Consider the following 121,896-nt stretch of genomic DNA (forward strand, 5'->3'; position numbering starts at 1 on the left):
GTATCATGCTGCATTTTCCCAATCAACATTTTGCCTTCTCAGTAACTATTTTGTGCTTTCATCTCTCTTCAAAACTCTAATACATCCTTTCCTATCTCCACCTTCAAATGATGATGATTTCACTAACAAAAATGAAGAACAACTTGGGAGTTGGTGATGGACAGGGAAGCCTGGCGTGCTGCAGTCCAGGGGGTTGCAAAGAGTTGGACACAACTGATTGACTGAACTGATTGAATGAAGAACAAAATTTCCCAAATCTCCTTTCAATGCATATATTAACCTGTAGCATCAGTACCACATATTCTATCTTGATGAACTGTCTGTGCTCTAGCTAAGACCAAGCTCCACTTGTCCACTTGTACTTCCTCTGGTGTTTTCAAGAATACCAATTTTTCCTTTCTAAAGAATTTTTCCCTTCAGCATATATACATGCCATCACTTTTCCATCTTCAAAAATCTCTCTTTCGATCCCATTCCCCTTCCAGGTATCACTTTATTTTTACATTAAAAAAAAAACTTCTCAAAAGCTTATCTATAATCACTGTCTTCTATTCCTTCCGTCACATTCTCCCTTGAGTACACTTCCATCAAGTTTTTACCCCCAACTCTTCACTCAATTATTCTTGCCTAAGTTATAAATTACCTAAATGCTACATGTAATGGTCTTCAGCTGACTAGACCTATTAGCAGCATTTTTTCCAGAGTTGATTATTTCCTTCTCCTGAAAATACTTTTCAGGATACTATCTTTTGTGATTTCCCTCTCAATGTACTAGCTACTCCAATTCCACATTATTTACTGACTCCTTTATATACTTTGGCTTCTTAAAGTCTTTCAGGGGACCTCCCTGGTAATCAAGTGGTTAAGACTTTGCCTTCCAATGTGGTGGGGAGCAAGTTCAATTACTGGTCAGAGATCGAAGATTCCACATGCTTTGGGGGCAAAAAACCAAAACATAAAAAAAGCAGTATTGTACTAAATTCAAAAAAGACCTTAATTGTCCACATCAAAAAATCTTTAAAAAAACAATTGAAGTGCCTCAGGATTTAACTGCTCTATTTCAGTGCTCTCATTTTTCTCATGTCTTTAATGCTATCTCAGTTTTGTTCAGTCACTCAGTCATGTCTGACTCTTTGCGATCCCTTGGACTGTAGCCCCCCAGGCTCCTCTGTCCATGAAATTTTCCAGGCAAAAATACTGGAATCTGTTGCTGTTTCTTTCCCCAGGGGATCTTCCAATCCCAGGATCGAACCCGAGTCTGTTTTGTCTCCTGCATTGGCAGGTGGCTTCTTTATGATTGCGCCACCCGGGAAGCCCACATAGTACACTATACATTTGCAAATATAATTTAATATTTTGACATATGTTTTCAATGATGAGACCAAAATAATGAACATAAAGTCACTCCCAGAAATTTTCTTCTACCTTCTCTAGTATTCCCCAACCTAGACCAAGCCACTGATGCTCTTTCAGCTCTATGGATTAATTTATATTTTATAGAATTTTATACTAATATAGTCAAATTGTATGTAGTACTTTTTGACTGACTTCTTTCATTCAGCATAATTATTGTGAAATTCAGCTATGTTATGTATATCAATAGTCTCATTCCTTTCAATGCTAATTAGTAGTCTAATATATGGGTATGTCACAATTTATCTACTCATCTGGTTATAAAAATTTGAGTTGTTTTCAGTTTTTGGCTAGTACAAATAAAAGTCTTATGAATATTCATTTACATGTATTTTTGTGTACATATGCTTTCATTTCTCCTAAAAAATACCTAGCTGTGGAATGCCTGGCTCATATGGGAGATTTTTGCTTAAGTTTTTAAGAAATTGTTAAACTGCTTTCTAACACAGTTGTATCATTTTACACTCCCATCAGCAGTGTATAAGAGTTTCAGTTCCTCCATATCCTCACTCATGTTGGTATGAACAGTCTTTTTAATTTTAGTCCTTTTAGTAGATGTGTAGTGGTATCTAATAGTGGTTTTAATTGACATTTCCTTAATATTAAATGACGCTGAACATCTTATGTATTTACTTCCTGTCCGTCTCCCTAAATATATTTTCGCTTTTTCTTTCACTTTTGCCTTGTGAAATGTCTGCTCAAATCTTTCTCCCTGTTTTGACTGGAGTCTTTGTCCTCTTATTATTGAATTGTAAGTGTTCTTTACATGTTTTCAAAGAAGGCCTTTCTTGGATAATTGTTTGCAAAGACTTTCAAGAGCAAACATTTAAAATTTGATAGAGTCCAATTTATTTTTTCTATTCAGTTTGTGCTTTTGTGTTCTACATGAGAAATCTTTATGAAAATCAAGGCCAATGAAATTGTCTCTTTCTGTTCTAGATATTTTATATTTTTAGTATTATATTTATGTCTGCATTCCATTTTGCATTAATTTTAGTATAAGGTGTGAGGCAAGGGTCCAGATTAATTAGTCTATTATTATCTAATTATTTAGCACTGTTTGTTAAAAAGGTTATTTTTCTCCTGTTGACTTAGAATGTTTGTAAAATATCAGTTGAATATACATGTGTTGGTCTAGATCCAGACTCTTTATTCTATTCCACTAATTAATATGTCTATTTACACAGCAATAACATAGTATCTTATTTACTATAGTTTCATAATAAGTCCTGAAATGAAATAGTTTAAGTCTTCCCACTTTATTCTTTTTCAACAATGTTGTGGCTATTCTAGGTCCTTGGCATTTCCATATAAAATTTTTAATCTGCTTGTCAATTTCTGAAAAAAAATCTCTGCTGGAATTTTGGGATTGCAGTCATGCTACAGATAAGTTTTGGTATAAATGGTATCTTAGCAATATTGAGTCATACAATTCATGAACATGGTACACTCTCCTTTGTTTAAATCTTGTTTAATTTCAGCTCAGATGGTAGTTTTCAGTGTATTGGTCTGTCACATTTTGTCCAAATTGTTAAGCATTTCATAATTTATACTATTATTGTTTTATTTTAATTTCAATTTCTGACTCTTCAGTACCAGTATATAGAAATAAAATTGATTTCTGTATATTGGACTTGTATCCGGAAACCCTACACAACTCATTTTTTAGTTCTAGTGGATTTTTAAAAAAATATGTTTCTTAGGATTTTAAATATAGGTTACCATGGTCTGTGCAAATAAAGACACTCGTACTTCTTTTTTCCTTTCCAATTTGGATCCTTTTCCTCCTCTTCTTTAGTGTACTGACTAGGACTTCCAGTCCCCTCTCTAGGCTAATCTATCACAAAATAAAAGTGGCGAGAGCAAGCATCCTTGCTTTGTTCTTGACATTATGAGATAGTGTTTTTCACAATTAAGTATGATTCTAGCTGTAGGTCTTTTTCAGTTCAGTTCAGTCGCTCAGTCGTGTCTGACTCTTTCCGACCCCATGAATTGCAGCACGCCAGGCCTCCCTGTCTATCATCAACTCCCAGAGTTCACTCAGACTCATGTCCGTCGAGTCAGTGATGCCATCCAGCCATCTCATCCTCTGTTGTCCCCTTCTCCTCCTGCCCCCAATCCCTCCCAGCATCAGAGTGTTTTCCAATGAGTCAACTCTTCGCATGAGGTGGCCAAAGTACTGGAGTTTCAACTTTAGCATCATTCCTTCCAAAGAAATCCAGATGTTGGTTAAGAAAAGTTTTCTGTTATTTCTATTTTTTTCTGAATTAAATCATTAATAAATGGTTTAACATTCAAAGTCATTCAAGGTAACTCACTGCATCAGTAGGCTAAAGAGAAAAAAAAATCTCTTAAACATATATTATTTCAAAAGATGCAGAAAAAGCATTTGATGAATTCTTCATTCCTTTATGATAAAAAATCTTAGCAAACCATGACTAGAATTTTCTTAAGATAACATAGAGCATCTACCAGAGTACCTATCTACTTCGTTACTTTTTTATTGGTACTGATGGATAGGGAGAAAATAGAGGATCCAACAAATTGGAAGTCCAATGAGTTAGGAGAAAAGATACCTGAGAGAATTTGAGGGAATGAGATGAAGGTAAAATGTGGAAATCTAAATATATTATTTTAGAGCATTTCCAGATGATGACAAATACCAGAAAATGGCTACAGGATGGGTTTACTGAAGTGGAATAGAGGTGTGCATTTTCTCACTGATCAAAAAGGCATAGAAATTCTACTCAAAACAACATAGATATCATTTTTACCTATTATATTGGCAAAAATCTGAAAGATTGAATGCAACCCATATTGATGAAGATCTGGGAAAACAGGCATTTGCCCACATTCCAGCTGAAGTGCAAATCATATACAGCCCTTTTGGAAAGTGAACTGTCAGTATTTATTAAAATTTTAAATATTTTTTAAAAAATAAATTCTACTCAAGGCTGTGTTGTGCCTTCAAGGCAGCACTGAACAAATTTCCTTCTGTAATGATGCAAATGTTCATAAGTGGATTCTCAAAAGCAGCAGCATTAGCTACACATGGCTATTTAGCACTTCAAAGATGACTTGTGAGAACAAGAAACTGAGTTTTTAATTTTATTTAATTCAGATTTAAATTGCCACATATATCTAGTAGCTACTTTATTGGATAGCATAATTTCAGGGTATAAATCTGTACCTTTTTGGAGCAGAGGAAGAATGACCTTTTCCTGAGAATATCACAAAATCTCACTTAAAACATTACCTTAACTTAATTCTTTCCAAGGATTGAACTGCCAAATCATAAGGCTATCAAGAAACAGAGAAGATAGGCAATACTCTATTACTTCTATTTTCATGTATGATTTACCTCTTTCTCCTCTTTTCTCTCCTTTTCATATCCTGCTATCTCAAGATTAAGGATCAAGCACAATATCAGATATTGTAATCATTCAATACATGACAGCTATTATGATAGTCTTTTTCTATTTATAAACAATACTATAATGAACATCTTTAATGAAAATATTTGAATATGTCTATGATTATTTCTGCAGGGTACAATCTTAGTACCAAAATTACTGATTCAGAGAGTGTAAGCTTTTAAAAACTCACTTTTCAAATTGCTTTCCAGATAGATTCTATCAATAGTGGACCCTCCATATATATTGCACCTCTCATTTCATATCCATCAGTCATATATGGTTTCAGTCTTAGAGTATAGATGCAAAATGGAAACTCACTGTTTTTTCATTTTGCATTTTTTGATCATGAACCATATTTATGCTAATTCCATGGGATCTTATGATCAAGTCCTCTAACATTTTATATGACACAGAGATTACTTCCTTTGTCTCTTTTTAGTTTACTTTGGCTTAAACTCAGAAAAATATTTTTTCATTCTCAAATGGCAAAAAAGTGTTCTCTTGAACTCCACTGGTACAGCATTTCACTCACTGTAATAGGAATCCTAGTCATAAAATAAACATTTTTTTAAATCTGGAAATTCTAATTTTTCTAGATAATTCTCAGTTTGTTTGCTCTCCTGCGATATATTATAAAAAATACCAGTCACAGTTCCCAACAGTGTCTCTGCAACAACAGGATTCTCCTATTCTCAACTCCTGCTAATCTTGAAATTCCAGTTATGACTTGACTTCCTTGAATCATCTTGTCCATTTCCCTCAGGCCTCTCTATGTATGTCGTGTTCCATGGACTTTCTTGTGGCTTTCAACGTCCTCTTAGATATCTGTAGCCATCTAACAATATTCATAACACAACACGCTGAATTATTTAATCAATCACTCCAGAAGCTAATACTAGAGACAGCTGGTAGGTTTTGGAGTAAGAAGCACTAGGTAGATAGGAGCTGACATGGCTACAAGTCAGAAGCAAATACAAAGATCCAATTGGAAATTACCTGTGCAGTACTGATGTTTGTGAAATTCTCCCGCCAGTAGGTGGAAGCAGACTCCTGTCTGTAAAAAGCGATCCTATGAACAACTCTCATATCTGAGCCATTGTTTACCACTTTGCAGTAAAAGCAGCTTTTCTTCTCCAAGAATCTGCCCTTTCTTGGGTCATATTTATGCAGTCAGTAATCCTTATTAAAATAAGATTAGGGGCCTTCATGAATTTAACCCATGCCTAGTGTATTAAAATATTTTTCCATGCAAGTTCAGGTTAGGCAAAGCAAACATAACAAAAGAGTAAAATCTCATCTGTTGTTTAGCTGCTCAGTCGTGTCTGACTGACTGTTTAGCAACCCCACGGATCTCTGTTCATGGGATTTCCCAGACAATAACACTGGAGTGGGTTGCCATTTCCATCTCCAGGGGATCTTCCTGACCCAGGGGTCCTGCACTGGCAGGCGAATTCTTTATCACTGAGCCACCTGGGAAGCCCCACACATCATCTGAGTAGGTTTTTAATGCTAATAAATTGACCATGGGACATCCTAAATAAATTCTGTTCTTACCTCATTCTCCTAAGAAGACAGTGCTACTTGGCTTAGGCTCAGGAAGGGAGGATTGGACTCAAAAGGGCAAATCCACAAAGAAGGAAGTAAGTGGGAGGGCAAACATGATTTAATAGTGGGGATAATGTGACTCGAGCTCCATGAGGGCAAGGATATATCTACCATGTCGGCTTCAAAGGCTAACAAGTTCCAAGTACCTAGTGGATACACATGAAATATTTGTTAGTAAAGTGGTGAATGACTATAGAGAAGTTTGTATGGTGTCTCTTCTTAGGATTTGTTATCCCAGCAGAATCCCTTGTTAAATGTATGTAATGCATGAAAGAACATTGAAGGCCATTGGAGAAGGATGATGGGTGAGGCTGAAGAATAGTCCTGAAAGATGTCTACACCCTAATCCCTCTCCACTGGGAGTATTAATTTACATGACAAAAGATGTTTTATTAGTGTAATTAAGGATCTTAACATGAGGAAGGCATCCTGGATAATCCAGATGGGTCCTGTGAAAGTGAAGTGCTCAGTGTGTCTGACTCTTTGCAACCCCATGGACTGTAGCCTACCAGGCTCCTCCATCCATGGGATTTTCCAAGCAAGAGTACTGAAGTGGTTGCCATTTCCTTCTCCAGATGGGTCCTAAATGTAGTCAAGAGGCAGATAGGGCTTCCCTGGTGCTCAGGTGGTTAAGAATCCACCTGCCAATGCAGGGCACAGGGGTTTGAGCCCTAGTCCAGGAAGATTCCACATGCCATGGGGTAACTAAGCCTGTGCACCACAACTACTGAAGCCCACAGGCCCGACGCACATGGTCTGTAATAAGAGAAGCCACCACAATGAGAAAGCCCATGCATCACAACTAGAGAGGAGCCCCTGCTTGCCACAAGTAGAGAAAGCCCTTTCACAGCAATGAAGGCCCCATCAGGCAAAAATAAATCAATCAATAAAAGAAGTAAAGAAAAAATAAGAGGCAGGTAGAGGAAATTTGAGCATGGAGGAAGAGGCCATGTGTCAAGGAATCCAAGAGGCTCTATCCTCTCAGAGATTCCAGAAGAAAGCAGCCCAACTGACACTTTGACATCAGCACAGTGAAACTGGTTTCAGACTTGTGACTCCAGAGCTGTAGGGGAAAATGTTTGAGTGTGTTAAGGCACTAAGTTTGTGACACTTTGTATTGTAATAATGGGAAATAATACAGGTGGTAACTGCCTTATTCACCCCTCATTTCTCCTTCTCTGTGGGCCTCCAAGTTGCATATAACCAATAGAATATGAAGTTAAAGCCATCTAGTTGACATTATCTATCCTAGAAGGAAAGAGTTAGGCACTGGGATAGGCCATGGGACTCTGACATTGGAGTCCCAGCCAGGCCAGTCTTAGGGTAGAGGAATAGAGTTCTTCAACACAGAACTAAATTTTAGAACATCATTACAAATATATTAGTGATTCAAAGTCTGGGGAAAGTCAATTTCATTTCCATATTATGAGAAATGTAGGCTTGAGCTGATCTCTATTTGTGTCATCTATATATCTTAGGAACTTTTCATCAGTCTTAGGATTATGGAAATTTGCTGAACACTGGAGACTGAGTACAACACACTAGTGCTGAAGACTCAACTCACTCAATTGACACAAGTGTATTGAGTGATATTAACATGCTGCAAGGTGGGCATCTACATAAACAAATATGTTCACGTCCTCAAGAAGCTCCAGACTGATCGTAAATAAAATGAATGACCTTAGGGTGTGCTGCTCCCTAAGTAATATGCTACTTCACCTATGGTCAAACTATCAAATCCTTAAATTTCTTTGAATAAGTTCAAGAATCAGTAAAATGTTCAAACTAAATATTAGGAGATTAATAAAAGTAGGGACTGGGGTTGGTTTTATGGTAATAGCTTATTGATAATTATTTTCTTTTCAAAAAATTTTTATTTTATATTGGAGTATAGCCAACTAACAATATTGAGATAGTTTCCAGTGGACAGCAAAGGGGCTCAGCCATTCATACACATGCATCCATTTTCCCCTGAACTCCCATCCAGGTGCCACATAACATGGAGTAGAGTTCCCTGTGTTATACAGTAGGTCCCTGTTGGTTATCCATTCTAAATATGATCATTAGCTTCTGTTCCTCTAAATTAATGGTGGGAAAATTACACACTGAGGACCAAAAATAACCCCTTGATGGTTTTCTCAGAAAAAAAATGCTTCATTGAAGCATAGCCGTGCTCATTCACTTATGTATTGTCTTCAGCTGCATTCATGAACAGTTCAGTTCAGTTCAGTCGCTCAGTCCTCATGGACTGCAGCATGCCAGGCCTCCATATCCATCACCAACTCCTGGAGTTTACTCAAACTTATGCCCATTGAGTCGGTGATGCCATCCAGCCATCTCATCCTCTGTTGTCCCCTTCTCCTCCTGCCCTCAGTCTTTCCCAGCATCAGGGTCTTTTCAAATGAATCAGCTCTTTGCATCAGGTGGCCAAAGTATTGGAGTTTTGGCTTCAATTCATGATACAATGGCAGAGTTAAGGGCAGAGTTAAGTGGTTGTAACAGAGATCATATGGCTTACCATGAATGTATAGTCTGTCTCCTTTTGGGAAAAGTTTGTTAATCTCTGCCTTTGTAAATTTTATCCCTTTCTAGCTATTAGTCTTACTGTCTATGTTGGGTTTCATATCAAAACCTATGATGAACAAAGACCTATAATATCAATTATTTGATGACTAGAATCAGAGTGGAGCCTGAATCTTCTCTCTCACTGGCCTATATTCCACTTTCTTAGTTAATTTTTCTACAGACTCCCTCTTTTCCAGGTTAATAACACTAACATCTATCTTATTCTTCCATGACCCCATATAATAACAAGCACGTAAGTCTTTTCCATATGCTGCTGCTGCTGCTGCTAAGTTGCTTCAGTCATGTCTGACTCTGTGCAACCCCATAGACGGTAGCCCACCAGGCTCCCCGTCCCTGGGATTCTCAAGGCAAGAACACTGGAGTGGGTTGCCATTTCCTTCTCCAATGCATGAAAGTGAAAAGTGAAAGTGAAGTCACTCAGTCGTGTCTGACTGTTAGTGACCCCATGGACTGTAACCCATCAGGCTCCTCCATCCATGGGATTTTCCAGGCAAGAGTACTGGAGTGGGATGCCAGTAGGTCTTCCCAAACTTGCAAAAACCACACATACACTGGTAACATCAGGGTAATTTCCTCACAGGCAAATTAAGTTTCAGATATCTGTGATTAATTAGAAATGTGTCCAACAGACAGCTCTAGATTAGAAATGTCACTTTTAGGAGACAAGGTAGAAAAAAAATTTTAAATACAAAAGAAATCATTTAGGGGAGGGTGCAAGCATGAATCTAAAAAACATAAACTCAGAAGAAATAGAAATGAAGGAGGGAGCTTCCCTGGTGGTCCAGTGGTTAAGATTTCACCTCCAATGCAGGAAATATGGGTTTGCTGTTCAGGGAACTAAGAGGCTTCCCAAGTGGCACAGTGGTAAAGAATCTGCATGCCAATGCAGGAGATGCAAGCGAGGTGGTTTCAATCCCTGCATCAGGAAGATCCCCTGGAGGAGGAAATTGCAACCCATTCCAGTATTCGTGCCTGGAAAATTCCATGGACAGAGGAGCCTGGTGGGCTACAGTCCATGGGGTCTCGAAGAGTTGGACACAACTGAGTGACTAAACAATAGCAAAGTACAGATATGGTACTTGGTCAACTCCCAGGTCATCTCGACCCAGATTTAGAATGGCAAAAATGCTATTTCAGAATGACAGTAAACTATATACTTTCAAAATGGCCAGGGTTCTGGTAGGCTTTTTTAAAAATATGTGTTTCTTAATAAGGCAAAAACAGATGCATTTGTTCACCTCCTGAATGCTTTTCTGTCTTGGAATTGGAATCTTTCACTACTTTGGATTTTACTTACGAAGCATGGAGTATGTTCCAATCACATTGGCCTTAGGCATGAAATAAATCAATGCCTGGATTTTTAAAATATGGGTTTAATCCAAGCCAGACCTGGCCTAAAGCACTGTATAACCTAGATTTGGTTGTACTGATGTTGGAGACTGAATGTTAGAAAATGCATCTATTAAAGGGTCTTTTGTGTAGATGCACCTAAGTAACCTCAGTTGTAAAGTCTAGCTAATTGTAAATGATACCCTAATAAAGCCTTTCTGTAAAGAGTAACTCCTGGAAAACTTTGGGTAAAAAGTTTGTTAGCTTCCAGTATGTGACATCTATTTACAAACTTTTCATAGGCAAATTCATTATTTTTTAATGGAGAAGACGTCTTCTACATCTCTAGATTTTTCTCTTTTGTCCTTCCTATTTATTTCAAATCTGGGATGTTTTATTCATTCAGTCACTGGGTGCTCTGTTCTATGTTCTTTATAGTGGAGAATAACAACTATTCTTTGACACTTTATGGAGCTTGAAGACAATAAATAAATGAGCAAGAGGATCTATATTAAGGAATGATAACCACTGTAAGGAGAAATAAGTAAGGTTAAGAGTATACAGAGGGCCCCAAGAATACTGGAGTATTTAGCTTATCCCTTCTCCAGATGACCTTCCAGATCCAGGAATTGAACCAGGGTCTCCTGCATTGTAGGCAGATTCTTTACCATCTGAGCTATCAGGGAAGCCCAGAGAGGGCCGGCACATGCTATTTTTGAGAAGGTGGTCAGGAAAGACCTTCAAAAAGCTAATATACTGGAAGAAAGGAGGGAGGGATCAAGTCCTAGGGGGCACTTCCCTGGAGTCCAGTGGTTAAGAATCTGTCTGCCAATGCAGGGGACATGGGGTAAATCCCTGGTCCAAGAAGATTTCACAGGCTTCAGGACAACAAAGCCCATGCACCACAACTACTGAGCCCATGTTCTGCAGCAAGAGAAGCCACTGCAGTGAGAAATCCATGTACCGCAACTAGAGACTAGCCCTTGCTCATTGTAACTAGAGAAACCCTGTGGGCAAGCCACAAAGACACAGTGCAGCCAATATTTATTCATTTATTCATTTATTTATATTTTGAAGTCTTACAGGGCAAAATGTTGCAGGCAGAGAACTCAGGACTGTTGCAGGAAGTACAAAGACCCATGACTTAGCAGCTGCTTGATTTTTGGTGCAACAGAGAGGGCGACTGAGTGGAAAAGAGTGTGGCTAGAATGAGAGGAAATGATGTTAGCTGATGGAAAGCCATGAAAACATTAAATATATCTAATCAACAATTATATGTTATATTGGGTTTCCCAGGTAGCTCAGTTAAGAATTTGCCAGAGACCCGGGTTTGATCTCTGAATTGGGAAGTTCCCTTGGAGAAGGGCATGGCAACCCACTCCAGTATTCTTGTCTGGAGAATCCCATAGACAGAGGAGCCTGGAGGGTTACAACCCACGGAGTCACAAAGAGTTGGACACGACTGAGTGGTTAACACACATACACACGATATATTAGTGTGAGTGCTTTATATACAAAGTTATCTGAGTTTCTGAGTTTTTAATTCTAGGCTTGTCTACCTCAAATTTCAAAGTCTTTGATTTTCAACTCAGATTGATTAATAGCAGGTCTGGGTGAGAGATCACAGGATGTCAGGCATCCAGTCAGCAAGCTCAGCACAGCCAGTAAGTAACTGGATGTGTCTGGACTATGAGACCTTTCACTGGGGACTCTGACTTTCCTGTCTGTTCACTGAACAATTATGCTGATATTCGGTTTGCCATGGTTGTAGGTTCTCTGTGTTTATTAGCAGCCCTACTGCTGTTATAGGGTTCTTTGCAGGGTGTGTGCTAGTCGCTTAGTTGTGTCTGATCTTTTCCACCCCATGGACTGTAGCCCACCAGGTTTTTCTGTCCATGGGATTTTCCAGGCAAGAATGCTGGAGTGGATTGCCATTTCCTCCTCCAGGGGATCTTCTTGACACAGGGATCAGACCTACATCCCCTGCATCTACTGCACTGCAGGCAGATTCTTTACTCCTGAGCCACTGGGGAAGCCCTATTCTAGACTAGTCTTAATTCATTCTTGCCAAATTCTTCCTGCAGTGAATTCAATAAAAATATGGAAATTTTATGAAGAATTGGAGAAGGCAATGGCACCCTACTCCAGTACTCTTGCCTGGAAACTCCCATGGATGGAGGAGCCTGGTAGGCTGCAGTCTATGGGGTCGCTCAGAGTCGGACACGACTGAGCAACTTCACTTTCACTTTTCACTTTCATGCGTTGGAGAAGGAAATGGCAACCCACTCCAGTGTTCTTGCCTGGAGAATCCCAGGGACAGGGGAGCCTGGTGGGCTGCCATCTCAGGGATCGCACAGAGTCGGACACGACTGAAGCAACTTAGCAGCAGCAGCAGCAGGTAAGGTGTGATTTTATTAAGTCTTTTCTCAATTCCTAAAGGAAGTTTATTTTTCCTATATCACCAGTTCATTCATTTATTCAACATTTAGTTTGTAGCATGTATCTGGTAATGTACAAGATTCTACCACTAGTCCGACTGGGCCACTATCGGGTACTTCAGTGGTGCTGTGAGGCTCAGGTCCAGGGAAGGCTGACTAGAGGGGACTGAACTAAACCTCACTGAGGAGGAATTTGCCAGGTCCTTGCTAAGGACATGATGCTGCTGGTCTGTGGGGCTGGTTAGAATTATAGAATCTCAGGCCTCACCCCAGAACTATTGAATCATCTGCAATTCAAACAAGATCTCCAGGTGATTCACAGACACATAATAAAGTTTGAGGAGCCCTGAGGTGGGTGAAAAGGTGAAAAAAGAGAAAGTGTTTTTTAGGCAAAGAAAGTAGTAGGTCTGAACAGCACATTTAGGAAACTTTATTTGGTACAGTGGGCCAGGGGATCTAGTGAAGAATTTGATTCAGGGGTTTTGTGGGATATGGAGTGAGGAGGTCATCAGGGATCAGAACCTGAAAGGTCATGTTTTACCAGGATGATTGATGTTTCCCAAAAATGCTGGAAAGCTACTGGTTGATTTTGAAGAGCAGATTAAAATCATAAACAAATTTAAATTTTAGATGTATGACATATATAAATATCACTGGGTTTCCCATCAGACAAGAAAAAAATGACAAGAAGTATCAGCTTTGAAAAGGAGTCAAAATAACACTCTTTGCTAGATTCTTTGATCACCTCCCAAGATATAGCAAGAGAATCAATTGAGCAAACTCAACTAGTAATGGACTTGGGTACAGAATACCAGTTACAAAATTAACATGATGCTCCTAATAGCTTTGCTAAATCTGGTACATATAAAATATAAGAAAAGATCTTAAGTAATCTGGAGTGGCAGCTGCATGGTGCTGGAGCGACTGTGAGGAGATAACCCATGTCCAAGGGCAAAGCAGAAGCCCTAGGAAGATGGTAGGAGGGATGAAGTCAGGTTTAGAATCAAACCCCATACACACCAGAGATGCTCAGCAGGCTCAAAATAACCTTGTGCACACCCAGGACCCAGAGCCCCACAGAGACTGAGACAGACCTGTGTCTGAGTGTCTCCTGTGGAGGTACAGGTCAGCAGTGGACTGCCGCAGGGGCAGGGGCTCTGGGCACAGCAGACTTGGGTATGGCATAAGTCCTCTAGGAGGAGGTTGCCATTAACCTCACCATAGAGCCACCAGAACTTACACTGGACTGAGAAACCGACACTTGGAGGGCACAAACAGAACCTTGTGTGCTCCAGGACCCAGGAGAAAGGAGTAGTGACCCCACAAGAGACTGACCCAGACTTGCCTGTGAGTGTCCAGGAGTCTTTGGCAGAGGCGTAGGTTGGCGGTGGCCTGCTGCAGGGTTGGGGGCACTGAGTGTAGCAGTGCTTTCATGGGACCTTTTGAAGGAGGTCGCCATTATCTTCATTACCTCCACCATAGTTTGGCCCCAGGTAAATAACAGGGAGGGAACACAGCCCCAGCCATCAACAGAAAATTTGATTAAAGATTTACTGAGCATGGCCCTGCCCATCAGAACAAGACCCAATTTCCACCTCAGTCAGTCTCTCCCATCAGAAAGCTTCCATAAATCTCTTATCCTTCTCCATCAGAGGGCAGACAGACTGAAAACCACAATCACAGAAAGCTAACAATCTGATCACATGGACCACAGCCTCGTCTAACTCAATGAAACCATGATCCATGCTGTGTAGGGCCACCCGAGATGGACAGGTCACGGTGGAGAGTTCTGACAAAACAAGGTCCACTGGAGAAGGGAATGACAAACCACTTCAGTAGTCTTGCCTTGAGAACCCCATGAACAGTATGAAAAGGCAAAAAGATAGAACACTGAAAGATGAACCCCCCAGGTCGGTAGGTGCCCAATATGCTACTGGAGATCAGTGGAGAAATAACTCCATAAAGAATGAAGAGACAGAGCCATGCAAAAACAACTCAGTTGTGGATGTGAATGGTGTTGGAAGTAAAGTCCAGTGCTGTAAAGAGCAATATTGCATAGGAACCTGGAATGTCAGGTCCATGAATCAAAGCAAATTGGAAGTGGTCAAACAAGAGATGGCAAGAATGAACGTCGATATTTTAGGAATCACCAAACTAAAATGGACTGGAATGGGTGTATGTAACTCAGATGACCATTATATCTACTACTGTGGGCAAGAATACCTTAGAAGAAATGGAGTAGCCATCATAGTCAACAAAAGAGTCCAAAATGCAGTACATGAATGCAATCTCAAAAACAACAGAATGATCTCTGTTCGTTTCCAAGGCAAACCATTCATTATCACAGTAATCCAAGTCTATGCCCTGACCAGTAATGCTGAAGAAGCTGAAGTTGAATGGTTCTATGAAGACCTACAAGACCTTCTAGAACTAACACCCAAACAAGATGTCCTTTTCATTTTGGGGACTTGAGTGGAAAAGTAGAAAGTCAAGAAACACCTGGAGTAACAGGCAAATTTGGCCTTGGAGTACAGAATGAAGCAGGGCAAAGGCTAATAGAGTTTTGCCAAGAGAACATACTGGTCATAGCAAACACCCTCTTCCAAAAACACAAGAGAAGACTCTACACATGGACATCACCAAATGGTCAATACTGAAATCAGATTGATTATATTCTTTGCAGTCAAAGATGGAGAAGCTCTATATAGTCAGCAAAAACAAGACCGGGAACTGACTGTGGCTCAGATCATGAACTGCTTATTGCGAAATTCAGAATTAAATTGAAGAAAGTAGGGAAAGCCACTATACCATTCAGGTATGACCTAAATCAAATCCCTTACGACTATACAGTGGAAGTGAGAAATAGATTCAAGGGATTAGATAAGATAGACAGAGTGCCTGAAGAACTATGGATGGAGGTTCATGACATTGTACAGGAGGCAGGGGTCAAGACCATCCTCAAGAAACAGAAATGCAAAAAGGTCAAATGGTTGTCTGAGGAGGTCTTACAGATAGTTGTGAAAAGAAGAGAAGCAAAAGACAAAGGAGAAAAGGAAAGATACACCGATTTGAATGCAGAGTTCCAAAGAACAGCATGGAGAGAAAAGAAAGCCTTCCTCAGTGATCAGTGCAAAGAAATAGTGGAAAACAACAGAAATGGAAAGACTAGAGATCTCTTCAAGAAAATTAGAGATATCAAGGGAACATTTCATGCAAAGATGGGCAAAATAAGGGACAGAAATAATAGGGACCGAACAAAAAGAAGATATTAAGAAGAGGTGGCAAGAATACACAGAAGAACTATACAAAAAAGATGTTCATAACACAGAAAATCACAGTGGTGTGATCACTCATCTAGGGCAAGACATCCTGGAATGAGAAATCAAGTGGGCCTTAGGAAGCATCACTTTGAACAAACCTAGTGAAGGTGATGGAATTCCAGTTGAGCTATTTTGAATCCTAAGGGTGATGCTGTGAAAGTGTTGCACTCAATATGCCAGCAAATTTGGAAAACTCAGCAGTGGCCATAGAACTGGAAAAGATCAGTTTTCATTCTAATCCGAAAGAAAGACAATGCCAAAGAATACTCAAACTACCACACAATTGCACTCATCTCACACGTTATCAAAATAATGCTCAAAATTCTCCAAGCCAGGCTTCAACAATACATGAACTGTGAACTTCCAGATGTTCAAGCTGGTTTTAGAAAAGGCAGAGGAACCAGAGATCAAATTGCCAACATCATCTGGATCATCAAGAAAACATGAGAGTTCAAGAAAAACATCTACTTCTGCTTTCTTGACTATGCCAAAGCCTTTGACTGTTTAGATACAAACAAACTGTGGAAAATTCTGAAAGAGATGGGAATACCACCAGACCACCTGATCTGCCTCTTGAGAAATCTGTATGCAGGTCAAGAAGCAGCAGCTAGAACTTAACATGGAACAACACACCTGTTCTAAATCGGGAAAGGAGTACTTCAAGGCTGTATATTGTCACCTGCCTATTTAACTTATATGCAGAGTACATCATGAGAAACGCTGGGCTGTATGAAGCACAAGCTGGAATCAAGATTTCTGGGAAAAATATCAATAATCTCAAATATGCAGATCAGTTCAGTTTCAGTTCAGTTGCTCAGTCACGTCCAACTCTTTGCGACCCCATGAATCGCAGCACGCCAGGCCTCCCTGTCCATCACCAACACCCGGAGTTCACTCAGACTCACGTCCATCGAGTCAGTGATGCCATCCAGCCATCTCATCCTCTGTCGTCCCCTTCTCCTTCTGCCCCCAAGCCCTCCCAGCATCAAAGTCTTTTCCAATGAGTCAACTCTTCGCATGAGGTGGCCAAAGTACTGGAGTTTCAGCTTTAGCATCATTCCTTCCAAAGAAATCCCAGGGCTGATCTCCTTCAGAATGGACTGGTTGGATCTCCTTGCAGTCCAAGAGACTCTCAAGAGTCTTCTCCAACACCACAGTTCAAAAGCATCACTTCTTCGGTGCTCAGCCTTCTTCACAGTCCAACTCTCACATCCATACATGACCACTGGAAAAACCATAGCCTTGACTAGACGGACCTTTGTTGGCAAAGTAATGTCTCTGCTTTTGAATATGCTATCTAGGTTGGTCATAACTTTCCTTCCAAGGAGTAAGCGCCTTTTAATTTCATGGCTGCAGTTACCATCTGCAGTGATTTTGGAGCCCCAAAAAATAAAGTCTGACACTGTTTTCACTGTTTCCCCATCTATTTCCCATGAAGTGGGGGGACTGGATGCCATGATCTTCGTTTTCTGAATGTTGAGCTTTACGCCAACTTTTTCACTCTCCACTTTGACTTTCATCAAGAGGCTCTTTAGTTCCTCTTCACTTTCTGCCATAAGGGTGGTGTCATCTGCATATCTGAGGTTATTGATATTTCTCCCGGCAATCTTGATTCCAGCTTGTGTTTCTTCCAGTCCAACGTTTCTCATGATGTACTCTGCATATAAGTTAAATAAACAGGGTGACAATATACAGCTTTGACGTACTCTTTTTCCTATTTTGAACCAGTCTGTTGTTCCATGTCCAAGTCTAACTGTTGCTTCCTGACCTGCATACAAATTTCTCAAGAGGCAGGTTAGGTGGCCTGGTATTCCCATCTCTTTCAGAATTTTGCACAGTTTATTGTGATCCACACAGTCAAAGGCTTTGGCATAGTCAATAAAGCAGAAATAGATGTTTTTTTGGAACTCTCCTGCTTTTTCCATTATCCAGTGGATATTGGCAATTTGATCTCTGGTTCCTCTGCCTTTTCTAAAACCAGCTTGAACATCAGGAAGTTCACGGTTCACATATTGCTGAAGCCTGCCTTGGAGAATTTTGAGCATTACTTTACGAGCGTGTGAGATGAGTGCAATTTGTGCAGTAGTTTGAGCATTCTTTGGCATTGCCTTTCTTTGGGATTGGAATGAAAACTGACCTTTTCCAGTCCGGTGGCCACTGCTAAGTTTTCCAAATTTGCTGGCATATTGAGTGCAGCACTTTCACACCATCATCTTTCAGGATTTGAAATAGCTCAACTGGAATTCCATCACCTCCACTAGCTTTGTTCGTAGTGATGCTTTCTAAGGCCCACTTGACTTCACATTCCAGGATGTCTGGCTCTAGATGAGTGATCACACCATTGTGATTATCTGGGTCGCAAAGATCTTTTTTGTACAGTTTTTCTGTGTATTCTTGCCACCTCTTCTTAATATCTTCTGCTTCTGTTAGGTCCATACCATTTCTGTCCTTTATCGAGCCATCTTTGCATGAAATGTTCCCTTGGTATCTCTAATTTTCTTGAAGAGATCTCTAGTCTTTCCCATTCTGTTGTTTTCCTCTATTTCTTTGCATTGATCGCTGAAAAAGGCTTTCTTATCTCTTCTTGCTATTCTTTGGAACTCTGCATTCAGATGTTTATATCTTTCCTTTTCTCCTTTGCTTTTCACTTCTCTTCTTTTCACAGCTATTTGTAAGGCCTCCCCAGACAGCCATTTTGCTTTTTTGCATTTCTTTTCCATGGGGATGGTCTTGATCCCTGTCTCCTGTACAATGTCATGAACCTCATTCCATAGTTCATCAGGCACTCTATCTATCAGATCTAGTCCCTTAAATCTATTTCTCACTTCCCCTGTATAATCATAAGGGATTTGATTTAGATCATACCTGAATGGTTTAGTGGTTCTCCCTACTTTCTTCAATTTCAGTCTGAATTTGGCAATAAGGGGTTCATGATCTGAGCCACAGTCAGCTCCTGGTCTTGTTTTTGCTGACTGTATAGAGCTTCTCCATCTTTGGCTGCAAAGAATATAATCAATCTGATTTTAGTGTTGACCATCTGGGGGTGTCCATGTGCAGAGTCTTCTCTTGTGTTGTTGGAAGAGGGTATTTGCTATGACCAGTGGATTTTCTTCGCAAAACTCTATTAGTCTTTGCCCTGCTTCATTCCAAATTCCAAGGCCAAATTTGCCTGTTACTCCAGATGTTTCTTGACTTCCTACTTTTGCATTCCAGTCTCCTATAATGAAAAGGACATCTTTTTTGGGTGTTAGTTCTAAAAGGTCTTGTAGGTCTTAATAGAACCGTTCAACTTCAGCTTCTTCAGCACTACTGGTTGGGGCATAGACTTGGATTACTGTGATATTGAATGGTTTGCCTTGGAAACGAACAGAGATCATTCTGTCATTTTTGAGATTACATCCAAGTACTGCATTTCAGACTCTTTGTTGACCATGATGGCTACTCCATTTCTTTTGAGGGATTCCTGCCCACAGTAGTAGATATAATGGTCATCTGAGTTACATACACCCATTCCAGTCCATTTTAGTTCGCTGATTCCTAGAATGTCGACATTCACTCTTGCCATCTCTTGTTTGACCACTTCCAATTTGCCTTGATTCATGGACCTGACATTCCAGGTTCCTATGTAATATTGCTCTTACAGCATCAGACCTTGCTTCTATCACCAGTCACATCCAGAGCTGGGTATTGTTTTTGCTTTGGTTCTATCTCTTCATTCTTTCTGGAGTTATTTCTCCACTGATGTCCAGTAGTATATTGGGCACCTACTGACCTGGGGAGTTCCTCTTTCAGTATCCTATCATTTTGCCTTTTCATACTGTTCATGGGGTTCACTAGGCAAGAATACTGAAGTGGTTGCCATTCCCTTCTCCAGTGGACCACATTCTGTCAGATCTCTCCACCATGACCCGCCTGTCTTGGGTTGCCCCAGGGGCATGGCTTAATTTCATGGAGTTAGACAAGGCTGTGGTCCTAGTGTGGTTAGATTGACTAGTTTCCCGTGAGTACGGTTTCAGTGTGTCTGCCCTCTGATGCCCTCTTGTAACACCTACCATCTTATGGGTTTCTCTTCCCTTGGGCGTGGGGTATCTCTTCACGGCTTTTCCAGCAAAGCACAGCCGCTGCTCCTTACCTTGGACGAGGGGTATCTCCTCACCACTGCCCTCCTGACCTTCAACGTGGGATAGCTCCTCTAGGCCCTCCTACGCCCGCACAGCCACCGCTCCTTGGACGTGGGGTTGGTCCTCCCGGCTGCCACCCCTGGCCTCGGGCGTGAGGGCGTGGGGTAGCTCCTCCTGGCCGCCGCCCCTGACCTCGGACGCGGGGTAGCTCCTCTTGGATGCCTCCACTGACCTTCGGCGTGGGGTAGCTCCTCCCGGCTGCTGCCCCTGACCTCGGACTTGGGTAGCTTTTCTCGGCAGTTCCTGCGCCCTCACAGCCTGGCACTCTCGGCCGCTGGCCCTGACCTCAGACGTGGGGTAACTTCTCTTGGCCGTCGCCCTTCGGGTCCTCCCGGCTTCTGCCCCTGACCTTGGACGTGGGGTAGCTCCTCTCAGCCACACTTAGTGCGCTGGTCGCACCACCCTTATGACAGAAAGTGAAGAGAAACTAAAGAGCCTCTCGATGAAAGTGAAAGAGGGGAGTGAAAAAGTTGGCTTAAAACTCAACATTCAGAAAACTAAGATCATGGCATCTGGTCCCATCACTTCATGGTAAATAAATGGAGAAACAGTGGAAATAGTGACAGACTTTATTTTTTTGGGCTCCAAAATCACTGCAGATGGTGACTGAAGCCATGAAATTAAAAGACACTTGCTCCTTGGAAGAAAAGCTATGACCAACACAGACAGCCTATTAAAACGCAGAGACACAAATGTCTGTCTAGTAAAGGCTATGGTTTTTCCAGTAGTCATGTATGTATGTGAGAGTTGGACTATAAAGAAAGCTGAGTGCCGAAGAACTGATGCTTTTGAAATGTGGTGTTGGAGAAGACTCTCGAGAATCCTTTGGACTGTAAGGAGATTCAACCAGTCCATCCTAAAGGAAACCAGTCCTGAATATTCATTGGAAGGACTGATGCTGAAGCTGAAACTCCAGTACTTTGGCTACCTGATGTGAAGAGCTGACTCATTTGAAAAGACCCTGATGCTGGGAAAGGTTGAGGGCAGGAGGAGAAGGGGATGACAGAGGATGAGATGGTTGGATGGCATCACCGACTCAATGGACATGGGTTTGGGTGGACTCTGGGAGTTGGTGATGGACAGGGAGGCCTGGCGTGCTGTGGTTCATGGTGTCGCAAAGAGTTGGACATGACTGAGATACTGAACTGCACTGAACAAGTTGAATTGTGTTCCTTCCAAATTCATATTTTAAAGACCTACTAACACCCAGTACCTCAGAATATGAGTGTATTTTATTTTAAATATGTAATTAAGTTAAAATGAGGCCACTCAATGGCCCTGAACCCAATCTCTCTGGTTCTTATAACCAGAGGAGATTATGACATAAAAAGAGACATCAAGGATACATCTGTACAGAGAAAATACCACGTGAGCATGTTGAGAAGGCAGCCATCTGCAAGCCAAGATGAAAGTCCTCAAAAGAAACAAAACCTGCCATACCTTGACTTTCGACTTGTAGCCTCTAGACTGAGAAAATGTATTTGTGTTGTTTGAGCTTTACCCAGAGTGGTGTTTTGTTGTGGTAACTCTAGAAGACTAATACAGCTCCCAAATTAGAAAATAATTGTTATAAGTGGGACACAGTAATAGTAAATATATTAATAAGATAACTACCACAATAAACATATAAGCAAAGCTAAGAACATAATCTATAAGCTAATAGATATGGCCAATACACATAAAATTTTTAATTCACTAGCAAAGACATGAAAATAAAAACAATGAGATGCTATTTTTATTTATAAAATTGATAAATTAGAAAAGTTTAAGGAAAGCTAATTCCCAGTTTGCCTCAGTGGTAAAGAATCCCCCTGCCAATCCAGGAGACCCAGGAGACTCAGGTTCATTATCTCTGGGTCGGGAAGATCCCCTGAAGGAGGAAATGGCAACCCACTCCAGTATTCTTGCATGGGAAATTCTATGAACAGAGGAACCTGGCAGGCTACAGTCCATGAGGTCAAAAAGAGTTGGATATGACTGAGTGACTAAACACACACACATACTTGTTTGAAGTATAAAATATTATTGTGAAACATAAACCATGTTCCTGATGGGAAGACTCAAGATTATAAAAATCAGTTACTAAGATTGGTACTAGGAGATTACATGACATTGTGAAACTGTGATTTATAATGAGAATAGAGCTCCTAAGACCACTGGAATTTTCTAAGTGATAAGGTTGAAAAGAGCATCTTTGTTCTTTCTAACAAGCCCCTTTCAACCACCTGAGTTTATGTTTATGCAGTACTTTTAGGAAAATCTCTAAGGAGGTGGGAGCTGATCACCAGGGAAACCAACTACTTGAACCATTGCAACTTTCAGCCCCCTTTCCCACCACCTCCAGGGGTGAGAGAGAGGCTGGAGGTTGAGCTAATCACTAAGGGTCAATGACTTAATATTGCCTACTTAATGAAACCTCCATTTCATTAAAAAACAAACAAACAAAACCATAAAGGGATGTGGTTTCAGCAAACTTCAAGTTTGGTAAATACTTGCAAAAATTGGCAGGATGATGTACCTGGAGAGGATGTGAAGGCTTCCTACTCTTCCACATACCTTGCCCCATGCATGTCTTCCATCTGCCTCTTCCTGTTGTACCTTATCATAATAAATCAGTAATCTAGTAAGTCTTCCTGAGTTCTGAGAGCTGTCTAGGGCACACCTTGTTTTATTGTGTGTGGTCAGGCTCACTGTGGCTGTTCTCTTGCTCTCTGTACATCCCCTGACCGACCAGTGAGCACTTGCTTCACCTACACCGCTCATTTACCTGACCTTCTTACATACTTGCCCCAGACCCCAGCCACTGATTACTCTTATTGAAGGCTGGTGAGGGATGTTGTCCCTCTACTAGTTTCCCTGGGCGGAGAAGGCAATGGCACCCCACTCCAGTACTCTTGCCTGGAAAATCCCATGGGCGGAGGAGCCTGGTGGGCTGCAGTCCATGGGGTCACTAAGAGTCAGACATGACTGAGCAACTTTGCTTTCACTTTTCACTTTCATGCATTGGAGAAGGAAATGGCAACCCACTCCAGTGGTCTTGCCTGGAGAATCCCAGGGACAGGAGAGCTTGATGGGCTCCCGTCTATGGGGTTGCACAGAGTCAGACACGACTGAAGTGACTTAGCAGCAACAGCAGCAGCAGCAGCAGCAGCAGTTTCCCTGGGAACTGATAAACCAATCTGAGGTCAATTCCCCCTAAAAACGGCAGTCTTCTCCTCCCCACTCCACCCCGGAAGCAAGACTGCCACCATGTCCTGCTCATCATCTGCCTTACACAGTGTGGTATCACTCCAGGACCTTGCTTCACAGAGATAACATCCCCTTATCTGTCAGACCAGCAGTCCTTAACCTCTTAGGCACCAGGGACTGTTTTTTTGGAAGATAATTATTCCACAGACAAGCCTGGGGGCAGTGGGGTGGTGGTGTTGGTTTCAATTTCTCCTGCAGCTCCTCTCCTGCTGTGTGGCCTGGTTTCTAAGAGGCCATGGACAGGCACTGGGGTTTGGGGACCCCTGCATTTAAACCATTATTGTCTGTCTTGCTGATTCCCGGCCTTTCTTTGGTCTTAAAGTTGGTCAAGTACAGGTCTCCTAGGACTGTGGGGTGCAGTTGAACTTGTGCTTCACAGATAATCTAGTTTTTATTTATTTATTTTAATATAAATTTATTTATTTTAATTGGAGGCTAATTACTTTACAATATTATATTGGTTTTGCCATACATCAACATGAATCCACCACGGGTGTACACGTGTTCCTCATCCTGAACCCCCCTCTCACCTCTCTCCCCGTATCATCCCTCTGGGTCATCCCAGTGCACCAGCCCCAAGCATCCTGTATCCTGCATGGAACCTGGACTGGTAATTTGTTTCATATATGATATTATACATGTTTCAATAGTTTGTATTTTTACTTGATGGTTTGTGGCCACCCTGTATCAAGCAAGTCTGTTGGCTCGGTTTTTCCATTAGTATTTTCTCATTTTATGTATTTTTGTTACATTTTGATAATTCTCAGAATGTTTCAAATGTTTTCATTGTTTGTTATGGTGAACTGTGACCAGTGATCTATAATGTTACTACCATGTATGATTTGCTAAAGGCTGAAATGATGGTTAGCACTTTTTTTTTAGCAATATAAAGTATTATTGAATTAAGGTAAGTACACGGTTTTATGAAACATAATGTTGGGAATTCCTTGTGTCTGGTGGCTTAGGACTCTGAGGTCTCATTGCGGAGGGCCTAGGTTCAATCCTTGCCAAATGCTGGGGAGCTAAGGTCACACACGTGGCATGGCAGCCATGTGGCATGGGTGAAAAAAAAATATGTATATAATGCTATTGCACACTTAATTGATTGTATTCACTTCATTGCAGTGGTCTGGAACAGAACCTGCAGAATTTCTGAGCTTTGCCTGTATTGAACCTGAAGAGGTCGTTGTGGTCACCTTTAACTTATAGCCAGATGGTCAGAAGCCCAGGTGATAATCTGCACTTGTGATTGGCTCTGAAGGGGACGGCCAGTCCTGTGGGATAAGCACTTAATCTGTGGCATCTGACAATTACTCTAAATAGAATTGAGTTTAATTGTAGGACACCCAGCTGGGGTTGGCAAAACGTTTGGTGTGGGGGAAGAATAAACTCTGCTTGAGAAAAATGGCGATTTTCTTTTTCTTTAAATGTTACATATGATACAGATAGCAAGCAGATAGGGTTTTTTTTTTTTTTTAATTTTTGTTTTTGTCTTTTAAATTAATAGTCTCAGTTGGATACTTTTGGAACTTGACCTGCTAATCCTAAAGTTATTCAGGAAAAATAAAGTGAGCATATTTAAGAAAAATTTTTTTCAATATTCATTTATTTTTTGGCTGCTCTGGTCTTTGCTGTTGTGCCTAGGCTTCCTTTAGTTGTGGGGAGTGGGGGCTACTCTCCAGTTGCAGTGTACGGGCTTGTCATTGTGGTAGGTCCCCTTGTTGTGGCTCAGAGGCCCTGGGGTACTGGCTCAGTAGTTGTGGTACAGGGGCTTAGTTCTCAACATTCATGTGAAATCTTCCTGGACCAGCGATTAAACCCATGTTCCCTGCCTTGGCAGGTGGATTATTAACCGCTGGATCACCAGGGAAGTCCAAGAAATTTTGAAAATGAATCTTATGAAGGAAGACGTGAATTTTTAGAAATTAAAACGTATTTTTACATTTTATAGATATAATTCTTATATAGAGTGACCCTAGGCAGAAATAGGCATATTAATGAGATTAGAAAGTCCCCAGACACCCATAATTTAATAAGTTTTAAAGGTACAGAATCAGGACTTAAAAAAAAAACTTTTTGTATTGGGGTATATTCATTTAACAATGTTGTGATAGTTTCGGGTGAACAGCGAAGGGACTCAACCATACATATGCATATATCCATTCTCCCCCAACTCCACTCCCGTCCAGGCTGCCACATAACACTGAGCAGAGTTCCATGCGCTCTACTGTAAGTCCTTGTTGGTTATCCATTTTAAACAGCAATGTGTACCTGTCTGTAATAAGTATTATTAAATTAATAGCATTGGGACAAGTGTCTACAATTTGTCAAACCAATGAGGCTGTTTGTCTCAAAATTTTACATCAAAAGAGATATTTTAAATATCTTTAGAAATTAAATTATAAATACAGATAAATATAGGTAATTGTATCATCTTAAGGTAAATTATTTTAAGCACATGAAAATATAAAATCTATAGAGAAAGGAGATATTTGATTGTATAAATTTTCAAAAAATCTTCAGCTTTAAAAATCAGATACAAAAATTTAAAATTTAGTCCCTGTTACAAGTTGAATTATGTTCCCCTCAAATTCATATTTTAAAGCCCTAACAGCCAGAACCTCAGAATATGAGTGCATTTGGCGATAGGGCTTTAAATATGTAATTAAGCTAAGATGACCATTGAAATGGCCCTAACCCAATAGAGTTTTAGGATTGGTTCTTAAAACAAGAGATCAGGACAGAAAAAGAGACCCCAAGAATACATACATAGAGACAAAAGACCATGTAAGCACAGTGAGAAGACAGCCATCTGCAAGCCAATATGAGAGTCCTCAAAAGGAAAAAAAAAAAAAAACTTGCCAAACGTTAACCTTGGACTTCTAGCCTCTAGACTGTGAGAAAATACATTTCTGTTGTTTGAACTTTACCCAGGGTGGTATTTTGTTGTGACATCTCTAGCAAACTAATACAGCTCCCAAATTAGAAAAATAATTATTATATTGGGACACAATAATGGTTAACATTATCAATAAGACAACTGCCACAATAAACATATAAGCAAGGCTGTGAACACAATCTATAAAATGAAAGATATGACCAATACACATATAAAATTTTAACGCACTAGCAAAGACTTGAAATTCAAAACTTTAAGATGCCATTTTTAATTTATAAAATTGATAAATTAGTGAAGTTTGAGGAGAGCTAATTCCCAAGTGGCTCAGTGCTAAAAGAATCTGCCTGCCAATGTAGGAGACATGGGAGACTCAGATTTTATCCCTGAGTAAGGAAGATCCCCTAGAGGAGGAAATGGCAACACACTTCAGTATTCTTACCTGGAAAATTGCCGAGACAGAGGAGCTGGTGGGCTATAGTCCTTGGGGTCCCCAAAAGTCAAACACAACTGAGTGTGAGTACACACACATATTTGTTTAAAGTAAAAAAAAAATATATATATATACTATGAAACATAATGATGGGAAGACTCAAGATTATGAAATTATCAGTTACTCAGGTTGGTACTGGGCTTTCCAGATGGCACTGCTGCTGCTGCTGCTGCTAAGTCGCTTCAGTCGTATCCGACCCTGTGTGACCCCATAGACAGCAGCCCACCAGGCTCCCCCATCCCTGGGATTCTCCAGGCAAGAACACTGGAGTGGGTTGCCATTTCCTTCTCCAATGCATGAAACTGAAAAGTGAAAGTGAAGTTGCTCAGACGTTTGTGACTCTTAGTGACCCCATGGACTGCAGCCCACCAGGCTCCTCTGCCCATGGGATTTTCAAGGCAAGAGTACCGGAGTGGGTTGCCATTGTCTTCCTGTCAATGCAGGAGACAGAAAAGACCTGGGTTTGATCCCTGGGTCAGGAAAATCCCCTGGGGGAGGAAATGGCAACCCACTCCAGTATTCTTGCCTGGAGAATCCCATGGACAGAGGAGTCTGGCAGGCTACGGTCCATGGGGTTGCAAATAATCAGACACAACTGAAGCAACTTAGCATGCAAGGTTGATTTTAGTAGATTACATGATATTGTGAAACTATGATTTATAATAAGAACAGAGCTCCTAAAACCACTGGAATTCTCTAAGTGATAAAGTTGAAAAGAGCATCTTTGTTCTTTCTAACAAGCCCCTTTCAACCACCTGAGTTTATGTATAAGCAGTAATTTTAGGAAAGTCCCAAAGGAGGTGGGGCTGGTTGCCAGGGAAACCAACTGTTTGAACCACTGCAACTTTCAGCCCCCTTCCTTACCACCTCCAGGGATGGGAGACAGGCTGGAGGTTGATTTAATCACTAATGGTCAATGACTTAATATTGCTTATCCATTAAAACCTCCATTAAAAAAAACCAAACATAATGGGATGTGTGGTTTCAGACAACTTCCAGGTTGGTAAACAAGTGCAGGAGTTAGGAGGGTGATGCACCTGGAGAGGATGTGAAAACTTCCTACTCTCCTACACACTTTGCCCCATGCATTTCTTCCATCTGCCTATTCCTGAGTTGTACCTTGTCACAGTAAATCAGTAATCTAGTAAGTCTTCCTGAGTTCTATGAGCTGTCTGGGGATTACCTTCTTTTATTGTGTGTGTAGTCAGGCCACACCTGGTGGCTGTTCTGTTCTCTGTACACCTCCTGCCCAACCAGTGAGAGCCTGCTTCACCTACACCCTACTCACTTACCTGGCCTTCTTACATACTTGCCCCAGACCCCAGCCACTGATTGCTCTTATTAAAGGGCAGTGAGGGGGCGGTTCCCTGGGAACAGATAAAATCAACCTGAATTCAATTCCTCCTATAACTGGCAATATACCCCTCCCCCTGGAAGCCAGACTGTGGCCCTATCCTGCTTACCATCTGCCTCACAAGGTGGAGTGTTGCTCCAGGACCTTGCTTCAGAGTGGTAAGCTGCCTTCATCCATTAGACCAGCAGTCCCTAACCTCTTAGGCAGCAGGGACTGGTTTGGTGGAAGACAGTCTTTCTGTGAACAAGGCTGGGGGTGGTGGGGTGGTGATGGTGGTTTCAGTCTCTCCCCCATCTCCTCTTCTGCTGTGTGACCTGGTTTCTAAGAGGTCATGGATGGGCACAAGGGTTTGCAGACCCCTGCCTTAAACCATTGTCTCTGTCGCTGACTCCTGTCCTTTCTTCTTGTCTTAAATTTGGACAAGTACAGGTCTCCTAAGACTGCAGGATGCAGCCCAACTCATGCTTCACAGATAATTGCGGGTTGTTTTTTTTTTCTGATTGATGGTTTGTGACCACCCTGTGTCAGGCAAGTCTGTTGGCTCTGTTTTTCCAATAGTATCTGCTCACCCTTGTGTCTGTGTCACATTTTAGTAATTTTCAGAATATTTCAAATGTTTTCATTATTATAGTGAACTGTAATCAATGGTCTATAAGGTTACTACTGTGTATGAATTGGTAAAGGCTGAGATGATGGTTAGCATTTTTTAGCAATATAAAGTATTATTTAAGGTATGTACATTGTTTTATTAGATACAATGCTGGGAATTTCCTGTTGATCCAGTGGTAAGGACTCTGAGCTCTCATTGCTGAGGGTCTGGGTTCAATCCCTTCTAAGGGCCCAGGGAACTAAGATCCCACAAGTGGCATGTCGGTTGTCTGGTGAAAGCAAAAAAAAAAAAATATATATATATATATATATATAATGCTATTCACACTTAATTGATTCTATTCACTTTATTGAGGTGGCCTGAAAGTGAACCAGCAGTATTTCTGAGGTTTGCCTGTTATGAACCTGAGCTTGTGGTCATCTTTTATTTATAGCCAGATGGTCAGAAGCCCAGGTGATAACCTGTATTTGTGATTGGCCTCTGAAGGGGATGCCCAGTCCTGTGGGATGAGCACTTAATCTGTGGCATCTGACAATTACTCTAAATAGATAGAATTGAGTTAAAGTTTAGGACACTTAAGGGCTTCCCTGGTAGAACAGCTGGTAAAGAATTCACCTGCATAGTGGAAGACCTGGGTTTGATCCCTGGATTAGGAATTCCCTGGAGAAGGGAACGGCTACCCATTCCAGTATTCTGGTCTGGAGAATTCCATGGACTGTATAGTCCATGGGGTTGTAAAGCGTTGGACATAACTGAGCGACTTTTATTTTCACTTTAGGACACCCAGCTGGGGTTGGTGAAATGGTTGGTGGTGGGTGTGGGGAGACACCCTGCTTGAGAAAGTGGGGATTCTCTTTTACTTAAATGTCATATATAGTACGGAGAGGAAGCAGGTAGGTTTTTTTTTTTTTCCCTCTTTTAGATTAATAGTTTCAATTGGGTATTTTTGGAACTTGACATAATAATCCTGAATTTATTCAGGGGGAAAAAAAGTGAGCATATTTAAGAATTTTTTCAGTATTTGTTTTTGGCTGTGCTGGTCTTCGTTGTTGCTTGGCTTTCTCTTGTTGTGGTGAGTAGGGGCTGCTCTCTAGTTGCGGCGCTTAGCCTCTCACTGAGGTGGCTTCTGTTGTTGTAGAGCCTGGGCTTTAGGGCACCCTGGCTTCAGTACTTGTGGCACGTGGCTCAGGAGTTGCAACCAGGAGCTTAGTTGCTCCATGACTCATGGAATCTTTCAGGGCCAGGGATGTAACTCATGTCCTGCATTGGCAGATAGATTCTTAACCACTGGGCCACGAGGGAAGTCCAAGAACTTTTGAAAATGAATCATATGAAGGAAGACATCAATTGTTAGAAACTGAAATGTGCTTTTACATTTTACAGTTATAATTTTTATATAGAGTGACCTTAGACAGAAATAGGTATATTAATTAAACTAGAAAGTCCCCAAACACCCATAATGTAAGAAGTTTTAAAGGTGGAGAATAAGGATTATTAAATTAACAGTATTGGGTTGTGTCTAACCATTTGTCAAAATAATGGGATTCCTTATCTCAAAATGCTACATCAAAATAAACTGAGATATTTTAAATATCTTAGCTTTAGAAATTAAATTATAAAACAGGTAGATGTAAGTAATCATCATCTTAAGGTAAGAAAATTCTTTTAAGCACATATGCAAATATAGAATCTATAGAGAAAGGAGATATTTGACTATATAAAATTTTTAAATGTATAAATTTAAAAAATCACATTAAAAAATTAAAATTTAGCCCCTGTTATGTGTTGAATGTCTTTCTCCCCAAATTTGTATGTTACAGACTTAGTATGTAGTACCTCAGAATATGAGTGTATTTGGTGATAGAGTCTTTAAAGATGTGATTAAGCTAGTGATAAAGAATCCACCTGCCAATGCAGGAGATGCAAGAGATGCAGGTTCAATCCCTGGGTTGGGGAAGATCCCTGGAGTAGGAATACCCATTCCAGTATTCTTGCCTGGGAAATCTCATGGACAGAGGAGCCTGGAGGGCTATAGTCTAAGGGATCACAAAGAGTCAGACAAGACTGGACATGCAAGCCTAAGTTAAAATGAGGCCATTAGAATAGGCCTGCCTGAGTCCAGTCATTCTGGTTCCTATAAAAAGAAATTAGGACAGAAAAAGAGACACTGAGGACTCATATGCACAGAGAAAAGACTGTGTAAGCACAGTAAGAAAGCAGTCATCTGCAGGCCAAGACTAGAACCCACAAAAAAAACAACAAAACTTGCCAAGCATTGACCTTGAACTTCTAGCCTCTAGACTGTGAGAAAACACATTTTCTGTTGTTTGAGCTTTATCCAGGATGGTATTTGGTTGTGGCAGCTTTAGGAAACTAATAGAGCCCCCATATTAAAAAAAAATGGTTATTATACATGGGACACAATAATGATTAGTATCATTAAATCTATAACCATAAACATATAAGCAAGGCTGTGAACACAATCTATAGAAGAAGAAATAAGAAATATGATCAATACACATATAAAAGTTTTAAGTCACTAGTAAAGACATTAAAATAAAAATATTGAGATACCATTTCAACATATACAGTTGATTAATTAGTGAAGCTTGAGGAGAGCTAATCTTTTAAGTGTTGTTTGTGTCAGGCTCTACTATCTTTGTCTTTTGGAATGCTGTTGATTCATATGTCTGAAATATTCTATCACTAGGAATCTATTTTAAATAAAGATAAGGAGAGGATGCATGCACAGAAGTTTCCTTGTAGATTTGTTTATATAGCAAAAAGATTTAGAAAGTAAAAATTATTAATAACTTTAAAGTTGTAAATCCTTGATTACATTAGTAAAAAAAAAATCTTGGACTTGTGGGTAGGAGTGGATGTTGGAAGTAAAAACTTTTTAGTTAAAAGTTTTAAAGTTTTAGCTTTATTGAGCAATAATTGACATATACCCATTCATCTGTTGACAAACATGTAGTTTTCATACAAGATCTTGTCTATTGTGAATAATGATGCAATGAACATAGAAGGGTGGATATATCTTTGAGATTCTGTTTTTATTTCCTTTAGATATATTCCTAGAAGTGAAATTGTTGGATTATATGGTAATTATATTTTAATTTTTTGAGGAATCTCCATACTGTTTTCAATAGTGGCTGCACAAATGTATTAATAATTCCTACCAATAGTGTACAAGTGTTCTCTTTTCCCAACACTCACGTCTGGTCTTTTTGATGGTAGCCATTCTAACAGGTGTGAAGTGGTATCTTGTGGTTTTGATTTACATTTCCCTGATGATTAGTGATATTGAGCATCTTTTCACATATCTGTTAGCCATTTGTATATTTTCTTTGGAAAATGCTTATTCAGATGCTGTGCCCATTTTTAAATCAGTGTGTTTCTTTTACCCTTGAGCTCTATGAGTTGTTTATTTTGGATATTTACCACTTACATGATTTGCAAATATTTTCTTCCACTCCATAGGTTGCATTTTCATTTTGTTGAGGGTCTCCTTTGCTGTGCAGTAGCTTTTTAGTTTTATGTAGTCCCACATATTTATTTTTGCTATTGTTGTGCTTGCTTTTGGTGCAAATCTAGAAAACCATGCCATGACTAATGTCAAGGAGCTGATCCCTATTTTTCTTCTAGGAGCTTTATGGTTTCAGGTCTTACATTTAAGTCTTTAAAACTTAACATTTTGAATATTTAATCTTACATGAAGAAAGTCAATAGATAACATTTATTGTCTGATTCTTGGTATTTTTAAAAGAGGAGAATGATATCAATGTATATTTTTATAATTTTGGGTTAACCAATTGCAGACTATTTCCCAGATTGCTAAAAAAGTGGCTGTAACTTCTATATTGCTGAGAAATAAAAGCAAAAATATAATACATATAGCATATGAAAGAATGTAAGGAAAGCATAAGGGAAAATTTAATGAATAATATAACAAAACTAAAACCAAAATATGCGATAATTAAATGACTTATTGATATGCAAAATTTAAAAGTGGAAATAAAATTCAATTTGGAACTGTTAACAAATGTCTAATGTTAAACAAAGTACAGGAAACTTTTAAAAATAAAGGAAGGACCAAAGATATATCAAGTAAACATAATAAAGCAGAAATGGCAATATTAATTAATGAAGATAATTATTTAAAAATAAAAGTCAAAGTATTAACTATGACAAAGTTTTAATAATCAAATATATACATTATAATAGTTGTGAAATACAATGTTCAATTCTACGAATAAAACCTTTTTAAAAGTAGAAGTAATTCACAAAAATTTGTTCAATTATAATTGGGAGATTTTGACATATTGTAACTCTAAAGACTTGAAGAGAAAACAGGAAAGAAAATAAGTATCAAAAGATATGAGTAGTATAATTGTTTGGTTTGGTAAATATATATGTAGTATTATCCTCTATAATCAATAAACATACTTTATTTTCAAAATCTGAACATTTTCAAATATTGATGACTGCCTTAAATCCTCAAATTTCCAAAATGATAAAGTGAGTAGGCTACATTCCCTAATTATAAATGTAGTTAGTTAATCTAAAAACTTAATTTAAACTGAAATATTCAAACACAGGGAAATTTTGAATCATTCTACTTTTAGAGAAAATAGGAATTCTGAATCAAATAGAAAATCAAGAATGCATTTGTAAACAGTTAGGAAAATATTCTGGGTACTGCAGTATGGCAAAACTTTGTATTATGAATAAAACTGAAGATTAAGGCATGTTAAATTTTCTAAGCTAGATCATACAGTTATATGCCTACTCATCAAGTATTTAGGTAAGTAATTTTTTTTTAAGGTAAATAGTTGTGTGTGTGTGTTTTTTTTTAAGCATGCATAAACAAAGTAGAAGGGAAAAAAAAATTAAGTAGCAGGGAAACAGAATCCAAATGCTCTTTCTCTGAAAAGTCCAGTGAAACAAGTTCCTGGCAAGCACAATATGCAAAAAAGACAAATCCAAATACACGAAATTAAGAATGGGAAAAGCATAATAATTATCTTAATTTCTCTAAGCTTACAATATTAAAAATGTCTTTTAAAAACTTGGAAAATTTTTCTAGAAAAATTTACAAATGTTGAAAATTGAAATCAGTAAACAAATTTTTTTTGGAAAAGCTACAATAACCAATACACAACTTTTCAAGGTATTATTTCTCAAAAAAGTCTAAAATGTAAGAGCAGCAGATAGTTCCTGTGCTACAAAATCTTTTCCAGACATTTAAAAATAAGATAGTTTTCTAGTTAATTTTATAAAACTGCATAATCCTGATATCAGAAGCTGACAAAGATAGCAACATTTTTAATAAAGAGGAGGATAAACTTGTGTTTTCCAAATATATTGTATGGAAGATTAGTCAGGTCCAAGACTTGTTAATAAAGCTGTAGATTTAATGCCAAATAAATTTGAAATGCACACTCCCTTTTAATGCCAAATAAATTTGAAATGCACACTCCCTTTTTAGGACATTGATAATCTACAGAATCACATCAAAGAATCCGAGATTCTGCAAACATGTGAGAGCTAACATTAAATATTCCAAAATTATACAAACATAAAACAGTTTTAAACATCACACTTATTAATATTTAAATATGCTACCATTAGGCTGGTTCATAGTAGGTCCTCATTAAATATGTTTTCCTTCTTTTTAATTTTTTTCCTAATGGTAGATTCCATAACTTCAACAGTAGATGGTGTTGACAATGATCATGGTCGTAAGCTTCAAGCCTTTCCTATGTGTAACAGTTGCAGAGTTGACATTTTAACAATGTGAAAATAGAGGTACAGCTAACAGGAGGATATACCAGAGTTTGCAGATATAAAGGGAAGGGAGGGGATCTCTAAGGTCTTCATTTTGTAGAGTGGGGAAAATTATAATACTCAATGTTTATTGAATAAGAAATGAAGGTATCAATGTGATATTTGAGGAAACTAGAATAGTGACCTCACTATGTAGAGATTACTGAGGGATGAGTAAGTGAAATTAGTTCTAATCTAATAGAACACTGACATAATCAGTCAATAAACATTGCCCACGATAATAAATCAAGAAAGGGGTGTGTGCATACTATTTAAAGATAATGGAAGTGACCAGCAGAAAAACCAACAAAACAAACTGGTTAGAAGTAATTCCCTTGAGGAACAGAAGTGAAGGTGTGGAGGACTGTTTACTTCTCATTTTAAATCATTTGATTTTTTTTAACCATGTGCATGATTTAGTATGCTAAAACTTCTCTAACGTCCATGTGCAAAATTGGCTTTCAGCAAAGTTAGTGGAAGACAACAATTTAGGATCTGAGAGAGTTAATTCCTAGACAGATTGATAAGAAGTCCAGGGTCCCCAAGGAGAAGAAAGGGGTCTGGAGCTCTCGAAATGGAGATAGGGGTCTGGAATTCTCAAGGAGGAGAGGACAAACTTTTTTTTGTCTACATTCCTTGAAAGTGAAGTCACTCAGTTGTGTTGGACTCTGCGACCCATGGATTGTAGCCCACCAGGCTCCTCTGTCCATGGGATTCTCTAGGCAAGAATACTGGAGTGGGTTGCCAGTTCCTTCCAGTCTTCAGTTCAGTTCAGTTCAGTTCAGTTGCTCAGTCATGTCCAACTCTTTGCGACCCCATGAATCGCAGCACGCCAGGCCTCCCTGTCCAACACCAACTCCCGAAGTTCACTCAGACTCACGTCCATCGAGTCAGTGGTGCCATCCAGCCACCTCAACCTCTGTCGTCCCCTTCTCCTCCTGCCCCCAATCCCTCCCAGCATCAGAGTTTTTTCCAACGAGTGAACTCTTCACATGAGGTGGACAAAGTACTGGAGTTTCAGCTTTAGCATCATTCCTTCCAAAGAAATCCCAGGGCTGATCTCCTTCAGAATGGACTGGTTGGATCTCCTTGCAGTCCAAGGGACTCTCAAGAGTCTTCTCCAACACCACAGCTCAAAAGCATCAATTCTTCAGTGCTCAGCTTTCTTCACAGTCCAACTCTCACATCCATACATGACCACTGGAAAAACCATAGCCTTGACTAGATGGACCTTTGTTGGCAAAGTAAAGTCTTTGCTTTTCAATATGCTATCTACGTTGGTCATAATTTTCCTTCTAAGGAATAAGCGTCTTTTAATTTCATGGCTGCAATCACCATCTGCAGTGATTTTGGAGCCCCCCAAAATAAAGTCTGACACTGTTTCCACTGTTTCCCCATCTATTTACCATGAAGTAATGGGACCAGATGCCATGATCTTTGTTTTCTGAATGTTCAGTTTTAAGCTAACTTTTTCACTCTCCTCTATGACCTTCTTCACTTTCTGCCATAAGGGTGGTGTCATCTGCATATCTGAGGTTACTGATATTTCTCCCAGAAATCTTGATTCCAGCTTGTGCTTCTTCCAGCCCAGCATTTCTCATGATGTACTTTGCATGTAAGTTAAATAAGCAGGGTGACAATATACAGCCCTGATGTACTCCTTTTCCTATTTGGAACCAGTCTGTTCCATGTCCAGTTCTAACTGTTGCTTCCTGGCCTGCATACAGGTTTCTCAAGAGGCAGGTCAGGTGGTCTGGTATTCCCATCTCTTTAAGAATTTTCCACAGTTTATTGTGATCCACACAGTCAAAGGCTTAGTCAATTACAAAATTCAGTATAAATTCTGTACTAGGGATTATACAACAACAATGTATCCTGCTTGAGGACAGTTTCTTCTTCCTGAAAACCTTCTGGCTAATCCTGCTATCTTAAAATGTAAATTATGGGAATGGGTGTAGTTAGATCTTTACAACCTCCAGACATTCTTTTGATTCATTGTAATAACTAATTAAAAGGTATATAACTCCATTGCTAACAGTAGCAAGGGGGGTACTCTTTCTACCTCCTTCTGATGTCTATGTCAGAAGCTTTCTCTATCTCTTTTATACTTTAATAAAACTCTATTGCACAAAAGCTCTGAGCAATCAAGCCTCGTCTCTGGCCCTGGATTGAATTCTTCTCCTCCGGAGGCCAAGAATCCCAGCATCTATTCATGGTTCAGCAACAACCTTTCAGATCTAGGTTAATATGGGTATAACATAGCTGTTTGAATTTGATCAACCTCAGATTTAATCTTGGCTTTACCATCTATGAGAACACCTTGGCCTTGGAAGAGTCACTAAAACTCTCTAAGCTTTCTCTGAAACTTCATATCAGTACTCACACCTAACACATAAGTTATTTTGACCTTTGAAATTGAGATAATGTGTCTAAAGCATTTAGCACAGGTAAAGAGAGTGCTTAATTAATTAATATTAATTGTTATACTTAAAATTGTTATAACAATTATAGCCAGACATGTTACAGTCAATTTGCTCTTTCAGTCTCCTTTTATGTCTGACTCTACAAATTTATAGTAAGTGAAGATTTCTTAAATTCGCATGGTCACAACATTCTTCCAGCTATTTTTAGGTGTTTTATATTGTTTGCTTTTATTACTGGCTTTAGAGGTATCATAATATAATGGGAGAAGCCAGCATTAGTGTGACTGCCTCCACCTTGAGCAAGTTATTTAATCCAATTTAAGTCACTCCATTTATAAAATTATACTGCTAGAGCATTACCTGTCTGAAGGTTAGAGTGAATCAGATGTTCTTTTGAGGTGTTGGTGACCTCCAGGGATCATGAATGTACAGTAAATGAATAGACTGGTGCAATTGTGGGATCCCAGACATCTGTCAAGGCCTTACCTCTAATATTTGGCCCTGGGGCTGAGAGAATCTCTGAAATGGGGTTTGGTTTGTCAAAAAAAAAAAAAAAAAAAAATCATTTATTTTCTGAGCCATAAAAAAAATCTCTTTTCTTCTGTCAGATGAATTTACTCATCTAAAGCATCAAGGTTCCTTTTACTAAATTCACTTTGACCCTAAATGATATCCTCCTATACCATACAGCTGAATTTAGTATGTATAATTCCACTGTTCAAGTAATGCATAAAAATATGCTTTTTGTTGACAGTTGGTGTTTTTATGAAAAAGTCATTATAAATATCCTTTATGCTAATTTTTATTTTTCAAGTCATTCAGGAGTACATTGGATAGGATCCTGTTTAGAAATTTACTTGCAAAGAAGTTATTTTTCAGGATATTGCTACAAAGGCTTTGAAAAATAAAGAGGATGTGGGAGACAGGATGAGGAACTTGAATTTTAATTACATCTCTACAAAGAAAACTCTTGACAAGTGTACCTACTCACCCATTCAGTAAATATTTGTTATGGGTAAGACTGATACTGAGACAACAAAAGGGATTTTTGCTCACAAATTAGTGCAGCAGCAGCAGGTTTAAAGTAGGCCTTCTAGAAACAAAACCAGTCTATGTTCATTTAAAAAAATAGCAAAATAGGAAATAATCTTGTACCACCAATTCAAATAAAAGGGAAAAATTAATATATATTTAAAGAAGTTTTTTCTGTTCTCCACCCCCACACTTTTCATCTCTGGTTTTTTCCATTCATCATATTCTCAGGACTGGTACATAAGGGGGGAAATTTAGAGACTATAAACCTTTTTGTCTGTACTATATGATCCTTGAACTATGTGAGTAAGGTGACTGCATTTCTCAGCTGGACCTTTTTGTTTAACTTGGTCTCCTAAGAAATACTTCAAAAAGGCATGTTGTTGGGAGTTCCCTGTTTGTGTTTTCTGAAGGCTGCTAAGAACAAGACTTTACTTGTGGGGAGGGGTGGATCTACCTAAGTCTGTGTTTCTTGGGAAGGTCAGGTCCCTCCCAGGGTGCAGCTGTGATAGAGGAAGACGTAACACATTGCAGAGCTGAAGATTAGAGATGGCAGACTGCTGAATCTGCTAGTTTTAGTGAGAGCAAGACCAGGACGTCAGTCAAGAGGAAATGCCTGGCTTGACTTTTTCAGTTGCAGACAGAGAACTATATGGCAGGGTGTACCAGTGGTACCTCCCCATCCGGAAACCTTGAGACAGATGCCAGGAAGGGCACCAAAAGGGACCATACCCACCACCACCCAACCCATCACTCTGTGTTCCTATCATAATATATAAGTTCACTGTAGATTTTCAGAAATTCACTTTCAAATATATATCAGTACCATGTCACAGTCATAAGTCTGGAGCTACTTATAGACTTTAAAATGTGGGCAGTACGAACAATATTTTTTACTCCATTAAATTCATAGAAGGACAGGAAAGCATATACATTTTATTACTTCACAACTACGGTCACTTAAAAAAAATCTCACACAAAAAGTAAAAATAATGAACAGCAGAAGAGTTAGTAATTCAAAATTCGAATCCTCCAAGATCATTTGCAATGATAGAGCAAATAGATACTATATAGATTGATACAGTAATCTATATCAGTTACTGTATTTCAAAAGAAAGGAGCTTAAAATGAAATCTTCCTCTACATGTTCTTACTCTATCCAAACATCATTATTGAGTTGATATTTGAAGGATGATGTTTCTTAGGTAGGTCATGCTAGTAGCAAAGAATCTACTCTGCCAGTGCAGGAGACAATAGAGACACACGTTCAGTCCCTGGGTCAGGAAGATCCCCTGGAGTAGGAAATGATGGCAACCTACTCTAGAGTCCTTGCCTGGAAAATTCCATGGACCAGAGGAGCCTGGCGGGCTACAGTCTGTGGGGTTGCAGAGAGTCAGATACAACTGAGTGACTGAACACACATGCAAAATGTTTAATGTTTTTCCTTAAGTATTCTCTAATCCTAGGCAAGTATGTCACTTTGGAAATTACAAACAGCCATTAAATTAAATTGACAATTGTTCTACTAGAAGTACAGCTAATATGTCAATGGGCACAGGAAAAATTCAGCAGAATGAGTAAATAATATAAGGAATTTGTTTATAAATTAAAATATTTAAGATTAACTTTACCATCTACATCTTCTATAACATGATTAATTATATTTGTTATCAGGTACAGTATCAAAAACAAAGTAGACAGCTTTTTGAAAGGAGAAAGAATTCACACATTTAAAACCCTTCTGATTAAAATTGGTTTGCAGAATTTCCAGAAATCATAAAACATGGCTTCAAGTCACCACCATTTTTCTAAAGTTGTGTTTCCTTGCCTGGCCAATAGTTGGGTTGTAGCAAATGATCACTTGTAGTACAATTCTCCTTCCTGATTCTTGTTGACACCATTGTTCTTTCTTTCTTGGTTCTGAAGCTTCGGTGTTTTGAAACATAATTTTTTTTTAAAGTGAAAAGCACTGCAGTACTTAGGAAAATGGACATTATGCCAAGCATCATGGTTAGTCCCAGATATATATGTCTAGAAGAAGACAGAGTCTCAGTCTTAATTATTGTAGCTATCCAATTTTAAATAAAATATAATAATATCCAAAAATATCAATATCAATGAAATCAATCAATATCAATAAAACTATCATGAGGATGGTTTTCTTTAAGAATGCCGATTCAGTGGCTATAAAAGGCCTTTCTGTGAACATTTGACAGACTATTGAAGGCAGTAAGCTAATATAAAGCAAATTTTTAGTAGTACCATCATTTTCTGTTACTGCTAATTATATAATCCTTTCCATCCTCTCTGTAACTTATTTCCTTAGACCAGGTGACTATATACCTGTTTGCTTAGAACAGTCCCAGCATAAGCTAGCATCAGCTAGTGTTGTCCCAGGGCAATCTGCCCCCTTTCCTTGTCAAAAATATCCAAATTTGAATGATAAATTATATGGTTATCCTCCCCTTGAAACTTGCCCAAATTCACTCCTACAGAAAAACTGCAAGAAGTGACATTAAGGGGGAATTGGAGATCTCAGTACACTAGAGTGACCTAAGGAAACCAGAGGTTTACATCAGTATCTTCCATGAGAAGCCTTTAGTTCTATTAGATCATAAGACATGAAAGTCTGAAAGCACAGGTTGAATTATTCATGCTGGTCACCTTGTATGTACACTCACAGTCTCTGAGTTACATTGTCTTTACAGAAAATATAGCCTGGGTAAATGTGAATAAAGTGCCAATTTTCCTCATAGATCAGGTGTCTTTCAAAGACCAACATAAATTTCTCACATATCATCAAAGCCTATTAAGTCAAGCAAATTTATTTGAGATGGTCAGCTCAATTCACATCCAACTTCCAACTTCCAGGGTTTAGCACTGTTTATTTTTCTAGAGAATACTCAGCATGTAAATTGGAAAAAAAAAAAAAAAGTCCTCCTTGCTTTTAAGCCATTGAAGCAATAAGGGGACTAAATGTTTGCTGATTTGCACTGAATGATACCATAGTGAAAAATCCATGCCCTCAACCCCGTACACACATAGAGAAAACCTTTTACTTTTATGCATTTCAAGTACTGGAATAATTGAACATCAGTTTGGCAATAGAAGCCGGACAGATTTAGAGCCAAATCCAAATCTTGCCCAGGGGGATTATATCTGACGTAAATGGGACAGTTTGGCTCAGTTTGGCGGGGGCAGGGGGGAAAGAATTAAACCCCAAATGTGACCTAAATCTAAATGCTTCTGAGTTTCAGGGACTTAACTGAGTTGTGTGCATAAACTTTGAAAATCCTACTCTATTCTGAAATCTTCTGTCTTATCTTTTTTAAATGATGGGAGTCAAGATTAAGAATGAAAGAAAACAAAAGATCTAGCCAAATGGTCAGATAATAATAGAATTATTCTATAACACAGAACAAACTTCTGGATTAGATTCTCCTTTTCTTTACAAATGATGAAACTATGTGAGGATTATTCGTGCCGGTTGTCTCTTGCAAACCTGGCATGTGGTAGCAATGAGATTTAGGAAATTGTTTGATACGATACCTGAAAGCATTTGAATCATACAATCTACAGGATCCTTTACTTCCACATCTTTTAAATCCCCACTTGAGGCATGAAGTATCAATCAGAACTCCAAAATATATGGGAGATGGGATTCCTGCTGTGAGAAAAACAAATAATTGCCATTAAAAATCTATGCATATCTTTTTGGTTAGCCTACAAAGAATGACTCTCAGAAACCACATTCTGGTCTCCTGGAGAGGCCCTGCTATTTCCAAAGAAGTGAATTTGGGACAGAATGTGGTTTCTGAGAGTCATTCTTTGTTCAGTTTAGTTCAGTTGCACAGTCGTGTCCGACTTTCTGTGACCCCATGAATCACAGCACGCCAGGGTTCCCTGTCCATCACCAACTCCCGGAGTTCACTCAAACTTATGTCCATTGAGTCGGTGATGCCATCAAGCCATCTCATCCTCTGTCGTCCCCTTCTCCTCCTGCCCTCAATCCCTCCCAGCATCAGAGTCTTCTCCAATGAGTCAACTCTTCGCATGAGGTGGCCAAAGTATTGGAGTTTCAGCTTCAGCATCAGTCCTTCCAATGAACACCCAGGACTGATCTCCTTTAGGATGGACTAATTGACCTCCTTGTAGTCCAAGGGACTCTCAAGAGTCTTCTCCAACACCACAGTTCAAAAGCATCACCTCCACTAACTTTGTTCATAGTGATGCTTTCTAAGGCCCACTTGACTTCACATTCCAGGATGTCTGGCTCTAGGTCAGTGATCACACCATCGTGATTATCTGGGTCGTGAAGATCTTTTTGTACAGTTCTTCTGTGTATTCTTGCCACCTCTTTTTAATATCTTCTGCTTCTGTTAGGTGCATACCATTTCTGTCCTTTATCGAGCCCATCTTTGCATGAAATGTTCCTTTGGTATCTCTGATATTCTTGAAGAGATCCCTAGTCTTTCTGATTCTGTTGTTTTCCTCTATTTCTTTGCATTGATCGCTGAAAAAGGCTTTCTTATCTCTTCTTGCTATTCTTTGGAACTCTGCATTCAGATGTTTATATCTTTCTTTCCTTTTCTCCTTTGCTTTTCGCTTCTCTTCTTTTCACAGCTATTTGTAAGGCCTCCTCAGACAGCCATTTTGCTTTTTTGCATTTCTTTTCTATGGGAATGCTCTTGATCCCTGTCTCCTGTACAATGTCACGAACCTCATTCCATAGTTCATCAGGCACTCTATCTATCAGATCTAGGCCCTTAAATCTATTTCTCACTTCCACTGTATAATCATAAGGGATTTGATTTAGGTCATACCTGAATGGTCTAGTGGTTTTCCCTACTTTCTTCAATTTAAGTCTGAATTTAGCAATAAGGGGTTCATGGTCTGAGCCACAGTCAGCTCCTGGTCTTGTTTTTGCTGACTGTATAGAGCTTCTCCATCTTGGGCTGCAAAGAATATAATCAATCTGATTTCGGTGTTGACCATCTGGTGATGTCCATGTTTAGAGTCTTCTCTTGTGTTGTTGGAAGAGGATGTTTGTTATGACCAGTGCATTTTCTTGGCAAAACTCTATTAGTCTTTGCCCTGCTTCATTCCGTATTCCAAGGCCAAATTTGCCTGTTACTCCAGGTGTTTCTTGACTTCCTACTTTTGCATTCCAGTCCCCTATAATGAAAAGGACATCTTTTTTGGGTGTTAGTTCTAAAAGGTCTTGTAGGTTTTCATAGAACCGTTCAACTTCAGCTTCTTCAGCATTACTGGTTGGGGCATAGACTTGGATTACTGTGATATTGAATGGTTTGCCTTGGAAACGAACAGAGATCATTCTGTCGATAGCTTTTAGCAAATATTGATAAGTTTGCAAAACAGATTTCTCAAAATTATATTATTTCTTGTGTAAATAATTTAAGATTTCTCTATAAAATAACTTATCTTCATCATTATTTACTTGGTTACTTTGAAATACAATTAGTAGAAGGAAGGCAGGGTAAATGTTCAATTCTTTCCTGTTTTAAGAATAATGAATTAGTGTCCCAGTATTCTTCAAAATTACTTAGGTATCATTACAAATTTATATCTTTTTTTATTCAATGTATTTTGAGACATTGCAGCTATTACAATGATTGTTATATATTAATATAATAGTATTTTTTTAATTTAATTTTATTTTTTAACTTTACAATATTGTATTGGTTTTGCCAAATATCGAAATGAATCTGCCACAGGTATACCTGTGTTCCCCATCCTGAACCCTCCTTCCTCCTCCCTCCCCATACCATCCCTCTGGGTCGTCCCAGTGCACCAGCCCCAAGCATCCAGTATCGTGCATCGAACCTGGACTGGCGACTCGTTTCATATATGATATTATACATGTTTCAATGCCATTCTCCCAAATCTCCCCACCCTCTCCCTCTCCCACAGAGTCCTAAGACTGTTCTATACATCAGTGTCTCTTTTGCTGTCTCGTACACAGGGTTATTGTTACCATCTTTCTAAATTCCATACTGGACCAAGGCCCTCAGGTTGTTCCTGCGTCCTTTTGACATGCCCCTGTGATAGCTTTCTCACTTTCTTGCACCAAAAGTTGTCCCACAATCACGGTATATATTTTCTAACCTAGACCTCGGTCAGTTTTCCAAGGTCCTATGGTTTCTTTATTGAGCAATGATATTTAGATACCACGGACTCATTGCTATGGGTGCTCATGTCTCCTGAGCTAAATAGATTCTAGATTTTTCAGGAGACAGACTTGTAAAATACACATTATTTTAAAATAAAACTATATGAGTTCATATTGACATTTTAAGTTTAAATTAATGAATTTTACTTACAATATTTTATGCTTTTATCACTTTTCTATTATACTGAAAATATTGATTCCTGATATTAACATAACATCTGCTTTATCTTAAAATATATAATAGTTTTAACATAACAATGCTAAAGTTACTATAAAAAACAATACTATAAAATGTACTGAAGCAATGGGGAATTCATAGTAATTCTGTTTTTCATGTAGTTTAATGTTTTTTCTATATGGTTTTTCATCCTGTAATATACAGTTAGTTTTGATTTGTTTTAAGAATTTTTTTGGTTCTTTTAATTATTTAAAACGATATAAAATTTTTGTATTCTTTCAAACTAAAAATTATACGACAGCTATATTTACAAAGTCTCATTTCCATCCTGTTCTCTCCCCCTGTTTTTTTCTTTCTTCCCTAACAGGGAAATAAAAAATTATTATTTTTTAAATTAATTATTAATTATTAAATTAATAATTTAAAAATTATTATTCATTTTTAGTTTATGCTTCCATTGTTTCTTGTTAACAAGAGCAAATATCAATACCTGTGTGTGTGTATAATATTTTCACCTTTCTATACTTATACCAAATGTATCATACTGTATACAATTTTCTACATTTTGCTTTATTAAACTTAGTTGCATATCCTGGAGATCAGTTGATATGAATTGTGTCTCTCCACAATTTATAAGTTGAAGCCCTAACTCCCAATATGATTGCATGTGGAAGCAAAATAATTAAGGAGATGATCAAGGTTAAATGAGGTCGTAAGAGTGAAGCCCTAATCTGATAGGGAGGCTGCCATTAAACAAATAAAATTATTATATAGTTTCTTTACAAAGTTGTGTTAGTTTCTGCTGGATAGCAAAATGAATCAGCTGTATGTATACATACATCTCTTCTTTTTTGGATTTTCTTCCCATTTAGGTCACCACAGACTGCTGAGTAGAGTGTTATACAGTAAGTTCTGTGCTATACAGAATATACAGTATATCTGTATATATATCTGCTATACAGTATATCTGTGCTATATAGTAAGTTCTCATTGAAAGCGAAAGTCATTTAGTTGTGTCCTACTCTTTATGACCCCGTGGACTGTAGTTAATGGGATTCTCCAGGCCAGAATACTGAATTGGGCAGCTGTTCCATTCTCCAGGGGTTCTTCCCAACCCAGGGATCAAACTCAGGTCTCCCACATTGCAGGAAGATTCTTTACCAGCTGAGCCACAAGGGAAGCCCAAGAATACTGGAGTAGGTAGCTTATCCCTTCTGCAGTGGATCTTCCCAACCCAGAAACTGAACTGGGGTCTCCTGCATTGCAGGCAGATTCTTTACCAACTGAACTATCAGGGAAGCCCTCAGGCTCTCATTAGTTATCTATTTTCTACATTCGTGCATGCTAAGTCCTTCAGTCATGTCTGACTTTTTGCGACCCTATGGCCTGTAGCCTGCTGGGCTCCCTTGTCCATGGGATTCTCCAGGCAAGAACACCAGAGTGGGTTGCCATGCCTTCTTCCAGGGGATCTTTCCAACCCAGGAATTGAACCTGCATCTCTTATGTCTCCTGCATTGGCAGACAGGTTCTTTACCACTAGCACCATCTGGGAAGCCCATTTTATGCCTCATAGTGTATATACTGTCCTTATAAGAAAAGGAAGAGGCACCAAAGACTGCTCTCTGTGCACAGAGAAAAGGTTGTGTGAATGCACAGTGAGAAGGTAGCCATCTACATATCAGGAAGAGAGGTCTCACCAGACACCAGTCTGTTGGCACATTGATCCTGGACTTGGCAGCCTTCAGAACTATGAGGCAGTAACTTCTATTGTTTAGGCCCGTCAGTCCATGGTGTATTGTTATGACAGCCTGTACTGACTAATAAACTTGGTAACGTTAGAGATTTTTTCCACATTTGTCCATACAGCTGTAAAGTATTCCCTTATGTGGGTTTACTATAGTTTATTTAACCAGTCTAATATTGATGTACATTTAGACTGCTTGTAGCCTTTTACTATTATAAATAATGCCACAATGATTGGACCCTCCGTAAGATTACAATTCAAACTTTCACGAGGTCATTTTTAGGCATCAATTGCTAGAAGTAGGATTGCTAGGTCAAAACATAAATCTAGATGTAATTTTTTTAGTTATTGCCAAATGTCCTTCTCCAGCAATAGTATAATTTTCACAATAGCAGTGTATGAGTGTATCGATTTTCTATTTGTATTATAATACATAACAAACAACATTTGGTAATTTTCCCATCTGTTAAGTAAGAATCAGTATCTTAGCATAGCTTTAGTTTGTACTCTCCTTCTTATGAGGGGCCTTGACCATCTTTTTATATATTAAGATGTATCCATTTATCTTTCTGTGAAATGGTTCTTTATATCTTTTATCCACTTTTGGGCTTCCCTCATAGTTCAGTCAGTAAAGAATCTGCCTGCAATACACGAGACCCGGGTTCAATTCCTGGATTGGAAAGATCCCCTAGAGAAGGAAATGGCAACCCAGTCCAGTATTCTTGCCTGGAGAATCCCACGGGCAGAGGAGCCTGCAGGCTTCAGTCCATGGGGTCGCAAGAGTCGGACCCGACTTATCGACTAAACCGCTGCTGCCACTTTTCTCTTAGAGCTTTGATCTTTTTTTTTTCAGTACCTAGGCATTCTCCATATAATAGGATGTTAGCCACTCATCTGTTATATAGATTGTAAAAAAAATACCATATGTAGTTTTTCATTTTCTTTATGCTATTTTTTCATTTTTAATTATATTTTTATTTTTGAAAGTTCCTTTTAATTTACAGTATTACAAAGTATTGGCTATATTTCCCATATTATGCAATAGACCCTTGAGCCTATCCTCACCCAGTAGTTTATATCTCACTCCCTCACCCCAATATTGCCGTCTACCACTGGAAACCATTAGTTCTCTATATCTGTGAGTCTGCCTTTTGGGGAATTATATTAACTAGTTTGCTGTATTTTTTAGGTTCTATATATAAATGATACATGGGGCTTCCCAGGTGGCTCGGTGGTACAGAATCTGCCTGCCAGTGCACGAACACAGGGGACATGGGTTCGATCCCTGAGTTGGGAAGATTCCCTGGAGGAGGGCAGGGCAACCCACTCCAGTATTCTTGCTGGAGAAACCCATGGGCAGAGGAGTCTGGAGGGCTGCAGTCCATGGGGTCACTAAGGAGTCAGATATGATATAGCAACTAAATAACAGCAATAAATAATATCATATAAGATTAAATGTATTTTCATTTTATGGGATCAACTTTATGAATTATTTCTTTAAGATATGTTTCACACTGTGTTTACCTCTATGTTCCCAAAAGGAGGTAAATAGACTAATTACAGCCTGGGATGTAGTTCAGACTCAATAACCTTTTTTCTAGATAATCTCTGTTTTAATATTGTAGAATTTGAGCCAACTATGATGGCATAGACCTCCATTTTTATTGTTTTCCAAGGATTATATGGTATCTTTGCATATATCCTTTTTTATATTGGATATCCTTTTATATCCTTTTTATATCCCAAGTTACATAAACTCATTTATTTAAAACTCTGAATTTTTATTTTTCTCCCGAGTAGCTCCTCTCTGTCAAATTGCTGTGCTGTGCTCAGTCGCTCAGTCGTCTCCGACTCTTTGCGACTCCATGGAATGTAGCCCACCAGGCTCTTCTGTCCATGGGGATATTCCAGGCAGGAATACTGGAGTGGGTTGCCATGCCCTCCTCCAGGAATCTTTCCAACCCAGGGATCAAACCCAAGTCTCTCATTGCAGGCAAATTCTTTACTGTGTGAGCCACCAGGGAAGCCCAGAGGAATGTTTTCAATGGTTTCCCTTTCTTCTTTAGAATATAAACTCTTGGTTGCTTCCATGTCTTGGCTATTATAAACAGTGCTGCGATGAACATTGGGGTACACGTGTCTCTTTCCCTTCTGGTTTCCTCAGTGTGTATGCCCAGCAGTGGGATTGCTGGATCATAAGGCAGTTCTATTTCCAGTTTTTTAAGGAATCTCCACACTGTTCTCCATAGTGGCTGTACTAGTTTGCGTTCCCACCAACAGTGTAAGAGGGTTCCCTTTTCTCCACACCCTCTCCAGCATTTATTATTTGTAGACTTTTGGATTGCAGCCATTCTGACTGGTGTGAAATGAGTTGCCAGTCCAGGTTCGATGCACGATGCTGGATGCTTGGGGCTGGTGCACTGGGACGGCCCAGAGGGATGGTATGGGGAGGGAGGAGGGAGGAGGGTTCAGGATGGGGAACACATGTATACCTGTGGCGGATTCATTTTGATATTTGGCAAAACTAATACAATTATGTAAAGTTTAAAAATAAAATAAAATTAGAAAAAAAAATAAATAAATAAAATCAAATCTAACTGCAAAAAAAAAAAAAAAAAAAAAAAAGAATATAAACTCTTGAAGGACGAAACCTAATTTGACTTATTCACTCTGTTTTCTGTAGGTTTTAACTAATGAATATTGAAAATTCTAATAGTCATAAAAAATCATTCCAATTACATTTAAGAAATTGAACTCCAAGCCATACTGCTTTGACTGTTTGAATGATCTTTCTACCAGTGATATATCCTAGCATTGAAAGTAGCTCAAAAGAATTCCTTTCATTTAATAATTTAAGAAATTACATTTAGAATTCAGGTTTTCTTACTGATTCATTTTTTGCTTTCCTTTCAGAGGGCTCTTTTATAATAGCAATGGGTTTTTTGAGACTAGATTAGTACTATAGAAGAGGCAAGATTGTTATAAAAAATGTCATTACTCTCATAAGATCACTTATTATGGGTACATCATTGATTCTCAATAAATATTTCTGGAAAAAAGGAAGAGAGTATTCTTGGAAAAGAGGGAGGGAAGAAAGACATAAAGGGAGGAAGAAAATTAGAAGAACATGAATCTACTACCTACAGCATTTAGTTATGTGTCATAATTCTGTAAAAATATTTAGAAGACAATTAAAATATACTTATAATGGCTACAACAATTTAAGCATAGATTATACTTACCAAGAACTCTTACTGCTAAGGTGTAGATACCCAGGGCAAAAGACTTAAGTTGTGGTTTAATGCACCTATAAACAATAAAAGCACTATTACAAAAAAATAGTACATTAAAGCATATAGTAAAGTCAGTTTATTATAAATCAGTCTTTAATGAGGTGGATTAGGTTACTTTGAAATTAGTTCACATGTCAAAGGATGACTACTAGGTTTCTCTAAAATTAAACTAATCAAAATATTGTATGTATTTTTAATTTCCCACAGCTTATATAATAGAAGTTGGTTAGGAAAGAAAATAGGACCAAACATCCACAAATCTTTTTTGTATAATATTTTTTTTAATTTAGTTTTTTTTTTTTTTTTGGCTACTGGATGTAGAATCTCAGAATTCAAGTAGCATTTATGGAGAATACACATATTCTAGCATAGGGAAAGCAAATTATGTAGAAGCCATGTTCCATTATATGCAATGTATTGGATTTTTAGTTAATATTTCTAAAAGATAAATCACTTACATGACATATTCAAATGGTGTTAGGTAAAGTAAAATCAAATTTTATCAGTACAGTAGCAAAGACAGGGAATAATTCTAACAATTTGTAAGATTATGGAGCACAATAAAGGATTAATGACCTCTAGCTAGTTTTTGTGGGTTTTGGTCTAAAACCATGGGACCCTACTGACTTAAGTTGAATTAAAATCACTGTGACATGCTGAGTGCTTTTGGTAAGTAGTGTGGATCTGAATTTACCAGCCACGTACAAGATTGTCTAAAATAACAAGAGCATCTTTAATAAAATGACTGTATAACTTGAATTGGGACTTTCCTGGTCGTGGTAAAGAATCTGCCTGTCAATGCAGGAGATCCTGGTTCGATCCCTGGCTTGGGGAGTTCTGCTGGAGAAGGAAGTGGCAACCCATTCCAACATTCTTGCCTTGGAACTCCCATGGGCAGAGAAGCCTTGTAGGCTATAGTCCATGAGGTGTCCGAGCTGGAGACAACATAGCGACCTTGTATGCACACATAGCTTGAACTGATGGATTTTAATAGCAATAACCATGAAGATATATAATAACTACTGAGCGTTGACCATGGTAGTAAATTCTTCATACGCGTAATATTTAATCTCTGCTTTAAAATAATCAAAAATTACAACTTTTCTCCTTTAAGCAAACATGTTTCTTTCTAGCATCAAAATAAAGTGTGGTTCATTTATGGGCTGGTGGTGAGGAAAACTCTTCCTCTGTTCACCTGTTTATTCATGAGGCCCAGGTGACTACTTGGCACTACATAAGAAAAGGTTGAAGACACAGGTACCTGCAGAGAATGATCCTGGTCTGAGACTTCTGGTGTAATGCTTTCCCACTAACCTATGCTTCCATTTGAAAACACCAAGATCTTATGTTCCCATCAAATCCTTTTATGAGGGGCTTCCCTGGTGATCTAGGGAAGGGGATGCATGTTTTGGGAACTAAGATCTTGCATGCCTTGTGCCACAGCCCAAAATTTAATAACTAATAAATAATTTTTAAAAAACCCTTTTATGAAAACAGATTTGTGGATGTTTGGTCCTATTTTATATAAATATTCCTAATCAATTTCTATAATATAAGCTGTGGGAAATTAAAAATATATATGCTATTTTGATTAGCTTCATTTAGAAAAATAATCCTTTGATGTGTGAATTAATTTCAGTCACCTAATCTATCTCATAAAAGATTGACTTACAATAAACAGTGACTTTTCACGTTTAACAATTTCATCGAAATTTGTAGTATCTTTACGTGATTTTGATCAGTTGTATAACAGTAAAAATTCCAATACTAATTCAATGAGGAGGAAACTTTTACCACTAAGAATACTCGTTATAAAACTAGTATTTTAACATCTGAATTTATGTGTATATTGCATCGATTTGTGAGAGGAGAGCCAATAAAAAAATGTTCAAGCATAAATTATATTACAATAGAAAAAATCACTATCCAACCACATTTTTGAATAAAAACCTAAAGGGAGAAAAGCATAAAAGTGGAATAAGTTTCCTGAGAGTGCTGTAAGGAATCACAATGACTCCACAGAGCAGAGTTGGAAGTCACTGCTGTAGATGGTCATGGGGTGTCTTCTATTAAAATTGGGGCAGGAGATTCAAGGTTCACCTCAGAAGCAATATGTATCCAGGTATCCCGCCTACAGACAAAGTATAGGATGTGATGACTGCAATTACGAGGAAATACAGAAACATTTTGGCACATCCATTATCTTTTTGACATCTGCCCACCATGCCTGTGGAATTTCCTGATTTTGAGGCTGCAAGTCCCACACAGGTACAGTTATTAAATATCTGTAACACAGTAGGGAAAAATCCAATTATTGAGGTAAATAGTATATAACATTAAAGACAAAAATTTATTTTAAATGATTTTATAGTATACATTTATAACACAAATAGTGGGGAAAATTTTATTTTTCTGTGTTAGACTGTATCAAGCAAAGTGAAATCGAGAGAGAAAACATTTCAGTACCCAAAGAGCAGATGGTCTACAAACTATTGATCCTACTGAACATCTCTAAGCAAATCTCACCAAATCCAATGCTACCTTACCTTCCTCCCTACCATATCTAAATCTAAGCCACCATGGTCTCTTTGTGCTTGACCTGTTTCTACTCTTACCTGGCTCTGGTCTCTTTTCTCCAATAACCCAGTTGAGACTTTAAAAATGGCAGTCAGATTGCTTCACTATTCTCAACTTTCCAATGGCTTCTCATTGTACTTGGATAAAATCCCAAGTCCTTAGAGCGGCTTCCACACTATCCACGATGCACTTCCTCAATCCCACTCTGATCTCATTGCTCCGTGATCTTCCCCTTCTCCCTCTACTTCATGAGTTCTCAGGGGACCCTTGCCAGCCCTCAAACGTTGTGAGTCCAGGCAGGCCTCATGGTCTTCCTGCTTTCTCTGTTGGGTAATTTTTCTAGGGGGTTACATGGTTGGCACATACACTTCAGGTCTCTGCTCAGATAGTTCATTAGAGAGAGCTTTCAAAACCACCCATTCAAAACAGTACCTCCATCTCTCCACACTGTTATTCTAACTTGTTTTCCTCACAGCATTTATTACTTTTTATCAAGATATTATATAACCATTTAATTCTAAACTACATATCCTCACTAGAATATAACTTCTGGCAGAAACTCTTTGCTTTGTTATCATTGTACTGCTGCTGCTGCTGCTGCTAAGTCACTTCAGTCTTGTCTGACTCTGTGTGACTCCATAGATGGTAGCCCACCAGGCTTCCCCGTCCCTGGGATTCTCCAGGCAAGAACACTAGAGTGGGTTGCCATTTCCTTCTCCAATGCACGAAACTGAAAAGTGAAAGTGAAGTCGCTCAGTCGTGTCCGACTCTTAGCAACATCATGGACTGCAGCCTACCAGGCTCCTCCGTCCATGGGATTTTCCAGGCAAGAGTACTGGAGAGGGTTGTCATTGCCTTCTCCTATCATTGTACATGTAGGCTTAAAAATAGGCCCTCAATTTAAGTGCTTAGTAAAAATTTGTTAAATAAATGGGCACAGTTTGAAGATATCAAAGAATATATAGTGATTATGAGAAGGAAAGAAAAACCTTGATAAGTAAAACCCAACTAAATCTTGGATAAAGAGGCAACTTTCATAATCTCTCATTGTTTATTTCTGTAAGTTTCATGTGTGAATGTGTACATGTAATGAGTTGTCATTTTTTTTTTATTACAAAAGACTTTGTGAATTTTTAGGTAAAAAATGAAATAATAGTGGTGTTTCCTTTTCAAAGAGGAATAGCAATATAGGATTTTTTATTTTGTTTTGAGTGTCAGGTAAAAAGCTTTTGAATCTTGACTTTGCCTCTCACCAGATACATAAGTTTAGGCAGATTCCTTATATCTTAATGCTTTAATTCTCACATGAGCAAAATAAGTAAAATAATACCCAATCACTTGAGTATTATGATGTCTAAATATTTTATTAAAGCACTTCCCTTAGTCCCTGGCATGCAACATTTTCAATAAATGGAAGCTCCGGTTAAGAAAGAACTTTCAGTGCATCTAGAGATTATCACACTAAATAAAGTTAAATCAGAAACAGAAAGAAAAGTACTATATGTTACCACATACATGTGGACTCTAAAATATGACAAAAATTCAACGATCTATGAAGCAGAAACATGGACATTGAGAACAGATTGGCGGTTGCCAAGGGAGGAGGGTGTTGGGGAAGGGATAGAGTAGGGGCTGGGGTTAGCAGATGTAAGTTTTTATATATAGAGTGGATAAACAACAAGGTCGTACTGTATAGCACACAGAACTATATTTATATCCTATGATAAATCATATGGAAAACTATTTTAAGAATGTATATATAACTGAATCACTTTGCTGTACTGCAGTAATTAACATAATATTGTAAATCAATTATACTTCAATTAAAAAAAAAGCAAATCCAAAGTAAAAGAAAAGAAAATCCTTCAAGTGGTTTAGGCCAAAGAGTATAGTGGCCAAAGTTGGGGGTTGGGTGGAGGAAAGACAAGAAGGAAGAAAAGGAAGGGAATGTTAAAGCTCAGATTTCAGATGGGTGGGTGGTCTTAATATCAGTGTTGCTAGAGACCAATCCATTCTTCTCTGAATAAAATGTCAAAATAACAGTAAATGGAAAATCAACAAGCATGAGACTGTCTATAGAAGTGGTTGCCCAAGCATTCTTAATCTAGTGGATAAGAATACGTAAATATATGTGTGGTTTAATTTTCAGCTCTCTGGGGCTATCAAATATGGGTAGATTTCATCAGTCACAAGCAGAAAGCCATCTGACCACTGTGGCTTATACACAATGAGTATAAGGAAGAGTCTGTTAGGGACAGGGCTGTAAAGGTGTGATTAGAAGAATGAATCTGTTAATGAAGTACATAGTACACTTAATTGAAGTACATGATACTCTTCACAACTGGTTTTCTACCTGTATTTCCAACCCTGTCTTCCTCTTACATTCTATAGGAATCCTTGATTCCAGCCATCTACTCTTTTCATCATTACACAAATTGGCTTGATATCTCAGGCAGAGCTGTCTCAGAACCATCAGCCTCCTCTGGATTTCTGACCCCTGGGTCTAGACTTTTTGGGCTAACCTTCCTTATACTGGCCTCTATTTGTCCTGTCCTCCAAAACCTGCAAGGACCACTGGTCATGGGATCAGGAGAGATGGAGCCCAAGGCAGATGTTATTAAATGATCTTATGACTGAGACTTTCTCATTTGAGGCTAATATTCCTTACTAGTAAAATAAGAGAACTAGATTACATAATTACAAAGTTCGTCCAGCCTGTTTCATTATTCTCATTCTGACCCCAATTCTTCCAACAACTGTAATTCTACTAGTGATGCTTTTATTTCCTGTCGCCTCACAAAAGAACAAAGGCAGAGTAAACAGCATGGATTCTATCAATGTGGTCTGCTCCTGGGTTGGTCCCTGAGCCCCCATAGGGTTGTAGAGTTAAGCACTGTTGCACGCCCAGGGGCACACACTTTAGAGAAGGTTTCTTACAGTAGTCTTTCCACTCCCGGTGGTGGTTTGACAACCAGCAAGACAAGCCGATGCATACGTGATTCCATTCTCACCACATATGGGTTCCCATTTTGTCTCTGAACATTTGCATCTTGAGTTGCAATCTGAAAAGAGAGCTCGTTCATGATAAGAGACAGGTTTGGTTCTGGAAAAAAAAATGTAACGATATAAAATGTTACCTTTTAGTAGGCAGTACCCTAATATTTTCAAAAATCAGTGTTCTTGGGTATGTAAATGGCAATGCCAACAAATTTTGCCTGGGGGGAACACAACTGTCATCAGAAATACCAGCTTCTCATCATTAAATGTGAATTCACTCTTAGACAGCTTTCTTTTGATCATTACCTTTAGAGGTTTACCACTTTACATGATATTCTTGTCTTGGCTGAGGCAATGGCACCCCACTCCAGTACTTTTGCCTGGAAAATCCCACAGACGGAGGAGCCTGGTAGGCTGCAGTCCATGGGGTCGCTAAGAGTCGGACACAACTGAGCGACTTCACTTTCACTTTTCACTTTCATGCATTGGAGAAGGAAATGGCAACCCACTCCAGTGTTCTTGCCTGGAGAATCCCAGGGACGGGGAAGCCTGGTGGGCTGCCGTCTATGGGGGTCGCACAGAGTCGGACACAACTGAAGCAACTTAGCAGCAGCAGCAGCAGCAGCAACTGACTCTAGAATGTTACAATATTTTTCTATATTATGATGCATTTGGAAAAAAATTATCAAAATGGAAAAACAGAATAAACTTCAAGAGCAATTTATGACATTACTCTTACTATGTATCAATATAATAACAAACTCTCATACAATATTCCATCTTGTAGAACTACTATGGATTTGGTCACCCCAAATGTAAAGACAAAATACTTTTGAGATTTCTTCTAGCAGAATGAGAGGCTATTTAACTAGGTCTCCTAAGAAGTCACCCAGGGATATTTTATCTTATCTCTTCTCTAAGGCATGAAATTTTAACTGAGACTGTTTTGCTGTATCTGAAAGTACAAATGTGCATCTTTGAAAACTTAGAATCAGGCCACTATGGATACTGTAGAGCCAAGATAATAGAAGATTAGAGCCGAAAGAACAGTGGGGATGATCTAGGTTAACTTCTTATTGGGAAAATCAGGAAATTCAGGGTCAAAGTAGGCAGATAACTTGCTCAAATTCACAATGTTTGTCAGTGACAAACCCTTCCAGGACTCTGGATTCTAAGTTCTTGTCTTGGGCATCAGACTTAATTCTCATCATTGCAGAAGAGAAATTTCTTGCACTATCATATCTAAAGCTTCTCTGTATTGATCCTGAATGAATGTCTGGAATCAAACCAACATTGTGGAACAAAGAAACTCTGGATAAACCCTGGAGAGCATGTTTATTTTATATAGTCAATTCTTTTATATTGCTGAAGGTAACATTAAATTTATCACTTAGGACAATCTTGAAGCAGAAATTAATTGCATATATGTTTCCTGAAGAATGTGTTGACAGTAGAGTCATTATTTAAAATTTTAATTAATAGCTTTATAAAATATGCCAGAAAGTTTATATTTATGAGATTTTTCTTTCAAAATAGTTGTGGTGGGAGGGGAGAGATTTCTCCAGAGATGTTGCCTTTTCTTTGGTTGCTTCCAATAACAAAGATAGTTTTGGAGGTTAAATCCTTGCTGTTGTTGAGAATATTCTTAAAAATATGGAAAGCAATTTCAGAAGAGGAGTTTTAAACAACGATAGCATTATTACACGGTACTTACAGTCTTTCAAGGCGAACTGCTTTCAGGGACCTAGTACTCAATGAAGTTTTTTTGTTTGTTTAAGAATATTGAATCTTATTATCATCTGAGTATATTTTTAATGTAAATCTCAAAATTTGTCTGTTGTCTACTTCTGTATTTGCTTTTGGCTTAGAGATAGCACAGTGCAATAGAAAAAAACATTGTACTGGAAGGAAGTTAAACTTTCTAATCTCAGTTCTTTAAATGAGGGTAACAAAACTTCATAAAGGCATCTTAAGATAGAAGTGAGATGATAAAAAGGTAAGGTGTTTGTTAAATTCCAAAATATAAAGTACTTGACCACTGTCCATCCACCATGAGGATCTTAGGAATAGGAAAACATGGCACAGGACTTCTACTCTCTCCAGAATCTTCTTGCAATTCCTGTTTATAACTAACATTCTTGATCTATATTGTTCAATGTTACCAAGGCAACAATACACTCTGTTAAGTATAACTCTTGCTGTGACAACTCCCAGAAGCAATGTTATATGAACTTTGCATTCACTAATTTTCCTGAACACTTTAGAGGACAAAAAGTATAATTGATGTGGGCTTCCCTTGTGGCTCAGTGGTATAGAATCTGCTTGCAATGCAAGACATGTGGGTTCAATCCCTGAGTTGGGAAGATCCCCTGGAGGAGGAAATGGCAACTCATTTCAGTATTCTTGCCAGGAAAGTCCCAAGGACTGAGGAGCCAGGTGGGCTGTAGTCCATGAGGTTGCAAAGAGTCAGACATGACTGAGTATGTATGTAACAACAGGAGAAGCTAGGTTAATGAAGGTGTTGGAACATGAACACCAGACAGATAAATGTGGAAAGAGGCTGGAGAGCAAGCAGTGAGCAAGAAGCAACTGAATCATCAGGAAACAGAATATATTATCAGGATGGTTGACCTGTGAGCCAACAGGTAGAGTTTTAGCAGCCAGGCAGATAAAATCAGGGAGGCTGGCTTGGCAACCTGTAGCAGCTCAATACTTTTTTTGTTTTAAACAAATGATGTATAGATAGGTAGAAGGATGAAGAGAACTGTCTCTGGGAACTCGGGTGCAGAGACAGAGTGATAGCAAGGACTCTTGAAGGGGAAGGATGAAGTAGTTTCTTCAAGACCCAGCTTTTAGACTCTGGAAACTTAGAAATCTAATTGCTACCCCCACACAGAATGGCATAAATCTAAAAGCATCAGTAAATACTCCCGTGATCTACTGCAAAGAGCTGCATGTTCGTCACCGGGTTGAGGGATAGCCATTTTCGCCTTCAATTTCCCTTGACTTGAATGACAAAGACTATAAAGTGTAGCATAGAAACCATTCCAGTTTTCTAAGTATCTAGGTGTTCAAAGGAAAAAAAAACTACAATTGTTTCCAAGAATGACACTTCAATTTTGTGCTGGGTAAGTGCTAATCCCTTTCATGTGTATTATCTCGCCTTGCTGCTGCTACTGCTGTCACTTCAGTTGTGTCTGACTCTGTGCGACCCCAGAGATGGCAGCCCATGAGGCTCCCCCGTCCCTGGGATTCTCCAGACAAGAACACTGGAGTGGGTTGCCATTTCCTTCTCCAATGCATGAAAGTGAAAAGTGAAAGTGAAGTTGCTCAGTCGTGTCTGACTCTTTGTGACCCCATGGACTGCAGCCTACCAGTCTCCTCTGTCCATGGGATTTTCTAGGCAAGAGTACTGGAGTGGGGTGCCATCGCCTTCTCCATTATCTTGCCTTACAAAACCTTAAAAGGCAGTTATTATTTCTGTTTTTAAAATACTAACATTGAGGCTAGATTAAATAACTCATACAGTATCACTTCACTAAGAATAGAGAAGCAAAATTCAAGGTCTGTATTTTCGACTATCAGGTTGCTTCCCTAAAGAAAGATGTGGATTTGGTATTTTTTAATATTTGCTTCCACTTTCAGATTCAAAGGAAATGACAGATTTTGGTGACAATAACAGCTTCCACGTTATAAGCATTGTCCATTCTTCCACAATAAAATAATTCCTTAGCTATGATTCTTAATAATTTATATTATCTTATTTTGAAACATAATAATTAATTTGATTAACCAAGCTGATCTCTGATTACTTAATAAGTAAACATACCCTTGGTAGGAGATAGTTAATCCTGCCACATCAGAGTTTTCACAGCCCAGTGCAAACAGAGAAAGGAATAGGAGGTACCCAAGGCCCGATGATCCCAAGTAAAGTTTTGCAGCACCACGAATACTGATTCTGAATTTTTTCATAACTATTCCCCCGGAGAATATTCCAAGGGCCACTGCAGGTATGTTGATGAGCCCTGAGGATAAAGAAAAATGTGTCACATTTGTGAACCTCTAAAAGAAATCTGAGTACATTCACCCAAACTTTCTAAGGGATTGTATGAAACTGTGTAATAATAGTTTTTAACGTATTATTAGACTACTTGGTCAATTTAAGTTTACAGAACTATTCAGCCACTAACATGTAGCTTTTATGTTAATGATAACACAGCTGACAGACCCAGGGTTCTGCCTATCACAATGTCTAGCATAGGGTTTGAAATCAATAAACATGAAATCAGTCAATGAATCTGGTCTTTTTGGTTTAATCCCAGGAATAACAGGTGCAATCAGGTGGCAATTAGATGATTATAATGCTTTTTAAGGTTGTGAATGAAAGAATAATAGGCACATAGACCGTAAGGAATAAACAGACAAGCACAAAAACAGTCCTGGTTCTATTTTCTGACCCCAACAATATTTGCTCTTATTGCCAAGCCTTTTAGTTTGATATGCTTTCTTACAGCATGAACAATAACATATTATTAGGTACCTTTCATATTTTTTTAATTTGCTTACATTGTACCAGTCACTTAGTTAAGCATTTGATACATTATCTATCACATCTACTCTTTACCACAACCTTAGAAGATAGGCATATGCTATCTTTATTGCAGAGAGCAGTTTGTTTATGGCTGTGGTTAGTAAGTGGAAAAGCCAGATATGAATCCAGGAGGCTGTTATCAAGTTAAATGCTTTCAATAACTGTGTTAAACTGACTCTCCTTCAAGGGGATTTGGAGATAGAATTCTTCATAAATAGATGTTCAATCTCACTAGTAGTCAAATAAGTGTGACTTAAAAAGCAATACTAGGAAAAAGTTCAACAAAGTGATTAAGAGTTTGGATCCCAAAGACCCAGCTCTGTGGCTTTGAATCTCAGTTCCACAACTTAAATAGCTGTGCAACTGCAAGTAATTCTCTGAGCTTCTCTAAAACTGACTCCTCACATATAATATGGAACTAATAATAGTGCCCTTAAAGTGATTAAATGGCATGAAAAGTTGTTAGCTTAATATCTTGCACAAAACATCATTCAATTAGGTTATTACGAACATTTCCATCTATGAGACAAAGATGAAAATGTTGGGGTTGGGGAAAGTGGAACACCTCTGTGTTAGGAAAGATGTAGAAAGAAGCTCTTTGGTTGGACTGTGAATTGGTAAATAACTGTAGGGAAAGGTAATCAGGTACCCAATGTTAAACTTCTCTGTGAATTAGAATCTATTTCTCATATTATCTACTCATCAATTACTGATGTAACTTGAGATTTTGAGATAACACATTTCTTTCATGTAATAAAAGGGCTGAAGTTTGTATAAACCTTGGCCAGCATCTGCTGACGTAAACAATAATTACAAGTATCCTTTTCTGACTCACATTGAAATTTGTGTTAAAAAATTAAAAATACTGACATACAGTGATAATAGATGCAAAATAACTTCCTTTCTTCCTTTCCTTTCTTTCTTTATTTTCTGATTTATATATCTAGTCACTTAACTAAGTTTCATAGAGTCTAAAACATCAAATATATAGTGATACTTGGTTAGCTATTATATTATTTTAAAAAGTGTTTTCTTCATGTATTGATAGATGATTTTAAAAAGGATATTTTGTTTCATCTTAATAACTATGCATTAAGTTAGCATTAAACTGATCACATTAGAAATTAACCCACCTTGAAGGGGGCATGATCATGAAATTAGTGAAACCGAAAAAAGAAGAGATGTTCATTTTTGCTTCTTCAGCTGAACTGAGGTTTGTGGCTGTGCAAATGGCAGAGATTGTGCATTGGGCTCCTGAAGAGCTGAACTTCAGCTAAGAGACACCGGCTGATGATGATGTTGATGATTTTAACTTGAAAGTTTATTTATTTGAATTAAAGAATATTTAAATTCCATAGTGCTTTACAGTTTTTGAAGGGTTCACACAATGTGATTTTAGATAATCCCATAATAACTCCCCCTTTTTAAAAATCCCTTATCTCTATATTGCTCCTATCCCCTTCCCTCTCCCCACTGGTAACCACTGGTTGGTTCTCTGTATCTGTGAGTCTGCTTCTTTTTTATCTTATTCACTAGTTTGTTATATTTTTTAGATTCCACAGATACGTGATATCATACAATATTTGTCTTTCTGTCTGGCTTCACTTTTTTAGCATGTTGTCCTCCAAGTCCGTCTATGTTGCTGCAAATGGCAAAATTTTGTTCTTTCTTATGACAAATGGGCTTCACTTGTAGCTCAGCTGGTAAAGACTCTGCCTGCAAAGTAGGAGACCTAGGTTTGATCCCTGGGTTGGGAAGATCACCTGGAGAAGGGAAAGGCTACCCACTCGGTATTCTGGCCTGAAGAATTCCATGGATCACAAAGAGTCGGACACGACTGAGTTACATTCACTTTACTTTTTATGACAAACAGCTCATACAGCTCAATATTAAAAAAAACAAAAAACAAAAAACTCTACACAACCCAAGCAAAAAATGGGCAGAAGGTCTAAATAGACATTTCTCTAAAGAAGGCATACAGATGACCAAAAAGCACAGGAAAATATGCTCCACATCACTAACTACTAGAGAAATGAAAATCAAAATTCTTATGAGGTACCACCTCGCACTGGTCAGAATGACCATCATCAAATAACAAAGGCTGGGGGTCGGGGGAGGTGTGGAGAAAAGGGACCTCTCCTACCCTGCTGGTGAGAATGTAAACTGCCATATGGAGAACAATATGTGGGTTCCTTTAGGCAATGGCACCCCACTCCAGTACTCTTGCCTGGAAAATCCCATGGACGGAGGAGCCTGGCGGGCTGCAGTCCATGGGGTCGCTAAGAGTCGGACACGACTGAGCGACTTCCCTTTCACTTTTCACTTTTCACTTTCATGCATTGGAGAAGGAAATGGCAACCCACTCCAGTGTTCTTGCCTGGAGAATCCCAGGAACGGCAGAGCCTGGTGGGCTGCCATCTCTGGGGTCGCACAGAGTTGGACACGACTGAAGCGACTTAGCAGCATTAGCAATAAAATCTAAAAATAGATCTACAATATGATCCTGAAACCCTACTCCTGGGCATATATCCAGAGAAAACCATAATTTTAAAAGATACATTGCTCCCCAGTATACATTGCAGCACCATTTACAACGGCCAAGAAATGGAAGCAAACTATCAGTAGATAAATATATAAAGATGTGATATAAAATATATATATATATATACACATACATATGTACACACACACAGAAAAAAACCATGAAATACTATTCAGTTCAGTTCAGTTCAGTTGCTCAGTCGTGTCGGACTCTTTGCGACCCCATGAACCGCAGCATGCCAGGCCTCCTTGTCCATCACCAACTCCCGGAGTCCACCCAAACCCATGTCCATTGTGTTAGTGATGCCATCCAACCATTTCATCCTCTGTTGTTCCCTTCTCCTCCTGCCCTCAATCTTTCCCAGCAGCAGGGTCTTTTCAAATGAGTCAGCTCTTTGCATGAGGTGGCCAAAGTATTGGAGTTTCAGCTTCAACATCACTCCTTCCAATGAACACTCAGGGCTGATGTCCTTTAGGATGGACTGGTTGGATCTCCACGCAGTCTAAGGGACTCTCAAGAGTCTTCTCCAACACCACAGTTCAAAAGCATCAATTATTCTGCACTCAGCTTTCCTTATATTCCAACTCTCACATCCATACAGGAGAAGGCAATGGCACCCCACTCCAGTACTCTTGCCTGGAAAATCCCATGGACGGAGGAGCCTGGTAGGCCGCAGTCCATGGGGTCGCTAAGAGTCGGATCTGACTGAGTGACTTCACTTTCACTTTTCACTTTCATGCTTTGGAGAAGGAAATGGCAACCCACTCCAGTGTTCTTGCCTGGAGAATCCCAGGAACGGGGAGCCTGGTGGGCTGCCGTCTATGGGGTCGCACAGAGTCGGACATGACTGAAATGACTTAGCAGCAGCAGCAGCAGCACATCCATACATGACTACTTGAAAAACCATAGCCTTGACTAGATGGACCTTTGTTGGCAAAGTAATGTCTCTGCTTTTGAATGTGCTGTCTAGGTTGGTCATAACTTTCCTTCCAAGGAGTAAGCGTCTTTTAATTTCATGGCTGCAGTCACCATCTGCGGTGATTTTGGAGCCCAGAAAAATAAAGTCAGCCACTGTTTCCCATCTATTTGCCATGAAGTGATGGGACTGGATGCCATGATCTTAGTTTTCTGAATGTTGAGCTTTAAGCCAACTTTTTCACTCTCCTCTTTTACTTTCATCAAGAAGCTCTTTAGTTCCTCTTCACTTTCTGCCATAAGGGTGGTGTCATCTGCATATCTGAGGTTATTGATATTTCTCCCAGCATGAAATACTACTACTCATGAATGAAATGAAATTACTCATGAATGAAATGAGATACTATTACTCAACCATAAAAAAGAACAAAATAACGCCATTTGCAGCAACATGGATGGACCTAGAGATTATCACCCTAAATGAAGTAAGCCAGACAGAGAAAGATAAATCCCATTCAATATCACTTGTATGTGGAATTGTAAAAAATATATACAAATGAACTTATTTCCAAAACAAGCTCACAGACATAGAAACAAATTTATGGTTACCAAAGGGAAAAGGAAAGTGGCGGGGGGGGGTGTAAATTAGGAGGTTGGGATTAACATATACATACTCCTATATAGAAAATAGATAATCAAGGACCTAGTGTATAGCATAGGGAACTATATTCAATATTTTATAATAACCTATATGGAAAGAGAATCTGAAGAATATATATATATATATATAATGTATAACTGAATCTCCGTGCTGTAGAATCTCTGAAACACAATATTAAAAATCAACTGTACTTTAATAAAAAAGAAATTTATTTTGTAAAGTGCCCATCCTGCCTGGGACATCAGAAGCAATGGCACAAAATACACTCTTTGGCCTGAGCAACATGTTGTGCTAAATAAATTCCACTGACTTTCCAGCACTCCATCTGGCTTAGAATAGCCTGGGAATAAGGGAATTCTAGGGATATTTCTCCCTCAGAACAGACTGTTAATCAGGAATATCCTCTCTAGACTGACCTCTTTTTTAGAGGCTTGTGTTCTCTTGAAACTTGCAGAGCATTTAATGTGTTCTCTTGCTTGTAGGTCTCTCTGCTCAAGAATATTTGCTAACTCTGACTCAGTGTCCTCCCCAATCTCCATCCCTGTTCTCATGCGTTCTTCTTTAAACACCTCCCTATCCTTTTGCTCTTAATTCAGATAGCATCATCTCCCAGATAATTCTGACTCCAAGGTTATGCTTGTTCATCCAGAGTACTTTGCATGCATGCATGATCAGTTGTGTCTGACTCTTTGTGACACTATTGATTGCAGTCCACCAGGCTCCTCTGTTCCTGAGATTTCCCAGGTAAGAATACTGGAGTAGGTTGCCATTTCCTCCTCCACCAAAGTACTCTGGCCTTCCCCTAATTAGAGTACCTATCACATCCTCTACCAGCCATATCATGCCTCCAGAGGATGCATCTGATACCAGGGCACATGACGTGGTCATCAGAACCCCCTTTCTCCCTCAGTCTGAAGCTCTTGTGTGGGGTCCTAGAGGCAGCCTTGGTACTTATCACAATTGCCTGTTAGCTTGTTTGTTCATGCCTCTCACCCTTCAATCAAACCCTCAAGGGAAGAACTATGCTCATGATAGAATCCTTTGTTTCTTACATAGGTGGATTTTTATTAAAATGTGCATAAAAGCTATTTCTCCAGAATATCTTTCTCAATTTCAGGATGACTAAATTATAACATGATTCAAAAAAAGATTAGTAGGACTTTTCAAATATATTGTCAGTTTGGTTCTCCTTTTCAAGTTCCCTAGGATCTGTGCGTCATCCATGCAGGGCCAGTTTGGTGGCAAAGTTCCTGAAAAGCAGATGAGATGCGCTTCTCACCTCCCAAAGCTTCTTTTCTTTCATCTTAGGTATTTTTGAGCCATTTAATGAGGTAGAAATTTCAGTCTGATTTCTTCATTGCACACTTTTTCCACTCACATCATAAGCTGTGCTGCTCTTAAAACGTTTACCATCTGAATATTTCAGATGGAAATATTAGCCATAATTTATTGCTGGCATCTGTAATTTGTTTCAATTTATTTTATATATTTTCTCTTGAATTCAACATTTATATTTATCCAAATATCAGGCAGGCTGAGCTTGTTGTTGTTCAGTCACCAAGTCGTGTCCGACTCTTTGCAACCCATGGACTGCAGCATGCCAGGCTTCTCTGTCCCTCACCAGAGTTTGCCCAAGTTCATGTCCAGTGAATTGGTGATGCCATTCAATCATTTTGTTCTCTGTCACCCTCTTTCCTTCTGTCTTCAATCTTTTTCAGCATCAGGGGCTTTCCTAATGAGTCAGTTGTTCGCATCAGGTAGCTAAAGCATTAGAGGTTCAGCATCAGTCCTTCCAAAGAGATCTCCTTGCTCTCCAAGAGACTCTCAAGAGTCTTCTCCAGCACCACAGTTCAAAAGCATTAATTCTTTGGCAGTCTTCCTTCTTTATTGTCCAGCTCTCACATTTGTACATGACTACTGGAAAGACCATAGCCTTGACTGTACGGGCCTTTGTTGGCAAAGTGATGCCTTTGCATTTTAACACACTGTATAGGTTTGTCATAGCTTTCCTGCCAAGAAGTGATCATCTTCTAATTTCATGGCTGAAGTCACCATCTGCAGTGATTTTAGAGTCCAAAAAGAGGAAATCTGTCACTGCTTCCATGTTTTTCCTTTCTATTTGCTATGAAGTGATGGGACTGGATGCCATGTTCTTAGTTTTTTTTTTTTTTAATATTTAGTATTAAGCTATGTTTTTTACTCTCCTCCTTCACCCTCATCACAAGGCTCTTTAGTACTTTAGGATATTTTTAGAGATTTTTCCCCAGTGAAGTAAAAGTTCTGGTTACATCATGGACCTTCACAATATTACTCTAATATTAGAAGACAAAATGTTAAGATTTGAATTTTATAAAGAGAAAAAAATGTAAGTAAAAATGTACCTGTTGGGTGCAGACAAGTAAACTTAGGCTTCCTTCTTGGGCATAATAACAGTTTTTCCTCCTCACAAATTAAGATAGTTTTCCATCACCTCATAAGTTTTTAATGTAACTTTACTTATTTCTAGAACACATCATAATATTACTATTCCAAATTTGCTATTCTAGCTTAGCCACAAAATAAAGCTTTCTATTATAATTATTTTTTCTCAAATGATTATTTTAATTTTTCCTTATTTTTTTAACATCTCCAAAACTGAGAATGATAATCATTTGTTGTCAATTACAGTCAGTATTGTTATATCTTGTCTACTAGTTACTATTTTATTTAATAAAAAATTTTAAGAAATTAAGAAAATAATTAAATAATTGCAGTCTGAGTTATAAGAAGAGGAAGAAGAGATCATGTCCATGTAACTTCACAGTGATTAAAAAAAAGGCTTAAATGAAAGATTCACCTGCTAGTCAAATTTCTTTCAGTAGAAGTTGCAATGGAAATTTTTTTAAAGCTCATACCATTTAAAAAAAAAGCAGAATCATTTTGCAATATACTATCTAGTCCCTGAATTTGAAACATCTTTATCTTTCTTTCATTTATTTGTAAAATAAGTCATTAATATAAGGAAATACTATTTCTAGACTTTAGAAAGAATGTGACCAACATATAAAAACACATATAGTAAAATAAATTGTCACTGGATCAGTCGGCCCTTGAACACTTTAGAGAAATTTCTGTTTGTTCTTTCATCCATGTCATATCAAATGTTTTCTCTGAGAGTAGAATGGAAATGTGTCTTCTTTGGGCCTTGCTCATATTTTTTCATAGAAAGGGTCATTCTCCCACAACCCAAAGGAAAAAACTGAAGGAGAAAAGAGCCAGGGGTGGGAAAGAAATGAAGAAAGGGAGAAAGCATATGTTGAATGAGAGTTATGTGCATTTCCAATCCATTTTACATGTCTTTTCTCATCTTTATTTTAACCCAGTGATGCATTTCTTTTCACTATTCTCATTAAAATAAGTGTTAGGGATGTCAAATAATTTACCCACTTCCCTCACTCTGCTGTATCCTATACTTACTAATGTAAAATCACACCACTCAGGAAATCATCCTAGTTATCTCATGCTTATGTTAGTTGCTCAGTTGTGTCTGACTCTTTGCGATCCCATGGACTGTAGCTCACCAAGTTCCTCTGTCTATGGGATTCTCCAGGCAAGAATACTGGAGTTAGTAGCCATTCCCTTCTGAGCCACCAGGGAAGCCTAACAATACTGGAGTGGGTAGCCTATCTCTTCTCCAATGGATCTTCTCAACCCAGGAATTGCATTGCAGGTGGATTCTTTACCAGCTGAGCTACCAGGTATGCCCTGTGAAAGCTGCTCAATTGTGTCCAACTGTTTGTGACCCCATGGGCTGTAGCCCACCAGGCTCCTCTCTCCATGGAATTCTCCAGGCTATAATACTGGAGTGGGTAATGATTCCCTTCTCCAGGGGATCTTCCCAACCCAGGAATTGAACCCAGGTCTTTTGCATTGCAGGCGAATTCTGTACAGTCTGAGCTACCAGGAAAGCCCATCCTAGTTATAAGGATGTGGAATTACTAAACATTTTTATTTATCTCTCACAAAAGTATCTGAATTATCTATAGATATGTCAGAAATGTGAGGAATTAGAGTTCTAGGCAACCTTTGCTGCTGCTGCTGCTGCTAAGTTGCTTCAGGTGTCCGACTCTGTGCGATCCCAGAGACGGCAGCCCACCAGGCTCCCCCGCCCCTGGGATTCTCCAGGCAAGAACACTGGAGTGGGTTGCCATTTCCTTCTCCAAAGCATGAAAGTGAAAAGTGAAAGTGAAGTCGCTCAATCATGTCCGATTCTTGGCGACCCCATGGACTGCAGCCTATCAGGCTTCTCCATCCATAGGATTTTCCAGGCAAGAGTATTGGAGTGGGGTGCCATTGCCTTCTCCGAATCTTTGCTAGTTGGCTCAAAAAAATCTGATGATGAGTTTGTTTGGATCGGAGTCCATTTCAGTATACACCATAGGGTCATAGATTAAAAGAAATCAACTAGCCATAGATCAAAAGATAATTATTAATCAGATTCTTCCTGTAAGTTTTCCAAAAATAATTATGCCCAGTGAGGAAATACAACTCAGAAACCTGGTTTCATTCCTGGCTATATCATTATGTATGTATGCTATATAAGCATGAAATTGGGCAGGCCATTAAATATCTCAGAATCTTACATTCTTCATCTGTGCTAATTACCCTTAAAAAATTTAATAGGCAAAGCATATTTCATTTATTACCTACTTAATAAAGGAATGAGATTACATATAGTTTCATTTCTATTCTAAGTACCTTCCCCCAAATGCCCTTAATTTTCCTTTATGACATAAACTTTTTAATTTGAAAATGGTAAAAAAAACTTATTCATCATTGTAGTAAGAGCAAAATCAAATGTGTCATGTATTATGCACATATTGAATAATAAGAAATAAACATGTATTAAAGGTGTGTTCCTTCACTACAATTCATGGGGAAAAGGTAATCTCTTCATTTTGATAAGTGAACCCTGACTTCCTTCACATAATACAAAAAATAACTTCAAGTGGATTATAACATAAACATGAAAGTTAAAACAATCTACTAGGAGCAATTTTATTTTTCATAACCTTGGGGTTTGATAAATATTTCTAAAACAGGCTCAAACTAGCACTAATGAAGAAGCAAAAGATTAAAACTGGACTTAATTAAAATTAAGAAGAGTTAAAAGGAAGGTTGAAGTCTGTGAGAAAGTATTTGCAATTTACAAAGAATTTGCATCAAGAAAAATCTACAGTAACTCCTATAAATCAATAAGAAAAAGACTAAAAATCCAATAAAATTGGGCAAGCCACTCAAACAGAGTTAACAAAATATAATGCTGAAATGACCAATAAGCTTGGGAAAACACGCTCAGTATTGTTAGTCAGCAGGTTAAGCCACAGTAAGATACAATCAGACCCCATAAGAATGGTTACAATGAAAAAGACTGACAATACCAGACAAAAGAAGGATATGGAACAACTGGAGTGTTCTTACACTTCGAATGAGAGTAAACATTTGCACAGCATTTTAATGAAATATTTTGGCAATATCTACCAGATCAAAACATACACACGCCATAGGATCCAGCAATTCTACTCCAACATATAGCCAAGACAAAGAACTGAATCTGTCTACCAAAATGCATGTGAAATGTTCATGCAGTGTTATTTAGAATAGCCCAAAGCAGTAAACAGGCTTCCCAGGTGGCTTAGTGGTAAAGAATCCTTCTGCCAATGCAGGAGATGCAGGTTTGTACCTGGGTTGGGAAGATCCCCTGGAGGAGGGCATGGCAACTTACTCCAGTATTCTTGTTTGGAAAATCCCATGGACAGAGGAATCTGGTGGGCTACAGTCCATGGGGTCACAAAGAGTTGGACATGACTGAGCAAGCATGCAATGCCAAAGCAGTAAACAACCCAAATATCCACCAACATGAAAATGAATAAACTGTGGTATATTCATATAATGGGATATTGCACAGCAGTGAGAACAAACCACCACTGCATGCAATGACATGAATGAATCTTGTAGACTTCACTTCCATTGGAAAAAACCTAGACACAAAGGAGTACATAGCTCATTATACTATTTATATAAAGTTCAGAAACAGGCAAGACTCACCTATGATGGTGGACATCAGAATAGTTATTAGTTTGGAGAAGAATGTTGGGTAGAAGAAGGTTTGATGGAACCAACTGGGATACTAAAGTGAGCTACATGTTCTGGATAATGATCACTACACACATATTTTTGTGTAAATATTTGTCTAGCTGAGCTTACATTTAAGATCTGTAGACTTAATTGCTGCTTGCAAGTTATGTCTCAATAAACAAAAGAAATATTAAAATAAAAGTTTTAAATGTTTCAAACTTTCATTCCATACATTGATTGGCATGGGTAGAATATGGGTTTGAAAAATGCTAAAAACATTTCTTCAGGTCAACCATTAAATAATAAAATTAGTTTGAACCAATTAATGTTGAACATAAAACTTGAGTGGTATGTGCTAAGTTGCTTAGTCATGTTTGACTCTTTGCAACCCTGTAGATTATACCCTGCCAGGCTGTCCATGGGATCCTCCAGGCAAGAATACTGGAGTGGATGGCCTTTTCCTTCTAGAGGGGATCTTCCCAACCCAGGGATCGAACCTGTGTCTCTTATGTCTCCTGCAACAGCAGATGGGTTCTTTACAACTAGTGCCATCTGGGAAGCCTCTCAATGATATAGCCTTAGCAGTTACAATTTAGGGGAAGAACAGACCAAAGAGTCAATTAAAATTGCATCTGCTAAATGTCCATTGTTTAGGATTTTACAGGAAAATTATATGTCTTAAAATATTATATGCTTAGCTGTTTCCTCACTCCCCATTCCCCAGGTTTGTTTCAGAGATAGATGAATAGAGCAATATTTAAAATGTTTATGAAGGAATGATTTGAAACCACTGGAATCTCCTATCATGAAAGAACATGTCCAAAGGGATAGAATATGAAACAGTAGCATTAAATGTGGAGAAGGCGATGGCACCCCACTCCAGTACTCTTGTCTGGAAAATTGCATGGACGGAGGAGCCTGGTAGGCTGCAGTCCATGGGGTTGCGAAGAGTCGGACACGACTGAGCAACTTCACTTTCACTTTTCAGTTTCATGCATTGGAGAAGGAAATGGCAACCCACTCCAGTGTTCTTGCCTAGAGAATCCCAGGGACGGCGAAGCCTGGTGGGCTGCCACCAATGGGGTCACACAGAGTTGGACACAACTGAAGTGACTTAGCAGCAGCAGCATTAAATGACATCTTCATGGACTTTGGGGCTTCCCTGGTAGCTCAGCTGGTAAAGAATCCAGCTGCAATGCCAAAGACCCCAGTTTGATTCCTGGGTCAGGAAGATCTTCTGGAAAGGGGATAGGCTACCCATTCCAGTATTCTTGGGCATCCCTGTTGGCTCAGCTGGTAAAGAATCCACCTGAAATGTGGGAGAGCTGGGTTTGATCCCTGGGTTAGGAAGATCCCCTGGAGGAGGGCATGGCAACCCATTCCAATATTCTTGCCTGGAGAATCCCCGTGGACAGAGGTGCTTGGTGGACAACAGTCCATAGGGTCTCAGAGTCAGACACAACTGAACAACTAAGCACACAGTCCAGGTTTTAAAGTATACAGTTGCTTGCAGGACCGTGGTTATGTATTTGGAGATTCTGGTTCTTCTTCATTCATCTTTTCATATTTTTCTTTGCCTTGGAATATCTTCCTCTTACATGGTTGTTCTGCTGTGCTAGAAACACAGGCCTCTTAAACAACCCCAAATGTCAGGAGTTAGAGAAGGCTTTCAATCCTGAGCAAATACAAACTTTGTTTTGCAATGCATACCTTCTAACCTGTTTGAATACTCACCTTTTGTAATCCTAGAAACTCTTCAGGTAGAAGAGGCACCGTTTTCAGCTACACTTGAAAGACAGATAGCCAGTATTAACAATCTCCTAACAAAATGCATGTTTAGTCTACATGGTATGCGCACGGTCACTCACACACTGTTCTAAATAATTTTTGCTACAAAAGTTGTACCACAGACTATCTAAATATCTTACTCTGCTAGGTTTTTTCACTCACTTTCTAAAATGTCATAAATTGCTTTCAGTCTAAATATCGGAACAACTTTTTAAAACTACTAAGGATCAACAAGACACAGAGTTCATAATACCTATTGGAAAGCAGGAAGTACAGAGAAACATACCGATAACAAAGTTGGCCTTAGAGGCTGACTGCCCATACTGTTGCTCAATGTACTTCGGTTTGTAAGTTACCATGCCAAATAAAGAATTGAACTGAACGGTGCTTGCACACAAATATAAGAAGTACACTGGATTTCCAAAAAGACTCTTCAGTGATGGCAGAAAATCTATAAGACAAAAATAGCATGGAGTAATTAAAGACAGTGTCACACTTGGCAGAAGATGCAGCCATAGCCTCAGAGCTGAACGGTTGAGTCCTGTTGTCCTGGTTCCCAGGAGCGTTTAGAGAGTGGTATACCCACACACTGAATGTTAAGCCAGTGACAAAAGACAGAGTTGAGATCTGGCCAGGTTCAGATCCAGACCCAGGTGCTCACTTCCACGGGCATAAAATCTAGATTATAAATTAGAATCAGTCAGATGAGAACAGATTCCTTTGATGTGGTACGAGACATGAGGTATAAGAAAACTCCCTCCCCATCAAGCTGAAAGTCATAGGCTGGACATCAGAAACCTGAGTTTTCTGGTCTCTCTCCTTTGAACTTGGGTCATGGAAGCAGAGAAGAGAATATGAAACTCTTCTCCATTTAATTATTGACAGAATGAGCTTTGGCATCCTCTCTTCTTCCTTTTATGCAAGCCAAATAGAAATTTGAAGATTTTCTGTAAATGTCAATATTGTTGGGCCAGTTGAAGGGGACCAATCTTTCTCATGGTCACCCGTTTCCACAGGAAAGGAATTCACTAGAACATGTCTGACCTTTGGCCCTACACTCACTCCTTTGATCACTGGTGGGACACATGCACTGGTGCACATTCTCCAGTGGGTGGATATAATCTGTCAAATGGCCACAAGCCCTGAAGGTTCACTTTTCTGAACACACAGACTAACGTGAAGCAACCCTCCCAGGAGGGCTGTTTGCAAGGTCTACACAGAGGAGGTGTAAGGGTGGGGATGGCAGCAAAGACTTTTAATAATCTTCATTTCTGCTTCCTGTGCTCAGTTGCATCCAACTCTTTGCAACCTAATGGACTGTAGCCCAACAGGCTCTGTCCATGGAATTTCCCAGGCAAGAATACTGGAGTGAGTTGCCATTTCTGCCTCTAGGGGAGCTTACTGATCCAGGGATCGAACTCTGACGTGTCCTGCATCCCCTTCATTGGCAGACAAATTCTTTACCACTGTGCCACATGAGAAGCCCTGCTTCCTGTACAGTTTCTCATTTTTTTTTTCTGAACACATGAAGTAGAGAAATATTGTTTATAGATCACGTCTAAAATTTCAACAGAAATATGGAAAGTGCTTCACAACCAAAGAGAATTGGGCTTACCTCTTGCCATTTCCATGATTTTTGCTTTTTCTCCAGGAGGTGTTTGGTAGTCCGTGTGATCATCCATAATAAACTTAGATTTCTCAGAGGAAGAACTGGAGTCCTCTCTGCTCCTGGGTCTTGGTAGAGTCCTTGGTAAACACCAGAAAGGCACAGCTGCCAAAAGAGTGATGCTTCCTGCTATCAGATAGCCAAGCCACCAGGCACCCACCCACTGTGGGTCCTTTGGGGTGATGGTTATATGATCTGAAAAAGAGACAGAGTGGCTAGAGAACATATACAGCAAAGCTAGTGTATTAAATAAGCCTCTTAAAAAAAAAATCCTAGCATTAGCTCTATCAATCATAAAAATACATAATAATTCATACCTGACAACTTTTTTTATAATCTGAACATGTGCCTGATGAACTATGGACAGGGGTTCGTGACATCATACAGGAGACAGGAATCAAGACCATCCCCAAGAAAAAGAAATGCAAAAAGCAAAATGGCTGTCTGAGGAGGCCTTACAAATAGCTGTGAAAAGAAGAGAAGCGAAAAGCAAAGGAGAAAAGGAAAGATATAAGCATCTGAATGCAGAGTTCCAAAGATTGGCAAGGAGAGATAAGAAAGCCTTCCTCAAGATCAATGCAAAGAAATAGAGGAAAACAACAGAATGGGAAAGACTAGAGATCTCGTCAAGAAAATTAGAGATACCAAGGGAACATTTCATGCAAAGATGGGCTCAATAAAGGACAGAAATGGTAGGGACCTAACAGAATTAGAAGATATTAAGAAGAGGTGGCAAGAATACAAAGAAGAACTGTACAAAAAAGATCTTCATGACCAAGATAATCACGATGGTATGATCACTCACCTAGAGCCAGAATGTGAAGTCAAATGGGCCTTAGGAAGCATCACTACAAACAGAGCTAGTGGAGGTGATGAAATTGCAGTTGAGCTATTTCAAATCCTGAAAGATATTGCTGTGAAAGTTCTGCATTCAATATGCCAGCAAATTTGGAAAACTCAGCAGTGGCCACAGGATTGAAAAAGGTCAGTTTTCATTCCAATCCCAAAGAAAGGCAATGCCAAAGAATGCTCAAACTACCTCACAATTGCACTCATCTCACACACCAGTGAAGTAATGCTTAAAATTCTCCAAGCCAGGCTTCAACAGTATGTGAACTGTGAACTTCCAGATGTTCAGGCTGGTTTTAGAAAAGGCAAAGGAACAAGAGATCAAATTGCCAACATTGGTTGGATCATCGAAAAAGCAAGAGAGTTACAGAAAAAACATCTATTTCTGCTTTATTGACTATGCCAAAGCCTTTGACTGAGTGGATCACAATAAACTGTGCAAAATTCTGAAAGAGAGGGGAATACCAGACCACCTGACCTGCCTCTTGAGAAACCTATATGCAAGTCAGGAAGCATCAGTTAGAACTGGACATGGAACAACAGACTGGTTCCAAATAGGAAAAGGAGTACGTCAAGGCTGTATATTGTCACCCTGCTTATTTAACTTCTATGCAGAGTGCATCATGAGAAATGCTGAACTGGAAGAAGCACAGGTTGCAATCAAGATTGCCGGGAGAAATCTCAATAACCTCAGATATGCAGATGACACCACCCTTCTGGCAGAACGTGAAGAAGAACTAAAGAGCCTCTTGATGAAGGTGAAAGAGGAAAGTGGAAAAGTTGGCTTAAAGCTCAACATTCAGAAAACTAAGATCATGGCATCCAGTCCCATCACTTCATGGCAAATAGATGGGGAAACAGTGGCTGACTTGATTTTTCTGGGCTCCAAAATCACTGCAGATGGTGACTGCAGCCATGAAATTAAAAGACGCTTACTCCTTGGAAGGAAAGTTATGACCAACCTAGACAGCATATTGAAAAGCAGAATCATTACTTTGTCAACAAAGGTCCGTCTAGTCAAGGCTATGGTTTTTCCAGTAGTCATGTATGGATGTGAGAGTTGGACTATAAAGAAAGGTGAGTGCCAAAGAATTGATACTTTTGAACTGCGGTATTGGAGAAGACTCTTGAGAGTCCCTTGGACTGCAATGAGATCCAAACAGTCCATCCTAAAGGAAATCAGTCCTGAGTTTTCATTGGAAGGATTGATGCTGAAGTTGAAACTCCAATACTTTGGCCACCTGATGTGAAGAGCTGACTCATTTGAAAAGACCGTGATGCTGGGAAAGATTGAGGGCAGGAGGAGAAGGGGACGACAGAGGATAAGATGGTTGGATGGCATCACTGACTCAATGGACGTGGGTTTGGGTGAACTCCAGGAATTGGTGATGGACAGGGAGGCCTGGCGTGCTGCAGTTCATGGGGTCACAAAGAGTCAGACACGACTGAGCGACTGAACTGAACTGAACATTATTATGATCTTGCTTATTAAAGGAAAGAAGATGTCTTCAGAGCACAAATATTTCTTTCATTCCTTAGATTAAATGTATAGAATCCAGAGTCTGGAAGGGGTTCTCACTCTGCTCTGGGCTTCTGCAGAGGGATCCCTGGACCTATGACAGGAGGAAAGCAACATGTGAGAAAGATTAGGAGGGTTTAAAACCTTCTGCTACCTCTCCACATGAGTGGCATTTTTGTCTGATTTACACATTGAATGTCTAGGATTTTACTGAAAAAAAAAAAAAGACCCTATATGCTCTCGTCCAAATCTAATCTGAGCCACTCAGAATGTTATTTATTAAATGATGATTAGTAATATTTCAGAGATATTCTAGGTCTGATACAAGATTTGTATATGTTTTAATAATTAACATATCAATATTTATTCATTATAAAATTTTTGATACTGTTTCGTATTTGACTGAAGTGTAAGCATTGACAAGTCTATTTTAAGCAAATAAACTTTTTAAAAATATATATATAAGAACGTACAAAACATACTGTTATACTCTACTACCCTCTATGAGAATCCTTTGACAATTAAGCTTGATCAGCACTACATTATACTCAGTAAAATGTTTGATTTAGTTTATCACTGCATGTTCATTGCTTCCTTTTCACAATTTTCCTCTGTACCTCTCATCATGCCAACACTCTCTTATCTGTATCAGTCGCCATGACCAGATTTTAAACGTCATGAAGTCAAGGAATCAAGTATTTTGCTCACTTTGGTAGAACATCATTTGAGTTAGAGTAGACATGAAATAAATTTGAGGAGTAATAAATGAATAAACAAAATTTCTGGAAGGCCTATTCTGGTTATTTGATTAAAAAAGAACAGCTAGCGCAAGTGTTTTGCATTCTATTGTAACACATAATAATCATTTGTGACACACACTAGTGACAAGGCAATTCCAAAATTTTAAAAAATAAAGTTTGTTTTCTTGTTTTTAACTGCTTTCTAGGAATTCTTCAGAAAAACAGATAATTTCTATCTATATCTAGGGCCTACATCTTGAAAGAAACAAATGAACAGCTATGGAGAGATGAAGTCCTCATTTATTCCCTCCACAAGCATTCCTCCAGAAGGAAAGTTAGTCTCACTATAAAGTTCCTTCAACTAAAAAAGACTTGTACATTAAAGAAAGGAATTTTAGTTGCCAGAGACTTTCAATCCTTGGCCTTTATGGAAAGTCCAGAAATACGTTATTAATTGATGTGACTGTAGCAAATGTTGATTCACCTGAAACCAACAAGAAGCCACAGTTGTTAGTCTTAACTAAGCTTGAATGCCTTTAAACTGGGAAACCAGAAGTGGAAAATGATACAACTGATTAACAAACTGGGTCATCTGGTTATAATCACCACCTATTTTTCATGTTCCATTTATTAATGTGTGTGATAATTGTATAAGTAATAAGTTTTCAAGGGTTATTTTCATTTTATGAAAGACTACCATCCTATCATTTTGTAAAAAGACAATTTGATATTTTGGACACTATCCCCATTAAAAATTACAGTAACTAAAATAAATGAATCAATAGAAATAAACGTCCTTACCTAGATTTACAAAGCCAATGTCAACATACAGTTTGGCACATAACGAGCCTAACAGGAAGCCAAAGATTGGTCCTATAATTGCAACCGTCTGCACACATCCTGCAAAACACAAAAGCACCATTTCTTTGCTCTTGCAAATTAATAAATTTTTAAACAGGAAACATGCATGAGATCCAGTTAGTCACTGAAAATATTTCATTAACTCTTCCCTTAAGTGTGCTTAATTTGTCAACTTTTCAACCTCACTGAATCCGGAAATAACTTCTTCTCAGTGTTGGAAGAAGAATAAGCATCTTTAACGCATTAATACCTTTTAGTAAGAAAATAACACTAAGACTCAGCTAATTTTGGCAAATGGAACAAATTTTACTCCCTAGGACTGGATTCCCCCTAGTGATAAAAATCAGAATTATACTGTTCTGACAGTCTTTTGAAAACCTTTTATGGTCAGTTGTTTAATTGACCATAAGACTTGTTTCGACATTAAAATTGATTTCTTCCATCTTAATGGGAAAGAGCTTGTGTTTAGAGCTTCCAGGGGACCACCTGTGAACACAGTAACTATGCAGCTCAAGCAAAGGAGCTTGACTTGAGAGAGGGGAGAGGTGCACTCTGCAATGCTCCTGATCCACCTGGGCAGCTCCAGGTAGCTACAGCAGATCTCCTCAATGACATAATTTCTAGTAACCAGAAAGTCTGCTCTTCCTTGCAAAATATCACCCATCTGCCTTTTATTTCATCACAGACCATATTGCACGTATCCCTGGGAGATTAACTGGAGGAGTAAATAGCAGTTGCATGTAGGCATGTATGCTCAATAGTGTCTGACTTTCTGTGACCCCATGGGCTGTAGGTGGAGGAAGGACATATCAAACAGTCCAGCTGAGCAGCGGGTCCCCAAAGTGTCACACTGCGCAGTGGAAGAAGAACCACATCTGAGCTAAGTGCTGAGTCCTCAAGTCTTGTGATCTTTGGCACTTAAACTTTCTAGACCTCAGTTTTGTTGTTATTGTTGTTCAGTCACTAAGTCATATCCAACTCTTTTATGACCCCGTGGACTGTAGCCCACCCAGGCTTCTCTGTTCATAGGATTTCCCATGCAAAAATACTGGAGTGGGTTGCCCTTTCCTCCTCCAGAGAATGTTCCTGAACCTGGGATCAAACCCACACCACCTGTGGCTCCTGCATTGGCAAGCAAATTCCTTAACACTGAACGACCTGGGAAATTCATACCAGATCTTTTACAGAATAGAAAAGAGGAAAAGGAGAAGGGCAGCCTCTGAGCTCCTGGACAGGACAGGGACACGATGACACCTATATGCATCTCCTGGCTACAATCTTTCTTCTGGTCCCCAGAGTAATGGCCTAGCACATGTGATGGAGCTTCTGTTCTACATCCTGATCTGTGCTGCAGCATCCCATTAGAACAGGTGCCCTGTTTTTAACTACATACAGCATGCTTGGCTGTCATCAGAACCCTCTGGAATTCCATGTGACTAGCCAGGACAGAACTATACCTAGCTATATAGTTAAGTGAGTGAAATCGCTCATCATGTCTGACTCTTTGCGACCCCATGGACTGGGGCCCACCAAGCTTCTCCATTCAGGCACAGTGCCACCTGCCCCCCCACCACTGCCTTAATGAATTTAAATCTTGTCCTTCTGTCTCTGAAGGTGAAACCCTCAGAAGATCAGAACCCCCAGAAACCAAGACTAATGTATGAAACAGAGAACAAATTTTAGCTTCTAGAACATAAGAGGCACTCAAAAGCTGCTTTGATTCACCTGGCTTTGGAATTGCTATATTTTTGTTTTGGGTCAGGAAGATCCCCTGGAGGAGGAAATGGCAACCCAGTATTCTTGTCTGAAAATTCCAGTATTCTTGTCTGAAAAAGCCCAAGACAGAGGAGTCTGGCTGGGTATAGTCCATGGGGTGGAAAAAGTTGGGCATGACTGAATGACTAAACACACCTATTTTTGTTTTTGTGATTTTAGCCACTATTCTTTGCACTGGGACCTATTCTAGAAAAGAGTGGCTCAGGCCTGGCTCTTGTCCTTCTTCTGTTTCCATAAAGATACAGGTCATACATCACAGATAATTTCTTTTAATCTGATATTCTTTCCCTAATGCAATAGGTCCTTTTAACTGAAGTTTCTTCACTATCCAAATCCTCAGTGTAAACTTCAGAAAAGTGTGAACTGAATAGGAGTTAGATATGAAATATAAAACCTTCCACATCCTATTTAGTTGAGAATAGAGTTGAGAAAACCAGGTATCCTGCACCCCAGGAAGATGAATGACGTGGGAATTACCAATATAGAAAGCCGCGTTGTCCTGGCTAGCAAAATCATCAAGGTAGGCAATGCCTAGAGGCTGAATGGGAGTTTCTCCAAATCCACGAAGAAGGTTTCCCAGGAAGACATAAACCCACATGGAGGAGCTGGCATCAATTTGACATTCTTAAAAGGAAAGCAAACAAGAGGATTGAAATTCAATCACTATTGAAGTTAAACATTTATTCTGCATATCTACTAGTTGTCCTAAAGATGCATGAGAATGCAGAAGTGAAATCAGCAATAAATCGATTGATAGGAGTTCGAGCAAGATACTTTAGGTAGTGTAAATCCCTAGAAACTGACCAAGGAAATATATTGTTCTCCTTATTTCTTATTTTCTTTCTTTTTATTTCATATTTCTACTGAATTACTTGAATTCCTACACTTCAGTAACATACAATATCCAATCTGGGACAAAAATAGAAAAATTTGAACAAATGCTTTTCTTGCCTTATCTTTAAGCTTTCTATTTTGCAACAGAAATCACTTGCAATTTTATTGGTGACCAAGGTTTATCTGAATTTCAAATTTTATATGGGTTATACTTCAAATTTTAGCAGCATTGCCTACAACTAAAATTGTTTTGATAGTGAACAGACATGTTAAGGGCTCACATTTCAGAAACAAATTCATATAAAACTTAAAAACCATACTTGGTGGTTCAGATAGTAAAGGATCTGCCTGCAATGCAATGCAGGAGACCCAGGTTCAATCCCTGAGTCTGGAAGGTGCCCTGGTGTAGGGAATGGCTCTCCACTCCAGTATCCTTGCTTGGAGAATTTCATGCACAGTGGAGTCTGGAAGGCTACAGTCCATGGGGTTGCAAAGAGTCAGATATGACTGAGGGACTGACACTTCCATGCTTTAGTGGTATAACAATTCCAAAAAAAGAGAAGCTTCTGATGGAAATTCAAAGCTAAAAATGTTTAAATGTTTTCATAAAAGTCATGTCAATATGATCATGTGAAGTGGAATAATTACTTTCCATATTATAATTAAATACAGCTAAGGCAATGGCACCCCACTCCAGTACTCTTGCCTGGAAGATCCCACGGACGGAGGAGCCTGGTAGGCTGCAGTCCATGGGGTCTCTAAGAGTCGGACACGACTGAGCGACTTCACTTTCACTTTTCACTTTCATGCACTGGAGAAGAAAATGGCAACCCACTCCAGTGTTCTTGCCTGGAGAATCCCAGGGACGGGGGAGCCTGGTGGGCTGCCGTCTATGGGGTTGCACAGAGTCGGACAGGACTGAAGCGACTTAGCAGCAGGTGACTTTAACAAAAGTGACAATATTAACTACCTCCAACAATCACCACTTCTGGAAGCTCCCTTTCTGGCAAGCACTGAGTTAAGTGGTTTGCAGACATTTTCAAATCGAATTATCCTAAGAAACTTGTGAGGTAGGAGACACTTTCTCTTCTAGTAATTTTTGAAAGTGAAGTGTGTGTTATTAAGAACTGGGAATGCTTTTGTCTGGATGACCAGACTTTGTGACAGAAAAGATTACTGTGCAATCATGTGACGTTTAGTTCTGATTTTGCCTCTCCTAGAAATGTAGCCAAGTGACCAGGAATATTTCACTTAACTTCTCTGGATTTTTATTTCATTCCCCAAGATACAAAGGGACTCCTTTTTCAAGATTGAGTCCAGTGTCAATTTCAGCCCTGACTTTGGGGTATTCTGCTATTGCTGATACAGTGGCCACAAGTCACATGTGGCCCCTGGAATTTATTAATTAAAATTACATGAAATTAAAAATTCAATTCCTCAGTCTCACTGGCTATAAGTACTCAATAGTCACATGGGGCTAATAGCTACTATGTGTGTGTATGTGTTGGTCACTCAGTTGTGTCCAACTCTTTGCAACCCGATGAGCTGTAGCCTGTCAGGCTCCTCTGTCCATGGGATTCTCCAGGCAACAATACTGGAGTGGGTAGCCATGCCATCCTCTGGGGGATCTTGCTGACCCAGGGATCGAACCTGGGTCTCCTGCAGTGCAGGCAGATTCTTTACTGTCTGAGCCACCAGTGGACACTATAGATATAGAACATTCCCATCATTACTGAAGTTCTGGTAGACAGTTCTGCTCTAAAATATTTGGAGGAAATGGGGTTTGCATGCAAAGCATTTTTGAGATGAGTCCTCTGTTTACCCCACTAACCCCTTTAGGGTTATATCTATGACTTTAAGTGAACAGGATTTCATTTAAAGGAAAGAAAATCATTGATTTATGAGTCTTATATTCTGTACCTTCCTAATAATTTGTATCTTTACGTTAAAAAACTTCATCCCCAATCCCTAAACCCTACATTTCTCTTTTTAATATGAAAGGTTTAAACTTAGTTGTATTGTCATTTATGGGCTTCCAGGATGGCACAATGATAGAGAAACTGCTTGCCAATGCAGGTGACACAAGAGACGCGGGTTTGATTGCTTTTCAGGAAGATCCCCTGGAAAAGCAAATGGAAGACCACTCCAGTATTCTTGCCTGGAAAATTCCAAGGACAGAGGATCCTGGCTGACTACAGTCCATGAAGTCACAAAGAGTCAAAAACAATAGCACACAAACACACACGCATTGTCATTTATAACATGTCTCTCTCTTGATTGTCAAAACCAAACCCAAAATATCTTCAATGACTACATTATTTTACAGACCAAAGTCTAAATCCTTTAGTCTGTCTCCTTGCTTCTTTGTGTGGATCTGAATTAAACTGAATTAAACATTTGTTGTTCAGTGGCTAAGTCATGTCTGACTCTGCAATCTTGTGGACTGCAGCATGCCAGGCGTCCCTTTCCTACATTATCTCCCAGAGTTTGCTCAAACTCATGTCCCCTGAGTTGGTGATGCCATCTTATCCTCTTTTGCCCCCTTCTTCTCTTGCCTTCAATCTTTCCCAGCATTAAGTCTTTTCCAATGAGTCATTTCTTCTCATCAGGTGGGCAAAGTATTGGAGCTTCAGCTTCAGCATCAGTTCTTCCAGTGAACATTCAGGGTTGATATCTTTTAGAATTGACTGGTTTGATCACCTTGCTGTCCAATGGACTCTCAAGAGTCTTCTCCAGCACGAGAGTTCAAAAGCATTAATTATTTGGCATTTAGCCTGTTTTATGGTTCAAATGTCCATTATATTCTTAAATAAACAATCCCTCTGTTCTCATTCATTGATTTATATATGTTCTCCTGAATGTATCTATTGCCTTTTTCATGCTTTCCTTTTCTTCTAGAATGCCTTCTTTTCATACAGCAGGATAGGATAAACCTTTTACATGTATATGACCACCCCCATTTTTCTTCTCATATTTCAGTATTTCTTTTAATTCTGCTATCCTTGCTTTCATTCAGAGTCAGGCCTCTCTGAGTCTGACTCATTCAGAGTCAGGGTCATTGGCCAGGAAAAGGACATCTCAAAAGAAAGCATCAATGAGGATGTCAGGGGAGTGAAAAGGTTTCATGGTGTAGATTAAAGATTTAGATGGATAGCAAGTATATAAAAGAAGGGCTTCCACACTGCCTCTATAGAAGTGGACCGCAGCCTAGGAGTAGGAGAGAGATGAGGGTAGTGGAGAGGAAGGGTTGAGCCTATTGATACTGAAAGTCTGTGGGGAGAGAGGATTTGAGTGTCTACCAGTGCAGCATTCCAGAGACATGGCAACGACCTGTGGGTAGATTCATGGACTCGATGAATGAGGAAAACCGTGCTACATGGCCAGGTAGAGCCAGGGAGGTAGCAAGATCCCAAGGACAAAATACAGTATTGTTAAGCATCCTTGCCCCTGCCTCTTCATAGGGCTTCCAGTGCCTAGAATAACACAGAAGAGATGGTTCCCATGCTCCCAAGCATGGCCCACACATAGCCTTGCTGTGCAATGTGGGTCAGCCACGTGGAACTCTGGATATGCTAACAAAATTCCCCGAATCCTATCTTGTGTGGAAAGTAGAATTATTTTCACGTTTCCATGATGGTCACTTTTGTATCAAAGGGAGCTGCTATGCTATAAAGGACATGAATGTGGACATAAGATGATCCCAAGATGACGTGCATGAACAAACACTGTGGCCAGAAGGATTTTAAATATTTAGGCTGACAGAGGACTGATAACATCAAGACCTCCCCTCCCACAATTTCCCCCTTTACCATTATGTAAGCTCCTTAGAATGTAAGCTACCCCTGGGAATGTGGGTAGAGATTAGGGACAAATTGACATCACGTATTTGCCATTTTGATGAAAAGGGGCTGAACACAAAAATTAAACTGTATTTGGGGAGAAAATAAATTTACTTTATATGAGATTTGTACATGTTAAACTTGTTTTACCTTGTTTCACAGTACACATTATTTAGAACTGCTGTAAACTTTCCCAGTCACCAGCAATTAATGCACCATCTTTCCATAATATTTGATTTTCTGAGTATTTTCTTAAGATCTCATCATATACTGCTTTTGTTTTTGTTGTTCAGTCACTAAGTTGTGTCTAATTTTTTGCGATGCTATGAATTGCAGCATACCAGTCTTCCCTGGCCTTCACTATCTCCCAGGGTTTGCTCAGACTCATGTCCATTGAGTTGATGGTGCCATCCAACCACCTTTCTCCTGCCCTCAATTTTTCCTTAGCATCAGGGTCTTTTCCAATGAGTTGACTCTTCACAACAGGGGGCCAAAGTATTGGAGCTTCAGCTTTATATTCTATGATTTTTTTAATGGCACTATAATATCTCAATTTAAGTAGTAAAGCTTTTGACAGCAAAAGTCATATACCATATGCTAAATCATCTATAGAGACTTTAAAAAGAACTTGTTTACTTAAGTAAAAAATAATCATCTTACCATTATTTATTTTGGATTGTGATTTTTCCGCAACTGGAATTGGTAACGAATTGTTTGAATCCAGGAGACATGGAGAGATGCTGAGAGTGGAATTGGAGACAGGAGAATACCTTTCATATTTGTAGCTGCATAAAAAGAACATTTGCTTAGCATCATATGAAAAATATTATAAATATACTACTTGACTCACTAGGACACCTGTTTGAATCTACAGCTCTCTCTGAATCTATATCACTAAATCAAACCAGCAGTTAACAGTACATTTTTCTGAAGAGACTGCTAGAATATCTGCTTCACATATATTACACTATATCAACTGCCCAGTGTCATGAAAGACAATAAAATAATAATTTAGAGAGGCTCATTTTAATATAAAATAATAACTATAAATCACCTACTCTGTTGGTGAAAAAATATCAAACATTCCATAACATCATGCTTATCTCTGAAAACAATAATTTAACAATTATGTCTATTGATACACTGTACTTGGAGTTGTAAATTTAGTAGAACACCTGAATGTTGATTCTAGAGAACTGAGAATGATACTTGGGCTTTTTGAACCCCTTATCCAGACAGTATCCTATTCTCCATTTTATTAATCTGGCTCTAAGTTATTTCTAATGTTCTCTGTTTATGAGGTTACTGTGGCAGCTGGATTGAGGAGCCAATGCCAGATGGTAGGACTGTGATCATTCCATCTACAGCTCCCCAGCACCATTGTTGCTTTTGTTCAGCTGCTAAGTTGTGTCCAACTCTTTGCAATCCCATGGACTGTAGCATGCTATGCTTTCCTATCCTTCACTGTCTCCTGGAGTTTGCTCAACTTCATGTCCATTGACTCAGTGATGCTATCTGACCATCTCATCCTCTACCACCCTCTCCTCCTTTGCCTTCAAACTTTCCCAGCATCAGAGTCTTTTCCAGTGAGTCAGCTCTTCTCATTAGATGGACAAAGTACTGGAGCTTCAACTTCAGCATCAGTCCTTCCAGTGAATATCCAGGGTTGATTTCCTTTAGGATTGACTGGTTTGATCTTCTTACAGTCCAAGGGACTCGCAAGAGTCTTCTCCAGCACCACAATTCAGAAGCATCAATTCCTTGGCGCTCAGCCTTCCTTGTGGTCCAACTCTTACATCCATACATGACTACTGAAAAGGCCCATAGCTTTGACTATATGGGCCTTTGTTGGCAAAGTGATGTCTCTGCTTTTTCATATGCTATCTAGGATTGTCATAGCACCATACTCCTTCTCAGATTACCCTTCAGAAGTCAATTTTTCTGCTCCACAAGCACCGTTGAGGGCAAAGGTAACTTATGAAAGGAATCACATCACCTTGATTCTCATTTTGTTCAGGCATTATGTGACTAAAGGCTAATCATCATAGTAATGTTTAAAATAATAATAGTTTAAAGCTATTTAACACAATAAGGTCAAGATGTATTGACTTGTTAACATATTCAGACTGGTAAATGGCTTATCTTATATCAGGGCTTCCCTGGTGGTTCAGATGGTAAAGAATCCATCTGCAATGCGGGAGACCTTGGTTCGATCCCTGGGTTTGGAAAATCTGCTAGAGGCGGGCATGGCAATCCACTCCAGTATTCTTGCCTGGAGAATCCCGTGGACAGAGAAGCCTGGTGGGCTACAGTCCATGGGGTCACAAAAAGTTGGATATGACTGAGTGACTAAGCATACAGCGCATATCAGTGGTGCATAACCTACACGTCAATGGGTCTATGAACCCCATTGGAAAAATAAAAATATTTTTGTATATATGTATTTAAGGGAAGAGGTTCATAGTATCAAATGAATCCTTGACCAAAATAGGTTTCCTAAGTTACAAAGATAAGTAACATCTGAGGTGTTGGGTGTATGGATGTTCTTGTGCACTTCTTTTAAGTTATTTTTTATATGTCTGAATATTTTTATAATAAACCTTAGAAAAATTAAAAAAAAAAAGAACTACTTAATGAGAAAAAATTTTAAAGATTATTAGCTACAGAGGAGAAGATTTAGCATTAAAATCATGGTAAATATAATTTTCTTTCTTTAATAGAATTCCAGAGATACCAGGGATTATTATTGGGTTGACCAAAAGTTCATTTTAGATTTTCCGTGAGATGGTTACGGAAAAACCCTAGTGGACTTTTTGACTAACCCAATATAAAACCTAAATGCTCTTAAAATGACTATTAATAGCAATTAGGTAGTAATTTGAAAGTTTTTAGTTATTTGAGCTTTCTGTTTAATCTATCAGAAGGCAAGTGCTGCATCTAAAATTATTTAGATCATGAATAAATAGAATTTTATGTAAGTGCCACTTTTGTCACTAAATACTATAATGACAACCTTTTCAAATTTCAGTTTTCTTAGTTATAAGATGGGGGCTATAGATGTGGTCTGTGCTTATTTAGGCTCTATTGTATAAGGAAACAAAGAAGTGTTTGAACAGGGGGCCAGTGGTATTCAGTTCAGTACAGTTCAGTCACTCAGTTGTGTCCAACTCATTGCAACCCCATGAAACACAGCACGCCAGGCCTCCCTGTACATCACTAACTCCCGGAGTTTACCCAAACTCATGTCCATTGAGTCGGTGATGCCACCTAACCATCTCATCCTCTGTTGTCCCCTTCTCCTCCTGCCTTCAATCTTTCACAACATCAGAGTCTTTCAAATGAGTCAGGTCTTCGCATCAGGTGGCCAAAATACTGAAGTTTCAGCTTTAACATCAGTCCTTCCAATGAACACCCAGGACTGATTTCCCCTAGGATGGACTATTTGGATCTCCTTGCAGTCCAAGGGACTCTCAAGAGTCTTCTCCAATACCACAGTTCAAAAGCATCAATTCTTCTGTGCTCAGCCCTCTTTATAGTCCAACTCTCACATCCATACATGACTACTGAAAAACCATAGCTTTGACTGTATGGGTCTTTGTTGGCAAAATGATGGCTCTGCTTTTTAATACGCTGTCTAGGTTGGTCATAACTTTCCTTCCAAGGAGTAAGTGTCTTTTAATTTCATGACTGCAGTCACCATCTGCAGTGATTTTGGAGCCCAGGAAAATAAAGTCAGCCACTGTTTCCACTGTTTCCCCATCTATTTGCCATGAAGTGATGGGACCGGATCTAACATTCAGAAAACTAAGATGCCATGATCTTAGTTTTCTGAATGTTGAACTTTAAGTCAATTTTTGACTCTCCTCTTTCACTTTCATCAAGAAGCTCTTTAGTTCTTCACTTTCTGCCATAAGGGTGGTGTCATCTGCATATCTTTGGTTATTGATATTTCTCCCAGCAATCTTAATTTCAGCTTGTGCTTCCTCCAGCCCAGAGTTTCTCATGATGTACTCTGCATATAAGTTAAATAAGCAGGATGACAATATACAGCCTTGATGTACTCCTTTTCCTATTTGGAACCAGTCTGTTGTTCCATGTCCAGTTCTAACTGTTGTTTCCTACCTGCATACAGGTTTAAAATCTTTTAAATCTGGGATTTTAGTTCTGTCCTAGCTTCAACCCCCACTGACACGCTCTTGATTCCGATTCATGAAGTTGCAGAGTGGCTCCTAAATAGTCCCTTTGCTCTCACATTGGCCCCACCAGAGTTATTTTCCTGAGCAGTAGGCACTAGATCTTTAAAAAATATGTCAGATTGTGTCATTCTGCTCAAATCTCTCGCCTGGCTTCTCATCCCATTCTGAGAAGGTATGGTCCTTGCAATAATTGATGACTTACTACCTGTGTCGTGAGGTCTGTAGAGGTGTAGCCCCAGCTGAATTTCAACCACTCACCCAGAGCTAATGACTCAGAATCTACATTTTACCAAGAGCGTCAGGCAATTTAAATGTCCGTCACAGTTTGAGAATCAACTTGAAGTCTCCTTCTATACCACCCACCGCCCCCCCACCACTACTCCACTTTCCTCTTGCTCATCCCTGCAGCAAACATCATGCCTGACTCCATCTTCCTGCTATAGAAACATTCACTGTTCATCTAGCTTGGAATCTTCTTCCCCAGATGTCTATGTGGCACTCATCTCTCTCAGCCTTTCTGAAAAGTCATCATCTTGGTAAATCATCCCCTGACAACGCTGCTTTAAACTGCAACCCCTCACATACTCTTATGTGTCTTCCCTGGGTTATTTTTCTCTATGGCACTTAACATTTCCAGCATATGTCATTATTTATCTGTCTGTTTACTCCCTATCTCTTTCTAAATAGATCCATGACAGCAGAGGTTTTTGTTGCTATTCTATTCCTGTTACCTAGAACAGTGATCAATATATATTTATCAAATTCATGAGTCAGATAAGCTAACACACATAAAACTGAACATAGTCTGTTGGAAGTAGGCCCTTAACAATTGATATCTATAATTAATATTATGTTTTATTGCCATCAAGGGAATTTCTGCCAAGCAGAGTATAGTCATCACTGAAGGAACAAAAATTAACATTTTGAGCAAGTGTCCAATTTGACTAATGCTGTGAAAAGTTGAAAAGAAATTATTATAATAATTATACTAATTATTATATATATAAATATATAATATAAATATATTGTATAATAATTATAATAATTATACTCCATAGAAAGTAATGTTCATGAGGGAAAGAATTATGTGTGGGCGTTTGGCGGGGGGAGTTGTTTTTGTTTTCTTTCTTTTTGATTTTTCTCCATTGTCATGGTACCATGTGAGCCACCAGAAGAACCCACCAGGCAATTGGCAGACACTAAATAATAAATGAACAAACGTATCTTTCAACATATAAAGGTGGTTGATAAGAATCCGTCTTTATTTTTTAAGCACGAGCCTGATTGGCTTCTTAGATATACTTCTCCTTCTGATTTTCTTGTATTAGTATATTTGTCATTAACTTGAAGCGACATTCAGCAGTGGCCACAGGACTGGAAAAGGTCAGTTTTCATTCCAATCCCAAAGAAAGGCAATGCCCAAGAATGCTCAAACTACCGCACAATTGCACTCATCTCACATGCTAGTAAAGTAATGCTCAAAATTCTCCAAGCCAGGCTTCAGCAATATGTGAACCATGAACTTCCAGATTGTTCAAGCTGGTTTTAGAAAAGGCAGAGGAACCAGAGATCAAATTGCCAACATCCACTAGATCATCAAAAAAGCAAGAGAGTTCCAGAAAAACATCTATTTCTGCTTTATTGACTATGCCAAAGCCTTTGACTGTGTAGATCACAATAAACTGTGGAAAATTCTGAAAGAGATGGGAATACCAGACCACCTGACCTGCCTCCTGCGAAATCTGTGTGCAGGTCAAGAAGCAACAATTAGGGCCAGACATGGAACAATGGACTGGTTCCAAATAGGAAAAGGAGTACATCAAGACTGTATATTGTCACCCTGCTTATTTAACTTACATGCAGAGTGCATCATGAGAAACGCTGGGCTGGAGGAAGCACAAGCTGAAATCAAGATTGCCGGGAGAAATATCAATAACCTCAGATATGCAGATGACACCACCCTTCTGGCAGAACGTGAAGAACTGAAGAGCCTCTTAATGGAAGTGAAAGAGGAGAGTGAAAAAGTTGGCTTAAAGTTCAACATTCAGAAAACTAAGATCATGGCATCTGGTCCCATCACTTCATGGGAAATAGATGGGGAAACAGTGGACACAGTGGCTGATTTTATTTTTCTGGGCTCCAAAATCACTGCAGATGGTGACTGCAGTCATGAAATTAAAAGACTCTTACTCCTTGGAAGGGAAGTTATGACCAAACTAGACAGCATATTAAAAAGCAGAGACATTACTTTGTCAACAAAGGTACGTCTAGTCAAGGCTATGGTTTTTCCAGTAGTCATGTATGGATGTGAGAGTTGGACCGTAAAGAAAGCTGAGTGCCGAAGAATTGATGCTTGAACTGTGGTGTTGGAGAAGACTCTTGAGAGTCCCTTGGACAGCAAGGAGATCCAACCAGTTCATCTTAAAGGAGATCAGTCCTGGGTGTTCATTGGAGGGACTGATGTTGAAGCTGAAACTTCAATACTTTGGCCACTTGATGTGAAGAGCTGACTCATTTGAAAAGACCCTGATGCTGGGAAAGATTGAGGGCAGGAGGAGAAGGGTACAACAGAGGATGAGATGGTTGGATGGCATCACCAACACAATGGACATGGGTTTGGGTAGACTCCTGGAGTTGGTGATGGACAGGGAGGCCTGGCGTGCTGCGTTTCATGGGGTCGCAAAGAGCTGGACACAACTGAGTGACTGAACTGAACTGAACTGAAGCGACACTATTCTTAATCTGAATGCAACACCTTTAAGATAAATCATTTCCATCTCTGGTTAAAACCAGGTGGCTTAATTATCTAAGGAGGATTGATAACAATACACAACAAGAATGACACAGCTGTTAGCTATGTTAGGAAACTTGGTAAGCATTTTACCTGTGTCATCTCACTGAATATCTTCAACAATATTACAAGCTAACTATTGTTTTATTACCTATAATATGTATTTTAAGGTGCATAAAGTGAGGTCTAGGAAGGCTAGGTAATATGCCCAAGGTCACATTTCTTCTGAGCTACTGATGCCCTTCAGAATGAGTTAGGTCAAGGGTCAAGGATTTGTCTAGTTTCTGTAACTGCTTTCAAATGTTTAACTATTTTAGTGGGACTCTTTTTTTTCCCTCCTCTGAGCAAATTGCTGCATGGAGGCTCAATGACTAGAATAGATAACACAGAAATGGGTCAAGCAGGGGTTAGGGGGATTACAGACTATTTCCTCAGCCCTCTCCTTTGCCTCCTCCTTACCTACTGGCTGCATATAATACCTTTGTAGAATCTCAGTGACCTAAGGACATTTCTGCCCTGGGGAAAGAAGGTCAGATATGTGTCTAAAGAGTAGGCAGAAATCTTGAAGCCATGCAAAGACAAAGGGATCACAGAAATCATCCAAATAGGTAGGAAAGATTCTACACAAAGGATTCTGTGAGCTGTCTTTATAGATCGGATATAGATGTCAAAATCAGACTACATTGATATAAGTGACCTGGGAATCCAAGAAAAAGTTTGGACCAGATCATTTGTGGGCTTCTCAGGTGACACTAGTGGTAAAGAACCTGCCTGCCAAGGCAGGAGATGTGAGACACAAGGGTTCAGTCCCTGGATCAGGAAGATCTCCTGGAGGAGGTCATGACAACCCACTCCAGTATTCTTGCCTAGAGAATCTCATGAGCAGAGGACCCTGGAAAGCTAGTCTGTAGAGTGACAAAGATTCAGACACAACTGAAGCAACTTCGCACACACGCAGATCATTTGTAAATCTCTCCAGCTTTGAAATGTCATGGTATGGTGGTCTAGAGTGGGCAGTCATCACAAATTTATCTGATACATAATTTCCTAAAATATTCTCTTGCTTTAAAACCTCTTGCTTGTCTCTTGGCTCAGTAGGCAATGGGCAACCACAGAGAAGAGAGGCAATATGTATATGTATGAAGAAGATATCAGAATGCCTGTTTTAAGGATCCAGTTCTGTAAACTACAAGACACCTAAATTTGAGAAGGTCACCAGACTCTCTAGGAACGGTCCTTAGCTTTAAACTAAGAAAAAACGGATAAACTGTGCTCTCCTGCTTCATGGGTTGTCATGAAGATGAAATGATATGATGAAATCTTTGGAACTACTAAAGTTGTATGCAAGTACTAATAAAATTACTAACAAAAGTATCAACAGGACACTTCAAGTTTACAGAATACAAACATTCCACTTCTGTTGAGAAAGTTCTGTAAGATAATATTTGAATATTGAATAATTATTTCAGTTGGTAATGTATCCCTCAGTCAATGATCTACCAGTCAGTTTTACCATGATCCAGCATATTGTCTGTAGCATTCATTTATTACCCATTCAACACTCATTTGATGCTTATTACTTTTTTTTTACTTAGAACTTTGCCTTCACAGCTGTATTAAATCATTTGAATGAAGGCATGTTTGTGAAAATTTCCCTTAAATAATGTTGACATCCATACACAGTGGTATATTGAAAGACATTTTTTTACAGTTTATTAAATCATAAGTAAAATTGTAAGCATTTTGAAATTTTGCCCAAAGTTCATGTAATAAAATAAGATGTAAATTATCATGGTTATCATGATACAAACTATCATGGTTATTGTAATGGCCAGGAATTATTTTCTCAAATTTAAATAATTAATTGTATTCATTAAAAGAGAGACAATACAGTTGTTGGTTAACGCAAGAAAAAGATGTTTGCATTAGACTTACTGCTCCATGAAGAACTGAGGCATTGCAATGAGCAATGTTCCAACTCCCATGATCAGGCACCCAGCTCCAATTATTTTTGGCCTGTGAAGCTTGGCTCCAAAGTAGCTAACAAATGCTATAACTAAGAGATTCCCTTTGGGGAAAAGAATAAAATGTTCATAAATTAGAGAACTTAGAAAGTCATCAGCGTAACCAAAGGACTATAACTGAATGAATGAATGTCCATGGCAAGTTGGGCAATGTTTGTTTTGACTAAACCATCTCCCACCATCTTCCCCATCATTTGTCTGTCTTTCCTTTAATCTGAGATGACTGTTGAAACAATCCTGAGATTCATTACTTGACATGATTGAAGAATACTTTAATAACTAACCATGCTGCTGCTGCTGCTGGTAAGTCGCTTCAGTCGTGTCCAACTCTGTGTGACCCCATAGACGGTGGCCCACCAGGCTACCCCGTCCCGGGATTCTCCAGGCAAGAACACTGGAGTGGGTTGCCATTGCCTTCTCCCAATAACTAACCATAGAATACTTTAATAACTAACCATTCTACCTTGTTTTCATCCACCTTAATTATTTGTCCTTTTAAAGTGTTTTGTCAATAAATCAAATTGTAGAAGGCTTCCTATAGCTGCACTCTTAAATTTTCCTTGGTGATTTTGAAGTAAACTTTATAACTCTTTCTTCATTTGTTAACATTTTCTATTAAAACTTCTCTTGGTTTCCCATTGCTCTTGAAACATACATCATATAGTCTTGCTTTAGCTGATATTCCCCAAAGAAAAAATAAACACAATCGTTTCACTTTAAATGAAACCAAATTATGAAATGCTCAGTTGTGTCCAACTCTTTCAGACTCCATGGACTGTAGCCCACCAGGCCCCTCTGTTTATCGAATTTTTCAGGCAAGAATCCTGAAGTGGGTTGCCATTTCCTATTCCAGGAGATCTTCCTGACCCAGGGATTAAGCCGGCACCTCTTGCATCTCCAACTTTGGCAGACAGATTCTTTACCACTACACAACCTGGGAAGCCTTCTTGCTTACATACTTTTTACAAAAATAAAAGGTTCAAAATAGAAATAAAAAATTATTCCACATAGCTTCATAAATACATCAGTTATATTTATATAATTATCTCAATGTATGCTCAGAATACAAATTTTATGAAATAGAAAGTCTCTGTAAGATATAACCATCTCTTTTAAAAAATAAAGAATAAAGTTTTTTGAAGGTAGGACTTAAGGCTTTCTAAAATATCTCCAGTGAAGTAGTCGATGATGGTGATTAACTGATTAAACATGCTTTAGGCAAGATTTTCTCATGCCTTGCTGTGTACAAAAATTACTGGAAAGGAGTGCCAAGGTAAATATTCACAGAAACATTAAAATGCAGAATCTTGGCTGCTCTCAACAGTTTCTGATTTCATGGAGGGGGAGGGGATGCAGGCCAAGAAATCTGCATTTTTAATATTCATTCAAATGTGTTGATGGGGATAATTCCTGGAACATGCTTTGATAAACATTGCTTAGGGTCTTAGATTTCAAGGGACTTTAATGTTTTAGCTATTTACATTTGGAGTATTTATTTTTTTAAGATTGTGGCGCTAAACAAAGTAAAACTTAGCATTTCTCCAGCAATTGATTGTGGAGTCTGTTGGGTGGCCTAGGTTTGAAGTAGTCGATGTTTTCAATTTTCCAGAATGAGTGAGTTTCCTCACATCTGTAAGCAATCATTTAATTTACTACTGTCTATTCACATTGCCAGCTTTAGTTAAGTGCAAAAACAGCAGCAATTTTTATCGTTTTGAGAATAATAATGATAGTGAAAAAAGTAGCTTGCTCCTGGCTACAGTAGCTTCAGGCTTCTTCACCAGGAAGAATTGAGCTCTTTCTAGGTTTCACATAAAAAAAAGCTTAATTCTGTATGAAATCTCTTATTTAATATTTAAGTATTCAGTAGAAGAAATGTTGTTATATATATATATTGATATTATGTCTGTAATTTTGTTAATGTGTCACAGTAAATAAACAAAACTAAATCAAAACCTTTTAGTTTATAGGTAATGTGCCCCCCATCACTGCCATTACCTCCTTCCCAAATTCCCATATCACCAATATGTCACAATAAAGGACTCATGTTTACAGACTGTTTCTGTGTTACATAAGTGGGTGTCCCAGACACTACAAAATACCATTTGAACTTCTGTAATATCTGCAGGTTTTGCTTCCTTTATTTAGTAACCTTTCTGAGTTCTCACAAGATAGACTTAGAAAACAAATGGTAATGTATAATCTTTAAAAAATCAAATTGGATATCAAAATTCTTTCATATCTACCATTACTGGCTTCTGAAAAAACAACAGGTCCAGAGAGGTTTACAAATATGTTTTTATCAAATTTTCGAGTGCTAGATTTTCCCACTTTCTCTCTTCCTCTCTTTCCCCAAACACAGTACTTCAAATAATAAAAAAGAAAGCTACCCAACTCATGCCTGTAAGACTAATACAACCTTGTAATCCAAACTAGGAAGCAACAGTTAGAACAGAACATGGAAAAACAGACTGGTTCCAAATAGGAAAAGGAGTACGTCAAGGCTGTATATTGTCACCCTGTTTATTTAACTTATATGCAGAGTACATCATGAGAAACGCTGGGCTGGAGGAAGCACAGGCTGGAATCAAGATTGCCGGGAGAAATATCAATAACCTCAGATATGCAGACGACACCACCCTTATGGCAGAACGTGAAGAAGAACTAAAGGGTCTCTTGATGAAAGTGAAACAGGAGAGTGAAAAAGTTGGCTTAAAGCTCAACATTCAGAAAACTAAGATCATGGCATCTGGTCCCATCACTTCATGGGAAATAGATGGAGAAACAGGGGAAACAGTGTCAGACTTTATTTTTGGGGGTTCTAAAATCACCGCAGATGGTGATCGCAGCCATGAAATTATTGGAAGGAAAGTTATGACCAACCTAGATAACATATTCAAAAGCAGAGACATTACTTTGCCAACAAAGGTTTGTCTAGTCAAGGCTATGGTTTTTCCAGTGGTCATGTATGTATGTAAGAGTTGGACTGTGAAGAAAACTGAGCGCTGAAAAATTGATGCTTTTGAATTGTTGTGTTGGAGAAGACTCTTGAGAGTACCTTGCAAGGAGGGACCCACTGCAAGGAGGTCCAACCAGTCCATCCTAAAGGAGATCAGTCCTGGGTGTTCATTGGAAGGACTGATGCTAAAGCTGAAACTCCAATACTTTGGCCACCTCATGCGAAGAGTTGACTCATTGGAAAAGACTCTGATGCTGGGAGGGATTGGGGGCAGGAGGAGAAGGGGACGACAGAGGATGAAATGGCTGGATGGCATCACCGACTCGATGGACATGAGTCTGAGTGAACTCCGGGAGTTGGTGATAGACAGGGAGGCCTGGTGTACTGCGATTCATGGGGTTGCAAAGAGTTGGACATGACTGAGCGACTGAACTGAACTGAATTGAATTCAAACTAGATGAAGACAGTGAAAGAGACCAAATGCAGTTTATTCAAGGAGTGGAAGTGAGTGAAGTTGCTTAGTCGTGTCTGACTCTTTGCGATCCCATGGACTGTCACCTACCAGACTCCTCCATCTATGGAATTTTCTAGGCAAGAGTACTGGAGTGGGTTGCCATTTCCTTCTCCAGGGGATCTTCCAGACCCAGGAATCTAACCCAGGTATCCTGCATTGCTGGCAGATGCTTTACCATCTGAGTCACAAGGGAAGCCCAGGAGTGGAAGGGTACCACCAAATAAGAAACAAATCTATTAATTAAAGCTGTATATAAAATAATGGAAGGAGAAAAATTCCATGGTTGTATTGTGCTCAGTCACTTCAGTCATGTCCAACTCTTTGTGACCCCCTGAATTGTAGCCCACCAGGCTCCTGCATCCATGGGATTCTCCAGGCAAAAATACTGGAGTGGGTTGCCATTTCCTATTCCAGGGGATCAGACATATAAAAGCACTTAATATAATTAACCATTTGTGATGAGAAAAATTTGGGCAAATTAGTTTTTAAAGTGTATCAAAACTGCACAGCTCGTAGATTGTTTAATGGTGAAATTTTAAAAGTATTTTCATTAAGGTAAGATGTAAGACAAGGAAGCCCATTGTCACTGCTTCTATTCAACATAGTACTGAGGCCAGTGCAATAACACAAGACAAGAAATAATATATCTAATAATGGGAAAGAATGATATAAAATTACCTTCTGTTTTAGACAATACAATTGTTCAGGAACCTCTACAGCATCTATAGACAATCAATTAAAATTAACAAATTCAACAAGATTGCTGTATACTTATAACACTAGACGTTAATACTCTTCCAGTACCCTAAGAATTACTAAATAAGAAATGTAACAAAAATTCTTTTCACAAGGGCAACATAAATTTTAAAAATGTAGGAACAAATATAGCAGAAAATAAGTAGTATATTTATAGTTTGTAAATATAATATTGAAAGCTATAAAAAGACTTAACCAAGTGGAGCTATATACCATGTTCTTGGATGAAAGACTCACTAACATAAAATGTCAGTTACCTGATTTGATATATAAATTCTATGTGATTTCAACCAAACCAAAATGGGATACTTCAGAATACTATTCCGAGTACAACCAAGAAAAAATTTTGATAGAAAAGTTGGAAATTTTCCTACCTAATTGCAGAGCTAGTTATAAAACTATAATCAAGAGGACAGTTTTGTATAGAGTTAGGGATCAACAGATATAAGTTTTTATGTGATAAAGAGGGTATTTCAAATACCTGGGATAAGTATATATTGAATTAGTGATGACTGGACAAAGAGGTTGCTACCTGGCTTGGAATTTTTTAAAATTCTATTTTAAGAATGCCTCCTTTGATCCAGCATATAAGAAACTAGAAGAATCCTCTTCATCCTAACACTAAGTAAAAAGCTGAAAAATCAACAGATTTTCTTAGATCTGTCAGAGAGGTGGGATCATAGGGTAAGCTGCTGCCCTAATAATTGGAGAGACCAACAGGCAAATGCAAAGAATTGTGGCCAGCTGGAAAAGAAATCCACAACAAAAAATCTCCCTGGGAACAAGTTCTATGGTAAGAAAAACCTGAACTCTACCTGACAAGAGGCTCAGCATTGACAAATCTGAGGGATGAAAATTCCAGAAGGATCCAGTGATTAAGGGCCCCCACACTTTTGTGAGCTTTACTTCAAGAGCTCAATTAGGTTTCACAGTGATATCGAATAATAAATTTTTTGTGCTTCCAGCATGGGGAGGGGAAAGGGAACCATTTGAAATATTCCAGGGCACTCTGTTTATTTATTTATATTTTTTAAGAAAGCCTGCTTTTAGAGGGAACTAGTAACCAGAGGAGACAGGGATCAAGACCATTCTCATAGAAAAGAAATGCAAAAAAGCAAAATGGCTGTCTGGGGAGGCCTTACAAATAGCTGTGAAAAGAAGAGAAGTGAAAAGCAAAGGAGAAAAGGAAAGATATAAACATCTGAATGCAGAGTTCCAAAGAATAGCAAGAAGAGATAAGAAAGCCTTCTTCAGCGATCAATGCAAAGAAATAGAGGAAAACAACAGAATGGGAAAGACTAGGGATCTCTTCAAGAAAATCAGAGATACCAAAGGAACATTTCATGCAAAGATGAGCTCGATAAAGGACAGAAATAGTATGGACCTAACAGAAGCAGAAGATATTAAGAAGAGGTGGCAAGAATACACAGAAGAACTGTACAAAAAAGATCTTCATGACCCAGATAATCACGATGGTGTGATCACTGACCTAGAGCCAGACACCCTGGAATGTGAAGGCAAGTGGGCCTTAGAAAGCATCACTAAGAACAAAGCTAGTGGAGGTGATGGAATTCCAGTTGAGCTATTCCAAATCCTGAAAGATGATGCTGTGAAAGTGTTGCACTCAATATGCCAGCAAATTTGGAAAACTCAGCAGTGGCCACAGGACTGGAAAAGGTCAGTTTTCATTCCAATCCCAAAGAAAGGCAATGCCAAAGAATGCTCAAACTACTACACAATTGCAGTCATCTCACACGCTAGTAAAGTAATGCTCAAAATTCTCCAAGCCAGGCTTCAGCAATATGTGAACCGTGAACTTCCAGATGTTCAAGCTGGTTTTAGAAAAGGCAGAGGAACCAGAGATCAAATTGCCAACATCCTCTGGATCATAAAAAAAGCAAGAGAGTTCCAGAAAAACATCTATTTCTGCTTTATTGACTATGCCAAAGCCTTTGACTGTGTGGATCACAATAAAATGTGGAAAATTCTTCAAGAGATGGGAATACCAGACCACCTGATCTGCCTCTTGAGAAATTTGTATGCAGTTCAGGAAGCAACAGTTAAAACTGGACATGGAACAACAGACTGGTTCCAAATAGGAAAAGGAGTTTGTCAAGGCTGTATATTGTCATCCTGTTTATTTAACTTATATGCAGAGTACATCATGAGAAACGCTGGACTGGAAGAAACACCAACTGGAATCAAGATTGCTGGGAGAAATATGAATAACCTCAGATATGCAGATGACACCACCCTTATGGCAGAAAGTGAAGAGGAACTCAAAAGCCTCTTGATGAAAGTGAAAGTGGAGAGTGAAAAAGTTGGCTTAAAGCTCAATATTCAGAAAACGAAGATCATGGCATCCGGTCCCCCCACTTCATGGGAAATAGATGGGGAAACAGTGGAAACAGTGTCAGACTTTATTTTTCTGGGCTCCAAAATCACTACAAATGGTGACTGCAGCCATGAAATTAAAAGGCGCTTACTCCTTGGAAGAAAAGTTGTGACCAACCTAGATAGCATATTCAAAAGCAGAGACATTACTTTGCCAACAAAGGTCCGTCTAGTCAAGGCTATGGTTTTTCCTGTGGTCATGTATGGATGTGAGAGTTGGACTGTGAAGAAGGCTGAGCACTGAAGAATTGATGCCTTTGAACTGTGGTGTTGGAGATGACTCTTGAGAGTCCCTTGGACTGCAAGGAGATCCAACCAGTCCATTCTGAAGGAGATCAGCCCTGGGATTTCTTTGGAAGGAATGATGCTAAAGCTGAAACTCCAGTATTTTGGCCACCTCATGCGAAGAGTTGACTCATTGGAAAAGACTCTGATGCTGGGAGGGATTGGGGGCAGGAGGAGAAGGGGACAACAGAGGATGAGATGGTTGGATGGCATCACTGACTCAATGGATGTGAGTCTGAGTGAACTCTGGGAGTTGGTGATGGACAGGGAGGCCTGGCGTGCTGTGATTCATGGGGTTGCAAAGAGTCAGACATGACTGAGGGACTGATCTGATCTGATCTGATCTGAGTAACCAGAGTCTAACCTGCTGGGGCATTATCAGTGCCCAGCTGACCTGGGCAAAGGGAGATACCCAACTCCAGCCATTCTAGCTATCCTGTCCCACCAATGAGGGGTTGGGGGACTGAAAAGCACACCTGAAGTTCACGGTCCAGAGGCAGAGATGGTCCACGGTCCACGGTCAGACATGGCAGAGATTTCAGAGTTGGTAGACTAGAAATGTAAGACAACTATAATTAAGATGCCAAGATCTTTAATGGAAAAAGTAAACAGCTTGCAAGAACAAATGGGCAATGTAAATCAGAGAGATGTAAATTCTGAGAAAGATCCATAAACAAAAATTTTAGAGAACAGAAACACAGTAATGGAAGTAAAGAATATCTTTGATTATCTTGTTGGAGATAGTTGAGGAAATAATCTCTGACTTGAAGATATTTCAGTAGAAAACACCAAAACAGAAAAGTGAAGGGCAAAAGACTGAAAAAAAATTCCAGAATATCCAAGGATGTGGAGCTATAGAAGATGTAACATACAGGTAATGGAAATTCTAGAAAGAGAAGAAAGAGACAAAGGAATAGAAGAAATATTTTTAAAAATAACAACTAAGAATTTCTATCAAATTAATGTCAGACACCAAACCACAGATCTAGAAAGCTATGAGAACAATGAGCAGGATAATTGCCAAAAACTATAAACCAGATATGTCATTTTCAAACTATAGAAAATCAAATATGACATAATTTCTTAGAAAAAGCCAAACTTACCTATAGGGGAGGAAAATAATTATATCTTACTTCTCCTCCAAAACCATGCAAATAGGAAAGGAGTATAGAAAGAATTTCAAAGTGTTGAGAGAAAAAAATCCACCAACCTAAAGTTCTGTACCCTGCAGTTATCCTTCAGAAGCAAAGAGAAAATACTATATCACACAAATATTGAGGAAATGGTTCTAGTAGACCTGCCTTGAATGAAATGTTAAAAGAAGTTCTTTAGAGAAAAAAGAATAATAAAGTTCAGAAACTCAGATCTCAGATAAAGAAAGGATGAGCTTCAGAGAAGACTTAAGTAAAGATGGGCTTCCCTCTTAGCTCAGTTGGTAAAGAATCTGCCTGCAATGCAGGGGTCCTGGGTTTGATTCCTGGGTCAGGAAGACCCCCTGGAGAAGAAAATGGCAACCCACTCCAGTATTCTTGCCTGGTGAATCCCATGGACAGAGGAGCCTGGCAGGCCACAGTCCATGGGGTTGCAAGAGTCAGACATGACTTAGTAACTAAAGAGAAAAAGAGATAAGTGCAGATAAATTTAAAACTTTTATTTTTCTTATTTGCAATAAGTCTAGCAGGTAACAGTTCAAAATAATATCAAAATGTTTTCAGTGATGTATTCTTATGTATGCATGTTTTCTTATATATAAGTGAAATAAAATGATTAATTACAGTGATACAAAGGATGAGAAGGAAGAATTCAAATCGAAAGATATAATCTACCAAAACTCACATAGAAAGAAACAGATAATCTGAATACACCTATATCTATTAAAAAACCTGAACCAATAGTTAATATTCTACCAATACAGAAAGTACAATATCCAGATAGATTCACTGTGAACTTTTCCAAACAATTAATGAAGAAATTATACTAATTCTATACAACCTCTTTCAGAAGATAGAGAGGCGATACCTCCTAATTCTTTGAGGGTAACACTGCCCTAATACCAACACCAGAAAAGGCATTACAAGAAAAGAAAAGAAAACTAAAATGTCTCCTGAACATAGGAGCAAAAATTGTCAACAACATAATAGCAAATCAAATCCAACAATATATAGAAATAATTATACATTAAGACCAAGCAGGACTTATCCCAGGTATTCAGGGCTGTTTCAGCAATAGAAAATCAATTAATGTAATCCATCACATCAACAGGTTAAAGAAGAAAAATCACATGCTCATATCAATATGTGCAGAAAAAACATTTGGCAAAATTCTACAACCAATCATGATTAAAAAAAAAAAAAAAAACCTACATGAACTTGAAAGAGAGAGGAATGTCCTCAAGTTGATTTTTTTAAAAAAACCACCAAAAAGCATAGCTAATATCATAATTAATGGTAAGAAATTCAAAGTTTTTCCACTAAGATCAGGCACGAGGCAAGCATGTGTCCTCTTAAATTGCTTTTCAATATTGTACAGGGAGTCCAACTAAATGCAATAGAATAAGAAAAGGAAGTAAAGGTATACAGATTTGAAAGGAAGAAATAAAACTGTCTTTCTTCCCATAGGACATGATCATCTCTGTAGAAAGTCTGAAAAAATTAACAAAAGAACTCCTGTAACTAATATGTGACTATAGAAGGGTTGTAGGATACAAAGTTAATACACAAAAGTCAATTATTTTCTAGTATGCCAGCAGTGAACAACTGGAGTTTAAAAACATATCATTTACATTAGCACCTCCTAAAATAAGTATAAATTTAACAAAATATGTACAAGATCTACATGAAAAGAACTATAAAACTCTGACTAAAGAAATCAACTAACTCAATACATGGAGAGAGATTATATCCCACATCCACAGATAGGAAGACTCAGTATTGTCAAGACATCAGTTCTTTCCTATTTGATCTATGTATTCAATGCAATCTCAATCAAAACCACAGCAAGTTATTTGTGGATAGTGACAAACTGATTCTAAAGTTTACATGGAGAAGTAAAATACCTAGGCAGCCAGCAGTAAAATACCTAGAACAGTCAACAAAATATTGGAGAAAAAAATGTTGGACAGACACCACCCAATTTCAAGACATGCTATAAAGCCATAGTAATGAAGACAGTGTGACATTGGTGAAAGAAAAGACAAACAGATACATAGAACATAATAGACAGTCCAGAAAAGACCTACATGAATTGTAGTTAACTAGTCTTTGAGAAGGGAGCAAAGGCAACACAATAAAGCAAAGATAGTCTTCTCAATAAGTGGTTCTGGAAGAACTTGACCCACATGCAAAAAAAATCAACAAAAAATCCTGAATCTAGACACAAACTTTAGTTTTCACAAAAATAAACTCAAAATGGATTACAGATCTAAATGTAAAATGTAAAACTCTAATACTTCTAGAATATAATGTAGAAAACCTAGATGACCCTGGGTGTAACTGTTAGCCACTCAGTTGTGTCCCACTCTTTGCGACCCCATGGACTGTAACTCATAAGGCTCCTGTGTCCATGGGATTTCCCATACAAGAATATCGGAATGGGTTGCCATTCCCTCCTCTAGGGGATGTTCCTGACCCAGGGATTGAATCTGGGTCTCCTGCATTGGTAGGCAGATTCTTTATCATCTGAGCCATCAGGGAAGACCCTAGGTTTGGTGATGACTTTTTAGAAATAACACCAAAAGCACAATCCATGAAAGAAAAAAATTATAAGCTAGATTTTATTAAAATTAAAATTTTCTGCTCTATGAAAGACAATGTTAAGAAACTTAAAAGACAAGCCACATACCAAGAGAAAATATTTGAAAAAGCCATATCAGATAAAGGACTGTTATCCAAAATACATGAAGAATGCTTAAAATCTAACAATAAGAACACAAACAACTTGTTTAAAACGTGGGCTAAATACCTTGACAGATCACCAAAGATACACCGATGGCAAATAAACACAGAAAAGAGATATTCAAGTTTGCATGTCATCAGAAAACTACAAATTAAAAAAAAAAATGAAACACCACTACATATCTATTAGAATGGCCAAAATCTAGAACATTAAATTGTGCAGAGGGTGTGGAGTAACAAGAACTCTCATTTGTTGTTGAGCTCTCATTCCAAATGGTATAGCCACTTTGGAAGATAATTTGGCAGTGTCTTACAAAACAAAACATATTCTTCCCGTAAGACCAGCAAGTATGCTCCAATGTATTTCCTCCATAGAGTTGAAAACTTATGTCCATACAAAAATCTGCACATGTTTATAATAGTTCTATTCATAATTGCCAAAACTTGGAAGCAATCAAGAAGTCCTTTAGCAGATGAATAGACTAAAGTCCATCTGGAAAATGCATTATTATTCAGTGCTAAAAAAATTATTTACCCAATATGAAAAGACATGTAAGAACTTTAAATGCTTATTGCCATGTGAAAAAAGCCAATCTGAAAAAGCTACATACTGTGTGCTTCCAAATATATAACATTCTGACATAGGCAAAACTATGGAGACAGTTAAAAGGTCAGTAGTTACCAAGGGATGGTGGGTAAGGATGGATGGATAGGCGGAGCACAGAGGATTTTTAGGGCACTGACAGTGTCTGTATGATACTATGATAGTGGATACATGTCATTATACATGTTTTCAATCCCATAGACTACATAACACCAACAGCGAACCTTAATGTAAACTCTGGACTCTGAGTGATAATGAGGTGTCATTGTATGTCATCAACTATAATGAATGTCCCACTCTGGTGGGGGATGTGGATAATGCGGGAGGCTATGAATGTGTGCAGGTAGAGGGTATATGAGAAATCTCTATCTGCTCACTCTTGTTGTGAACCCAAAACTGCCTTAAAAAGCAAAAGCTTTTACATATTTAGAAGAAAACACCTGGGAAAATATTTGTAACGAATTAATATCTAGAAATATTAGTAGGTCTTGATATAGAAAAAATTTTACTTTCCTGGCCATTGTTTGAGAAAGAGTCCTTTGGGGAAAACCAGTATACTTGGGAAGAAACGGAATGTCCAGCATGTGGATATTAGATGATAATGACAATTGATATTAGAGATAAATGAAATTGTTCTCTAAAAAATAATTGAATAATTTAAAGCTAGAGACAGAGGGTAGGAATGGGTCCAGAACACTGGAAGGAAGGAATGTGGAGAGAAACAAAGGAATGAATTAAAATTATAGTCAGGAAACCCACTTTTCTGGAAAACTAGGGCTTGCAATTAACTAGAGCAATCCCTTGATGTTTGGGATAAAGTTTTGCAATGGAAGTAAGAGGACTTTTATTGCATCTAATCCAGTAAACAATTTCTATCCTTCGAATGCTCTGGAAGGGTTAATATGAATTTAGACTCAGGGTCCTTTTTCACTTCCTATGTAACGTTAGTATCCTCTATTAAATATACATCCTCTCAAGTTTTGCACTGGGGTCTGGGAATCTAAGAGTAAGTTTGAAACAGATTCTAAGTTTCTTTAGCTCTAAAATGTTTTTATACTATAACCTAGAGTAAGCAATAATCAAAGAAATATTTCATGTATAATTTTATATCTGTGTATTTCTTCTTCTTTCTGTAAATCTAATTTATTCTTTTGATCTGCATCAGTTTCCTCTTTGTACTTGTTTCTTCTCTTGATGCAGTGTTACCTTTACCTTGACTCTCCATGGCCTTTTTTGTTATTTTTGGCTGTGCTGGGTCTTCATTACTGTGTGCCGGCTTTCTCTAGTTGCGGCAAGCAGGAGCTAGTCTCTAGTTGTAGGGCACAGGCTTCTCATTGTGTGGTAGCTTCTCTTATTGTGGGGCATGAACTCTAGGGCATGCAAGCTTTAGTAGTTGTGGCTCCCAGGCTCAGTTGCCCCAAGGCATGTGAAATCTTCCTTGAGCAAGGATTGAAACCACATCCCCTGCATTTGAGGTAGATTCTTAACCACTGGATCACCAGGGAAGTTCATCCATGGTTTTCCATTCTATTTGGGGTTGTAGGTAGGGCAGGCATCAAAGAATACATCTACTAACCAGACCTATCTAAGGCAGGGGTCCCATAAACCCCAGGGCCATGGACTAGTACTAGTCTGTGGCCTATTAGGAACGGGGGACATAGCAGGAGGTGAGCACTGGACAAGTGAGTGAAGCTTCATCTATATTTACAGGAAGCTCCCCATTGCTCACATTACTGCCTGAGCTCAGGAAAATAAGCTCAGGGCTCCCACTGATTCTGCATTATGGTGAGGTATACAGTAATTTCATTATATATCACAATATAATAATAATAGGTATAAAGTGAACAATAAATGTAATATACTTATTGCAATGTAATCATCTCAAAACCATTCCCCCCACCCCATCCATTCATGGAAAAATTGTCTTCCATGAAACTGGTCCCTGTTGCCAAAAAGGTTGGGAACCACTGACCTAAGGAGTTTACACAAGGGAGTGATACAATCAGATGTTTCATAAACTTGTTACACAGATGAATAGCATTAACATTGTATTGAAACTTGTTAGATATGCAGGACCTTACTTCCCTTCCTACAGAATCAGTCTATGCATTTTAACAAAATTGTCCAGTCATTCGTGTGAATGTTAATGTTTGACTAGCACTGATCCAAGACATTTTTTTCTGATAAGGTGATGAAAGATGGATTTGGGAAGCAAAAATCTGAAGGTAAAAGATTACCTATATACTCTCTTCATTCTTACTGTGTTATTTAGGGTGCATGCTCAGTCACTAAGTCATGTCCAGCTCTTTGCAACCCCAGGGACTGTAACTCACCAGTCTTCTCTGTCCATGGGATTTTCCAGACAAGAACATTGGAGTGGGTGGCCATTTCCTTCTCAAGTTATTTAGGGTAAGAACTGAAATACGTAGTATGAACTTGTATGATCAGGTCACCCAAGACAACTGTTCTCTTGCTCTCTGCACATCCCCTGTCCAACCATGGCATGCTTCAGTTACACCCTACTCACATGACTGACCTTCCTATATACTTGCCCCTCCAGCTACTGATTATTCTAACTTCAGATCAGAACATCTCCACAGAATAGCTTATCAAAGGGGCAATGAGGGGGTGTGTCTCCTACTGGTCCTGGGAAACAAATGAGCCAACCTGAAATGAATTCCCCCTATGCATGGTAAGCTCCCCGCTCCTCCCCTGGAGCAAAGACTACCACCATGTCTTCCTGCCTGCCCTCTTCTTCATACACGTGGGGCGTTGCTCCAGGGCATTGCTTCAGACAGGTAAGGCTTCTCAGTTAAACCATTGATGTCTCTGTCACTGACTCCAGGCTCTATGTCTTCAGTTAGAGACTTAGGAATATGGTGGGGGTGGTGGGGTGGGGGGAGGAAGGAGAGGGTGAGATGTATGGAGAAAGTAACATGAAAACATATATTACCATATGTAAAATAGATAGCCAATAGGAATTTGCTTTATGACTCAGGGAACTCAAACCGGGACTCTGTAACAACTTAGAGGGGTCAGATGGGGAGAGAGGTGGGAGGGAGGTTCAAGAGGGAGAGGAAGTATATATACCTGTGGCTGGTTCACACTGATGTATAGCAGAAACCAACACAAGACTGTAAAGCAATTATTCTTCAATTAAAAAAAAAAATCTTAAAAAAAAAGCTAGGCCAAGTACAGGGCTTGCTAGCCTATGACCCAACAGAATGAAAAAAGTAATTGTTGAAGAGTTGAAAAATATTTCTTCACTCTTCTAAAGGTTCAAGTGAAGCCGAACCTGGAGCCATTATTATAGCACGTTACTTGAATTTCAATAGGCAGTAAGGACCACAGGGGCTACTAATTTGTTTATTTCAACCAAAGATCAAAGACTCTTAGTTTATCAGTTTAGGAAGATGAGTAAGTGGGATTACACTCTTTAAAATACTTCCAAAACAGTGACTAAAATCTCTTGGTCTTTTCAAATCCTAAGAGGAAGTATAGAGTTGGTGGCTAACCAAAGACCCCAGAGAGTAGAATTTTTGGTTCCTGCTTTGCTCTAGTGTTGTTATTAATAGAATTCCTTTATCTTGTTTCTAGGCCACTGGGCAGAAACACTCCTTTTATGGCTTAGCTTTTTCTTAAATTATCACAATACATTTTTATTGTAAAAATTTTATTGTAATAATTCAAAGACCTCCTTTGAATTCTTCCAAATTTTGAATCACAGGGCTTCCAGAATATAACTTTTGTAAAGATGTTTCCTATATACTTCTAACTCAAAATACCAGCAGCATTTCACCCTCTCTCCTTGAAAAAATCTCACTCTGATTGAAAACGTGTGTGAGTCATATGATAGAGAAAATCTGGGACAGGACGTTAATTGTTTACTTGGAGAGAACAAATTGCCTGGTAGCACAGGGCTTCCCAGGTGGCTCTGTGGTAAAGAATCCACCTGCAATGCAACAGACCTGGGTTCGATCCCTGGATCGGGAAGATTCCCTGAGGAATGAAATAGCAACCCACTCTAGTATTCTTGCCTGGGAAATTCAGTGGACAGAGGAGCCTGGTGGGCTACAGTCTCTGGAGTCACAAAAGAGTCGGACATGGCTGAGCACATATGTACACATTGTAGCCCAAGGCCGTGACAAATTATGTCCAAATAAGATCTTACACATAAAGTCTGATTTTACACATACAGCAGATAACAATGTGCAGTGAGGATGTCCTTCAGTCATGCCTAGAAACTTTGTACTTAAAAGTAAAGTCAGGTATCTGTAATACATACCAATTTCAAAACTACCATCAATAATGCCCACCAGTGAAGAAGGGATATCAAACCTTCTCTCTATCTGAGTGATGGTGCTCTTCAGATAGCCTTCTGCCAGTGCTTTGGCAAAGTATACGAAAGACAGGGCACCCAAGAACACCTGGAAAATATGACAGGTCACACTTAGTCTAAATCCAGCCTGACCTAAAACTGGAAATTTGATAAACAAAGAGACAAACACAAACCAAGAACCATGGAACAAGCTTGTTACCATCGACGATTTCATTCAAGCACAGTAACAGTCTTCTTCCCACCTCAAGCTCAGGTGAAGTTCTAAAAATTCAAATTTTCTTAGAAGTAATAGATTTTCATTTATAATGTATATCGAATTTCTTTTTTCCCTTTCACCTCCCCTCCCCAAAGGATATTTAAAGGTGTCTTGGCTTTGAAAAGAAAATCCATTGCTTGGGGAAGCAGAAGGAGGAAGGAGCCATTGAAAGGTAAGAAAATAAAAACCATAAACTAGACACTTAACATGTTATCACAAGTCTATTACTCATGACTGTATTTCACAAGGATGGTACATGTTCCAGCAGGAACACAATAGACTGAGAAGTAGAACTACTATTCCTAGTGATTAAGTTCGTATTAAAGTTAAATCAACACTCAGATTCTTATTCAATGAACAAAATATTTGTTTGATATCTGGCTTGTGTGTTTTGTTTTTCCTGGGTCTGTGATGGAGTATCCATAGGTAGATTATATGGAAAAAGCATTGAATATGTTTGATGTGAAGAAGGTACAGGAACTTGGAGACACATTGAGTTCCATTTAAAAGGGAATTCTGTCCCTTACCATGTGAGTAGGAAAGTCAAAATTTTTGTTTATAGAACAGGAATAAAATGGATGTTTTGTAGATTAAATGTTGCAACTGTGCATAGCATAGTAACTGATCATTGGTAGATGTTTAATAAATAATAGTTTCTTTTACCTCTCTTCTTTCTGTTTAGGAGGGACATTCAAGTAAGCCAGAAAAGTAATTAGAAATTTAACCTGCATGGTCAAGCAAAGATTGCTTTTGCTGTCTGGCAAAATGTGATTTTCATAAATGTCATCTAAGATCACTTTTTATTTTTCATTTTAAACTTTGTATTTTGTACAGGGGTATAGCTGATTAACAATGTTTGCGATAGTTTCAGGTAGAGAGCAAAGGGACTCGGCCATGTATGTATTCTCTCCCAAACTTCCTTCCCAACCAGGCTGCCATATAACATTGAGCAGAATTCCATGTGCTATAGAGTAGGTCCTTGTTGATTATCCATTTTAAGTATAGCAATGCATACATGTTCATTTCAAACTCCCTGACTATCCCTCCCGCCATCCTTCCCCCTGGCAACCATGAGTTAAGATTATTTTTTAAAATGGAAAAAATTTCTCACTTGTAGTTAATATGTGTAGAAAATATCTGGATCGGGAGCCAAGAGCATGACTCTATCAAATTCTCTGACACTCTTCAGTTAACCACTTAGGGTTGTTAATCACTTAATTGCTTGTTACCTTTAGTTGACCACAGCAGGGTTGTTTCTCCTCTGGGGAGGGATATTCTGTTTGAAAAGAAAGCCTCCCAACAGGTTGCATGGAATTTTTGCTGAATAACTGGATATTTTCTTTGGATGAAGTGTCCATTTTGAAAAAGTTCCTTGATTCTGATCTGTCAAAGTTGATTTTTAAAGTAAAAAAAAAAAAAAATTAGTACACATCCAGTTTTAATTTCCATGCAGTTTGTGAAACAATGATTTTATTTCACAGTAGATCACAATTCTGTAGACATAACACTATGTGAAGCTCCCTTATTTTACCACAGTAAGTTGGCAAAGTTTTTCAATTAAAATCGACCAGGATAACTGATTAAGTAATCATGCTATTGGGAGTCTGTAGCCAGCATTCTTTCTCAATCCCTCCAGTAAGCCTCATTATAGCAAAGAATAAATTTAAATGTTGCCTTTGGAATAAATAAAGAGGGAGAATTTTGCTAACTTTGTGGTCTTGCCAACTAAAACTAGAGGCAAGCAGGAAGTGAGGAAGAGGAATTCAGCCATTTGAATATTGATTCATTGGAATTAAGTCTTTAAAACCTTTAAATCTATTATCTTTGTGGAATGAATAGAAAAGACTGATGCCCCTGGTAGATGCCTACAATACACTGTGACTCCTGTAAGGCTGTAGCATCCAAAGGAAGTCTTAAAACATGGGTGGGGGGAGAAGGGGACCACTCTGTGTAACATTGTAGTTTGACAAATAGGGAAGCTGCATGATTTATGCCTCAGGCTTAGTTTTCATTCAGGCCCAAGTAGTCTTTGGTGTGCTTTTAAGTAAGTAAGATACCTCCTTTCCTGAGTCTAATTTCCCACCCTCCTTTGTCCTTACCAAATTTTTCACAGGTTCATATACTCTAAACTTTTCTTTTGATTCTCATCACTATTTACATATCCTATGCCCCCACTTCTTTAGGATTCCATATAGCTCACTGCCTGCCTGCTAAAGTGATCTTAGTGAAGGGATTTAGAAATAAAATAACTTCTGGATCACCCTAATGTTTATTTGATGATGTATTTATACATAAATAGAGATTTTCTATATTCTCATCACATTAAAAGAATGACATTAGGGATAAAACTCAACATTCTGTGGTAGAAATTTAAAATGATTTTATATGTGTATTACTTTGCCTTTATGTAATGATTGTTCTATGTCTATCCAATCTCATCTTTCATAGTTTGAATTCATAGATAGTATCTCCAGCTGACTTAGTGGTAAAGAATCTGCCTGCCAGTGTAGGAGATGCGGGTTCAATCCCTGGCTTCGGAAGAGCTCCTGGAAGAACGCATGGCAACCCACTCTAGTATTCTTGTCCATGGAGAAGAGTACAAAGAATACTCCATGGAGAATCCCATGGACAAAGAAGCCTGATGGGCTACACAGTCCATGGCGTCTCTGAGCCAGGTGGGCTATGGTCCATGGCACACTACAGTCCGTGGGGACACAATCGAGCTACTGATCACCCACATGCATGTGTATATTACCTTGACTTTATGTAATGCTTGTTCTATGATACTCAGTATCATCTTTCATAGTTTGATTTCCTAGATAGTATCTTAAATTGAAAAATCAAGAAATAGCAGTGAACAGATTGTATTTTGAGATATGGAGTTAAATAACAGAAGAAAGACCTAAAAGATTTAAAAGTGGACGGGGTTTTCTCCAGGGAATGAGAAATGGGTTGAGAAGGGTAGGTCAAGGACTTGTTTTTGTTTTAAACTTGCTATTATACTTTTAGATTATTCAATTTCATAAACATGCATAAATTTAACTTTTTAAAAATGGATAAAGGAAAGTGAGGAAAACAAAAAATTTTAAAGCCAAAAAATAAACAAAGAGCAGAGAATTCTAAACAAGAGCAAAAGACAAAGACACAAGAACACAATATTTGTAAGATCTAAACACAGATGTTTAGGAGAATACAAAATAAAAATTATGGAAATTATATAGAAATAACTTTAAGGTCTTTCCAAAATGGATAACTTTCTAGCAAATATAAGTTGCTATATTGATACAAACCAGGAGAAAAACACAGCTAAGGAAGACAGTAACAAAAATACTCTAAACCTAGCCCCTAAATAAAAAAAGTAAGATTAGATGATGTAACAGGGGTGCTTTATCAAGGAATATCCTTTAAGGAAAAATAGTAGATAATGGAAACAGATGCTAATAGTCTCTATTCATTTGACCAAGCCAGAATCATCTTGATAACAAAATCTCATTAAGATAGCACCAAAAATGAAAAGAACCAACTTCGAGATGCCAAAACCCTAAATAAAATACTAGAAAATACAATTAATTAAAATTCTATAATTAACATTAAAATATATAACAATTGATTAATATTAGGAACTTTTCACCTATATCATCATATTAAAAATTTTAAAGGTTACATGTATAATATATCAAGACATCACATTGTATACCTTACATATATACAGTCTTTATTGTCAATCATATTTCAATAAAGCTGAAAAATTCAAAATAAAAAAAATAATAATATGCTTCAGAAGATGCAGCATATCAGGTGATATAAAGTTCAATAGGCATTCATGATTTTAAAATTTTTAAGAAATTGAATACATAGATATTCTTTTTTACCGTTTGATACCAACAGCCAGCTTCTTTTTTTTTTTTTTTTTTTTTGTCAAATAGTCCTTTTTATTTTTTTAATATAAAATTTTTTATTTTAATTGGAGGCTAATTACTTTACAATATTGTATTGGTTGAAACATGTATAATATCATATATGAAACGTATTGCCAGTCCAGGTTCGATGCAGGATACAGGATGCTTGGGGCTGGTGCACTGGGATGACCCAGCCAGCTTCTTATAACCACTTAATCATTAAAACTAGCTTTTCAGAATGACATTTTGCCAGAACAGTGAAAGAACATTTGTGAAGCATTGAGTTAAATAGGTATCTTTACTACAAAAATACCTTTAATTAAACCCCTGTAGAGACATATTACTTTTAAAAGATTACCTAAATGTCCACAAATTACGGTGTACTCACATAGGAAATCTTTGAAATCATTAGAAATTAGTGTAAAGAAGTGAATATAGAAATATAAAACTATTTTTATTACAGAGTTGATTTTAAAAATACAGTGTTTAAAAACAATATATATATGTATAAAACACTACTTTATAATAGAAACACATACATCCACTGGTGTGTATACATAGAAACAAAGCTACAGAAAGTTTATAGAGAACAGATTAGGGAAAGAAAAGATGGCAGAGGAGTAGGTAGACAACAGTACACCTCTTTTCATTAATGCATCAGGAATACACCTTCAGATGCAGATCTTGCACAGCACCAGCTGAGAACAGGCAGGAGTCCCTGACCACCAGAAAGGAGTATATAGATCCACACAAATCTCAGTAATATGCAGGAAGGAAGGGGAAAAGAAGAGAAGAGTGAGCGAACTGGACCTGCACCCAGGGTGTGGGGGAGCTGAAAACAAGGGCAAGACCACCACTTTGAGGCAATAGATTGGAACCAAGGGGAAGGCTGTTGGAGAGTAGAGGAGCTGATCTGTGACAGTCTGAATGGAGTGAGAGTCACATAGATGATCTGTGCTGCAGGCCTACATACCCTGGTCACATATGCAAGTCCACTGGAACATGCAGCAGTCGGGCGCTGGAGCACAGGGACTGGAGAGCAATCCCAGGGTGAGGACTGCTGTTGACTGTGGGGAGATGGCCTGAGGGAATGGGAGGGAGATAGTGGCAGGGAATACCTTCGGAGGAAAGTGGGGCAGCCAATGGGTGCAGGGTGCTACTGCTGAGTCACACGCAGGGGTGGAGCCATCACTGTAGCCTCTGGTTGGTTTCCTGACCAGAGATGAGGCCTGAGCCTGTGGCATGGGAACACTGAGTCTGGAACACTGCACTGACAGAGAACTCCTGACCCCAGGGAGTATTAATTAGTGAGAACTCTCTCGAAGACCTCCACCTGTATCCAAGACCTGGCAGCACTCCATGTAGGACGCCTCACCCAAACAAGGAAGACAAGAACATAAATCCGATTGTCAGCAGATAGGCTTCCCACAGACACCCCAAAACACACCACCTCACATAGTGCTGCCCATCAGAGGGAAAGAAAACCCTCTTCCACCAGAACACAGGCACAAGTGTCCATGAAGCCCAAAATGAAGCCTACTCAAGCCATTAGAACAGCCTCACCCACTGAGGGCAGAGACAAAAACCAAGAGGAACTAAGACCCTTTAGCTTAGGGAAAGGAGACCTAAAACAGAGTAAGATAGATAAAATGAAAAAGAAACACTGCGCAAATGAAGGAACAAGGTAAAAGCCCACAAAACCAAATAAATGAAGGGAAAGAGGCAAACTACCTGAGAAAGAATTCAGAGTAATGATAGTAAAGATGATGCAAACTCTCAAAAGTAGAATGGAGAAAATTATTTAACACATTTAACAAGGACCTAGAAGAAATAAAAGAGTGGACAGTGACAAACAACCCAATTACTGAAATTAAAAATACTCTAAAAGGAATCAATAGCAGAATAATTAAGGCAGAAGAATGGATAAGTGAGCTGGAAAATTTGCTGTTGTTCAATTGCTAAGTCATATCTGACTTTTTACAACCCCATGAACTACAGAATGCCATGCATCCCTGTCCTTCACTGTCTCCCTGAGTATGCTCAAACTCATGTCCATTGAGTCAGTCATGTCATCCAACCATCTCATCCTCTGTCACCTACTTCTTCTCTTGCCCTCAATTTTTCCCTGCATCAGGGTCTTTTCCAATGAGTCAGGTCTTTGCTACAAGTAGGCAAAATATTGAAGCTTCAAAGTATTGGAGCTGGAGTATTCAAAGTATTGGAGCTGGAGTATTCAAAGTATTGGAGCTGGAAGATAGAATATTGGAGATAACTGCTGAAGAGCAGAATATAGGAAAAAAAAGAATGAAAAGAATTGAGGATAGTCTCAAGAGTCTCTGGAGCAATATTAAACAGACCAATATTTGAATTATAGGGTCCCAGAAGAAGAGATAGAAAAGAAAATGGCAACCCACTCCAGTATTCTTGCCTGGAGAATTCCAGGGACAGAAGAGCCTGGTGGGATGCCATCTATGGGGTCGCACAGAATCGGACACGACTGAAGCGAATTAGCAGCAGCAGCAGCAGCAGAAGAGAAAATGAAAGGGTCTGAGAAAACTTGTGAAAAGATTATAGTCAAAAATGAAGTCCAAGAAGCACAGTGAGTCCCATACAGGATAAACCCAAGGAGAAACATGCTGAGACACATATTAATCAAACTAACAAAAATTAAATCCAAGGAAAAATATTAAAAGCAGCAAGGGAAAAGCAAAAAGTAATATAAAAGGGAACCCCCATACAGTCAACAGCTGATCTTTCAACAGAAACTCTGCAGGCCAGAAGGGAATGGCAGGATATATTTAAAGTAATGAAAGGGAAAAATCTATAACCAAGATCACTCTTCCCAGCAAGGATTTCATGAAAAATTGATGGAGAAATCAAAATCTTTACAAACAAACAAAAGCTAAGAGAATTTAGTATCATCAAACTAGCTTTACAACAAATGCTAAAGGGACTTCTATAGGAAGGATACACAAAAGAAGGAAAAGTTCTATAGAAACAAACTAAAATTAATAAAATGTCAATAGAAACATATGTATCAATAACTACTTTAAATGTAAATAGATTAAAGTAGAAAGCCAAAAGCACAGACTGGCTGAATGGATAAAAAAACAAGACCTATACTATCTACAAAAGACTTTTCAGACATAGAGACACATACATACTGAAAGTAAGAGGGTGGAAAAGAACAGTCTACACAAGTGGAAATCAAAAGAAAGCTGGAGTAGCAATTCTTGTACCAGGCACAATAGACCTTAAAATAAAGCATGATATAAGAGATAAGGAAGGACACTATATAAAGATCAAGAGGTCAATCAAAGAATGTAACAAATGTAAATGTTTATGCACAAAACATAGGAGCAGCTTATTATATAAGGCAAATACAGATGTAAAAGGGAGAGATTACAACAGACAAAGCAAAAATACAAAGGATCAATGGAGACTATCACAAGCAACTATATGCCAATGCAGTGGATAACCTGGAAGAAATGGACAGATTCTTAGAGAAGTTCAACTTGCCAAGACTGAACTAGGAAAAAAGAAATTTTGAACAAGCCAATCACAAGCACTGAAATCAAAGCTTTGATCCAAAATCTCCTCCCAAAAAACAAAAGCCCAGGGCCAGATGGCTTCGCAGGTGAATTCTGTCAAATGTTTAGAGAAGAGCTAACACCTATATTCTCTTCCAAACTCTTCCAAAACATTGTGGAGGAAGGAATACTTCTAAACTCATTCTATGAGGCCACCATCACCCTGATACCAAAGCCAGACAAAGACATCCCCCAAAAGGAAAATTATAGGCCAATATCACGGATGAACATGATGCAAAATTTTTCAACAAAATTCTAGCCAACAGAACCCAACAACACATTAAAAAGATCACACACCATGATCAAGTTGGGTTTATCCAAGGGATGCAAGAATTTTCAATATATGCAAATCAATCAGTGTGGTACACCATATTAGCAAATTGAAAGATAAACATCATACGATAATCTGAGTACATGCATAAAAAGCTTTTGATAAAATTCAACACCTATTTATGAGAAAACTCTTGAGAAAATGTGGCATGAAAGGAACCTACCTCAACTACAATAAAGGCCGTATATGATAAACCCACAGCAAATATTATTCTCAATGGTACTGAAACCATTTCTTCTAAGATCAGTAACTAGACAAGGGTGCCCACTCTCACCACTATTATGCCATATAGTTGGAAGTCCTAATCCATTGCAATCAGAGATGAAAATGAAATAAAAGGAATATAGATGGGAAAAGAAGTAAAACTCTCACTGTTCGCAGATGACATGATACTATACTAGTGCTACCTGTGAAGCCCAATAATATACATAGAAAACCCTAAAGATACTATCGGGAGATTACTAGAGCTAATCAGTGAATTTAGTAAAGTTGCAGAATACAAAATCAATACACATAAATCACTTGCATTCCTATACCCTATAAATGAAAACCCAGAGAAATCAAGATATCAATCCTATTCACCATAATAAAAATATCTAGGAATAAACTCACCCAAGGAGACAAAAGAGCTGTATACAGAAAACTATACACACTGATGAAAGAAATCAAAGAAGACATAAACAAATGGAAAGTATATCATGTTCTTGGATCAGAAGAATGAATATTGTGAAAATGATTATACTGCCCTTTCACAATTTGTAGGGAAACACTAAAGACCCCAAACAGCCAAAGAAATCTTGAGAAATAAAAATGGAGATGGAGGAATCAGGCTTCCTGATTTCAGACTATACTACAAAACTACAGCAACCAAGACAGTATGGCACTGGCATAAAAACAGAAACATAGACCAATGGAGGGCTTCCCAGGTGGTGCTAATGGTAAAGAACCCACTGCCAATGCAGGCAGATATAACACATGCAGTTTTGATCCCTAGGCTGGAAAGATCCCCTGGAGGAGAGCATGGCAACCCACTCCAGTATTCTTGCCTAGAGAATTCCATTGACAGAGGAACTGGCAGGTTAGGTCCATAGGGTTGCAAAGAGTCAGATATGACTGAAGTGACTTAGCAAGGGTAAAGACCAATGGAACAAGATAGAAAGCCCAGAGTTAAATCCATGGGTACCTTATCTTTGTTAAACGAGGCAAGAATATATAATGGAGAAAAGATAGTCTCTTCAATAAATGGTCCTAAGAAAATGGTCAGCTATATATAAAAGAGTGAAATTAGAACACTCATAACACCTTACATAAAGATAAACTAAGCAGAACACACTTTGACATAAATCACAACAAGATTCTCTACAACTCATCTCCTAGAAAAATAGAAATATAAATAAATACATGGGACCTAATTAAACTTAAAAGCTTTGTGCAGCAAAGGAAACCATAAACAAAATGAAGACAGCCCTAAGAGTGGGAGAAAATAATTGCAAATAAAGACACTGAAAAAGGATTAATGTTCAAAATATATAAGCAGCTCATGCAGCTCAATATAAAAAAAACGACCCAATCAAAAAACAGGCAGAAGACCTAAACAGACGTTTCTCCAAAGAAGACATACAGAAGGCTAATAAACACATGAAAAATGCTCAACATTGCTTATTATTAGGGAAAGTCAAATTAAAACTACAATGAGGTATCACATCACACTGGTCAAAATGGCTATCATTAAAAATCTCCAGCAAACAAATGATCGAGAGGATGTGGAGAAGAGGGAACCCTCTTGCACTGTTGGTGGGAATTTTGTAATTGGATACAGCCTCGATGGAGAACAGTACAGAGATTCCTTAAAAATCTAGGAATAAAATTAGCATATGACCTAGAAATCCCACTACTTGGCATATACCCTGAGAAAATCGTAATTGAAAAAGACACATGTGCCCCAGTGTTCACTGCAGCACTATTTACAATAGCAGGGCATGGAAGCAACCTACATGTCCTTCAATGGATGAACAGATAAAGAAGCTGTTGTACATATATACAGTGGAAAATTACTCAACCATAAAAAGCAATGAATTTTTGTCAGTTCTAGTGAGGTGGATGAACCTAGAGCTTATTATATAGAGTGAAATAAGTCAGAAAAAAAAAACAAATATCATGTTAACACAGATATATGGATTTTAGAAAAATGATATTGCTAAACATATTTGCAGGGCAGGAATAGAGATTCAGACATAGAGAACAGACTTACGGACACAGCAGGGAAAGGAGAGGGTGGGACAAATTGAGAGAGTATTATTGAAATATATAAAAATACATTGCCATATGTAAAGTAGATAGCTAATGGAAAGTCGCTGTATAATATAGGAAGCTCAGCCTGGCTCTGTGACAACCTAGAAGGGTGGGATGGAGTGGGAGGTGGGAGGGAGGTTCGAGAGGAAGGGGACATATGTATACCTATGGCTGATTCATGGTGATGTATGGCAGAAACCAAACAACATTATAAAGCAATGATCCTCCAATTAAAAATAAATAAATTTAAAAAATAGGTTAACACTTTATTTTTGGCTGGTGACATTGCAGATGACTTCTTAAAATGTTTTGTATGTCCATATTTTCTAATTTTTCTATAATGAATATACATTTCCTATGTGAAAAAATATTTTAAATATTAAAGATATAGAAATATCACCCGCAAGAAATATATACCAGAAAGATTTTAAAATACAAAATAAATAATATCAAATTTACCATGTAAAATGCAATTCTCTTCCACAAACTAAACTCTGTAATACACACTGGACTACTATTTTAGGAGTTCAGGTATATTTCTCATCAGTCATAATAGTAAAGTCAGTGACCAGAAATAATAAATTATTTAATAATAAAATACACTATTAGTTATGGTAAACATACATTGAAAAGACTCAAAGGGTCATATCTAGAATGCTAATGCTAAAGAGAGAAAAATGTTGAAAATAATATTAAAAACTTGGGACACCAAAACACATTGTCTTCTCTTTAGAGATGTTGACACAAAAATCACTCTCACTAGAATCCAAAGGGATAACAGAACAAGAGAATTCCTAACTATGTTGTATTAAGGCAAAATAACATCTAGATCAAAATATTGACACTGCATAGTTTTACTGAAAAGACATTGTAATCCTGATGGTTAATTTGCATATCCTCTCAAGTATAGTATGTTTCAAAGAGGCTACATTATTGAGAACTGAGCTTTTCATCTGTCTGTGAAAAGAAGAGGAAAGGCGATGCTCAGGGACATGAATGGAGAAATCCTCTGGGCTTACCAGTACACTTGCCCTCGCCCTGTCTCTCTCTCCATTAGCAATTGCAGAAATAGACTGAGGGCAGTTATTTAGCAGGACTTGCGTTTGGCAAATCCTTACTTTTTCTCGCACAACTTGAACAGATTTCCTCAACGTTTCCCTTCAACACTCCGGGTTGGAGTATAATTCACTCTGGAGGCCAAAAAAAAAGGTAAATAGTTTTTCTTCATTTCAGTTCCAAAAATGGAATTCTCTGTTCACAGAGGTTTGGAAGATAATCAGTATTCCCATCTTGAAAAAGTGCAGGTGTGCTAGGAAGGTTGTAGCTGGATCCTGCAAATAGCCTGACTGCCGTGCCCTGATCCTGTTAACAGATTCCATCCAGTAGTCAGCCTCCACCAACCCCACAGAGAGAGTCAGAGAGGCAGCCACTCCCATCACTGTCTTGTTTTAGTCATCTCCCATGAGGAAAAGCCTTACACTAGCTTGTCTGGTGGACACCAGGATCCCTTCCTTCAGGAGGGAAAATAACCTCTAGGTACTTTCTAAGGAATATGCATTGTTTAGAAAGCTGATCCCCTCACTACAAGTAACTGTTTGTGTCAGATGCAGATTTAACAAATACTTTTTATGTTCCTGGTGATTTATATACTTTGTGCTAGTCCTTAAAACAAGGTTAACACTTTAATTCTCGCTTTATACAAAAATCATATGACTCAGAGCAATTAAGGGACTTGTCCAAAATAACCCATAAAACATGCATCAGAGTCACAATTGGAACCCAGATCTGAGTTTCTGGGTTTATCTTCTTTAACCAGTTTCCTTTCGCATTTCCACCAGCCTTACAAGGGCCCCCACAAGTTTCATGAGAAGTGTTATGAGTAAGACATGTGCAGTGCAGAACACAAGGTTTATTGACCTCTCTCCTGTGAGACTCTGATATGATCATCATGAAATACGAAAGCAGAGAACCAGATCTTACCTGTAGGTGGAGATCAGATGGCCATTTCCCCTCCGTGTGCCCAGCAAGAGGCTGGACCACACTCAAGAACCTTAAGAAGCAGGTGGATCCTACAGCAGCTTTGAACAATTTTGTCAGGTGGGGAGAGCCTCGTTGGACACAGAGCAGATCAGGGCAAAGTGAAGATACAGGGCATGGTCTCACCCCTGGCCAGTTTCTTCTCTTTTCTCTTTCCTCTTGGCCTCTTTTCTCTGGCAGTCTGCAGGGAACAGGCCACGCTGGCAAAGCCACTGACGTGCATCTCAGCTCCCAGGGCACAGAAAGAGCTGAAGCCTTTGAGCCATTTCTTTGCAATTTGCTGCAAGTTTAAGGCCGCACGTGATAAAGCTTTCTTTATGGGAGAGAGTGAAAAAAGAAAAGACTACTTGTGATCTTACTTGCTGATTCCCAGAAAACAGAACTCTGCAGGGGGCAGAGGGTAAGGGAACAGAAGCAGGAGGAGGGACGGAAGTTTGTAACAAAGATCTCTCCTTCTCCTTCCAAGAAGTTTTTAAGCCAGCCGCTCCTTGAGGACATCACTGGAATTTTTTTTTTTTTTAAAAGGTCCATGGTCTCAACCTCTGTATGGCTCTCTATGGTCTATTTCCCCATTGGGATTCTTTCTAGAATCTTCAGGGACCATGTATCAGGTCAGGATTAAGGCTCTGCAGAGTTGTTTACAGAAATAGTTAATTCTCAAAGAGACATGATCGATTGCTTAACACTCACAATTTTTATAAATCTTAAAACTAGGGGAGAAAAAGAAAAACATTGAATTTTTGGCATTCAGGAGTTCATTCTATGTAAATTCCAAAGAACTCTTTGCACTGAGAAATTTTACAATTCTAATAAATTCTTTTTTCAAGAGAACCATTTTAGAGGATTTTGAGCAGTATTAGCTTGCATGCACTTTAAACAATAAAT

The 121,896-nt window shown here is 38.6% G+C and overlaps 1 protein-coding gene across 3 annotated transcripts; it reads right to left on the reverse strand.

The window, feature by feature from the left end:
- Positions 1-34,238: 34,238 nt before the first annotated feature.
- On the reverse strand, positions 34,239-121,386 carry SLCO1C1 (solute carrier organic anion transporter family member 1C1). Of its 3 annotated transcripts, none has more exons than XM_061417681.1 (15): positions 120,955-121,372; positions 110,092-110,245; positions 108,553-108,694; positions 92,774-92,906; positions 84,512-84,636; positions 79,656-79,802; positions 77,343-77,441; positions 73,383-73,628; positions 72,054-72,218; positions 58,983-59,178; positions 55,094-55,259; positions 51,680-51,864; positions 49,529-49,593; positions 41,724-41,841; positions 34,239-40,205 (listed from the first exon to the last, which is right to left on the reverse strand). In XM_061417681.1, exons 2-15 carry the CDS (start codon positions 110,218-110,220, stop codon positions 39,983-39,985), a joined length of 2,139 nt encoding a protein of 712 aa, XP_061273665.1. In that variant the 5' UTR covers positions 110,221-110,245; positions 120,955-121,372; the 3' UTR covers positions 34,239-39,982. The 3 variants fall into 3 exon arrangements, with proteins under 3 accessions (XP_061273665.1, XP_061273666.1, XP_061273668.1); XM_061417684.1 differs by having other exon boundaries at positions 40,032-40,205; positions 41,627-41,841; positions 120,955-121,386; XM_061417682.1 differs by lacking the exons at positions 110,092-110,245; positions 120,955-121,372 and having other exon boundaries at positions 108,606-108,692.
- Positions 121,387-121,896: the final 510 nt, after the last annotated feature.

Source organism: Bos javanicus, chromosome 5 (assembly GCF_032452875.1).
Source record: "Bos javanicus breed banteng chromosome 5, ARS-OSU_banteng_1.0, whole genome shotgun sequence".
NCBI lineage: Eukaryota > Metazoa > Chordata > Mammalia > Artiodactyla > Bovidae > Bos > Bos javanicus.

Excerpts from the sequence above, each read along its gene's own strand:
- SLCO1C1 (XM_061417684.1), bottom strand. The coding sequence starts at position 110,220 with ATGGACACTTCATCCAAAGAAAATATCCAGTTATTCAGCAAAAATTCC. Across the intron at positions 84,637-92,773 it reads CCTCAGTTCTTCATGGAGCA|CTACAAATATGAAAGGTATT; the intron begins GTAAGTCTAATG and ends CTTTTTATGCAG. Across the intron at positions 41,842-49,528 it reads CTTAGCAGTAAGAGTTCTTG|CAGGAATCCCATCTCCCATA; the intron begins GTAAGTATAATC and ends TTTTTCTCACAG.